General features: G+C 41.4%; 1 protein-coding gene across 1 annotated transcript; it reads left to right on the forward strand.

Moving 5' to 3' along the window:
• Positions 1-71,090: 71,090 nt before the first annotated feature.
• MTPN (myotrophin) lies at positions 71,091-113,753 on the forward strand. Its single transcript, XM_075210404.1, has 4 exons — positions 71,091-71,284; positions 89,039-89,152; positions 91,649-91,732; positions 111,810-113,753. Exons 1-4 carry the CDS (start codon positions 71,213-71,215, stop codon positions 111,894-111,896), a joined length of 357 nt encoding a protein of 118 aa, XP_075066505.1. The 5' UTR covers positions 71,091-71,212; the 3' UTR covers positions 111,897-113,753.
• Positions 113,754-144,179: the final 30,426 nt, after the last annotated feature.

Here is a 144,179-nt window from a genome sequence, read left to right on the forward strand (position 1 = left end):
CAGCAGGACAGAGCACAGGACACAGCACCACTGGACTGATACTGCAGAATGTGTAAACTTTGTAATATTGCAGTACCACTGGACTTTTACTGCTGAATGTGTGAACTTGGTAATATTGCAGTACCAATGGACTTATAATGCTGGATTGGTTTTGCAAATTTGGTTATAATTATTATATATATTTTTTTTTTTTTTAATTTTTTATTTTTTTTTACTTTTTTTTTATTTTTTACAAACTTGGGAATAATGGGGAAATAACTATGCCCTTAGAAGCACAGAGCACAGGACACAGCACCACTGGACTGAACAGGACACGGCACAGGACCCAGCAGCACTACGGAACTCAGCAGGACAGAGCACAGGACACAGCACCACTGGACTGATACTGCAGAATGTGTAAACTTTGTAATATTGCAGTACCACTGGACTTTTACTGTTGAATGTGTGAACTTGGTAATATTGCAGTACCAATGGACTTATAATGCTGGATTGGTTTTGCAAATTTGGTTATAATTATTATATATTTTTTTTTTTTTTTAATTTTTTTATTTTTTTTTACTTTTTTTTTATTTTTTACAAACTTGGGAATAATGGGGAAATAACTATGCCCTTAGAAGCACAGAGCACAGGACACAGCACCACTGGACTGAACAGGACACGGCACAGGACCCAGCAGCACTACGGAACTCAGCAGGACAGAGCACAGGACACAGCACCATTGGACTGATACTGCAGAATGTGTAAACTTTGTAATATTGCAGTACCACTGGACTTTTACTGCTGAATGTGTGAACTTGGTAATATTGCAGTACCAATGGGCTTATACTGCAGGATTGGTTGTGAAAATTTTGTGGTAATTAAAAAATATTAAAGTAGTTTTTGGTATTTTATAAAAAAAACTTTTTTTTATTTTTTTAAACACAGGGGAATATTGGGGAAATAACTATGCCCTTAGAAGCACAGAGCACAGGACACAGCACCACTGGACTGAACAGGACACAGCACAGGACCCAGCAGCACCACTGACCTCAGAAGGACAGAGCACAGCACACAGCACCACTGGACTGATACTGCAGAACACAGCACAGCACAGCACAGCACAGCACTAAACAGCACAGCACTAAACAGCACAGAACTAAACAGCACAGAACTAAACAGCACAGAGGACCACCTAACACACCCTCCCTCTACCCTGATCAATGCCCGAGTGAAGATGGCGGCGACTAGCGGGGAATTTATAGGATCCGAGTATCGCGAGATCCGACAACGGGATTATGAGTCAGAGCCTCAGTTTCACTTTTGAATTTGGCGCCAATACCCGGATCTGTCTCGGATCCGACTCGGATCCGCAACGTTCGGGTGGGCTCGGATTTCAGAAATCCGAGCGCGCTCATCCCTAGTTTGCAATGGGGACAGTGTCAAAAGTTTTAGTAAAGTCTAGATAAGCTACTTCTACAGCCCCCGCTTGATCTATGACGTTAGTCACCCAGTCAAAAATGTCAATAAGATTTGTTTGACATTTGTCTCCCCCAGTAAATTCCTGCTGTTTGTGATCCCGTAAGTTACTGGTTTTGAGATATTCTACAACTCTTACTTTTAAGAGTGTTTACATCAGTTTCCTTACTGCTGATGTAAGGCTCACTGGTCTGTAATTGTTTGCCTCTTCCTTGATTCCACTTTTGTGCAGTGGGAGTACATTTGCTCTTTTCCTGTCCTCTCGAATTACTCCTGTAACTAGTGACTGGTTAAATAAATTCTCAGTGATGTCACTGTTTCCTAGTGAATGGATAGGCTGCATTCTCAGTGATGTCACTGATTCCTAGTGAATGGATTGGCTGCATTCTCAGTGATGTCACTGACTCCTAGTGACTGGATAGGCTGCATTCTCAGTGATGTCACTGGTTCCTAGTGAATGGATAGGCTGCATTCTTAGTGATGTCACTGGATCCTAGTAAATGGATTGTTTGCATTCTCAGTGATGTCACTGGCTCCTAGTGAATGGATTGGCTGCATTCTCAGTGATGTCACTGACTCCTAGTGACTGGATAGGCTGCATTCTCAATGATGTCACTGGTTCCTAGTGAATGGATAGGCTGCATTCTCAGTGATGTCACTGGTTCCTAGTGTATGGATTGGCTGCATTCTCAGTGATGTCACTGGTTCATAGTGAATGGATAGGCTGCATTCTCAGTGATGTCACTGGTTCCTAGTGAATGGATTGGTTGCATTCTCAGTGATGTCACTGGCTCCTAGTGAACGGATAGGCTGCACTCTCAGGGCTAGATTTACTAAGCTGCGGGTTCGAAAAAGTGGGGATGTTGCCCATAGCAACCAATCAGATTCTAGCTGTCATTTTGTAGAATGCACTAAATAAATGAAAGCTAGAATCTGATTGGTTGCTATAGGCAACATCCCCACTTTTTCAAACCGCAGCTTAGTAAATCTAGCCCTCAGTGATGTCACTGGTTCCTAGTGACTGGATTGGCTGCATTCTCAGTGATGTCACTGGCTCCTAGTGAATGGATAGGCTGCACTCTCAGTGATGTCACTGGTTCCTAGTGAATGGATAGGCTGCATTATTGTGTGTCAGCCAATTAAATCTTTTCCTCTACTATGTATGCGATATGTGCAATTTAAAGGATAGTTAATACCCTACACTGGCCAACAAGCTTAACTGTGGGTCTATCCTCTCCCTGCGATAACACCTTTGATTCTTAAATTCTGTAAGGTGTCTGTTTCTAGACACTAGACACATCCTTTATAGAACTTTATAAATGTCTTACAAATATGTCTGTAAGGGATGGATGGAGGTTATGTGTCAGAAACCAATGATTCCTGCTAAAAATCCACTATATTTCTGGACCAGTGTTGCAGTAATCTCACATCACTATCCTGTGCTGCTATTTTCATTCGGATGCGCTGATTGGCTGATTGGCGCTGATTGGCTATTTGATGACCTTGCCCTCCCCCCCTTCCCACACTTCAATCTTGCTTACAAACGGACATGCAGGAGTTGTCTTTCTTTAAATACTCTGTGCTGCTGTTAGCATAACATTAGAACCTGAAGCATCAGCAATTTACTTTCATGGTCTAGCTTGAATTAACTTGATAAATGATGTTTGTTCTTAAACAACTCTCTCTGTACAAAGTGCCGAATGCCAGGTCAGTAAAAGCCCTCTCAGGTCCACTAACTTTACAGCAATTATTGCACAGTCAGCCTTAGATCAGTTTGGTACTCGCTACAGCAGATGTATTTCCTGGTATAAGACTCATATAGAGTTGATACAGCAAACATCGTGTAATAAGAGTTTGTCACCCTTAAACAAGAAGGTGATGTGGTCATAACCTCAAAATGTGCTGGTTGTTTAATTATTGTTAGGTTATATACTGCAGGTCACTGTAATTATTATTATGTCAAAAAAATAACATATTTTCTCATAGTGTAAGCAATATCAGTGGTTGATGCTGTATTTTTTTCTCCCCCAGCTATATGTCATACTTGATGTTGATCCTGCAATTAGTCTTACCTGTAACACTGCACTGAGTTCAGTAGCACCAAGATCGCATTTAAAGGGGGTTTCTATCTTCATTGAGGGTGTTATCACCTCCCCCTATATAACCGATTTATGCTCAATGGGCCTGATTCATTAAGGAAAGCAAAGGAAAAAAAATGAGTAACTTTGCACCTGGGCAAAACCATGTTGCATTGGAGGGGGGAGGTAAATTTTAAATGTGGGGACAGATTTATAGTTGGGATAGGGCATATCCTAGATCAAGTTTAAATGTCAGTGTTAAAATAAAGCTATCAAGCATTTGTGTGCTACATAAAAAGCAGCCAGTATTTTCCTACATGCAAAATAATAAACCCCTTGCTCTGTAACATGGTTTGTCCAGGAGAAAATTTACTCCTTTTTTTTGCTTTTCTTTCCTTAATGAATTCATTCTTTTTTTGTGTTCCTGAACAGTAGCCATGATACTGCTTCACAATAAAGTTGATTATAGAAACATCTAGGGCCTGATTCATTAAGGATTTTAACTTAAGAAACTTCTTATTTCAGTCTCCTGGACAAAACCATGTTACAATGCAAGGGGTGCAAACTAGTTTTCTGTTTTGCACATAAGTTAAATACTGACTGTTTTTTAATGTAGCACACAACTATCAACTTTAAATTTCAGTGTACACATAAGCTATCAAGTATTTGTGTGCTACATGAAAAAACAGTCAGTATTTAACTTATGTGCAAAACAGAATGCTAATTTGCACCCCTTGCATTGTACATGGTTTTGTCCAGGAGACTGAAATAAGAAGTTTCTTCAGTTAAGATCCTTAATGAATCAGGCCCTAGAGGCCAAACAAGTGTCTTCAGCAGAAGCTCCACTAGAAAGAGATATTTTGATAAGATTGTTGGAAGGAGATTGTTCATGAGATTGTTCAGACAGACAGTGTTGGCGTCCAGCGTCTAATATCTGCGCCCAGGGTGGACTACCGGCATCCGTAGCACATATTTAATTTCCAAAATAATGAAAAGTAGCACAGTTGTCACGTTAAATAGTAAAGTTTAGAAGAGCAACTGTGGGAATGGACTTAGACAAAGTGATAATATATAAAACACTGAGTTATAGCCACAATAAAACACAGATACAGTTATACAGTACTGGACAATAGAGGCTTCTTGTCCGGCCAATTTTTAGTGGTTTCTTTATGACTGACTTTATTGCTCCACGAACGGCAGTCATAGATTGGAGCGATACAGCTTGATATTAAAAAATAAAATACAAAAATATGACTGCAGAGGTGAAGGCTGTGTGTGATTGCAGAGGGCTTTAGCACGGACCTTTAAGCCTCTTTCAAACAGTTGTTTAGATTTAACAATGTAATATTTAGAGGCCATGGACGATCATTAAGAGGGTCACAACAAAATGTCCTTGTCTGACTTTTTTTGGAGTGAATAAAGTTTTCTCTGGCGCAATATTTCAGTAACAGAGTTATGGGTCATTAACGGTAGGAGATTGTGAAACAGCAATCATGTCAATCACCAACCTATGTCAAAGGTTCTTTAAAAATCCAAAGGATGTGTTGATGTATTTAATAATAAAAAGGAAACACTCATTACCTTTGTCTTTTGATCTATCCGCAGCATCCACTCTTCCTGCGGCTGAAAGAGAATTATAAACTTTTCCATATCAAAAACTTTGGTAAAAGTTACACTTTGTGGGCCTGATTCATTAAGGAAAGTAAAGCAAAAAAAAATGAGTAACTTTTCACCTTGGCAAAACCATGTTGCATTGGAGGGGGTTAAATGTAAGATGTGGGGACAGATTTATAGTTGGGATAGGGCATATCTTAGATCAACTTCAAATGAAGTATTTGTGTGCTACATGAAAAAACAGGCAGTATTTAACTTATGTGCAAAATAATAAACTAATATGCACCCCTTGTATTGTAACATGGTTTTGCCAAGGTGCAGAGCTACTCATTTTTTTTTTTGCTTTACTTTCCTTAATGAATCAGGTCCCTTCTGTCTAATCTGATAGCTGTGCAAAAGGCAAAAGGATTGGGATTGAGTTTAAGTCAATCATAAGTGGGGCAGTACAATGACTCAGTGGTTAGCACTTCTGCCTCACAGCACTGGGGTCATGAGTTCAATTCCCAAGCATGGCCTTATCTGTGTGGAGTTTGTATGTTCTCTCCGTGTTTGCATGGGTTTCCTCCGGGTGCTCCGGTTTCCTCCCACATTCCAAAAACATACTAGTAGGTTAATTGGCTGCTATTAAATTGACCTTAGTCTCTCTCACTGTGTGTGTGTGTGTGTGTGTGTTAAGGAATTTACACTGTGAGCTCCAATGGGGCAGGGACTGATGTGAGTAAGTTCTCTGTACAGCGCTGCGGAATTAGTGGCGCTATATAAATAGCTGATGATGATATGTGGTAATTCTAGTAGGGGTTGCGAACAAGCTAAGAAAAGTGAAATAATGACAGCGGCATCCTGAGAGATCTCACCTCTACTGGACTGGGCACGAAAACTTGTGTTCATATTATTACTTCGTTAGTAGCACTATGAGATGTATTACTCTTTATTGTACTTGTCTGGCCACTTCCTAGTATCAGCTGTGATGGCCAACACATTGGGCTAGATTTAATAAGCTGCGGGTTTGAAAAAGTGGGGATGTTGTCTATAGCAACCAATCAGATTCTAGCTGTCATTTTGTAGAAGGTACTAAATAAATGAAAGCTAGAATCTGATTGGTTGCTATAGGCAACATCTCCACTTTTTCAAACCTGCAGCTTAGTAAATATAGCCCATTGTCTTCTCTATCTGTCCAGTAACTAGGATTGGAGCGTATTATTGGCTAGCTTGTCCAAGAAAGACAACTATGATTTGTGAAAGCATCTACTGCACTGTGTCTCAATAAAAAGTAAGGCAAAATTTAATAATAACATTTTTAAAATAAAAACATACTTGTTCTTACTTTTTTATTTTAATGACTTCCGGTTTTTATTTCCTGCCCAAAAAAGCAGACGGTAATATGATAGAAAACAAAAATAAAAAAGTTGCAATTTCTATAGAAATGCCTTTTAGTAAAGGAGATTTACACATGATAAAAGGTTTGAGGGAATCCAAGAATTACAGCAGCCGTCAGTTTCTACGAGAGTTCTCTCGCTGTGTTCTGCTGTCCCAGTATATTCTGCCTGTTATCAGAAATCTGGCCTCAGAAGGCTATTTTGTTTTTCAACAGGACAGTGCGCCACAGAGACAGGGAAATCATCAAAATGCTACCAAGAGAGACACCGGACTTCATTCCTCTCACATTATGGCCTTAGAACAGTCCAGGTTTTAATCCCGTTGAATATAAATTGTGGAGCGTGACCCAAGAGAGAGTCTAGCAGACAGCAATCCATGATGTAAACGATCTGAAGCAACGTTTGTTGGAAGTGTGGACGGGTCTGGATCAGAGGATTATTGACAATGCTGTTACCCAATGGCGCCAGCACCTCCAGGATTGCGTGCAGGCAGAAGGAGGGCACTTTTAACATCTTCTTTAATTAAATAATTAAACCATACTACTGAGAGTTTCTTCACAAAAATATTAAAGACTATTTGCATGTAAAAATTACTTTGTTGCAAAATCTAAAAAAACAGTGTTCGTGAAATTAAATTTTTGCAAATAAAGTTTAAAAACTCACAACTTTTTATCTGTTGAATAAATTCTTATGATATGTTGGAATCATATTATTGGTTAATTGCTCTAAATAATGGGGAAGTTTTAGTATGATTTGATCAGGCATTACAGATATATGAAATAAACCGTTTGGCTTACTTTTTATTAGAGATGCTCACTAATCCCTGTCAACTGGTTTTGGATCTGGATTATCTTCGTGTTTTGGTTTTGGTTTTGGCAAAATCGCCCCTGTGTGTTTTGGTTTTGGATTTTTTAGACAAAAACCTAAAACATGCTAAAATCACATAATTTTGCTCTTTTTTGTTCCTATATTATTATTAATCTCAATAACACTAATTTCAAGTCATTTGCAGTCAATTTTGACCACCTCACAGGTTACAATATTATTTTCATACACTTTCGGACAAATACTGCAGCGACCTGGCTGGATGGTAAGCGACAGAGCAATGACACAAACACATGGCAGTTCCTACCACATCTAGGACACATTGGCACACAGCAGTGGCAGAAAAGAAAAGTGGGGGTCCGCCCTCCCTCCCACCCCTCGCTATGTTGGATCCTAAAAAGGAATTCAAAACTCACAAGATCCGAGATCCAGCGACGTCACAATGACGTTTTGCCTCATTTTCGATTCCAAGGGCACGTGACAGTACCGAGCCAGCTCGGGTCGGTATTCGGATCCCCTAAGTTCGGGTGTGTTCAGTTCCCGAGGAACCGAGCCTGAGCATCTCTACTTTTTATTGAACCACAGTGTATTATTCATTGGCCCATATATTTGTGATGTTATCATCCCATGTGGTGTCGCTGTGTTTGAATTCGCCAAAGCCAGAATACTTAGAGAGGGTAAAATGGGGAGGGTTTACTGTCATTATTGTAAAAAAAAAAATACTGGTACACAGTGAATTTGGAAACCGTAATGTCCGGTCCTTGGTATATACAATTCAAAGAGCAAGTAAACAAACTATTCAGAGCCAGCCAGTGGCGATCGCCCCCCCTAGCAGACACTTGCTGCCGACGGCTGCACAGTATGTGCAGGTCCGTCCAGCCGTGACAGGCAGGGACAGTGTGCTGCCCGGCTGCTCTGACTGTGTTTAAAACACAATCAGAGCAGCCGGGCAGCACACTGTCCCTGCCTGTCACGGCTGGACAGACCTGCACATACTGTGCAGCCGTCGGCAGCCTAAGATGTTAGAAAGGGGCGGGGCCTAAATTGCCCCCCCCCCTAAATCGCCCCGGGTACAGCATTTTTCAAGATCCGCCCCTGGAGCCAGCAGTATCATTAGGTGAACCTAGGTGATTGCTTGGGTGCACCGAGAACCTGGAAGAGGTTCCCCCCCTAAAAAGTGTATCTGGGGATACGTCTACATCTGTACACTCCCGATCCACCTGTCCTGGTGTAAGTATACTCAAATTAATGTTAAGCAAAAATCTATATATGAACATATAGGTATGTGTACACATGTCTGAGGCAGTGGCGGATCCAGGGGGGGGGATTGCCCTAGCAGTACAAGTCCTTTAAATTTAGGTCCAAGACTCTGATCAAAACGAGTGGAGGGGTGGGGCCAATCGCGGTTGGTGGGTGGGGTTTTCCAGGGCCAGCCAATCAGAATGAAGGAGGGTGTGATTATGCAAAATTGCCCCCCGCCTCTAGAAATTACGTCTAGGTCCGCCTTTGATCTGAGGTTCATGCGCACTACGTAAAGGCATATCTTACACAAAAGAACGGTGTACTTCTAAATATAAGGGATCCCCAGGGTGTATTGTGGTGCACATTGAGTATACTTCATAAATAAGGCCCCTATTTGCCAAAAGTGTGCTTTGCTTTTATAGGAAACAAATACATTTACCAGGTGAAACTGCTCAGAAAGAGAAATGTAGAAGCCCAAAAGTGCTGTGTTTGTTCCTCCTGTGCTTCAGTGAACAGCTGAAAGGTCTATTTATTACACATCAGTGTTGAATCTTCAGATACATTTCTACAAATAAAGTAGAATTTTGTTGCCTTGTCTTATTTATACAGCAGTGGATGTGTTTAGTTTTCTACTGTAATTTATACCACTATCGTATCGTAATGTAGTAATAATAGGTAGCAGGAGAAGTCAAGCTCCTGCCTCCCAGGTTCTCATCTCAATAGTTTGTACACAAGTTCTCTCAAGGTCAAACCTCCCAAATTTCCCAACCTTGGGACAAAGCTGTCCCGATCGGGAGGGTGGGACAAAGCCCTCAAATCGGGTCTGTCCCACCTAAATCAGCACAGTTGAGAGGTACGGAATGTGTTATTCGTCACTTTGTTACATAAAGCACAATTGCCTCCTACACTCTTCACTTTAAACATTTTGCCACCTCAAGCTAGAAGATTGTGAAGAGGTGGGAAAATCTGGAGACAATCACCGTGAAAAAGTGGGAACGTTAGATTGAAGAACTCCCATCACTTTAGAGCCCTCCTTTTACTAAATACAACTTTTCAGCTTAACACTATATATGGTATAAAAATAGCCGTGAGAGTACATGGATTGCCTTATGTGGCACTTTTGGGTGTTTGAAGCTTTTATTAACAATGGACAAAGTGTGTCTACAAATTTCCTTCTCCACCGAAGGGCAATTGGGGGTCCCAAAATGTGTTCCAATTCAAGTATAGTACATGATTCAACCATCGCCTACTCAGTAGAGGTGTAAAAATCAAGTCATTTTGTGTAGTGTTTGCATTTTAGGGGTGCTCAGCAAGGAGAACCCCTTTAATGTCTATTAATTGAGTCATAATAATAAGGGGAATTCGAATTTGTCTTTTTTTTACAAATGCCCCTTTTCTTTTTCTTTGCTTTTTATGACATAGGTCTAAGAGTGCCTACAAATTCTCTATCCCGGACCACAGAGGGGGTGGAGAATTAAAGTCCTTTTGTAAGGGGAATATTCTCTGCACCCTTCTCGTAACCCCCAGTAAACTTATGGGTTCACTCTGCATCTTCTTTAAATAATCCAGTCTTGCAAAATGAAATCTCGCTCTGCACTTTGGTTCATAAATAGGCGTTGGTCTAAACATCACCTATTCTTCCCATCAGCCAATGCAAACGTGCCCACGTAGAGCTCACCACCTTGGTCCACAAATCCGGGAAATTCCCTTGTAGGCCAAAAGCAACCACGACATCAAAAAAGAACATTTGTCTAAAGAGCAATATATTTATAACATTTTCCTGCAAATAATATAATTTGTATATGTGTAATATGTGTTGTCTCAGAGGACATGTAAACATGCAATTTCCCATGACTGCCCACCGGGTGGCACAGCATTCCCCCAGTAAAGACGCTGAGTGACAGAATACATTGGAACGTGGGGCAGAGGACATGTAGGAATCAGCTGCAAGAAATGAAACATTAAACGCGTCAGTGATAATAATGACAATATAGCACAGAAAATCTCTAGCTGCTCTAATCCATTTATAGCCTGGTGCCTATGAGAACGGGGCAAAATATTACATTGAAGAAGAGAAGTATCCCTCAGGCCGTCGCTGTCCAAATAATAAAAAGATCAATATAAATATTAGAAGCAGAAACCTACTGGAGCACATTTATGAAGCTCCATAGACCCATGCATCTTGGATTAATTATAGATTTACTACAGCAAATCAAAGATCAAGGCAGAGCCAAAGAATCTTTTGCAGTGCACAACGGATGTGCGTTGTCAATGACTTCCGCTCTGTATACACAGACACTATTAGAGTTAGGTACCAACCTAGTAAAGAGACGCCTCATCGTGGCATTGTGGGCTATGTATAAATATAAGAAAATGAACAATAGATTGCAAATAAAACATTCTACATCACTTACACATATAAAAGCCCAATACAATGTCCGATCTTCTATGAGCCTTCATGTCTCTATAGCTCACTATCGGAACTCCCTGGTTTACCCCCGATGAACACATAAGTGCATTGTCATCATTAAACGTCATAGCAGGCAGCATAATGCCTAGTTTAACTAAATACATTGCAAGTACTATTTAAAATATAGATCTGATCTTTTTTTACAGTAAAGACAGCCATTTATGGGCTCACCCAATACCCCTAAGAATGCAGATTATTAATGCACTAGTATCCCCATATAAAAAAACTTCTAACCCAACATAAAGAGCATGTAAAAATGTCATTACATTAAGGGCTAGAATTACTAAGCGGCGGGTATGAAAAAGTGGGGATGTTGCCTATAGCAACCAATCAGATTCTAGCTGTCATTTTGTAGAATGTACTGAATAAATGAAAGCTAAAATCTGATTGGTTGCTATAGGCAACATCCCCACTTTTTCAAACCCGCAGCTTAGTAAATCTAGCCCATAGAATACTGAATTACAACCTCTAAAAGTGTCGTCTCAAGCGAAGAGTGAAAGCTATAAGACTCCTATATTTACCATATGCTAAGATACCTTTTTAGTTAGCAATATTTTGTTTTACATTATAAATTTGAGCACAAATCACATGAAAAAATGAGGTGCATTTCTTTAACATAGATTACTGTGGCGGGCCATAAAAAGCTTGTTAATTGCCATTTTCTTTGGTCTGTTTCTTCAGACTGTGTTTAATCATTTATAGCTCTGCACAGTTTGCACAGTGTCATATGACTACCATGGCAACCACAGTCACAAGGCACATAAAGTAGTGAGCAGAGAGACTTTGGAACGCCCCTCTGAGCTCAGTCTGCACTGTAAAATCTCTCCCCCTCACTCTTCTCCTGTCTCTGTCATTACATGGAATACTGAGAGTATTTTAAATGTGACTGGCAGCCCTACTTGTCTACCCTCCAGAGAGATTTTGAAAATGAGACAATAATTTTAGGAGAATAGCTAAGAAAATGACAGATACAGGCGTAAAAGATTGTTAACTTGCTATTTAAAGAAAACAAATCATTTATGTGTGATTGCTGGTATAACTATCATGTGCGCTCTCTAAACACAACAGAATGAGCACTTTGCAGCTATTGTAAACACTTGTCACAGCTTTTTTATTTTTATCGTTATTTGCATGTACCTGCACAATGTACTAAAGCTCAGAAACTGATTTCCTCCTATTATTTTTTCACATTTTTCATTTACTGGGTTAATGTCTTTCCTTGTTCTGTTTTGCTGGATCAGTTAAAAATGAACACGGCACTTACTGGAAGGACTAGAACATTATTTTCTAAGTAGCAGCGTTATTTTTTATCACTGTATATCCCTACAATTTGGACACTGCACGGTTTGGATAAAAGGTTTAAGGGTCAATAAACTGTATTCAGCAACAGTCGTTCTTTGAAACACTCATGAATAATGTATTAGCGTAAACTGTGTATAATTCTGATCGACACAAGCGAGTTTAGAGGCACAGATATAAATGCACAGAGTGACGGGGGGCAACAGAATGAATCCACTTAACACTAGAATTCCTGGAATATCAAAAAGCAGCTCAGGATCCTGATTCGCAAACAGACGGATGGACGGATGTTTGTGTAGTGTATCTTGGGTGAATTAGCTCTGTGCATACCCAGAAACAGACATTACGCCAATTTATCCAGTGGCGTGCAATTCATGTGGCAATGCAAATGACACTTACCAGTGTTCTCCCCAGAAAATCTTGCCAGCTGGGTAGCATTAAGAAGTAGCTGGGTGTGGGCAGTGTAATACTTTGCAACAATATTGAAAATGGTTGGAGGTTATTGCCCACACCTGCCAGGACTGGTCAGACTGGTGGTCAGTGGTCTAACACATTGCTGGCTGTAGTGCTCACATTCTGCCTGTTCTAATAGGGGAAACAATGGTTTATTCTATTATGATAGGACTTTGTTAGACTCCAAGAGCCGGTGGCAAGTGTAACCTCCCAGGTGGAGCATCTGGGAAATAGGTTCTGGGGAGAACATTGCATTCGACTCGCTAGAGAGGCGGAATGGAGGAGGGAAGTGGAGAACCCACATAGGTCATGTACAGTAAGGGCGGTCCAATGGAGATGCAAATGATTCAAGTTCTGTGTTTGACGTAAGTGCGCTTCTTTCAGCCGTATATTTTGCACCCACTACAGGTCAGGTGTGTAAACGTGGACTTATAGTAATAGTGATGGCATAGTTCTTGATTTAAAAATGACAGGCATGCGTGCCACTATCTATCAACTGTATGCATCTAACAGTACTTTTAAAACGCATTGTATGGACTGTACGCATTATAAATCTTTATTTATGTAATCAATGTAAAAAAATGAATTACTAAATTTGAAAATAAATATTTACATTAATTGTGAGTTGTTACTTTCATTTACAATCAAATAACATTTTTATGCATTCTGATGGAACCTTTTACTGTACTTACGCAGTCATATACTGCAGTCTGTAAGTAACGTTTAGGAAGAGCGTACTTCCACTCAGATTCAAATCGAAACAAATCTTGAACTACGCACAAGTTCCGTCCTTTTTTTAAACAGGCAACTTACGTGCAAGTTGGGTCATGAATAAGGCCCCAGGTGAGGAAACAGGGAAATATTGGCAAAATGTTGGGCAAAGTGCGGCTAAAAAAAATATGCTTCTATATTAAACCACAACAGAGGGATGAGTTAGAAAGCATAGACACTGGCCAAGCTCTCTAGTTGGGAACCACATGATCTAGAATATCAAATGGTCCTTACAATGTGCTCAGTGTTCTGTGACTTCAGCACTAAGGCCAAATAACCTGGCCATGGACAGCTTCATTGCAATGGAAACAGCAAATGGTTGGTTCACTTTTGCAAGATTAAAGAGGCACAGAGGCATAGTGGTGCCTCTCAGAAAGGGGTATTTGGGTTCCATTTAAGCAAAGGGTGCTCTGCACAAAGCTTGTAAGTAGTCTGGTTGTCACTGGTGATTTTGGGTCCATGGCATTGGCAAACCAAGGAGGGGTTTCCTAGCGCCTGGAAACCCCCCTCCAAGCCTGGAGCACTGTATAATTGAGGTGGCTGGACCCGGCTCCCGCTTCACACAGCTCTGCTTGAAAAAGGAGAGCTGTGTGCACCTAACGGTAGTGCACGCAGCATTGCCCATGCATATTATGGGGATAGGAAGAGTTGGAGAGCAGCCAAGCACTGTCTAAAATTATAGCTACGCCCCCATGCATGCTGGTAACACCCACTGGAAACTTCCCCTCTACAAATCCTGCATTTGCCCCTGCATGGGTCTCCTCTATGTACTCCAGTGACCTTATATGGTCCATAGACATACTAGTGAGTTTTTTGGCTTCTGACTAAAATAAGAGTGAGTATGTGCACGCATTAGGAAAATTAGATTGTAAGCTCCATTGAAGACTATATAAAATGCTAACTGTATAAAGTTGTGGAATATGATTTGCTATACAAATAAAAGATAGTAAGCCTTTCTTTTTAAGGGTGAAAGGGAAAACTTTCTTTATGTACATGCTCTATGCTACTTTTAAATCTCAAGATGAATTTACTGTAGTATTAACTAAAACTATGCTAACTCCCAGCGGGGAAACAGGCAATAAACGTTTATCCTATTACAGGGTTTAAGCCACCTGTGCAATAATCATATTGATCATGTGGTTAGCCAGGAATTTGTACTTGCAGTTCACAGCCCTGGAAAACAATACCTGGCAGCAGAGACAGAATATATGCAGAGGAAAGTCAATGTTATTGATTTAATATACAAATATATTGTTACTTTCTCTTTTCATAAATCAATGCACATATCACTATAGTACTGCAAACACATTTCAGGACATCTGTAGGGATTTCGATAATCAATTATTATTTTTAGCCCAGCTCAATGTCAACTTATTTTTTTTTTTAAACTACTGTTTTGCCATCATAATAAGTAGTAAATGTGGTGTTTTAACAGCCAAACAGCACAAGCTGTTTATATATATATTTCCTATTATATATGACTGGAGTCTTTATTCCTTTAAAATGTTTCTAATAGGTTGCTGAGTCGAGTCTTGCCCCCCTGTTACTAATACCAAAACAGGGTGATCAAATGTCCCTGACGCTTCTAGGCCATAGTTGCCTACCCTTCTAGAATGTCCGGGAGACTCCCAAAGTTCTCCCGGACTCCCGGGAGAGCAGGGCAACCTCCCGGTTCCTGGCCAGTTTGTTAGTTAAGTGGTGGGGCAGGGCTTCTAGATGGATTTTTGTGTGCCATTTCAGCCCCGCCCCCTTCTATAATAGGCTAAAATGGTTGTGAAAGTTTAGGGGGCGGAGCCCAACAATGAGCTTTGCTTGACCACGCCCCCAAAGGAGCGGAGATCTCACAACTTGGCAAGTATGTTCTAGGCCGTGAAGCCCCACTCTTCCTCGTTTGGCACAGTGGCTGGTGCTCGTGGGCACAGACAGTGCCCTATAACCTCAGTCCAATAACATGACACTGCCCTAATCACATGCAGTCCTGTATACCTGGGCGTTCCTTGGGGGCCCAACAGTGGCAATTATGGTAGAGGCAGATGGGGCTCATACACCCATACATGACCCCAGCAGATTAAAGCACCTCTGCATACCAAATGTTTCCTACTATATATGCAAATCAGATCTCTATGTAACACTAGCAGCGGGATTTCACAGTGGAACAGATCATTTAAGCATATCTGCAAAGTTCCGGGGATACAATCTTAAAGTTCCGTTCTTGCATCAACATTCCACAGAATGCCCATCCTACACTGTACTTATAGGCTATTAATTGAGCTGGGACAATAACTGTGTTAACAATAGAAGAGCAAATATTTTAAAACTGTTCTGTGAAATTTTTGCCTAACACTGCATTCTGGTGCAGAATTTTACACCTTTTTCCAGCAGGATTTGACCTTCAGTGTTCCTAACAGAAGCTTCCCCACTGTTATTTTCCCCTTAGTATTTCTTATACATTGCCCAAATGTCTGATACACGATACAGTGGCGCATGCAGGGGGGGTTTCTGAGTCTCCAGAAACCCCCCCACCTGCGCTAACTAAGTGGCCGCTATAGCTGCACTGTCCTATACAGCAGCCGCGGCGCTGTCAAAGAAGCGTCCGCGGCGGTGCTGTAGTGTATACAGCACCGCCGCGGACGCTTCTTAGACAGCGCCGCGGCTGCTGTATAGGACAGCGCTGAAGAAATGGAGCTGCTGCGGTCTCGCGGGGGGGTGTTTTTTTTGGGGGTCGGGGGGAAAGTCCCCCCCCCGACAATCCTCCGTTCGCCCCTGTGATACATATATGCATTTTATATAACAAGTTGGATGTATGTAGTAAGTTTCATATAGAGGGGCATCATGTCACTACATCATGTCATGTGCTCCATCCACTATCTAACTCTGGGCTTCCTCTTTCCATGCAGCCCTATTCTCAGTTACAGTCGCACTACTGGAAAAGGCCTCCGGGATGATCAGCAAGAGTAGAAACTGAAGAACGAGAGCATGTTAGAAAGCGACACTTCCTCTAATTCATGCTGGGTATGATCAATGTCAATAATACAAAGAGCTCATAACAGGTAAAAAAATGTAACTGTAAATCACATTATTTTATTGTTGGCTGATGACCGTGGAAGAGGGAACGGATCCAGGACATTGGAAAGAAAATGATGAGTGCACCAGACAGACCAACACTAGAATTATCAGTCCGGAATGAGTTATCGGACAGGCGAAGCAAAGCAACGTCCCTATAAAAATGATTCACGAGCAGAACTCCGCTCCTGACAAAACGGAACAGTTACCAGCCTGTCGGCCTCTGTCAAATAAATATTTCAGGTTAAAAATGGCCGACGCTTTGTCATTTCATCTACAGCATGGTGAGTGCAATAATTAACATGTTACGAGACATTTAATCACTAGCCCGAGAAGCTGTTAGGACGTGTGAAGGCTTCAATACGCTATTTGATATGTCTGCAGGCAGCAGGTGCAATAAACAATTAGGTTATTATTTATTAAGGTCTGTACTTCATATTAAATGGACCTTAACATAACACCCCTTTCTCTGCAGATTTAATTTTTTGACTTTCCAAGTGCGCTCAGTGCACCAGTGGTAAGAAGGAAACTTATTTAAAGGGGGAACAATCAAAAAGCATTAAGTTAAGTAAGTTACAGGTGCTGCAGAATGGGTCATTTATTTTAAATCAAGCTTTCAAAGGTCCCGGGTTTTGTAGATGCATTTGACCGGGGTAATAGCATACATTGCATTTGTTTGCAAAAACTGGCTATACACAGACATATAGGAGATGAAGTGGGTGACATTGAATAACACGCAGCCTATCAGAGCGCTATAATGTAAACTAGAGATGTGCACCGGCCACTTTTGGTGTCTCGTGTTTTGTATTTTGTATTCGGATTTTCTTGAGGTTTTGGGTTCGGATTTGTTTCGCAAAACACCTGTCGAAAGGTTTTGGTTCGGATTTAAGGTTTTGGATTCGGATTTATTTTGAAAAAAGCATAAAAAGTTCCAAAATCAAGTTTTTGGGCTTATTTTCACTCCTACGTTATTATTAACCTCAATAACATTCAATAACAATCATTTCCACTAATTTCCAGTCTATTCTGAACACCCTCACACCTCACAATATTGTTTTTAGTCCAAAACGTTTCACAGAGGTAGCTTTCTGGACTGCATAGTGGAGTGGTCCCCGTACCCAATTTGGTACCGGGGCCACAATATATCACCCTCATCTGGTCTCAATTCCACCCAAAAAGTATCTGGACTGCGTAGTGGAGTGGGCCCCACAATATAATTTAAAAAAAAAACATTTGTTCTGAATTCCAGCTAAAAAGTATCTGAACTGAGTAGTGGAGTGGCCCCGGTACCCAATTTGATACCGGGGCCACAATATAATAAAAAAAACCTCAACTGGTCTGAATTCCAGTGCACAGATGGCGGACACCGGATGGACGTCTAAAACCAACATAGCAGTTAAGGGCGCAGTACCTCTTTTTTGTGACTGCACAAACAATTAACGTTGTAATAGAAATTACAGTTTTTTGTTTTTTTAAATATAGAAAGAAAGAAGGTAGTACTAGAAATGGCAGTTCCTCTTTTTTTGAACTGCACAAACAGTGATGAAAATGAAGGTGGAGCTGGTGGCATGTCACGGTCCTCTTCAGAGGACAATCTCCTGACCAGCAGGTCTTTGCACCGCTGTAGACTTGTGTCCGTCGGAAACAGAGACACAACATACGCTTTAAACCGAGGATCGAGAACGGTGGCCAGAATGTATTCCTCTGACTTTAAAAGACTGACCACCCTCGGATCCTGGCAAAGCGTAGGAAGGGCTTCATCCACAAGAGCTACATGCTTGGTGGAATCGCAATGGTGTACCAGCTGGCAGTGTCGGAACTGACTTCTCGTGTGGCAAGTTCAAATGGCTGCAGAACCTTGCACAACACGGAAATCATTCTCCAGTGCGCTTGACTCAGGCGCATCCCCACTCCTTTTCCTATGTCATAGGTGGCTGTGTAGGCTTGAATGGCCTTGTGATGCTCCTCCATCCTCTGCAGCATATAGAGGGTGGAGTTCAAGCACGTCACTACCTCTTGTTAATTTAGATTGCAAGGCTTGTAAATACTTTGAAGATAAAAAAAAGCAGGCTGCACAGACTATGGAGCTAGAAAGTGAAATTAAATGGACTACGTTGTGTTGGTGGCTATCTATGCCCCCAACCCCCCCCCCCCCCGCCCTACACTTATAGTTGAATATAAAAAAAAGCAGCCTGCATAGACTGTAGAACTAGAAATTCAAATATACAAAGAAATGGACAAAGGCAGTTTGGTATCTGTATGCATCAGATCCCTTCTCTACTAGGAGTAAAATAGAAAACTATTCAGCCGTTATATAATCTAGAATATAAATAGAAATTGAGAAAGGCAATTTGGTATCTGTCTGCATCATAATCATTAACATCCTCCTCAGCGCCAGCTACATCAATATCCTCCTCCTGGTGTACAACATTCACACCTTCATTAGCCAAATCTGTAACTGGACTGTGGGGGATCCTTCCAGCATATGCAGAGGGCGTGCTGCAAATGTTGGAAGGAGCCACCTCTTCCCGTACAGTGATGGGAAGGTCAGGCTTCGCAACCACCAACACCCTTGGACTCGCCTTGGGGATTTGTGATAATTTCTCTTTAGAAGGAAGAGTTGTTTGCTGTGTTGTTGCTGACAGCATAACTCTCTTAAATTTTTTGTAGGGGGGGAGGAGGGCTTAGTTCCTTGGGTGAAGCTGAACCACTAGTCATGAACACGGGCCAGGGTCTAATCCGTTCCTTGCCACTGCGTGTCGTAAATGGCATATTGGCAACTTTACGTTTCTCCTCAGATGATTTTAAGTTTCTCTTTTTGCTACTTTTACTGAACATTGTCTTTTTGGATTTTACATGCCCTGTACTAGGAGATTTGGCATCGGGCTTACCAGACGACGTTGATGGCATTTCATCGTCTATGTCATGACTAGTGGCAGCAGCTTCAGCATTAGGAGGAAGTGGGTCTTGATCTTTCCCTACTTTATCCTCCAAATTTTTGTTCTGCATTATATGTAGCACAAGAGAGTGTACCCCTAAGCCACACACACTCTGCAAAACCTTTAAAAATTATATGCGGCACAGGAGAGTACCACTGGACTGGAGTTATACAGCAGTACCAACAATGGACTTATACTGCAGAATCAGTGACATTTGTAATATGGCAGTAACAACAATGGACTTATACTGCTGAATCAGTGAACTTTGTAATACTGCAGTACCAATGGACTTATACTGCAGAATGAGTGAACTTTGTAATATAGCAGTACCAATGGACTTATACTGCAGAATGAGTGAACTTTGAAATATTGCAGTACCAATGAACTTATACTGCAGAATGAGTGAACTTTGTAATATAGCAGTACCAATGGACTTATACTGCAGAATGAGTGAACTTTGAAATATTGCAGTACCAATGGACTTATACTGCAGAATGAGTGAACTTTGAAATATTGCAGTACCAATGGACTTATACTGCAGAATGAGTGAACTTTGTAATATTGCAGTACCACTGGACTTATACTGCAGAATGAGTGAACTTTGTAATATTGCAGTACCAATGGACTTATACTGCAGAATGAGTGAACTTTGTAATATTGCAGTACCAATGGACTTATACTGCAGAATGAGTGAACTTTGTAATATTGCAGTACCAATGGACTTATACTGCAGAATGAGTGAACTTTGTAATATTGCAGTACCAATGGACTTATACTGCAGAATGTGTGAACTTTGAAATATTGCAGTACCAATGGACTTATACTGCAGAATGAGTGAACTTTGTAATATTGCAGTACCACTGGACTTATACTGCAGAATGAGTGAACTTTGTAATATTGCAGTACCAATGGACTTATACTGCAGAATGAGTGAACTTTGTAATATTGCAGTACCAATGGACTTATACTGCAGAATGAGTGAACTTTGTAATATAGCAGTACCAATGGACTTATACTGCAGAATGTGTGAACTTTGTAATATTGCAGTACCAATGGACTTATACTGCAGAATGAGTGAACTTTGTAATATTGCAGTACCACTGGACTTATACTGCAGAATGAGTGAACTTTGTAATATTGCAGTACCAATGGACTTATACTGCAGAATGAGTGAACTTTGTAATATAGCAGTACCACTGGACTTATACTGCAGAATGAGTGAACTTTGTAATATTGCAGTACCAATGGACTTGTACTGCAGAATGAGTGAACTTTATAATATTGCAGTACCACTGGACTTATACTGCAGAATGAGTGAACTTTGTAATATTGCAGTACCAATGGACTTATACTGCAGAATGAGTGAACTTTGTAATATTGCAGTACCACTGGACTTATACTGCAGAATGAGTGAACTTTGTAATATTGCAGTACCAATGGACTTATACTGCAGAATGAGTGAACTTTGTAATATAGCAGTACCAATGGACTTGTACTTGAAAATCAGTGAACTTTGTAATATAGCAGTACCACTAGACTTATACTGCAGAATGAGTGAACTTTGTAATATTGCAGTACCAATGGACTTATACTGCAGAATGAGTGAACTTTGTAATATTGCAGTACCACTGGACTTATACTGCAGAATGAGTGAACTTTGTAATATTGCAGTACCAATGGACTTATACTGCAGAATGAGTGAACTTTGTAATATAGCAGTACCAATGGACTTGTACTTGAAAATCAGTGAACTTTGTAATATAGCAGTACCACTAGACTTATACTGCTGAATCAGTGAACTTTGTAATATAGCAGTACCAATGGACTAATACTGCAGGATTGTTTAGGGATATTTTTTTTTTATAATTACTTTTTTTGTAATTTTTTTTATAACTTTTTTTGAATTTTTTTATAATTTGTGAATAATGGGGAAATAACAATGCCCTTAGAAGGACAGAGCACAGGACACAGCACCACTGGACTGAACAGGTCACAGCACAGGACCCAGCAGCACCACTGAACTCAGAAGGACAGAGCACAGGACACAGCACCACTGGACTGAGCAGAACACAGAGCACAGCACAGCACAGCACAGCACAGAACTGAACAGCACGAGATATAGCAGGACAGAGGACCACCTAACACCCCCTCCCTCTACCCTGATCAATACCAGAGTGAAGATGGCGGCGACTAGCGGGGAATTTATAGGATCCGAGTATCGCGAGATCCGACAGCGGGATTATGACTCAGAGCCTCGGTTTCAGTTTTGCAATTGGCGGGAATACCCGGATCTGTCTCGGATCCGGCTCGGATCCGTAACGTTCAGGTGGGCTCGGATTTCAGAAATCCGAGTGCGCTCATCTCTAATGTAAACCGCAGTGCAGATTATTTCAGCTCAGCCAATTCCATGTCCAGGTGATAGGAAGTTTGAAGTGGGAGGGGATAGGTCGACATCTAGCCAATCCGAGCATCTAAAAGCTAACAGCACAGATTGATGGTGTGAGGCTCTTGTTAAACTGGTCTTTGAAAATTATACATAAAAAACAGACAGTATTTAACTTATGTGCAAAATAGAAAACTAATTTGCACCCCTTGCACTGTAACATGGTTTTGTCCAGGAGACTGCTTACTCAATTTTTTTTTTACATAACTTTCATTTATGAATCAGGCCCTATATGATTGTGAACATGGAAGAACACAGATTTGGATGCGGGTGTACTTTCTTTTTCAGTTGACTTTATATATATAGTTAATATTGTTAGTAGATTTTTGTATGTGTGATGACTTCACTGCAATATTTATTTAACGAGTTTTCAAGTAACAAACATGGCCCCTTACTTTTAAACAATGGGTGATTTGTTGTCCTACGATGTCAAGTTGTTTAGATTGATGCACCTTTAGAGACCCAACATACAAATAACTATAGGGCCCCTCTGTCCTGAATGGCCCTGGGCAAAAGCCTGTTCTGTCCATTTATTACAATGTCAGTAAACACCAATCAATCTCCAATGCCATCCTTGCCTATTTCCAATATTTCTATTATATACCCAGTGCCAGCATTACAAACCACTGAATACAGATACTATCATCATCATCATCATCAGTTATTTATATAGCGCCACTAATTTCGCAGCGCTGTACAGAGAACTCACTCACATGAGTCCCTGCCCCATTGGAGCTTAAAATCTAAATTCCATAACACACACAGAGACAGAGAGACTAGGGTAAATTTTTGTGATAGCAGCCAATTAACCTACCAGTATGTTTCTGGAGTGTGGGAGGAAACCGGAGTACCCAGAGGAAACCCACACAAACACGGGGAGAACATACAAACTCCACACAGATAAGGCCATGGTCGGGAATCAAACTCGTGACCCCAATGCTGTGAGGCAGAAGTGCTAACCACTGAGCCACCTTGCTGCCAAGCTCTTTAAGACCCCAAAAATCAGGACTCTAGTGGACATGTGTAGGCAGGACAACCAGAACAAAAAGAAAAAAAAGATACTTAGAAATACCTTCCATGTTGTGTTAATATTAGATTTCAAAGCAAAGATAAATATATTGTCCCTCTTTTATAATTCTGCGGTCAGTAACACAGTGCAGCACTTTTTAAACAAGTGGCGGAATGACGGTTAATATATTACAATCTTGGTAAAATACCCCTTTGGCCGTAACATTACAGTACTTTATGTTATCATCCGGAAGATCATTTGTTTTGTGAAATGATGAGCTAACTGCTGTCATTTATCATAAAGAAATGCAAAGCTGGTATATTCACAGTTCCAAGTGAATGTATTCCATTAACCATATTAAGAAATACAGTCATTTCTGTTATAAATTGATTATATTTTTTTTCAATCAGAAGCCACCAGCGAGGAAACCAGAATAATAGACCTAATACTTGCTGGATTATGCTGTAGCTAATTCTTGAGTTGTCTCAAAACTACATAAATACAGGTGGAGTAGGGTTTATTTCAGTGAACGCTGCACCCTACTGAGCTAAAGGAATCACAGATCTGGCATTAGATAGAATAGATTCTTCACTAAGGGGTTGATGCAGAAATGGTCGTATACACATCTCGAGATGCATCCGACTCCGCATCGGCAGCATATGCGCCTGGTTTACCACAGGTCATCATCATCAGTCAGTATTCGCACCTACCCTATAATAGGTGTAATAATACAACCACTAACAGGTGTATATGAATGAGCCACATTTGTGCAAACATGCCTTTACCATGCTTGGCCAAAGTCTACATTGGTGCATAGGTTTACACCCACTCTGCATCAGCCCCGTAATCCGTAACTTGGTGGCTGCAATAAACTGTGCTCCGCCTGTATACTTAGGGACTTGGTGTAGTGAGATCATTAACCACTGCCCGCTTTAGCAAAGTATCTTCACAAATAATGTTCCTTTGTAGTGTTTGTCTAATATACTTGCTAGACGTCAATAAAGGAGTACTTTCCCAAACAGGACTATATACAGATGGAAATAAATGAAGTGTGGCCAAGTATGGGTTGGAAATTCAAACCTGCTGAAGCCAGAGGTGAGTGAAGCACGTTGCAGTGAGTGAAGCATATTGCAGTTAGTGCAGCACATTGCAGTGAGTGAAGCACATTACAGTGAGTGAAGCACATTGCAGTGAGTGAAGTACATGATTGAACAGAAATCCCCTCCCGTTCTAGCAGACAGTCCTGTGTGTTCAAAGCTTCCTGCCCCTCATCCTGTGATGTCAAGTTACAGTGGGGTTTCTGAGAGGGCGGAACTATAGGGTGTGTGTCTACTACAGGCAATGTAGTGTCGCCCCACCGAAACCCCCACTCCTCCCCCAAGCCCCTGCTCTCAATAAAGGGCTCATGCACCAGACTGAGTGTACACAGAAAGGCCCCTTGTTTGGTAGCAGAGCTGGGGGCCAGGGAGGCTAGAGAAGCATGGTCAGGCCCTTACCCAAATTTTGCTATGGAGCCAACGAAACACCGCTCCGCCGGGACTATGCGTTTTTGAAAGAGAAGGGGGACGTCCAAAAATGTCAGCCACAGTGTGAGGATATTGGGCTAATGTTTCACTCATTTTTCCCCTCAGCCTAGCAGGTCTACCGGAGGCAGCATTATGCACTCATTGGGGAAAGGCAGATACTCCATGAGTACTGGAAAGATATAAATCTTTATTGTATATCAAACCACGCACCCAATCAAACTTCAACATACTTCATTTTACAAAACCCATTTTGAAGATGGTATAAAAAGCAAAAAAGCATAATAATAAAAATAAGAACAATGATAATGAAATCTTAATACGTTTTATGTTTCAGGAACGACAAGCAGCTTTGACACCTGAAACAGCAGAGAAGTCATTTTATTTCCATAAAAAGATTATATAAACTGTACAAACAAAACAAACCTCTGCCATACTGTGATGCGATGCACACTCCCCGTAGATGCCTTGAACACTCTAATCCATAGCCGGTTCAGTGTGAAAGGTACAGAAGGAGAAAAGACAACGTGCATTTGCCATCTTTAGCTGGAGCGTGCTGCTGAATTTTAACACATGCTGACACGCTGGCATTCGGTCAACCTTTTTTTTTTTTTTTTTTTAACTCATTTTCATTGTAAATATTGCAGATATTATCCACTTTGTCAAGTCAGGATACATTCCATTTACTTTCTAAGACATTCATTAAGCTTTGAAGAACATGAAACTCAACAAGTTCCGAGCCCATAAATCACAGCGGAATCCGGTGCATCATTTTACTCCTGATTACACAAGGTTACACCGTGTTTGCTGGCAAAATAGCAGGAAGGGAAACAATGCAACGCTTGGCTTGTGTTGCTGTCTACTGTTCAGTGGTTTGTGCGGTACAGATATATCACAGCAAGGAATCTGATTAATCCGCTGAAAAATTGAAGAGAGGCGACATTTCCATCTTGCATTGGCCGATTAATTTCTAATTTTATCTGTAGCAACTGGGAGAATTTAGTCTGTCTGAAGATTTTGACTGGGGCGTCAACTCCTGAAGAAGAGAACAGTAGGCAATCTGATATGCTTCTCTTCAGCTATTTACCCAAGAAGAATAGAGGATTATAACACATGAGGCTGATGAATGTGTGTTCTGTCCCTGGATTAGAGGTGCTTCAAAAATGTTAAACCAGTTTCTATTGAATTTCACAAACTCATTGATCACGAACATGCTTGCGGTTGAATCATTAGCTGGATGCGTTCCTCAATGGCGTTCAAGTTTCGCTGTCTGCTTTCAAAGTTTAATTTTGCTGTTCACATTAAAATTTGGGTATCTAAATATTTAACGATTTAAATATTATTTTTACATAATTAGAAAGGATGTTAACATTTTTTTTTTATGTGAACGCTACATGGTCAAACTTTTTTTGTTAAGGTAAGCAACTAAAAAAATCAAGAAATACTGGTGAATGGCTTAAGAATAGGCACAATGGTTAGAGGAATTCTATGTGACTGGTTCGAATATTTAAACATAAAAGCACCATTGTAACATTAAAGCATCAATACATCAGGAGGTTAATCCATTATGGTTGGTTACCTGGTGAGAATATATTACTAAACAATCAATAATAGGGCAGCATGGTGGCTCAGTGGTTAGCACTTCTGCCTCACAGCACTGGGGTCATGAGATCAATTCCTGACCATGGCCTTATCTGTGAGGAGTTTGTATGTTTTCCCCGTGTTTGCGTGGGTTTCCTCCGGGTGCTACGGTTCCTCCCACACTCCAAAAACACACTGGTAGGTTAATTGGCTGCTAACAAAATTGAGCCTAGTCTCTGAATGTGTCTGTGTGTGTTAGGGAATTTAGACTGTAAGCTCCAATAGGGCAGGGATTGATGTGAGTGAGTTCTCCGTACAGCGCTGCGGAATTAGTGGCGCTATATAAATAACTGATGATGATGAATGATTATCTTATTTTGGGTCTAGAAATGACTAACCAATCTGGTTCTCCATACAACTGCAATCCAACATAACCTAGTATATGTTACAAAATTCTATTACGGACTGTGTGGCAATTTCTACAGGGCTGAAGGATGGGTGGATGCTGGCCGGATTGACGGATTTCTACACTGCTGTAAGATTGGTATAAGTAGATACTATAAATGATCAGGAGAGCATGGAGAATCAGGGACCTCTTTAATGCAGGGCCTGATTAATAACGGAAAGCAAAGTGAGTGCAAGCTGTCTGCCCGTTCCACAATCGCAAGAGCCTGGCATCATAGGTATAAATAGGGAGCTGTGGACCCTTGTGCAGGGAGGCGTGGAAGAGGTGACATGGGCCCCCGACCCTCTGCATCTGCCATGCCAGGGGCCGAATTATCTCTATGGGCCCCGGTACACTGCACTTGATGCACCACTATTAGTTCCACCACTGGCTGGCATTATTACCTATGAAACGCTACAGCGCCTGTGTACCGTCGATCAACGTTTTTAGCGGCCAATAAATAAATAAAGACGATATAACAACACCACAACCTGTTTAGTTCAAACACACAAAAAAAACAAACCATAGAAACTTTTAAGAAACAATTTTTTAATCATGGTGAAGATAAGCTGAGGTGACTCTAGTTATATGATTGCTTTGATAATGAATAAAATATTTTTTTCCTGTAAAGATGGAGTAGATAGTACTAAGCTAGTGAGAGTATTAATATGATTAATCAAATAATTGTGGGGATCTAGTGTTAGGTAATCATGATAACAATTACATCTGTTAATCGAATTCTATCATTTTTATTCAATCTAATGTTCTTCTCACAATCTATATTTTAACCTTTTTCACTTGTCTTTAAAGTCTCTATTACAGAAAGAAATATTGATGCTTTTAAATAATATGAATAAAGTGTTGTTTTTACATATTTAAATATATCCAAGAGTGCATTAAAATGAGATAACCACTTTCTCTTTTTCTCCTGTCTGGTTGTAAAACTCTGACATACACAGTAATCACACTGACTGTGTTCTCTGCCTTTGGTCTCTGTCTCTCCCAGCAGATCCAGTAATCTAACGGTGTGCAGGGTCTGTACTCCTCTGACCGGCTCCGGACTCCTAGACATGCAGTAGTCTAACGGTGTGCAAGGTCTGTACTCCTCTGACCGGCTCCGGACTCCTAGACATGCAGTAGTCTAACGTTGTGCAGGGTCTGTACTCAACTGACCGGCTCCGGACTCCTGGACATGCAGTAGTCTAACGTTGTGCAGGGTCTGTACTCTACTGACCGGCTCAGGACTCCTAGACATGCAGTAGTCTAACGGTGTGCAGGGTCTGTACTCTACTGACCGGATCAGGACTCCTAGACATGCAGTAGTCTAATGTTGTGCAGGGTCTGTGCTCCTCTGACCGGCTCAGGACTCCTAGACATGCAGCTATCTAACAGTGTGCAGGGTCTGTACTCCTCTGACCGGCTCCGGACTCCTAGACATGCAGTAGTCTAACGGTGTGCAAGGTCTGTGCTCCTCTGACCGGCTCCGAACTCCTAGACATGCAGTAGTCTAAGGGTGTGCAAGGTCTGTGCTCCTCTGACCGGCTCAGGACTCCTAGACATGCAGTAGTCTAACGGTGTGCAAGGTCTGTGCTCCTCTGACCGGCTCAGGACTCCTAGACATGCAGCTATCTAACAGTGTGCAAGGTCTGTGCTCCTCTGACCGGCTCCGGACTTCTAGACATGCAGTAGTCTAACGGTGTGCAAGGTCTGTGCTCCTCTGACCGAATCAGGAATCCTGGACATGCAGTAGTCTAACGGTGTGCAGGGTCTGTGCTCCTCTGACCGGCTCAGGACTCCTAGACATGCAGCTATCTAACAGTGTGCAGGGTCTGTACTCCTCTGACCGGCTCCAGACTCCTAGACATGCAGTAGTCTAACGGTGTGCAAGGTCTGTGCTCCTCTGACCGGCTCCGAACTCCTAGACATGCAGTAGTCTAAGGGTGTGCAAGGTCTGTGCTCCTCTGACTGGCTCAGGACTCCTAGACATGCAGTAGTCTAACGGTGTGCAAGGTCTGTGCTCCTATGACCGAATCAGGACTCCTAGACATGCAGTAGTCTAACGGTGTGCAAGGTCTGTGCTCCTCTGACCGGCTCAGGACTCCTAAAAATGCAGTAGTCTAACGGTGTGCAAGGTCTGTGCTCCTCTGAATGGCTCAGGACTCCTAGACATGCAGTAGTCTAACGGTGTGCAAGGTCTGTGCTCCTCTGACCGGCTCCGGACTCCTAGACATGCAGTAGTCTAACGGTGTGCAAGGTCTGTGCTCCTCTGACCGAATCAGGAATCCTGGACATGCAGTAGTCTAACGGTGTGCAGGGTCTGTGCTCCTCTGACCGGCTCAGGACTCCTAGACATGCAGCTATCTAACAGTGTGCAGGGTCTGTACTCCTCTGACCGGCTCCGGACTCCTAGACATGCAGTAGTCTAACGGTGTGCAAGGTCTGTGCTCCTCTGACCGGCTCAGGACTCCTAGACATGCAGTAGTCTAACGGTGTGCAAGGTCTGTGCTCCTCTGAGCGGCTCCGGACTCCTAGACATGCAGTAGTCTAACGGTGTGCAAGGTCTGTGCTCCCCTTACCGAATCAGGACTCCTAGACATGCAGTAGTCTAGCGGTGTGCAAGGTCTGTGCTCCTCTGACCGAATCAGGAATCCTGGACATGCAGTAGTCTAACGGTGTGCAGGCAATGTGCTCCTCTGAATGGCTCAGGACTCCTAGACATGCAGTAGTCTAACAGTGTGCAGAGTCTGTGCTCCTCTGACCGAATCAGGGCTCCTGGACCTGCAGTAGTCTAACGGTGTGCAAGGTCTGTGCTCCTCTGACCGGCTCAGGACTCCTAGACATGCAGTAGTCTAACGGTGTGAAAGGTCTGTGCTCCTCTGACCGGCTCAGGACTCGTAGACATGCAGTAGTCTAACGGTGTGCAGGCTCTGTGCTCCTCTGAATGGCTCAGGACTCCTGCCATGCAGTAGGCTCTTCCTTTGTGTTTCTCTCCACCTTACAGGCTCAGCAGACTTTTGTTTCTGGTTGATTATGGCTCCACGGTGTATGTCTGTCAGCCCAACTGTTATTATTATTATTATTATTATTAATATTATATTTTAGTTATAGAGCACCCTTTTATTACTCAGTGCTGTGTGTTCAGGGGATCTTGATACAAACAAAAGACACACAGTTATGAACCAAAAAGTAAAGCTGACCCTGCCCAAATGTTCTTACAATCTCAATCTAAGAGGTGCGGTGATCCATTGATGCAAAGGATCGTAGAGGAACAACAATCGTAGCTGTTAGTGTGGATACATGTTTATGGACAGAATAGATATCGCAGCGGTAATTGAGGAATAGATTTGTGTGAAGCTGAAAATGTATTGTGTAAACATTATCCAGTGGCGGTAATTATTCCGGCAGGGGAAATGTCGGGACTGGTCCTGCCGACATGAACTTGTTGATAGGCTAAATACAGACAGTTCCATTGTGCTGGAAGCTTCACAATTTCTATAGTGAGATTGACAATGTCGTTATTCACAATGCCGACATTAAAAGATGGACCAGTTGGCATTTTGCCTGACGTCACGTTCATGTCGACAAGTTCAGTGCCAGCGTTTCCACTGCCGGAATTACGCACCCCACCCACATTATAAAGGGCAAAAACTATGAACTGAAATAGACCCCTCACTCTGGCGTCCTGCTTGTCTTCATTCCCCTCCTCACTTCATGACACTGCCCCTATCTCAAGCTGCCCTGTTCTCATTAGCATAATCACACAAGTAGTGATCTGATTGGATACGGGTTATCCAATCACCGCCTAATTAAAAAATGGGGACACACGATTTGAGGTGAAGATCGGTAACAAAAAAGTCCCCTGACTCTAGTCAAACATGAGATAGGAGACATCATTCCAACTCACACAAGGCATTTTATTCATGTGCAATTTTTTTTCAAATTTAGCTGTTTCCAAAATACTTTTATCTACTTTCCATCTACTGTTTTAAATATTTAATGCTAGCACTTCCAAAGCTACAGTGTAAATTTCAACTGTATTACACATTATTAAAGAATTATTAACTGCATATTAAATATGGATGTCTGCTTTATTGCTTTCTGTTAAATATGTGTAATGTCAGACAGTTAAAATTACCATGGGGAGTTGCAAAAACTATAACTCTCTGAAAAAAACAGGAGTATGTGTTTGGTCCAGTGATAATTTACATTCAATAGTTGTAAAAATAAAGGTGTATTGTAAAAGAAATATCTTATATTATTCATAACAGTAAGAGCTTGTATATGAATTAGTTTTATAAGATACTGTAGGAATTTTTGGTATTAACATTGAAGCCAGACCAAGCAATTCCCTAAATATCATCTGGTCAATTGTTCTTTAGCAGTTAGTGTTTCCAAATATGCATAGGTTGGTTTGCTAAAAGCAATGCCTAGTTACACTACATGTCCCAACAATTTCACAGTCCCTAAAGTCCAAATGGGGAGTGGTTACATGGCATGGGGGCGTGGCTGCTTCACCTTGGGATTTGTCTTGCCCTCTGGGAGGCGTGTCTAGCAATATTTGAAGCAATAGGTTTCACTCACCCTATATTTCTTCCTAGAAGACCTGTGTGTTGTTGCCACATGCAGCTATGGAGGATGAGCATTGTAGACATACCTCCCCATAGTCCTAACAATTGGGACAAGAGGCCTGGCACGGGACAATGGGATATTCCTCTAGAACAGTGGTGGGTAATAGATGGCCCGCGGCACAAACAGTCATGCAGCAAAATCAGGAGAAGTGCAGAGCATTCCGAACTTCATCCTCCTCCGCCTTACTCTGCGGGCTATGGCTGTGCAGGTAAGTGGCTGGAGGGGAGATGTGAAGAGGTCTGTGGGAGATGTGAAGAGGTCTGTGGGGAGATGTGAAGAGGTCTGTGGGGAGGTGTGAAGAGGTCTGTGGAGAGGTGTGAAGAGGTCTGTGGGGAGATGTGAAGAGGTCTGTGGGGAGATGTGAAGAGGTCTGTGGGGAGGTGTGAAGAGGTCTGTGGAGAGGTGTGAAGAGGTCTGTGGGGAGGTGTGAAGAGGTCTGTGGGGAGATGTGAAGAGGTCTGTGGGGAGGTGTGAAGAGGTCTGTGGGGAGGTGTGAAGAGGTCTGTGGGGAGATGTGAAGAGGTCTGTGGGGAGGTGTGAAGAGGTCTGTGGAGAGGTGTGAAGAGGTCTGTGGGGAGATGTGAAGAGGTCTGTGGGGAGGTGTGAAGAGGTCTGTGGGGAGGTGTGAAGAGGTCTGTGGGGAGATGTGAAGAGGTCTGTGGAGAGGTGTGAAGAGGTCTGTGGGGAGGTGTGAAGAGGTCTGTGGGGAGATGTGAAGAGGTCTGTGGGGAGATGTGAAGGGTTCTGTGGGGAGATGTGGAGAGATGTGAAGAGGTCTGTGGGGAGATGTGAAGGGTTCTGTGGGGAGATGTGGAGAGATGTGAAGAGGTCTGTGGGGAGATGTGAAGGGTTCTGTGGGGAGATGTGGAGAGATGTGAAGAGGTCTGTGGGGAGATGTGAAGAGGTCTTTGGGGAGATGTGAAGGGTTCTGTGGGGAGATGTGAAGAGGTCTGTGGGGAGATGTGAAGGGTTCTGTGGGGGGATGTGAAGGGTTCTGTGGGAAGATGTGAAGAGGTCTGTGGGGAGATGTGAAGAGGTCTGTGGGGAAATGCGAAGAGGTCTGTGGGGAGATGTGAAGAGGTCTGTGGGGAGGTGTGAAGGGTTCTGTGGAGAGATGTGAAGAGGTCTGTAGGGAGATGTGAAGGGTTCTGTGGAGAGATGTGAAGGGTTCTGTGGGGAGATGTGAGGGGAATGTGGAAAGATATCTGTGGTGTGGGGGAGTGTAGAATATATATGGAGGCATTTTTTGAGTGGGGTCCTGAGGTGTGGTGATATTTTGGAGGAAGTGTCAGACCTAAATGACATGTGGTTGAATTTTAGAGCAGGTGGGCATTTGGATGCATTTTGGGGTGAGTGATGGAGACAGTTGGCAGGTATGATTTACACACAATCATCATCACCATCTATTTATATAGCGCCACTAATTCGGCAATTCTCACTCACATCAATCCCTGCCCCATTGGAGCTTACAGTCTAAATATCCTAACACACATACACACAGACAGACAGACACACAGACTAGGGTCAATTTGATTGCAGCCAATAAACCTACTAGTATGTTTTTGGAGTGTGGGAGGAACCCGGGGCACCCAGAGGAAACCCACGCAAACACAGGGAGAACATATAAATTCCCCACAGATAAGGCCATGGTTGGGAATTGAACTCATGACCCCAGTGCTGTGAGGCAAAAGTGGTAACCACTGAGCCACCGTGCTGTCCAGAATCCCAGCACACGGGAGCAACTTCCAACATTCTAGGGCTGCAAAGTTAATTTCTGCTCAGAGGGGACGGATAATGAAAGTCACCTTTCTCCCTAAGTAAGAGGTTCAGAGCAGCGTACAGAGGAACAGCGCTTAACAAGAGGAGGTGAAAGGCTGGCTAGGTAAGGTAAGTAAGCGACAGGAATGAATGGTAATAGAGCTGCTAGGATGCTGTACACATTGATCTGAGTGATTTTATTGTACACATTAATCATATTATGCAATACACATGGCATTTATATACAAATACCCCAGCACTAACAAAAATACATTAAAACAATGATGTGTGATTTATTTGCAACTTGAGGAGTTTTGCAATCATCTTTCCAATTTCCATTTGTGTGGTGGGTAAGTTACATCAGGGGGTAAATCTATCAAGCTGAGAGTTTTCCAGCGGGTTTGAAAAGTGGAGATGTTGCCAATAGCAACCAATCAGATTCTAACTATCATTATGTAGAATGTACTAAATAAACGATAGATAGAATCTGATTGGTTTTTCAAACCCGCCGGAAAACTCTCAGCTTGATACTTTTACCCCCAGGAACATATATTTTTTAAATATGTTTTAGTATACCTGAGAATTTCATTTTTATTTTCCATGCATCATATAGGACAAAATGTAGATTACTATATTGAAGCAGAGTTTATTTGATTCTGCACATGCTATTTATTGACCATCTCTCAGACATAAGGATTACCACCGTGTAATTCAGCAACAGCAGATAATACATATATAATAAAATCTTCCTTTTCCTGCCAGTGAAAATCTCCAAATTTCATTTTATATGTCGCTGCAAAATAGGTTTTCTCAGCTCAAGATCTCAGGCGATTGTATCTAAAAATAATATATTGTACCTGTGATCTAGAATGAAATGATCTGTTAAGTTGTGAGGTGTCATCTTCTTCAACACCGGCCTCAACACACCAATGGGTGGACTAATATATATGCTATTAACTCAATCTGACAAGGTCACCGCGGAGTCAGACAAAACTCATAATACAAAATCTTGAGTTAACTCCGCACATTCATGCGTCAGTGATTTTCCCTTTTCTGTTGCTGACTTGTAACGAAGGACCTCATAAACCCACAGCAGAAGTCAGCTTCCAGTCTTATTTCCGTGCAGTGATTGCAAACTTTTATTGTGTGCGTTGTGATTCTCTTCCCCTCAGGTGTACTATAGGGAACAGGCAATTATCTAGACTTTAAAATTCTTGCTTTACAAACCAAGGGGAACTGTACAGAGCCAGCTGTGACCAATCTGCCATAGAATGAAAAGGTGAAAGTGAAGCATCAATATTTAATTGTGCAAACTTTTTGCTAAGTTTTGTTAAGTTAAAGATTTCTAAAATCTAGTTTTTGGCAGAGGTCATTAGGATATGGTGAAATATAACATTATAATGTGATGCAGCGTTCCTGTGATCTGGCAGTTGCCCCACGAAAGCCCTGATTCCTATCACTGCTCACAAATGGTTGCACATTGGGTCTTTATTTCCAATGAACCTTCTAACTATCTACATACACTCCCAAATAGCTTGTATCTAACATTACTGAAGCATGCAGAAATACTTCTGTTCCGCTGGTCTGAGAGGTGGCTGTTGTATGAGGAAGAAAGCGAAGGAAGGAATAAAAGGCTTATGTCTGATATCTTAACCTCTTTACCTTCTTACTCTTATACCACTAATAACCTTAGAGTAACGACACGAGACTTGAGTGTGGTAAAATTAAGTGATTTATTTAACTATGGTGGAGGAGAATAAAGCAGTCAGTCCGACATCGCCAGGCAAAACCCAGCTGTCCTAGCATCAACTTTGGTCCACCATTTGAACATATGGGAAGTCCTATCACACCCAAGGCACACATATCTACCTGGACGGGGCACGACGTCCCGATTCCACAGAACCCGCCCATCCTCTGGGCTATACGTTAAGCAACCACAGGGCAACCCACAGGGGCGGTACCTGAACCGAGACTACTAGCCGATTCACTTGAAGAGAGGCGGGTTCAACGTGCCCTAATACCGTAAATGTGCGCCCAAACAACCACTGGCCATTGACTGAACTGCGTTTTCCGGCACAACTCCATCCACATTACGGACAGCCTCCAGCTGATCCCCATCCAGAAACGATATCCAGTTGATTCCTCACGAAACTCCGGAATCCATAAAGCAGGGAGGGTGGGTGGGCAACATTCAGATCTGCAATGGCTGAGTACAACTCTGCCCATCCCACTTGTAGCATCTTACACCCCTCCCCTATGACACCGGATGGGCGTCCCTAACTAGTTAACTGTTAACACTCCAGAGCAGGTGTAGGCAACCTGCGGCTCTCCAGATGTTGTGAAACTACAAGTCCCAGCATGCTTTGCCAGCAGATAACCAGCAGATAGGTGGAAAGGCATGCTGGGATTTGTAGTTTCACAACAGTTGGAGAGCCGCAGGTTGCCTACCCCTGCTCCAGAGTATACGCAGTTAAAGATACAGCAAAGCTTTTATTATCCTTCGTTCCTATGCAGATCTCAGTTCTTATAACTTCACTCTTGAAAATTCAAATATACCGATAGCCCAATGATAAAACCCCTTGAAAATAGTTTCTGTGGTTGCCTAGGACAAGATCTGAGCTATTGCTAAACACTCTCCACAGAGAGAAACATATCAGCACAAAATACTAAATATAATCAGTGTTACGCAAGAGATGTTTATAATTAATGTGCTGCAAAATTTAATTATATAATGAATACTTTTATGATAATTCCTCTGTATACAGTTCTGCAGTATATTACAGTATTGCAGTAAAGCAGATCACAGTACATATAACCTTGTCGGTCCTTTGTCTTCTATTTTTTCTTACCACTCAATATTTGCGAAGTTGCATCCAAAAAATTGTTTGGCTTATGTAAATGTAATAAGTCGTGTTTGCTCAGAGACGGCTTAATTGTCATTATTCAAATGTCGGTCTAATGCAGAAAAAAAAAAAAACACCCTCTCCTTTGCAGTATTATTGTAAACAGAAAAAAAATATGATAATTTATTTTGAAAATCAGATTTTCTCTACATTAAAACAGAAATCAGATGTTTTGAAATTCATAATATCTGATCAGCATTTATTAAAACACAGATGTGAAATATTAGACTGAAAATAAAATCTATGCAAACAGGATAATTGCTTATATGCAACATGAATGTCTCTTGTTAGTATTTATTTGCATATGTAATGAGTAAAGATGTTTTTGGCCACTAGTATCTGGTTAGAAATCATCCCAGATGTTTTAATTTGCGTAACTTTATGGGGATTTACTAAAAAATTTTTGCAATGTGGCAAACGTGGCAATTTGTTGGCAGTATTTAAGCAAAATTAGTAAGTTGTGTATTTTACTAACAGATGAGGGTAACATGTCAACATTCATCTTAAATGTATATGCTTCATGCAGGAAGTTTGTGAATACCAAAAAACCTACCCTTTCTACAGCTCCATGATAAACAATTAGATGGGGGACCCTATCCTGAAACCCTCAATATTATCTGATGCAAGCAGGCAGAGAATCTTATCTCCGAACCTTGCCTCTTCTTCATTCGGGAGAGGGGGTATGACCAATCACAATAGGGTGTGGTCACTTCCCAATGGGGTGTGGCAATGTCACAATGGGGGGGTGGTCAGATCCATGGGGGCGTGTCTAGCACTTTTGAAGTGCTTGGCTGTCCCGCACTGTCCAACCCTCCTATTCCAACATCTCCATTGCCATGCACATCACTGCTGCTCTGACAACAGATGATACCTCCCAAATTTCCCACCCGCAGGACATGGGATGGGGAGACAACGCCCTCAATTATGGACTGTCCCACATAAATCGGGACAGTTGGGAGGTATGGAGAATGCAGCTGTCAGGCTGAAGAACTGGAGCCACCTAGGGAATGCAACGGATATTCCTGATTATTGTCTTAGCTGGTATCATCCTAGTCTGTCATCAGAGTTATAGTTCATAGTTAAGGTTTCTGTTGTTGTTTTCTAGAGGTAAAGGGTTCATCTTTTACAATTCTTCTATCGGGCGGAAAATATTCTCCTGTTCGTCACTTCCCTTGATTGTAGATGCTCTGTCTTCTTCAGTCTGCGCCGACGGTCTGATCCTGTTGGTGGAGGGGGTCAATCCTCCTCGCAGTCCTGCACTGCTCCTCAACCCTTCTTTCCTGATCCTCCTTTAACCAATACAGTGGCGCGGCTTAGCAACGTGGCAAGCCCCGATCGGCACGTTGCAAATTCGAATGGATGACAGTGAGCAGTGATTGGCTTGCTGCCTAGGCCACTGATTGGCTGACAGAGAATCTGTTCCGATTCGCTGTCACCCATGCCAGGGAGCCCTGGGTTGGAGGTCTGGTAAGATCTTCTTTTCTTCTCTTCTGACACTTCTTCTTTTCTTCTCCTCACGATGCCAGTCTTGTCCTTAGCCCTTAGCAAAGCTACAGGGGAACACTCTGCTACGTAGACAGCTCTATATTGTGTACCATGCCCTAAAAAGAGCTATTGTCCCTTGGACGCATTAGAAACCTTATTTGTTTAAAGTGCTGTAATTGTTACAGCATGTGTTGTATACAAAGAAGAACATTTACTTTAACTTAACCTTACCTTTAAACTGCTACTTAAGGCTGCCTGCGGGCAAATCAGCCGGCTGGTGCAGCAAAAGAATTAAATTCTAACCCAGTATCCTGACATGCTGACTGGCAGGATATACTGGGACTTGTAGTTCCATTGCAGCTGGAGAGGCAACAAGATGTCTAAGCCTGCTATAATATACATTACATCTGAATAAGATATTAGATCTACGGTGGGCTTGTTTGTGTGGTTTGAAATCATTTTATTTCATCTTAAAACAAAGATAAGACATCTATAGGATTACTCTAACGCCGCAAGTTGCCGCAGGTGAATACTCAGTCTTATCAGTGTATTTTTAAAGCTTGAGATCCCTTGACAAGTGCAGCTTCACATCAGTCTCATCGCCCTTATAGGTCTTGATTTTTTCATTACAGTTCACACTAATATCCTCTTTTTTTATTTCCTTCCATTGTTTTTTTTACTCAAACGGTAATGATATTTAAATTGAATTCCCGGCTACAACAGCTCTAGCTGATCGGAGTAGCCGTGATGCACAGCCTTAATATATCTGTAAAGCCGGCACCTGGGTCCCCCGGCTGTTGTAAAAATTACTAAGACAATAACAGGTAAAAAAGGGGAATTAAACAGAGAGAAAAGACCGATGATGTAATGTAGTATTTTCACGAAGAAATTAGAGAGAGGGGAATGGGAAAAGATGCATCGATCAATTGTAATACATTCGTGGAGCATCAAAAGCGTATAAACAACAACACAAATCAAATGTAACAAAAATAGTAACAAAAAGCTGGATGAAAAGATAATGTAAAAATGTCAAGAAGACAGAGATCTGTTAAAGGAAACAATAGGGATTGCTTCTTCTCCTTCAATTGATCAAAGAAATATTTAAAAATATGGTATTGTATGATATTTTACCAACAGGTACTATTCTAGTTAGTGGAACTAGAACAGTAGGAAGATTGGGAGCATATGGTGAAAGTGGACCTGTTTTGTGGGCGTGTCCAATGGTTATGAGAATGCAGCCTATCAATTCACTAGGAAATAGTGACATCACTGAGGTATAAAGCATCAATGGAGTTTTTTTTATGGGCAATAAGAAAGTGACCTGGAGATCTTAGTAAACTTCTCAGAGCTGAGTTAAGACCACACGGGCTCTTGGGTAGGGCAGCAGTTTCCTCTCCTTCAGTGTCTAACCACAGGCTGTGCAAAAAGCCATCAACATTGCATAGAACCTGAAGCTCAATTGCCCAAAAGCCCCAGCCGCGATGCAAATACCTCTGTATTTATCGCACAGACCCCTATGTCACATAACTCCTTGTTTCACAATGCACAGACCACCAACAGTATTGTATAGATTGCCATGCACACTGCACAGACCACCAGGGCCTTAAGGCCCCTTAGGAGGCAAGGGTCTTCATGCCCACATCCACCACAAATTTCGGGTTGACCTCTTTCTGCCCTTCACTGAATTAAATCTTCAGCTCTCCCCAGATGGAGGGAGCCTCTGACGACCAGGGGAGCCGAGCTATAGTGTTACACACAAACCCCATCAAAAGTGTTGATGAAAATAAAAGTGTGTGTGCCAAACTAAATGCATTGGGGTTACCATTTACCAGTGCCTAGGTGGTATCAGGGGGCATGCTCCAACTCAGGCTTCCAATCAGCCTTTTGGCCAGAGCATCAGATGGCGGCTCATCGCCTACTGGATGAGCCCCACAGTATACATGGGCAATTATATCTGATCTTAGACAAAAGGCTGAAAACCGTCAACACTGACAACTGCAACATGTGAGGATCTATCGCAATACTACCTACAGACAACAGGTGGCAGTGCACCATCAACACTGACAGCTACAAATTCTTTTGTGTTTACTACAAGCAGCATTTTGCTAAACATTAAGTCAATTAGGTATAATAGACCTCACCCCATGCAGTCTTTTAAAGCCCTCTGTCCTACCAATGTTTGCATGAGCAAAGTTCTAATTTCACACTCTGCTTGAGCATCAAGAGTCTTGTATTATTTGCCTGTTTATTGACTTTGGCTTTATCCCTCATGATTCTGCATTCTCCAACCCATTTACTTTAAATTTGTCCCATCCTATAAGGATTAAGCAGCTTGGCCGTTCGTGGTATGTCTCTGATGTGTGTCTCAGCCAAGTTGGCTCTCTCCTGGGAGCAACCAGAAGGGTGGCAGAACCGCCATCTGACTATTGGAACTTCCAGGTCATACTGGTATATTGGGGGCTCTCTGCGATATACATTACTGCAGACAGGTGCTCCTAGTGTCCCCCATACTTTCACCTAATCAACACAACAATCAGATGAACATGGGCATCATTGCAGCCAGAACAACTGGGTCCCACCAACATCATTTAATACCTGGAAAAAAGCGGCCCATATTCTTGTGGCATAGTGACTGCAGAGGAGCCACCGAGTGTGCCCAGTACCTCCACTAATCACCACCAATTGTGTTGGAGCCCTCTAGGCACAAGGTCAGTGCCAATCCAGCAATCTTGCACAAAACTCCATTTATCTACCATACGTTACATTCTCATGGGTGATACCTCTAGAGTTAAGTTTCTCAGCCTTTATTTAACAGGATGTACCATGTGATGGTATACTGTATGTTTACCATGAACTATTTGAAGTGTGTTTTTTTTATACCATGTGCCCCATAATTTGGGAGAATTTATACCAAGCCGCTTCTTAAACATTTAAATGTATTAAAAATCCCCTTGTGATTAGTTTTGTATCTTTTTTTTATCCTCTATTTACATAGGAGTATATTTAGCAAAGGACAAAACATCCCTACTGCCGGCAAAAACGTGTGATTTTGCCAGTGATAGTGCTTCACTCTACACATCAAGGGTTACCACTGCGGTAGCTATTTTACTGCCAGCGGTAACCATTGCCAAACATTAGATTTGCTGGGTTCCGTCAGCGATAGCTTCCATGTTTTACATCTAAAAAGCATTGCGGCGAAACAGCAAAACTTGTTCTATTGACACTTTTACAGTGGTCAATAGTTTTTGAATATTTTTTTTCCTTAAACATTTTTTTATTTTTCTTTACATTTTTTACTATTAATTTCAGTTCCAGTTTCAGTGTCAGTACTGGGCTTTCGGTTCCGTTAAGCAATTAATGGAGACCGCCACTGCAAAGAGGTTAGTGCTCCTGACCAGTATCGTCTGGGCCATTGAGTAGCGCTCAGCTGAACCAACAATATTTTTAAGAATAAATTTGGGTGATAAGTTCATTTTTTAATACTGCATCACATTTTCCATTATAGGTATCTATTGACTGTAGCACATTTGTCGGATATCAATTATTGAATTTTGGACTAAAACACCAACATAAAGCTGCATGTAAAAAAAAATGATTAAAAAGAAATATCTATGTTCATGATATTTTGCTTTTTATGTCCCGTTATAGATAAAAGATGCAGGAATTTCTGCAGTCACGTAGCCTTGAATTCCGACAAAGACGAACCATTAATTCAGTCATGTGGGCAGGGGACGTGAGGATTAATGCTCATCGCGCTTAAAAATAAAAAGTCATCTCACTGGCTTCCTTCTTTTTCATGATAAATTGTCTACAGTCATAATTAATCACACATGTTGCCTAACAGGTTACTTCTCAATGTACTGTAAAAACACGGATTTGTACAAATAGGATTCACAAAAAATCTTTAAGCGTTTCATAATGATATACATAAGCGATTGTACATCCTGGAAGGAATATCAAAGATAAAATGTCACCAGAGATGGATCTGGAGAGGGTGAAGGGATACGAAGGGCAGAGAGACGAACCAGAAGATAGGCAAAAATAGACCTGACAAACACAAATAGACAAATGCAACAAATAACCGGGACAAGGAGAATGTGAACAGGTTATGGGAACTATTATCTAGAATGCTTAAAAGGCTTTCCAGATAAGGAGCACTATATGTAAAATATACTTAATTACATAAAAAAAATTACTCAGAGTGAAATCCTTGAACAGCAAAATGGGCGAGACTCAGAATCAGCGTCAGTCCCACTGTTTAGCTCAAGTGTGCCAGATTTGCACCAAACAGCATAGGTTTTTTGAGCAATATGGTGGTGTTTGCGGAGGGGCAGATGTTTGCAAAGGACCAGGGGTGGAGTTTGGCAGAGTGGAGACGTTCCTTGCCAAGTGCAGAGTAGGTGCAGCGAACCAAATCCTGACTAAGTAGGTGTCAGGCGCCGTCCTGCTTCTGCCTCCAGACGGGCGCCTGCCTCCATGCGATGCCTGCATCCCGTTGCATAGCGCCATCCTGCTTCTGCCTCTAGACCGGCGCCTGCCTCCATGTGATGCCTGCGTCCCGTTGCGACGCACATTCTCCATTCTATTCGCATGCGTACACTGAGCTTGGCTACCCGTTGCTTAGCGATTGGAGACTCTCTTTGTGTTCATGATCCATACGCATACACCACAGTCCGTCGCATAACGACAAGTCGGTGATTGGTTGCGTTCCTCCCGCCGTTTGTGGCAGCACCATTCAGGGATCTCTTTCCTCTATATAAAGAGCACTCGGACACCATTTGTTTGCCAGAGTATTTGGTCTTCAGCTTTGCTCCAGTGTCTGTTCCTGTGTTATTGTTTATTTGGATTCTGACCCCGGCTTGTTCCTGATTTTTCCTTTGGTTCCTGATTTTGGCTTAGAGTGACTCTTGGTTCTGACTCGGCTTCCTGACCATTCTACTGCTCCTGATTTGGCTGTGTTGTTCTCTCTGGTTTTGACCCGACTTGCTGACTATTCTGTGTATTGCTGCCTCTGGACTACCATTCTGGATCCTGGTGCCCTGTCACTGCTGCCTCATTTGATACCTCGTCAACTAACTGATACTGAGGGCCGTGACCTGCACGCCTCTTGCAGCGAAGTCCATACCTCTTTTGCGGGGGTCCCTGGTGAAAACCAGGGGTGTGTTAGACTCTGCGCCTCAGTACTCAGTAGCGCCAACTGCTGGTAGATGTCACCAACTTCATCTTTGTGATTGTGACAGTAGAACAGTCACCCAAGTTCGGGAACGGCCCCACCAGATTCAGGACAGTTGTCAGACTGTCCTGCTCTCTCCTACCTATTCTTGTCACTTTCACCACCTGTGGCTGCTGGTGTCTGTAGCTCAGTTGCTGCTTGTCTGAATCCTGGAATATTGGGGCCCTATTGGGAAAAAAGACAGGTAGATCAAATTTAGAAAAGCCCCAATCCAAGCCTGGCGTTGAATCAATAGCACCCACATTTAATAATTAGGCCACCCTTCCTGCAACCAGTAAGTAGACCTTTCTTCCCTCCAAACAGTCCCGACATTAAACTATTAGTATTCACATTTCATAAAAGACATATTTCCCCCAACAGCACGCCTGTCATGTGGTGCCGGACACACATAGAGGAAGAGGGAGGAACGGAGCTTATGATCCGTAGCCGCATGAAGGGGCACCTTGAGAGGGGGTCCTAGGCACATGCCACCCTCCCCCCCCTCTTTAATCCTGCTTTGTCTATAGGTAAGAGAGGTATGCTCATCAATCAATCAGCTGTCCAAAGTTGTACACCCCTGAAATTAAATAGAACTTTCTTTAGAGTTGTGGGACCGATATGAATGACACAAAGAAAAGGAGACTGCTCTTTTAAATCCTCTTTTTTCTCCAACTTGTGGTTTATATGGAAAAAAAAGTAATTTCAGTTTCCATTTGTTCCCAGGGCTGAGTCATCATAAATGAAAATGCCACGGAAAATTCTTTGTAACATGCGCCAGATGAAAATATGTGACCTTGTATGTAAATGTTTTATATTGCAAACAAAAGCATTGAATATAAAGCTGCTCTTTTATCCGAAATCCCGGCTGGGACATGCGCTTCTTGTGTTTGCCTGGAAGATAAGTGATGTTAGAAACTTATTTCAGCTCCCCGTCAATTCTGTAATAATATTGTCATATAGAACTTTCAAACCTAAAAATAACTTCTCCGGCAAATTCATGTATAGTCAAATGAAAGAGGAAAGTCACATGTCATAAAGCCCCGGCTTCCTACTGAAGCTGTGAATCACAATTCACATCTCTCAGAATAGCAGCCTCTGTAACTTTATATTGCCTTCTGTTTCGTTAAAAAATGAATGTCAGAGCAGAAACTGTGTCATCTGCAAAGAACAATAGGTTGAACACCAGGAAACGGACAATAGGAGAGCCAATCGCAGCTAACCCAACGACTGCAAAAAGATAGGGCCACTAACAGGGTGAAAAATTAGTTATTAGAGATGAGATGAGAATCTTTCAAAATTAGGTTCACAAGGCAGAGTGGATTCATGGATTCTTGTTGTTTACACCATATTCTGACCCTACCATCTGCGTGTCGCAGCAGAAATCAAGATTAGTCAGACAAGGCGACTTTTTTCCAATCTTCAACGGTCCAGCTTGGTGAGCCTGTGACCGCTATAGTCTGAGTTTCCTCAGCTGACGGGAGTGGAGCCTGGTGAGGTCTTCTACTGCTGTAGCTCATCCACTTCGAGGTTCAACGTACTGTGCGTTCAGAGATGCTCTTCTGCGTACTATTCTCATTGTTAATGGTTAATTGAGTTACTGTCACCTTCCTCTCAGCTTGAATCAGTCTGGACATTCTCCCCTAACCACTCTCATTAACAAGGAGTTTTCGGCCACAGAACCGCTGCCCACTGTTTTCTGTTTGGCGCACCATTCTCTGTAAGCTCTAGGGACTGGTGTGTGTGAAAATCCCAGAGACCAGCACAACAAATATTCTACGGACAAAGTCACTTAGATCATATTTCTTCCCCATTCTGGTGTTCATTTTGAATAACAACTGAACCTGTTAATGATGTTTGGTTGCTTTTCTGCATTGCGTTGCTCTCACATGATCGGTTGTTTAGAAATTTGCATTAATGAGCAGTTGTGCAGGTGCACCGAATAAAGTGGCCAATGAGTGTGGGTATATATATATATATATATATATATATATATATATATATGCCTAGCGGCGTGTGTTAGTGTGTGTGTGTGTGTGTGTGTGTGTGTGTGTGGAAAAAACTATTTTCTCAGAAAGGGCTCATCCAATTGACCTGAAATTTGGTATACTGACATTATTTGACAAAAAAATTATAATAATGAAGTCAGTTAACTTCCATCATCCCCCCTTCCCCCCGTGGGAGGGGTAGTAAAGGCTAAATTTACGAGTTGAGGGCTCAAACTCTTGACCGTGTGGGCATTTATTTACCAGAGCCTGTGTTTGGTCATGGACAATTGTATGTCGCATTTTCACGAGTATGGAGAAGCAGTGATGTGAAAGTGCAGGTTATGAATACTGCCCTTCAAGGAAGACTGATTGAGCACAGCGATAAGGTGTTTAACAGAAACGTTGTGTATCGAGAGGTTTTAGAACAGTAAGACGATGGAGATTAAGGATGTGGCGATGAAGATGAAGGATGAGGTGATGGAGAAGAATGATGAGGTGGTGACATGTGGACAAAACCACGTTAAAAAAGGGCGCTTACGTCGGGAAGTAACGCTCTTCCCCTGAGGAGGCCTGGGCTATGGCCCAAATGCATGACAAGAACCTTTTTAACACCTTAAGTAGCTTGATTTGACTAGAATGCATGAGTATCATGCACGGGTTAACTTGTATATATATATATATATATATATATATATATATATATATATATATATATGTATATATATATATATATATATATATATATATATACACATCATAGCATGAAAAGGAGTGTGATGTAAGAAACAGTTTCCGTCTCCTACATGGTTTGAACCAAAATTAAAGATATGAGTGAATGAATTAAACAAACATGTAACTATTGTGCCAATGGCTCAGTTCATGTTTTCGAGTGAAAAATATAACGTAAAAATTAACCACATAGAGATTCTACGCTCTAATTAAGCGTTCTGCACAGAATTTCCACTATCATTTTTGATAGGATTCTCCTATGATTTATGATTCTCCCGCACTTCTCCTTTAATATCTACTAACCTCACCGCAGATAGTGGCCAAAAGGCTGCAGCGAGCTGGCTGGCTAAAAATAGAACAGCAGTATAAATACACAGCAGTTTAATAAAATATTTCTATAAAGCATAGTGGCAGAGCACTGGCTGATAGGATAGTCAATTTAGAATAGGTAATAGACCAAAGTGGGTCTCACCCAGAACTGAAATGGTGGGAGAAAGACCACAAATATAATATTTTCAACGTTAGACATCATGGGGTAAATGTATGAACGTGCGGGTTCTTCAACACCCGCGTGTTCGGCGATTAAATTTCAAGAGGCGCTGCATTGTAAAGGGAAACTTCCCTTTACAATGCAGCGCCACTTGAAATTTAATCGCCGAACACGCTGAACACGCGGGTGTTGAAGAACCCGCACGTTCATACATTAACCCCCATGTGTGATACCATGTAAATAAGCAGTAATACAAGCTCATTAGGCAGATAGCAGCATCGATAGCCATTTTAGACAAGTAAATATATGAAGGTGGGCTGCACCTAGAAGTTAAATAGTGGGAGAAATAAACACCAGCTTATCTGTAATTCTCAACATTAGACAGCATGTGTGCCACAATGCAGAGAGGCAGTAATAAAAGCTCATTAGATGGATAGCAGCATCAATAGACATTTTAGAAAATAAGATAGACCGAGGTGGCCTGCACCCAGAAGTGAAGTGGTGGGAGAAAGACCACAGACACAATATTTTAAATATTTTAAATTTTAAATATTTTAGACACAATGTGTGACGTATTGTAGAAATGCAGCAATAAAAGCTCATTAGCCTGGATAGGAGCGGCATCAATAGACATTTTAAAAAAGAAGATAGACCGAGGTGGCCTGCACCCAGAAGTGAAGTGGTGGGAGAAAGTGAATTCTGAAAATGTCCAGAAATTTTATGGCCACAGACAGCACCTTCTGCACTGGCCTCTCTTTTGTTAGGAAACTAAGAAAGGGGATGATGAAGGTGTTGACGGTGAAGATTGCATGAGGTGTCTATCCATGCTGCTGCTAGCTGATGCTGGACTGCTTGTTACTATACATGATTTTCCACTTGATTGAACTCGCTGTAAATGACATAACAGGGAGGAGGTGTCTAGATGTTCAACGTTCCTACCTCTACCAATCATGACATCAGAAAGTTTACAGATGTCTTGACAAATGTTGTCTGGGTTGGGATAAAAATATTTCCATACACAATAAGTGCTTTTTTTGGTCTTATGTCCTGGCATGACACTGGCTTATCATGGGTATGAGGTGGTACCACCGGTGGCTGCCTTACTTGGACACAATCATCATCATCTTCCTGATTATCTTGTTCTAGTACAACACATTTATCATTTTCAGATCCACAATTATCCCTCTCATCCTGTTGCACAGGGTGTGGTTTTTTTTTTCGGCTGTCAAAATCCCGACAAATTTACATTGACTTTAAAATAGCGATAAGCATAAGAGCAATAAGCAAAAAATTTAGACTTACCATCTAACAGACAGCCACTATTTTCCCCGCGCCTGGCACATGTAAAATGTGACTTTCACAAATCTGTACAGGAAGAGATTACGTCAATTCTAATGACCAGAGTGAAAATGCCAGTTTTAAAGTCTCTGGACCCGCCGCCAGTATAATGTAATTCAGACGGCGAGTCTGGCCATTGCTGCTTTAAACCGGCATGAGTTCGATTCCCAACCTTGGCCTTATCTGTGTGGAGTTTGTATGTTCTCCCTGGGTTTCCTCCGGGTGCTCCGGTTTCCTCCCACAATCCAAAAACATACTAGTAGGTTAATTGGCTGCTATTAAATTGACCCAAATAGTCTGTGTGTCTGTCTGTCTGTGTGTGTGTATGTTAGGGAATTTATACTGTAAGCTCCAATGGGGCAGGGACTGATGTGAGTGAGTTCTCTGTACAGCGCTGAGGAATTAGTGGTGCTATATAAATAAATGATGATATTGATGATGCACTGATGTGGCTGTTTTGCAGGTGACTAACTACTCTCAGAGCAAGAAGTTGATGCTTGGGAAGTTAAAGAAGATGCATGATCATGTTGGGCACTCTCTTCTGCAATGGGCATTCTACTACATGTAACAGCAGTAGCAGGACCAGTAGTGGGCATGGTCCGAGCCTTTTCACGCCACTACGGGTGGTGTATGGATTGTTCGCTATTTTCATTTTATATACAAATCACCACATTCATCAGAAACATTTCCCTTAATCCTTACAGTGAGAGCTGATGTTGTCTTTGAAATTGACAGTGTTTGGATTTTGAGCACACTTTATCACACTTCATTCCCATGTGCCCTTTTTTTACTAGTAGAGGTTGAAAAAGTACTTCTACTGCCAGTACTGGTACTGGGAGGCTCCTGATCTGTAGACCGATCCGTGATTGACAAGAGGAGAAAACCTACTTGCAGTTGCAGCTACTTGTAGCTGCCCCTACACCAGGTGAACACCCAATGAGATAGGGAAAGGAGGGTTTGTTACTTTGCCAATCTACAGAAACTGCTATACAATATCATTCAAATGTATACAGTTGGTTCTTAAAATAAAATATATCCTTTGAGTTTTGTTTTAGGGTGTGCTGCTCACTGTCAAACTGCACCCTGGTTTTTTTGTCCACTAATTAGCTCCTCTACTGACACTTGCACAACTGCCTTCAGATTGACCTCTTTGATTTTAAAAGCAAGAAAGAATATTTTTTGCCCACTCGTAATTGTTTACTAATATACTATTACTGCCAGTAGCCACTGATTGTCATCTCTTCATTCTCTCACACCCAATTTATCAGCACTCATTTCCAGCTGACTGATCTGTAAAAAAAAAATTTAAGATTTGTGCAGTAAAATCATAGCTGTTGCAATGTACATTGCCTCTTTCACCCTGTCAAGCCCTCTTCAACCCACTATATAAGCCAAGAATTGCAGCAAACGTCCTACCCACATGCTACCCCTTCTGAAATAGCAGCCGAGAACAGGAGGGAGCACTATATATACAGAAGATATATTGATTCAAAAGTCGCAAGAACCCACATTTTACCGGAAATGTCAAATTTGGCGCGAGAAACCGAGTCATGACTCGGTTTGACTTGGTACCACAATGTTTGGATCTGTCGGATATCTCCGTATCATTAAGAAAAGTTAAGTAAAAAAAATGAGTAAGTAGTCTCCTGGACAAAACCATGTTGCAATGCAAGGGCTGCGAATTAGTTTTCTATTTTGCAAATAAGTTAAATACTGGCTGTTTTTTCATGTAACACACAAATACTTGATAGCTTATTTGTACACTGAAATTTAAAGTTGATATTTGTGGGCTATATGAAAAAACAGCCAAGAGACTACTTATTGAATTTTTTTTACTTAACTTTCCTTAATGAATCAGGCCCATCTCTACTATAAATTGCACAAAATGTGGAATGTGAATCGGAAAATACAACAGAACGGCAAAACAAAATTGTAACTCGCAGCACGATGGCTAAGTGATTAGCACTTCTGCCTTACAGCAGTGGGGTCAGGAGTTCAATTCTCGACCATGGCCTTATCTGTGAGGAGTTTGTATGTTCTCCCTGTGTTTGCGTGGGTTTCCTCCGGGTGCTCTGGTTTCCTCCCACACTCCAAAAACATACTGGTAGGTTAATTGGCTGCTAACAAACTGACCCTAGTCTGTGTGTCTGTCTGTGTGTATGTCAGGGAATTTAGATTGTAAGCCCCAATTGGGGCAGGGACTGATGTGAGTGAGCTCTCTGTACAGCGCTGCGGAATTAGTGGTGATAGATAAATAAATGGTAATATCACTGAAAATTTGCGCCTACTCTGCTTGATGCTCAAGTTTGGAAGCAGGCTCCCAGCAGTCAGTGAGTTTATATAACTACAAGTTAACCCGAGCATGATACTCATGCATTCTAGTTAAATCAAGCTACTTAAGGTGTTAAAAAGGTTCTTGTCATGCATTTGGGCCATAGCCCAGGCCTCAACCACCAACCACTCCCCACTGTCACCCCCGGCAACCACCAACCACTCCCCACTGTCACCCCCGGCAACCACCAACCACTCCCAACTGTCACTTCTCCTTCAAGAAATATATATATATTTTTTTTAAATCTTTATAAACACTTTTAACAATTAACAAATTAAATTAACAAATTAAAAACATCTTAGTATACCAAATTTCAGCCCTTTCTGAATTTATTTTTCCACACACTAAGAATTTAGTAGGTCAGTGTATAACTCCGCCCAGCAGGTGGCACTGCAGCTTGGTTTTATTTTTTACACACACACACACACACACACACACACACACACACACACACACACACACACAGACAGACAGACAGACTAACACACGCCACTAGACATTTATATTATAGATTCTCATTTTTTGTTCTGCTTTAATGTACAATGTACCAACCATATGGGCAGACAACAGCTTCAATAAATTTCTGCTCTTCCCAAACTAAATTGATGTTGATAAAGTCTATCCAGCATTCTTGTAAAAGCTTACAATCCATTTTCTGTACTAGATGTTAGAACACAGTAATACAATTGAAGTATCATTTGAAGTGTCAGATCAATTACTTTTAAAATCACAACACGTCTTTAGAGATTGAAAGCCGGAGAAAAAAATAAGAAATACATGAAATTTCTAGCGACTCTCAAGGGATATCACAGGGACAGGTGAGACCAAAGTTATAAAACTGAAAACTGGAACAGTAACTTTGGAGTTTACCAGACGATGGCAACTATGAAATTATCACTGGAATTGAGGACTTTGTGGCAAATATATTGATCCGTATTTCTGGTGTACTGTAAGGATTTGCTTGACCATTCGTACTGTGGGTTCACAAAGAGAGTGCGCATATTAATATCACTATGGCTCTCTCGGGCAGCACGGTGGCTCAGTGGTTAGCACTTCTGCCTCTCAGCACTGGGGTCAAGAGTTTGATTCCCGACCGTGGCCTTATCTGTGTGGAGTTTGTATGGTCTGGTTTCCTCCCACACTCCAAAAACATACAAGTAGGTTAATTGACTGCTGTCAAATTGACCTTAGTCTCTCTCTCTCTCTCTGTCTATATATTAGGGAATTTAGACTGTAAGCTCCAATGGGGCAGGGATTGATGTGAGTGAGTTCTCTGTACAGCGCTGCGGAATTAGTGGCCCTATATAAATAGCTGATGATGATCATGATGATGATTACACCTGGCACCAGGCTTTTGAACAATCCAATTTTTTTATTTTTTTCTACTTAATTACTATTTGTTAAAGCCCCATTACTGACTACAGGCGTTCAGGCTTTCCAGCGGGTCAACCCATATCTTCCACGTTCCTCCATTCTCCCCCTGGCAGCGATAGACAACATACTGCCTGTCTGTAAAAAGACTGGTGGAGAGGAGAGGAGGAGAGAGTGGCAGCCATGGAAGAAAGGAACATGATGGTGACTTTAGTGAAGGAACACAGAACCTTCTTTATGAAGCTCACTGAAGGCATACTGCAAAACACCTTGGTTTAGGACCCAGCGCGTTTCGCAGTCATCAACTCTCTGATCTTGGTAGTTGCCCCTGCACACTAAAAGTGCGCCTAGGCCTGCAGGGAGGCAGAGAAATCTTCAGAAGAGTCCTGCGCAAAACCGCAAATGTCATCTCAAAGTCCAACCTCCCACCACCCCTTTCGTTAAATAAAACATTTCCATTTTTATCCTATAATACTGCTACCTTTAGCCTCATGTAGAGAGTGTAGGGACTTCTGGAATCCTTTATTACATTTGCACGTATGTGTGTGCAAAGCTTCTAATTAAATTCCTCAGTGGTCCTAAAAATGCGTGTCGTCACCAAAATGGAATGTAAAGTTGAGCGCTCTTGCACACTCTCAAGTGAGGACAATGCTGATTTGGCGTAGAATGTCCGCCATCTGTGCTTTATAAGTGACATCCACACAATTGTTGTGGATGACGGGTTAGATCTGGACTTTTCATATGCATAATGATCTACTTGCGGATGAGCTTTAGCCTCAACACAAATACAAGATTTTGTCTCTGAGTCCAAGATACTGAAATGAGTTACAAGCGGCATAGACTCTACAAAATTCCCTTATTTGCACAACGGAGCAATGATTGTGCACAGCACAATTTGTGGAAGAAACGAGGGCCAGTTCCCTTTAAATAAGTTTATATAATGCTCTTTGCAATATATATATAGTTGCCATTTATTGGATAGGCCTTTGGAGTGTATTTGAAGTTTTTGGGGGATATCGTATTTAGTGGAGATTGTGAATATTTTCAGAATACATTTTTTTTGCAAAATGATGTTGTACGTTGTGAGGACTTTGGTCAGTGGAATGCCCATAGAAAAGACTGATGATAATTAATGATAATTAACTAGGACAGGTGGTGACAGCTGACAAAATAGCTTCATAATTATCATATCTGAGCTGTATGTCTTTTACTAAATGCTTAGTGAATAACAGAATACGCCATAAAATTGCAAACCGTTGGATTGTGCCCATGGTTTGTTCCTCTCTCTGTAAAGGACAAAATTGCAGCTAAATCCGCTGAAATCACTACTATTCGGGAAGCACTGTTGCTTTCTCAGCCTCAGTTGGATTGTCTTAGGGTCCATTATAGGAACTGAATATTCCGACATTTGGAGAATTGTGGTTATTATAAACTGATTACATATAAAATATGTGCATTGTGCTTACAAAAGATGAAATTCTTATGAATTGTCTGATATCAAATGGTAAATTTGCCACACTGAGCGATTTGTAATATTGTTCATATTAATTATCTATTTTATTTTTAATTTTATTAATACATTGTACATTTATTTATATAATCCACGCTCTCATAAGCTTCTCTCTTCTTGCAGTGCAATGCTCTTTTGAGATGTAGTCACAACAAGCCTCACCTGCTCATGGGTGACGTGCGGGTGTGAAAGGGTTAATTAAAACAAAACCAACCAATCTGTCGATGACTAAAATCTACCAACATGATATTAAACACTCACTATTTAGCACCCAGTGCTGCCACCACTAGGATTTGGTTCCAGAGCTTAAACTCTTTAGAAAGTCGTCCGTTACTCACTGAGTTATCTCACATCTGCACTCACAACCTAATCAGAGTTATTGTAGCAACCAATTATCTGGCCTAAATGTAGAACTATAAATCCAAGCCTATCTGACATGTGAATTCTTTAAGAACACAAAGACAGAATGCTGTTGAATGGAGTTTAATATGACCAATAAAATCACAATACTTATCGAATTAAAGGGTGATAAAAAATTGACCATAGCACACTCACATACACTTTTGCATCTTCTGCTGACTGGGAAAAGGCTAGAAGGTGGACAGTTCCTCAGTAGCAGGCTGATCTCCAAAAAATTTTACATTTTAACTTCATATTAACACTTTTGAAACAACTTTTTGACCTCAACCCTTCTTCCTAGAAGGTCACTGGGAGAAGTGTGTGGGTATGCTAATATGTTTTACAGTTGGTTTTATTGCACTTTTTGTTCAAGCACACTTCTAGTCAGGCATTCTATAAATAGGATATTTCTCATTTGGAACATGACAGACACACAAGTACATAGGAAACATTAATATGCAGTATGGATTACTTGATTCCTTAGGAAAATAGGTTATTTCCCTGCCTCCTGATTGAGTTGGTATCTATTGATGATGAATATTATTTCTACAAATGTGCATAGAGGTCTCCAGAAATATGAATTATAAAAAGGTAGAGTTTTAAACTATTACATGCCCTTGGAATGACTTCACTGGTTGTTTCTAGTGAAAGGAATTTCTGAAATCTTTTAGCATCTGGGGAGGAGCAACAAACTGTAGTCTGTGACATTTAGGCATCTCTGCAAAAACACTCCTTGCTAGATGTTACAACACAAACCTCTCAAATGACACAAGATATAGTAAGCCCTGCTTTACATACATACATACATGTGCTATGGTCAATTTTTTATCACCCTTTAATTCAATAAGTGTAATTTGTTATTTTATTCGTCATATTAAACGCCATTCAATAGCATTCTGTCTTTGTGTTCTTAAAGAATTGATTGACACAACTCATATCTTTGGGGGAAATCACCATATTTATGCATCTTTTTAGCAAACCACATTTATGTATTACTAGCTGAAGTATGCGGCATTGTCCGGGTTTAAATCTTCAAGTTATTAAGTTATCAATGAGTTGGATGTCAACATTTTAAAAATAATTAGCAGCTAGGATGTCTTTCAAATCCATCCAGTGGTAGGTCCAGAACAGGCTCCCCAGGTCAAAGTTTTGCTCAGCGTACACCAACGGGAGGTCTGACTGGGACCCCAACCACTCCAATAGGCATCCCAGATCAATTTCCACCCCTCTTTGAAATTTTCATCCACATCCATCCACTGGAAGAGCCAAACCAGGTTCTCCAGGTCAAAGTTCTGCCCAGAGTACACCAACGGGCGGTCCGAATGGACCTCAGACCCCTAGTATGTCTTCTGGTATCCAATGTTACCAGTCTGTAAAGTTTTTGTCCAAATCTATGCAGTGAAAGGCACAGAACAGGCTCCCCAGGTCAAAGTTCTGCCCAATGTACAGCAACAGGAGGTCCGACCGAGACCCTAACCCTTATAAACCCTGGCCAGGATCCAACTGGATCACCTCGCATTGGTTTCATCCCAATCGGTGCATGGTGTCTGAATACCGGACAGACAAACAAATAGACCAATGAATTTTATATATAAGACAAACAGGGTCACTCTGTATTGTGCGGGTCTGATTTGTAATGTAGCAGTTTTAATATATTAGCAAATTATTTGGCAAATATTCCAAAAATGCTATTTAGGAAATGTTGCGTGGTCGCTTTATCGTGTTGTCGCGCGGTTCCCTTCCAGCAGTCAAACAATTGCTTACAACCCAAAAATGATATTTCAATATTTGACGCTCTGTCGCATTGTCGCTGTAATAGATTACTTTTTCGATACTAAATAACTATGTAAAATTTGGCAGCTTTACCTTGAGAGCTGTGGCAGATATTTGCCAACAAGCAAATTTATTCTTTATATAGAGAGATTTTCATAATTCCTGATTAGGCCATAATCATGACAGATGTCAAAAGCCTACTTTTACACAAGTGCACCACATTTTATAGAAATTCACAAGGCAATTTAGACCAAAATTATGGTGTCTGCAGAACTTAATATTGCCTTTCTTCCAGGGCCGTCTCTTCCATTGGGCACAATGGGCAGGTGCCCGGGGGCCCTGCGGGCAAGGGGGCCCGTCCGAGGCAGCGCTGAAAACAAAATCCTGCAAAAAAAAAAATACTTAACTTGTGGTCACGTCAGCTGGCGATCCGGCTCCCTCCCTGGTCCCCTCTTCCGTGCTGTGCTCGCAGTGAATGTTGGGCGTGATGTCACGCTCAACATTCACTGCAAGCACAGCACAGAGGAGCGCAGAAGAGACTCAGCACGGAAAAAAGAAGAGAAGGGGATCGGACTTAAGGTAAGTTAAGGGGGCCCCTCTATGTATATATATATATATATATATATATATATATAATCTATCTATATATATATATTTAGGGGCCTCGGTGCACTGCATTGCCCGGGGGCCCATAATGTAGTTAAGGTGGCCCTGCTTTCTTCTGATGAAAACATGCATGGAGAAATGCGTCACCATTTCGAAGCATTGACATAATTTTTAAACGTTTGTGGAAAGTCTGTTTTGAATACTAAATACTACATTTTAGAGATGCATGAAACAAAGTTACGTATACATAGTTGCTCTTGTCACCCGGCTTGTTTTTATTTTTAGCAAACTGCTTGGAGCACACTATGACATTATGAACTGAATGAATGATCATAACAATACTGTGGATTATTACACATGACTGAGCAGTTGTTTTAAGATTTTGTTTTATAGCACGTCACCATGGTACTTCTACACAATTCACTACTCTGTATATTCTCACCACCTTTCATTCATCTTCACCAGGGGCAAACGCAGGATTTGTAGAGGGGGGTTTCCACACCACGCCACCAGGGGGCGTGACAAGCATGCATGGGGGGTGTGGCTATAATTTTAGACAGTGCTTGGCTGCTCTCCAGCTCTTCCTATCCCCATAATATACATGGGCAATGCTGCGTGCACTACTGTTAGGTGCACACAGCTCTCCCTTTTCAAGCAGAGCCGTGTGAAGCTGGGGCAGGGTCCACCCACCTCAAGTATACAGTGCCCCAGGCTTGAAGAGGGGTTTCCAGGCACTAGGAAACCCCCCCTCGGTTTGCCTATGTTCACAGCACTTTTCACTACTCTATACTAAGGATGAGCGCACTCGGATTCCTGGAATCCGAGCCCCCCCGAACATTGCGGATCCGAGTCAGATCCGAGCACTGTCCGGGTATTCCCGCCGATTCCGAAACTTAAAAAGAGGCTCTGAGTCATAATCCCGCTGTCGGATCTCGCGATACTCGGAACCTTTAAATTCCCCGCTTGCCGCCGCCATCTTCATTTGGGCATTGATCAGGGAAGAGGGAGGGTGTGTTAGGTGGTCCTCTGTCCTGCTATTTCTCGTGCTGTGCTGTTCTCTGTCCTGCTGAGTCCAGTGGTGCTTTTGCCAGTGCTCTGTCCTGCTGAGTTCAGTGGTGCTTTTGTCCTGTGCTCTGTCCTGCTGAGTCCAGTGGTGCTTTTGCCAGTGCTCTGTCCTGCTGAGTCCAGTGATGCTTTTGTCCTGTGCGCTGTCCTGCTGAGTCCAGTGGTGCATCAGTCCAGTGCTCTGTCCTTGCTGAGTCCAGTGGTGCATCAGTCCAGTGCTCTGTCCTTGCCTAGTCCAGTGGTGCATCAGTCCAGTGCTCTGTCCTTGCTGAGTCCAGCGGTGCTTTTGTCCTGTGCTTTGTTCTGCTAAGTGCATATTTATTTTAAAAGTATTAAAAATTCTTCCATAAAAAGAAAAGAAAAAAAAAATTCTACAAAAATCCTTTTAAAATAATATAAAAAAAAATCAAAAAAGTCCTTGCTGAGTCCAGTGGTGCATCAGTCCAGTGCTCTGTCCTTGCTGAGTCCAGTGGTGCATCAGTCCAGTGCTCTGTCCTTGCTGAGTCCAGTGGTGCATCAGTCCAGTGCTCTGTCCTTGCTGAGTCCAGTGGTGCATCAGTCCAGTGCTCTGTCCTTGCTGAGTCCAATGGTGCATCAGTCCAGTGCTCTGTCCTTGCTGAGTCCAGTGGTGCATCAGTCCAGTGCTTTGTCCTTGCTGAGTCCAGTGGTGCATCAGTCCAGTGCTCTGTCCTTGCTGAGTCCAGTGGTGCATCAGTCCAGAAACTGAGGGAAATAATCTCTCAGTGGCTTAACCCACTTAGACTCTCCTGGGGATTTGTGGTGTCAGACAACACCAGTAACATTGTGCGGGCATTACATATGTGCAATTTCCTTTGTGGCTCCATTATCCCAATTAAAAGGATTTTTACCTGTTGGTGTAATGATGTTATAAACACTACACTTGAAAGCTTGAGCTTTTAAATGAAAAATTCACTCTTCATTGCACGAAGATTTGCAACAGGGACAGTTTTTTTGTTCACAAAGTCAACAAATAACACTTCGACGCTGTCTGTCTTTGACATACTTGATGGGATCTCAATGATGAATGCTCTGTACCATGGTCGTCAAAAATAAGAGGTAGTGATGCACTCGAACTACACCCTCTATATGCTGCAGAGGATGTAGGAGCAGCCATATGTGCAGTGGAATTCAGACCAGTTGAGGGTGATATATTGTGGGCCTGGTACCAAATTGGGTACCGGGGCCACTCCACTACGCAGTCCACATAGATGCATATCAGATATTAAACTACATTCACTGTTGCTGCTGTACCCAAAAATAGGTACTGCTATTTCAAAATACGTTCACTGTTGCTGCTGTACCAAAAAATCAAATATTGAACCTAAAATCAATATTGTGAGGTGTGAGGTGTTCCGAATAGACTGGAAATTAGTGGAAATGATTGTTATTGAATGTTATTGAGGTTAATAATAGCGTAGGGATTTTAACCCTTTTTATGCTTTTTTAAAAATAAATCAGAACCCAAAACCCTAAATCAGAACCAAAACCTTTCGTCAGGTGTTTTGGCAAAACAAATCAGAACCCAAAACCTCAAGCTAATCAGAACCCAAAACCCAAAACCCTAAAAGTGGCCGGTGCACACCCTTACTCTATACCTCGGGATATATTTACTAAACTGCGGGTTTGAAAAAGTGGAGATGTTGCCAATAGCAACAAACAAGATTCTAGCTGTCATTTTGTAGAATGTAGTAAATAACTGATAACTAGAATCTGATTGGTTGCTATAGGCAATATCTCCACTTTTTCAAACTCGCAGTTTAGTAAATATACCCCCTGGACTCTGGCTAGTATTTTATTGTGTATATAGGTGGCGCAAAATGTTTTTGGACTTCTATATTTACCTGCTAGTTGGTGAATGATTTAAAAGATAAGCAATTCTTGTGATCATGCATTAATCTAATTAGAGGTGTAAATAAAATATATATATGTTTATATTTACTACGATTATGTTTTTAAATATTTATCTATATACACTGTATGGGCCTGATTCATGTTCGGAAGCGTGTCCATCTGCATAGCAAGCCTTGTGTGAAACAGCTCTGCGTATGCCCAAAAACGGACCTTACGCCAATAAATCCAATTCCATGCAGTTCATGTCCATCCGCAACTGAAACTTACAACTGCCTATGACCATACTTGTCAACTCTCCCAGAAAGCCCGGGAGACTCCCGAATTCTGGGTAGGTCTCCCAGGCTCCAGAGAGAGCTGACAATTCTCCAGCATCTGCCCAGGTTTTGAAGCCTCCATGATGCGATTTTCTGCGAATCAAATCGCATCATTTTGCCCCCCGCCCCCGTGCTACAATGACGCTCGTTTGCTACAATGACGCAATGTTTGCGTCTTTACGTCACAGGGGGTGGGGCCAAAATAACGCGATTCGTGGATCCCCGCCCCCTCAAGCCCACTTCTACACCGAGACTACCGGAGGCCAATCGCTAAAGGTTGGCAACTATGCCTATAACTTGAAGGGAGGAACGGGGGACGGATGACACGGACTAGCATAGGCAATGTTACAGTGAGAGCATTCTACACAGATGCGGCCAATTCAACTCCTGTGCTTGTCGTAAGGATGTTTATTGTCAGCCGTATCAGTTGTACCCACTATAGGGCAGGTGTAAATGCCAACTGATAGTGATGACTGACATGGCATAGCCTTTGCTTTACAAGTTACACGTATGTGTGTCTCTAGCTAGCACAGAAGAACTGCATGCTTCTAAGATACACTATAAATTCATGTTGTTTGTACAGTATGGACTGAAATCATCTTCCTTTACGTAATTAATAAAAATATACAGTATATATTTAAATATAGTTGTATAAATGAATATACTGTTAACAGTTGTTATTTTAAATCTTGATAAAATCAAAGTTTTGTGTGTTATGATGTGAACTTTTATTGTGCACACCCATGTCACATACTGCAGCCTGTTCTGTGTGTCTACGTATGGGAAGTACTGTTTAAGCAGAGCGTACTTCCACCAAGATTCAAATCTAAATGTATCTTGAGATACCCTTGGAATTGAATAGGAAACTACACACAACTTCTCCTTTCAAACACGCAACTTATGTACTAAGTTGTGTTCGGACATTGATCGAGCCCTATAAGTGCAATTTGTTTTTCTATATTTTATCTAAAAATACATGAAATTATTTAACCCTAAGTGAACCCATGATAACATATTTATAAAATGTGCATAATTATTAATATATTCAGTATGTTAATATATTCAATATATAATATATTCAATATGTTAATAATAATTAATATAAATGACCATTGATCAGGAGCTGGTGTTTGAGTATCTGGTGAATGGCTGGCAGTTCTGCTGGTTGGGAAGAGGGGGGCTTGGGGGAGGGGGTGTTAAAGTTTTATTTCTGGGTCTAAACTTGCATTATTTTATTCTTTGCAGCTCAGCACTTTTAAAAAATCCTCATGAATTGATTCTTACTCTGAATAGGCTTCTATAGAAATAGCATCAGTAGACCCTCGTCAACACACTTCTTCACGTACTCCTCCAAAACGACGGCTGAGATAAATGTTTTAAACTGCCAGAAGCGGCATCCTTTTGATACTTGTCACAGAGACAACGTACAATGTCTTGAATGTTAAAGAGTTTGGTTTCTGAGAATTCTACAGTCAGCATTCATCATTACCATGGTGCTTCTGACACAAGTAGCCTATCCTCACAATATGTCTTGTAGGAGTACACAGGATTCAAGGTCACAGCTGAAGACTGCCTTTCTAAATTGCTACATTCCAGGCACTCTTATACAAAAAAGAGAAAGCCCTGTAATTGACTTGTCTTTGTGTTGTTACTCTATATGCAGTCAACATTTCTATTTTTCTTTCCTCTAATGTATCTAATCTGAAACTCAAGTGATTCTGTACACAATGTAGGATATAAAAGTTAATCAGTGGAACTAAATTGGCATTTGTTGTCGTTATATAAAGATACATTTATTTAAAGGGGAAACTACCCCCCACCCCCCCCCCTTCCCTCTCTAAGCAGCCCTCCTAGTAGCTAGTGCAGGCCTGACCAACCTGTGGCTCTCAAGGTATTGTGAAACTACAAGTCCCAACATGCCCTACCAGCTATCAGATGGCTATCTACTGGCAAAGCATGCTGGGGCTTGTAGTTTCACAACACCTGGAAAGCCCCAGGTTGACTGTATAATACAGTGCAGCCGAAATGGAGGGTTTTTTGTTTTTTTTTGGGGGTGGAGGAAACCCCCCTGAAAAATCCTCTGTGCGCCCCTGTAACCCACCCGTGGGACAAAGCTGATGGCGGGAAAGAGCCCAGAACTTCTCATTTAGGGGCAGTTGCTGCTTCTCTATGCCATACTTGCCAACTCTTGGCATTAGCTTTCCGGGAGGTCCGAGGGGCAGGTGGGCGTGTGGGGTTGTGTGAAGGCGGGGCTCGGAGAATCGTGTCATTGCCCCCGCCCCCTAAATGGTCATAGCCATTTTTACCCATTAACACCAGTGGGCGGGCCACGATGATGCGGGAATTGCGTCACTCATTTTACCTTACGGAGCTGCCGGGATCTGGGAAGTTGTCCTGCTCTCCCGGGAGTCTGGCAGGACTCCCAGGAATTCGGGAGTTTCACAGACATTTCCGGGAGAGTAGGTAACTATGCTCTATGCTGATCATAGGCTGGGTCACCATCAACCACGCCCCCCCCCCCCCCATGCATCTTGAAACGTGATAATAAATAAAGGATCTCCCTGTAACTGGCACCTCCCACATGCAATCACCTCTCTTTTTCATGTCACAGCCATAAGCTTCTCTGCAAATTTTGCTGTGCAAATCCATACACATTGGTGTAAAATTAGGTGCACCTCTACCATTTTGCACTGTTTTTGCAATAAAGCCCATTAAATTTTCCAATTAATCTTATATTCCAGACTGTGTATCCTTTCCAAAAATATCAATGTAGTGCCTGCAACGCTCTTCGTCTCTCCAGATGCTGCTGAACTACAATTCCCAGCAGTTTATTCTGTCTGCTTTGTACGACATCCTGAATTCTGCATTGTGAATTGCAAAAACAGAAAGTATTGGAAATGAAAACCATTCTAGTGTTCTCACAATGTGCTCACTTGTATTATACCTGTTTCATAGACACACACAATGTCTGAGCAAATAAAGGTCAGTGTAGCATTGAAGCATGTCCTAATCTCTCAGTTAAACGCCATTGAGCTGTTATTTTATGGAGTGTGACCGCGCTAAAAGTTCTTACACAAATTGACAGATTTTCTCAATACCTGACAGTTTACCCAAAGCAATAATCCGGTAGAATGGATTTGGCACAGACTGTTATCCTAACTGCATGCAATGGAAACACCGCTCTGTCAGAGCTTCTGCCAGATGTCCTGGTCAATTATCTTAATAAAGGTCGGTAGAAAGGGGGACAAAACGTTCTTTAGATACTGTAACGACAGGAAGACACAAAAGGATGAATAGAAAAGCTAAAATGTTAATGGAATGGATATGTTAAAGGTGACAAAGAAATTGCAGGCAGCCTAAATGACTATTTTTTATTTCTGTATTAGTTGTTGGAAATTTAAAGATAACACTTACACTAGAGGGGAAAGATACAGATCAGTATTTCTCCAATCCAGTCCGCAGGGAGAACTAACAGTGCATGTTTTCCATATCTCCTTGCTTAAGCACAGGTGTATTCATCACTTACTGACAAATTTTCAAAGATCCACAGGTGGTACAAATTGTTTCCCTGATGACCTAGAAAACCAGCACTGTCAGTGCTCCCTGAGGACTGGATTTTAAAACACAGCTTAGAACAGGGTTTCCCAAACCCAGTCCTCAGGGCTCCCCAACAGTGCAGGTTTTCAGGATCACATGTGACATAATTAGGACCACCTGTGGATCTGTTACAATGTGTCAGTCAGTAATGACTACACCTGTGCTCAAGTAAGGAGATACGGAAAACCTGCACTGTTGGTGCTCCCTGAGGACTGGATTTGGAAACACAACTTAGAATATTACAAGAACTAATTCCACCATTAAGCAAACGTTGCAATCACTCGCTGCTGTCAGGTGTAATTCTAGGTGATTGGATAATGGTGAGAGTAGTTTCAGTACACAAATGGCAATAGAGGAGAATATGATAACTGTGGACATGTGAGTCTCACATCAATAGTAGGGAATTAATGGACATGCTGCGATCTTGGCTTATGGGGCATTTATATAGTAGAGACCAGGATATGCCGGCTAATCCATTATCTGTCATTTCCAAAGGGAGATTCTGTGAATTATGGAATCAGTGAGATCGTGATGAACCGATTGCTGTGTTTCGTTTTGCACAAGGAATGGACTTTGGGCAGGACTACTATTTATTCTTTATGTTTCCCCCAGACCCCCAGGTTGTAGGAAATGCGGGTACCGGCATGTTTAAAATAAAGGTTAAGCCCACTGGGACCCGTTCTCCTCCGAATCTCCAGTTATGTGTTTATCTATACATTTATTATATGTAATGTCTGCCAATATTCATGTTTATGCTGGTACCCAGTTCTCAAAAGAGCCCTAGACACGATGGGAGCAACCAAACCTTTAGAAATGGAGCTAAGGGCAGCCTGTTCTATAAGAGTGCTAAGCCCCAGCCCAAACCATTACTGATAGCCGAGTTACGTTTCCAGAGGACAGGATAGACTCTGCAGGAAGTGCCGGCCGTCCAGGGAGCGATCCTCTGCATACCAGCAATGAAGGGGTTAACACTGGAACAATGCCGCAATAATCCGATCAACCAGTGAATATGCAGCTTTCAGAAAGATCCATTTTGTGGGACTAACATCTTCATTAACTCTGCTGCTTGAGGATAATAGGGAACGTGGTGCACCCAGTATACTTGTTTGTCTTTGGCCCACTGTCTGATTCTGGCACCAGTGAAATGGGATCCGTTGTCTGGTTGTATTTCAGAAGATGTGCCATAATGTGTGCAATTATCCTCCAACATCTTTACAGTGGCATCTTGATTGGCAGGGACAGGGAGTAACACCAGCAGTACTCCGGAGTAGGTATCTATTGCTGTTATCAGCATATCGCCTCCATACAAGGGGCTTGATACCCTCACCTGCCAAAAGTGGGGATCCCCGCCAACGTCGGGAGCAGCGTCCGTCCGATGGTGGCGGCCATCTTGATTATTCCAAGTTTGCGCATGCGCATCCTGTCAGATAGAACCCCTCCCCTCCGCTCCCATTGGTCCAGCCTGTCATCACCTCACTATATAAGGCACCTGGGCCAACACTCAGTTGCCTGTTCTTTGTTTGTCAGCCCTGACTGTGTGAAGACTTGGCTCCCTGGTGCCAGCTTACCTGTTTCTGTATCTCTGCATGTCTGACTCAGCTGTTCATTCCTGGATATCAACTCACAGAGTTACCACCTATTCCAGCACCTCAGCTCAGCTGCACCAGTGTGTCTAATCTACAGTTCGCACCTCACAGAGCTCTCTTACCTGCTTCCTGTATCTCTGCATGTCTGACTCAGCTGCTCATTCCTGGATATCAACTCACAGAGTTACCACCTATTCCAGCACCTCAGCTCAGCTGCACCAGTATGTCTAATCTACAGTTCTCACCTCACAGAGCTCTCTTACCTGCTTCCTGTATCTTTGCATGTCTGACTCAGCTGCTCATTCCTGGATATCAACTCACAGAGTTACCACCTATTCCAGCATCTCAGCTCTGCTGTTCAGTGTGACTAATCTACAGTTCTCAGCTCACAGAGCTTTCCTATCTGTGCCTGTATTTCTGCATGACAAACCTGGGAACCCTATTCAATGCCGTGAACCGTGACAGCTGTACAGCAATACTGTACTTTGCCTTTTCCTGTAGGCAGAGGTCCTATGAAGTCCATCTGCCATACTTGGTCAGTTTGTTTTCCTCTGGTAATAGATCCCAAATCTCCAGTCAAAGCTTTTCTGGGATTTAGCTGTTGACAAGTCACATATTTGGACAATGTCTCTAGCTATGATCGGAGTCAATGGGATTACTTTGGATTTTGGCCCAGCCTTCCAATCCCTGATGCCCCAAGAGGGGATGGGCCCACTGTCCAAGATTATATATATCAGTCTCATCCATTGGGGATAGTTCTACAGCTTTCACTTGCACCAGGGTGTCTGCGATATATCATTGTGCTCAAAGCCTGTATGAACATTTACATGGCCTATGCTGACTGATTGTTTATCACATCGATTTCATAAATTAGTCCATAGATCAGGCCCTCCAAAGATTGGCTTGCTATTGACTCTCCAGTCATAGTGCTTCCAGGTAGGCATCCATGTAGTTAGTCTCTTGAACACTGCCCAACAATAGGTGTAGATGACAATAAAACCAGTTTCTTCATACCGACACATGTTAACTGCTCTCAGTTCTGCACACTGACTAGATCCACCTTCTCCACTCTCATGCAAGATGATTTATTGTATAGGTTGATATGCTGCAGCTGTCCAACTTCGACCATTTTGTGTCAAGATTGCTGAATCATCGGTAAACCTTACCAAATGCGTTTGTTCTTCAGTCATAGTGGAGCTGGGCTCGGCTACTGTTACAGGTCCACCTCCGATCTGTAAAGGGGGTAACTCCCGCTCTGCAGTTTCAAATGTAATTATTCCAGCCAGTTGTGTGCTGATTGTAGACGGTTCTTGTGAGGATCATCATCATCATCACCATTTATTTATATAGCGCCACTGATTCCGCAGCGCTGTACAGAGAACTCATTCACATCAGTCCTTGTCCCATTGGAGCTTACAGTCTAAATTCCCTAATACACACACACACAGAGACAGACTAGGGTCAATTTTGATAGCAGCCAACTAACCTACCAGCATGGTTTTTTTTGGAGTGTGAGAGGAAACCGGAGCACCTGGAGGAAACCCACTCAAACACGGGAGAACTCCATACAGATAAGAACATACTACTTATATATATCATAGAGATAATATGTATGGGACAACTAATATAACCATAAGACAGTGTTATACACTCTCAGGAGGGGAACTACCATTTAAAGCTCATTGAGAGTGATAAGGGCAGTGGATGTTAACCAATGGGAGTAATCATTATCATTTTTCCACAAATTAAAATAATAGGTTCTAAATATCACATATTCTCAATATATATAAATATACGTGAGCAACCAATGAAATAAAGTGAGTTAAGATATAAATTAGGACATTCACTGAATATGTAAGTGAATGATGGAAAGTGATAAACAAGTGATAAAAAAAAGAAATGTAATAAAAATGTGCAACTAATAATAAAGAAATAAATTGTTAGGGGCATATTCAATTGTTCCCGTTTTCCGCGGCGCAAAAAGTACGTTATTACGGTAATACTAAGCCGGATATCAGCTCGCAGCTCCCTGAGCCTAAAATCCAGCGTGAAAGGTACAGTAATAACGGTATTTACGCGCACTAATAACGTAATAACGGTAATAGTGCGCACGCCGCGTTACTTTGGCCAGTAACGATTGAATATGCCCCTTAGTGAAAGAAAGTTATAAGTGTGATGATATCGCCATATGAAAAGTCCTATGTGATTAAATAAAATAAATAAATAACAAAAGTGATGGATATGAATAAATAAATAAAAAGGTGATTACTGTGTGTGTCCTCTGTGCCTGATATGGTGATAGAGAAAGATTGGAAAAAATTGTATAAAAAAAATATCAGGTCAAATTATGACAATTTTGCTGATCCAAATTTTCTTATATTATATTATGTGTATTGAAATAATTCCAAAAGAGGTCATTATCCATTATCTACTATAAAGATAAAAAAAAAACAGAAATTGTAAATATTCCCAAAATATGAGTAAATATCATTATATAAATATACCAAAATGTCATCGGCTCCAGAGCAATTTCTGTATGTTCTGTATGATATAACGAGATACTTCCGGATCAATCCTTATTTATCCTCCCACTTTAGGGATGCATGAATCCAAAACCACATGATGTATACGTCTGAAAACAACCATCTATCTTGAAATGTAAATATAATCTTTAGAACATGCGGGTGTGATAATTGTGCACTGTATCACTCATTTCAAAATTCCTCAATAAAGACTAAATAGCTATTCAGTATATCTCAGGATTTATGTAAATTACCATGGAAACATTATTAGAGAAAATTATCCCCGTAGTCGGAGTTGGAGGCTTCAACTGCTGAATAGTTTCCAATACTAGTAAGTATAGCACGCTGTGGTCTTTACAGCTTAACAGTATATATTGGATCTTGTCATCTTTAAGGATTAATCATCCAGCCTCGACTCAACATAAAGTCTGAAACAGTCTTTAAATTCTGAGTCACCTGCTCCTTTGATTCACCTGACAACATAATACCATTGATGTAATGGCAGGGACCTGTGGTGTGAGCAAAGTCACGTACAATCAGTCAATATTGTAGGGTTGTGAAGATATCCCTGTGAAAAGTTTCAAATTTCAAGGCCATATAACCAGAATCATGGCTGTATAACCAGTATCAGGGGCATTTAACCAGTATCAGGGCTATATAACCAGTATCAGGGGTATATAACCAGTAACAGGGCTATATAACCAGTATCAGGGGCATATAACCAATAACAGGGGTATATAACCAGTAACAGGGCTCTATAACCAGTATAAGGACTGTATAACCAGTATCAGGGCTGTATGACCAGTATCAGGGCTGTATGACCAGTATCCAGTGGCGGATCAAGGGGGGAGGGGGGGCAATCGGGGCGATCGCCCCCCCTAGCAGACACTTGCTGCCGACGGCTCCACAGTATGTGCAGGTCCGTCCAGCCGTGACAGGCAGGGACAGTGTGCTGCCCGGCTGCTCTGACTGTGTTTAAAACACAATCAGAGCAGCCGGGCAGCACACTGTCACGGCTGGACGGACCTGCACATACTGTGCAGCCGTCAGCAGCCTAAGATGTTAGAAAGGGGCGGGGCCTAAATCGCACCCCCCCCCCCTATCTCGCCCCGGGTACAGCATTTTTCTAGATCCGCCCCTGCCAGTATCAGGGGCATATAACCAGTATCAGGGCTATATAACCAGTGTCAGGGGTATATAACTAGTAACAGGGCTATATAACCAGTATCAGGGGCATATAACCAATAACAGGGGTATATAACCAGTATCAGGGGCATATAACCAATAACAGGGCTCTTTAACCAGTATCAGGGCTGTATGACCGGTGGCAGGGCTGTATGACCGGTAGCAGGGCTGTATGACAGGTATCAGGGCTGTATGACCAGTATCAGGGCTGTATGACCAGTATCAGGGCTGTATGACCAGTATCAGAGCTGTATGACCAGTAACAGGGCTGTATGACGAGTATCAGTGCTGTATGACCAGTAACAGGGCTGTATGACCAGTATCAGAGCTGTATGACCAGTATCAGTGCTGTATGACCAGTATCAAGGCTGTATGACCAGTATCAGGGCTGTTTGACCAGTATCAGAGCTATATGACCAGTATCAGGGCTGTATGACCAGTAACAAGGCTGTATGACCAGTATCAGGGCTGTATGACCGGTATCAGGGCTGTATGACCGGTATCAGAGCTGTATGACCGGTATCAGGGCTGTATGACCAGTAATAGGGCTGTATGACCAGTATCAGAGCTGTATGACCAGTAATAGGGCTGTATGACCAGTATCAGGGTTGTATGACCAGTATCAGGGCTGTATGATCAGTATCAGGGCTGTATGACCAGTATCAGGGCTGTATGACCAGTATCAGGGCTGTATGATCAGTATCAGGGCTGTATGACCAGTATCAGAGCTGCATGACCGGTATCAGGGTTATATGACCAGTATCAGGGCTGTATGACCAGTAATTAGGCTGTATGATCAGTATCAGAGCTGTATGACCAGTAATAGGGCTGTATGACCAGTATCAGAGCTGTATGATCAGTATCAGGGCTGTATGACCAGTATCAGAGCTGTATGACCAGTATCAGGGCTGTATGACCGGTATCAGGGTTATATGACCGGTATCAGGGCTGTATGACCAGTATCACAGCTGTATGACCAGTATCAGGGCTGTATGACCAGTATCAGGGCTGTATGACCAGTATCAGGGCTGTATGACCAGTATCAGAGCTGTATGACCAGTATCAGGGCTGTATGACCAGTATCAGAGCTGTATGACCAGTAACAGGGCTGTATGACGAGTATCAGTGCTGTATGACCAGTAACAGGGCTGTATGACCAGTATCAGAGCTGTATGACCAGTATCAGTGCTGTATGACCAGTATCAAGGCTGTATGACCAGTATCAGGGCTGTTTGACCAGTATCAGAGCTATATGACCAGTATCAGGGCTGTATGACCAGTAACAGGGCTGTATGACCAGTATCAGGGCTGTATGACCAGTATCATGGCTGTATGACCAGTATCAGAGCTGTATGACTGGTATCAGGGCTGTATGACCGGTATCAGAGCTGTATGACCAGTAACAGAGCTGTATGACCGATATCATGGCTGTATGACCGGTATCAGAGTTGTATGACCAGTAACAGAGCTGTATGACCGGTAACAGAGTTGTATGACCAGTATCAGGGTGGTATGACCAGTATCAGGGCTGTATGACCAGTATCAGAGCTGTATGACCAGTATCAGAGCTGTATGAGAGGTATCAGGGTTGTATGACCAGTATCAGGGCTGTATGACCTGTAACAGAGCTGTATGACCAGTATCAGGGCTGTATGACCAGTATCAGGGCTGTATGACCAGTATCAGGTCTGTTTGACCAGTATCAGGGCTGTATGACCAGTATCAGAGCTGTATGACCAGTATCAGGGTTATATGACCAGTATCAGAGCTGTATGACCAGTATCAGGGCTGTATGACCAGTATCAGAACTGTATGACCAGTATCAGGGCTGTATGACCAGTAATAGGGCTGTATGACCAGTATCAGGGCTGTATGACCAGTATCAGAGCTGCATGACCAGTATAAGGGTTGTATGACCAGTATCAGGGCTGTATGACCAGTAATAGGGCTGTAAGACCAGTATCAGGGTTTGTATGACCAGTAATAGGGCTGTATGACCGGTATCAGAGCTGTATGATCGGTATCAGGGCTGTATAACCGGTATCAGGGCTGTATGACCAGTAACAGAGCTATATGACCAGTATCACAGCTGTATGACCAGTAACAGAGCTGTATGACCAGTATCAGGGCTGTATGACCAGTATCAGAGCTGTATGACCAGTATCAGGGCTGTATGACCAGTAATAGGGCTGTATGACCAATATTAGGGCTGTATGACCAGTATCAGGGCTGTATGACCAGTATCAGAGCTGTATGACCAGTATCAGGGCTATATGACCGGTATCAGGGTTATATGACCGGTATCAGGGCTGTATGACCGGTATCAGGGCTGTATGACCTGTATCAGAGCTGTATGACCAGTATTCGAGCTGTATGACCAGTATCAGAGCTGTATGACCAGTCTCAGGGTTGTATGACCAGTATCAGGGCTGTATGACTAGTAATAGGGCTGTATGACCAGTATCAGAGCTGTATGATCAGAATCAGGACTGTATGACCAGTAATAGGGCTGTATGACCGGTATCAGAGCTGTATGACCGGTATCAGGGCTGTATGACCAGTATCAGGGCTGTATGACCAGTAACAGAGCTGTATGACCAGTATCAGGGCTGTATTACCAGTATCAGAGTTGTATGACCAGTAACAGAGCTGTATGACCAGTATTAGGGCTGTATGACCAGTATCAGGGCTGTATGACCGGTATCAGGGCTGTATGACCAGTATCAGGGCTGTATGACCAGTATCAGGGCTGTATGACCAGTAACAGAGCTGTATGACCCGTCTCAGGGCTGTATTACCAGTATCAGAGTTGTATGACCAGTAACAGAGCTGTATGACCAGTATCAGGGCTGTATTACCAGTATCAGAGTTGTATGACCAGTAACAGAGCTGTATGACCAGTATTAGGGCTGTATGACCAGTATCAGAGCTGTATGACCAGTATTAGGGCTGTATGGCCAGTATCAGAGCTGTATGACCAGTATTAGGGCTGTATGACCAGTATCAGAGCTGCATGACCAGTATAAGGGTTGTATGGCCAGTATCAGAGCTGTATGACCAGTATCAGGGCTGTATTACCAGTATCAGAGCTGTATGACCAGTAACAGAGCTGTATGACCAGTATTAGGGCTGTATGACCAGTATCAGGGCTGTATGACCAGTATCAGGGCTGTATGACCGGTATCAGAGCTGTATGACCGGTATCAGAGCTGTATGACCGGTATCAGAGCTGTATGACCAGTATCAGAGCTGTATGACCAGTATTAGGGCTGTATGACCAGTAACAGAGCTGCATGACCAGTATAAGGGTTGTATGGCCAGTATCAGAGCTGTATGACCGGTATCAGAGCTGTATGACCAGTATTAGGGCTGTATGATCGGTATCAGGGCTGTATGACCAGTATCAGAGCTGTATGACCAGTATCAGAGCTGTATGACCAGTATCAGGGCTGTATGACCAGTATCAGAGCTGTATGACCAGTATCAGGGCTGTATGACCAGTATCAGAGCTGTATGACCAGTATCAGGGCTGTATGACCAGTATCAGGGCTGTATGACCAGTATCAGAGCTGTATGACCAGTAACAGAGCTGTATGACCAGTATCAGGGCTGTATGACCAGTAACAGAGCTGTATGACCAGTATCAGGGTTGTATGACCAGTATCAGAGCTGTATGACCAGTATCAGGGCTGTATGACCAGTATCAGAGCTGAATGACCGGTATCAGGGCTGTATAACCTGCATTGAGGTATGTACTGCACACAGTTCTGCTGGTTGCTAGGATACGGTAGCAGCTCTTGGGATCACGTGGGCCCGGCGTGCTGACGCAGGACGTGTTTACGCAACGGAGGGCGTGTCTCTGCGCTCTGTGTGGGAAGTAGAGAGAGATCCGGAGACTTCTGTCACTACCAGGCCGCGCTCTGTGTGCTCCTCTCCCGCCTGTCCCGACACTCGCACCGCTCGTCATGTGTGACAAGGAGCTCATGTGGGCGCTGAAGAACGGAGACCTGGACGTGGTGAAGGAATTTGTCGCCGGGGTGAGACCCTCTGTTAGGCTGTGTGAGTGGGCACTCCTGGCGGGCTTTGTGCGTGAGTGGACACTCCTGGCAGGCTGTGTGCGTGAGTGGACACTCCTGGCAGGCTGTGTGCGTGAGTGGACACTCCTGGCAGGCTGTGTGCGTGTATGAGTGTGTATATAGTGAGTGGACACTCCTGGCAGGCTGTGTGCGTGTATGAGTGTGTACATAGTGAGTGGGCACTCCTGGCAGGCTGTGTGCGTGTATGAGTGTGTACATAGTTAGTGGGCACTCCTGTCAGCCTGGGTGGGACTTGGAGTTCATGTGAGTGGACCCTACTGCATATACTACACTACTGTATCTACACTGTATGCTGCACTTATCAAAGTAAAAGTGCAAAGTAAAAAAAAAAAAAGCTAAATCCTGGTGACCAATTTACTTGGTTTAAATAAATTAAAAAACAGTTGGACATATAGGGGGGATTCAGTTGGCCGTGTTACTGTAAAAAGTAATGTGGCCTGCGTTACTCTCCTGTGATCAGAAAGCCGGGTTCAATTTTCCGTAATAACGGTAATAGGTTTAACCCTGCGCTACTTTTGGGGGGGGGGGGGGGGTATTGAATTCCACCCATAAAGTACCCATAATGAAAATGGTTTGCCATTTAGAAGCTACTGAGAAGTTAGTTGTTCTTATAAAGGTAGAGCACTTCCCCGGAACATGTTTATGCTGGTTAAAATAGACAAAAAACTGATTACTGGTATCCTTAACATACTATGGTGCATATTCAATTGTTGAATTTCCCCGTGGCGTTAAAGGTATTACCGTTATTATGGTAATACTAAGCCGGATTTCAGCTTGCAGATCTCTGAGCCGCAAGCTGAAATCTAGCGTGAAAGGTACCGTAATAACGGTATTTATACGCACTATTACCGTAATGACAGTAATAGTGCACGCGCGCCATGTTACTTTTGCCAATAACGCCAACAATTAAATATGCCCCTATAGGGGGGGATTTATTGTAAATTTATTGTTTTCATATTTCGAGATCTGTTCACTGCCTGTCAAAACTTCTCCCTGCTCTTTATCCTCATCTAATTTTACACATTACATCAATAAGTAGAGAACTGTTCTAGTGTCAGTCTGAGGATTGCCGGGTAGCAGAACACTGCTTGCACAACAGTAAGGGGAAACCAGGAGTTTCCTACTGAAGGCTTTGTAAGAAGTTTATAGAGATGTATTTACAAGGGGTGGATGTTGTTGCTTTTTATTCATGTATACATTTAAAATGTTTATAGAATCGCTAGGAGTGTGCTTGACAAAGCAACACAGTCATTGTCAATTGAGATAATTATACATTCTAAATAAGATTTGCAGTGTTAGACTCGTATGACTAAAGTTTCTCAGAGCAAATTATTTTTTAGGTGTAATAGTAATGGGTGTTGTATTTTATTTAAGGAGTATATGTGCTGTGGCCTTTCTCATTGCAAACTTCATAGACAGCGTTGCTGTCTTTGTTGCCATATCTGTTTGAAGGGATTTCTGCTTCTCAGGATATCAGTCTTGATGTGTTGAGCCTCAAAGAGGCTCATTTAAAGTTGAACACCACCCATAAATAAAATTGTATAGTACAACTTTCCTATTACCTTGTTGTCCAGACATTTGCCTTTTTGAGGTCCTCAACTTCCAATACCCCCCAAAACCTGTTCAATTGTTATTTACAGGAAAATTTTACAATTTAGCACTGCAACACCTCTTGTTTTGAGGGCTATATTACTGGTTTCTGCAGTAACCTATCTGTTCTGTTGACAAGAAAGGACTTGTGTTGGTAGCTCTCAAATTTCTGAATTCTCCATTCTTCTGATGACAAAATAATTGACCGTAAATCTCGGGCTTTGGAGTGAGTATCTCACAAGAGTCTGTGGTCCAGGCACCTGCTGGCTTTGCGAAAGGTAGATTTAACTATATAGTTTTAGTTCTGGGTGAATTTTTTTTTTTTTCTCTCAACTTATGCAGAGAGAGATGATGTGTTGTATCCCATTGCAGACAATCAAATATAACCGTCCTAGTGTAATCAGACTAATGAATGCATGTATTTGGTTATTTGTTACAGCCAAGTGCAGATTTCACCTCCCCCCCCACTAGGCTTGGTAGTGGTCACTTTCCTTACAGTGACTACAATGACATGACACAAACAGCGACTTACCATTACACAGACTCATTTCACGACAATCTGTTACTGACTGTTGTAAATTACTTCACTTGAATAGCCACAGATTTTAAAGCGGCAATGCACGGACCCAGCTTTTAACGGTAAGGCTACCCCCTAAAATACTACTTACATGTGGTGAATGTCAGGCGGGTCTGTGCATTGCCGCTTTAAGATTAGTCGCGTTTTGAAGTGACGTCATTTAGTACAGTTGGGAACAGACTAGTTTCACGACCCTACTAATCTTAAAGTGGGAATGCACGGACCCGCCTGACATTCACCTCATGTAAGTAGTATTTTAGGGGTTAGGGTTAGCCTTACCGTTAAAAGCTGGGTCCGTGCATTGCCGTTTTAAGATCTGTCGCGTCATCAAGTGAAGTCATTTACAACAGTCAGCAACAGATTGTCGTGAAATTAGTTCATCTGTCTAATGATAAGTCACTGTTTGTCATGTCGGGATATGAATCTTCGGATTTTCAATGTCGTTGTAGTTACTGTCGGGGTAGTTGTTATCGTTAATTCGTACTACACACACTAGGTGGCTGTTGTACCCTCACACCTATCAGTACAGAGCTCCTATGAACAAACCTCCACTGTACCCATATTCCATGTATGTAAGATGAATGTATGGTACCCTGTTAATTATAATGGTGCCACTTGGCATGTGGGCAGAGTCCATGCTTCATTTCAGTTATAAAGTATAAAGCCTGTTGTGTAATTGCTAGACCATCCCAGTATGCTTTGACAGCAACCTGCTGGTACTTGCAGTTCTCCAAAGCAGCCAGATAGATCACATCATGCATATTCACTGTACCTAGATTAAGCATCCACCTGAAGCTGCTTATAGGGTCTGTGTGTGGGGGGATTAGTCATTGATGCAGGCCCTCTTATGTAGTAAAGTCTGTTACTCTGTCTTCCTGTCATTTCTGTAATCTTAAGCTCCCCACACTTAAGACAGCTGAGTCCTCCCTTGATTGTGATCAGAGTCAATTGGGGCCCAATGCTAACTGCTGTACCTCACTCCTGTCACTTCAGCTACACAGACACTGCTCAAATATTCTGTTGAGTTTTTCATTTTTAATTGTTCGAACTAACAGGACAAAAGATCTGAAATATTAAGCATTTGATGTTAGCTGTTCTCTCCTGAGTAAAGTACTACCTGTAAATTCACTATATTGTTTTTTTGCACAAGGTTTTTTTATTTTAACTATGGGTAAACATATCCACGCCATTCTGTTGGATGGCTATTAGGTTACCTTGTCTTGCTTAATTTCCTGTCTTTTTCCACCTTGTATAGCTTCCTGACACCATATGTCTGTAAGTTGTTGTAAAAGGAGCAGGTGCAAGGGACACTTGAAAAACAGAGCCTTGTATCTAATGAAACATTAATTAATGGCAGTACTCCGAAACCCTTGCTGAGCTTCCCTGTCTCGGTACCCTCTTCTATTTTCCTTTATTTTTGTGGAAAGTTGTGCACTTAAGGTATACTTTTCTTTAAAATTATTAAAAACATTTTATGGTGAAATGAAAATTGGATTAAGAAGTTAACTACAATAGACTTAAATTTAAAGTGAATTGGCACTTTCATCAGATTGTATTAATGCATGTACAGCCATCTGATGCCCTCCGTTGCCCTGACAAACCTGTAACAAAAAACAGAGCGAGCAAAAGGAATTTCCTGGGGGTAATTGTATCAAACTGAGAGTTTTCTGGCGGGTTTGAAAAGTGGAGATGTTGCCTATAGCAACCAATCAGATTCTAGCTGTCATTTTGTAGAATGTAGTAAATAAATGATACCTAGAATCTGATTGGTTTTTCAAACTCTCAGCTTGATACATTTACCCCCTGGACTGTCATCTGCTTGGTGAGGCTTTACCTGCGCCCTGCAGCTCTGTAATGGGGGCGGCTGGTAAGGGCCACCTCAACGAGGCGGACTCCAGATAGTGTTTAGATTTGAAGGCAGGTAATAAGTTGGATCTGGTGTGGTAGGTGCGAGTGGCAGGTGAGGCGTTGAGCAGGTCCGAGGTAGATTTAGATTGTATGTGAGACTGTTTCAAGATTAGGTATGAGATGTATAAATGGGTGGTGTTGAGGGCTTTTTGATGGTGATTCATTTGAAATGGATTTTGGTGCATAAGGAAAGCCAGTATAGGGATTTGCAGAGTGCTTTGGGGGAAGATTAGTCTTGTCTGAGCACTGAGGATGGATTGAAGCAGGGACCGATCGGTGACAGTAAAGCCAGGAGGAGGAGGTTGCAGTAGTCTTGGGTAAGGAAAGTGCTTTGTTTGTTTGTTTGTTTGTTTTTTTTGTTTTTTTTCCTAGCAGTATTTGAAAGTTCGAGGCTATAGGACAGCGAAATCCTCTAAATGTGAGGAGCATGATTGGCAGCAGGCTTGGGAGGCATGGTAGAAAATTGGTGCTATTGACAGTAAGGGAGATTTAAGGGGAGATGGTAACTCTGTTAGGAGGGATTATGGTAAAGCTCAACATGTCCAAAATAGAGCTTATGTAGGGTTGGTGCTTCCATGTTAAAATAACGTTTGGTCTCAGAAGATAGGACAGGGAAGGAGAGGAAGATATGGCATAAAGGTGGCACTGTAAGCCAAATGAGCAAAGATTTACCAAGAGAAGAGGTGGGAGAAGAACAGAGCTGTGTGGGATCACTGTAGATATTGACAATGAAGAAAGCAATGTGCCAGAGTTGGATGTCAAGGAGTGCTTGGATGGGAAGGAAGTGATCCTGGAGAGAGGATTGTGGTGATCAACATTGTTGAAAGCAGCAGAGAAGCCCTGGAGGATAAGGAAGGATATGTGGCCCTTTGACTTTGCTGTAAATGGGTTGCTCATCACTTTCGTGAGGACAAACTCCCCTCAATGTTGGCGGCGGTTTGTACCCATTACCCAGACTGGTGTTTCTGGGGCTGCATGTAGCTCTTTCTACCGGTTTGCCTGCAGCCTCTGCTTTGCCTTTAATTTAAGTACAGCTCCTACGTTGTTATATAATGATAGATCGTATTCCTTACACATTTACTTTTAGTTCTCTTGTATTCATCATCATAGTAATAATATTATGTATTTAATATTGAGGATTGTTTTTTTATTGACCATGTTTACATGATTTTTGTTTAAGACAATTCATTTTTCTCTATATAATATAATTCTTCATGTGCCCAATTCAATCATTACAAATATATATATTTTTAATATCTGTTTGATGGAGCGGTGGCTCAGTGGTTATCTCTTCTGCTTCACAGCACTGAGGTCGTGAGTTCGATTCCCAACCATGGTCTTATCTGTTTGTATGTTTTCCCTGTGTTTGCGTGAGTTTCCTCCAAGTGCTCAGGTTTCCTCCCACACTCCAAAAACATACTAGTAGGTTAATTGGCTGTTGACAAAAGTAACCCAAGTCTGTGTGTGTGATAGCAAAGTTAGACTGTAAGCTCCGATGGGGCAGGGACTGATGTGTACAGCACTGCAGAGTTGGTGGCACTAAATATATGCTGTTGATAGAGCTCGGATATATATTTCTCTTACAAAAGAAAACTACTCTGCAGATTTCCTGTTGTTGATGGAAGATTTTAATTTGCGGAACAGGGAAGAAGTTCTGTTATATTTTATGTCTTCCCTCTCCTGCAAAAAAGTGGTTACTTTTCTGATGTCATTTTATGTAAATGATTGCAGGCATTGTATTCGTGCTTCCCAATTCTAAGGTTTGGGTTACCCTACAAATCTTAAGTCCCACAATCTTGTGTATTACAAGCTGGGTAGCTTGTAATGCATGTTTTTCTTTATATCACTGTTTGAGCACAATTAGTTAATTAGGTTTTCAGGTTAAAGTGTGTATATTAAAAAAGATGGCCAAAATGTGCTAAAGATGAAGTTTAGAGAAATGCTGAAAGATAAGCGATTACTTGTTATGGATTTTTAAATAGTTTGTGTATAATTAATTTTTGCCCTGCACTCACCAAATACACAATTGATGCTGTACTAACTGCTTCTTTATATTAAAAACAGGGAACGTTGGTTCCACATTTTGCAATATATGATAAGCTGACCAACTCACGACAAAATCTTCCCATTCTGGCCAGTCCTATAATGATAAATGCTATGCTTTTTTTTTTTTCTTTAATCTAGGTTCAAACTTACCTGCCTTTAAAAGCTGTGTGCATTCCTGGCATTCATGTGTACATTGACATGTAACACCTACGTAAACATTGTTGCAGACCAAGTACACCCCTTCATAGCAATGCTATTCCCTGATGGCAGTGGCCTCTTTTTACAGGTTAGTGCGCCCTGCCACACTGCGAAAATTATTCAGGAATGGTTAAAGTACCATGGCACTGAGTTCAAGGTGTTGACTTGACCTCCAAAGTCCTCAGATCTCAATCCAGTCGAGCAACTGTGGGATGTGCTGGAAAACAAGTCCGAGTCATGGAGGCCTCACCTCACAACTTACAGGATGTTAAGGATCTCTTGCTAACGTCTAGGTGTCGGATACCTCAGGACACCTTCAGAGGTCTTGTGGAGTCCGTGCCTTGGTGGGACAGGGCTGTTATGGTGGCACGAGGGGGACCTACACTATATTAGGCAGGTGGTTTGAATATTGTGCCTGATCAGTGTGATCTATTTATATTTATTCACAGTTATTAATGACAACTCCATGTTAGGACTTTTCCCTCAGCAATATTATGGTGCCTGAAACATTGTGTCCATACATAATGGGGAACTAAACGTTCTGCATGTCTTCATGAGAACTACAGTGATTTATGGGGTGTTACATGTCCCCTTATCAGGTACCACTGCAGGGTGTCCAGCTGTTCGGAGCTTCATTGGGTTAATGTTACACTATGGACCTAAAGGCAGAAGAGGAAGGATGTTTAGTAGAAGAGATGTTGTTTATCTGGCAACTGGAAGAAGTCACTTTCTATGGGCATGGGAGAATTTACTACTATTATCAACAGAGATATAGGGTCATGTAGTAAAGGTTATATCTGGTAAAAGGAAGTTAATGAAATGTCATTGTATGGGACTCACTGTTGCTGATTAGCTATTCTTAAGTACCATCCACGGCTTAGACTGGCATACTGTAGGGTACGGACCTGCGCTAAACCTGCTACCTGCATGTTACCCAATTTACAGTGTGTATTTTGAGCAGGGAATGTGTTTCAAAAATAAAGCTTAAACAAAACACATACCACTTCTCCCCCCTTGTTAATAAACAAAACTTTATTAAAAAACAAAAGTCCACAAAACAAATCTTCATTCCAACCGCTAGCTGTGGCTTTCCCACCCAGCGAAGCCTTCATTCCCCTCTTCTGTCTGCAACATAGTCCAAAGGGGGAGGGATCCCTGTAAAAACCCAAACTTCCACCCCATGCACAAATGTGTAATAATTCTCCTAATCTCTGCTTTTCCAGCCAACTAGTCAGAGGCCTGGGAATTGTTTCTCCCTCGCTTCTGATTGGCTGACCAGTGCATTCATTCATACAGGGAGATGGCTACACATTAATTAAATTAACTGAATAAGGGTCATTTTTTTTAATTGTCTGGTATAGTGGACTCCATGTATAAATTGGTTGTTCAAGCTCAAAATATAATCCCAATGCATCTGATTGGTTGGCTGGAGCATGGAAGCCTAGAAAACCTGACTGTGCTCTAACCAAAATAAGCCTTATTGTTTTTTTTGGGATAAATGCAGTGTTCATTGGTGACTAGTTAAACTACCTTACTTTATCAGGCATGAACCTACAGCTTTAGATAACAGGGAAGATTACACAGTGAGTCACTCTATCAGCAATGAGAACAGGTCATAACTTTGGACCCATATTTAGAGGTATCAGTGAGTTTGAATGTCGTGCAGTGCTAGTGAATTTACCAGTGAGACAGTCAAATCAGACCTGTCCACCATTTTTGCACTATCCTGGTTATTTGAAATATATTTTATGTAGAGACGGTGAAACTGCTACATATGAAGTCCTGTATAACAATACAGCAAGTTCCAAAATGATCTTAAAAATGACCCCCCCCCCCCCCCCCCCCTCCTGTTCTCAGAGTTGAGAGGTGTACAGCCAAGGACCGTTGAAACTGAAATGCTCAGTGACAGATCCTAGTTTGTAACACGGTTACTGGTAGGACAGAACCTCCGCTCTGCGCAAAAGGTACCTCTTTTAGAACTGACACTGCTCTGGTTGAACCTTTATGTTCTGTATTTTGTTTATGTGGGGACCGTAAATGTTGCATTGCTAGCGAAGGAGACTTCTCCAACTGTTAGCTCCTCTAGCATGGAAGTCCCTGCTTCTGTTTTTAATAGTTCCCATTTATTTTGCTCACTAAAGAGAAAGTAGTGCTTTTTGACATCTCACAATACTATATATAGGATTTCTAGGTATTATTTAAGAGTGAATGTTTCATTGATGCCCAACAACAAGCACAATCCTGTTCGGGGTAATTTCGCTTTTTGTGTGTATGACAACAGCCTCAAAACATCTACTTTTTTTTTATTATTATGTAGTTTAATTGTTTCCGAACAAAGGAAGTATCTGCATAATTAAATGTTATATCCTGGAAAGTTTCATTGTTTACTGCATAAGTCTTTAACTTTTAGATCTTGCTTTGTGTGGTGCCATTTCCGGTCCAGTGACTTGCTGGTCAGTGTCAGAATTGATTGATGACTTTGCAAAAGATAAAAAAATATATAAATAAATGGCTAATCAGTCCATAAAAGAGAAGTGTTCTTCTGTAAAGCAGTAAAGGATCTGTTGTCACGAAACAGTCAGGGCAAAATCCTAATTCCATACAGTGACTAACTACAAAAAAAAATATGTATCATGCAGTATTTATACAGCTCCAGCATATTTTCGCAGTACTGTGCAATAGGAGTGGTAAGGGTTAGGATAGAAATCAACACACAGCATGAAAAAAGCAGCAGACACTTTAAAGCCGAGTAGTGAGAGGAAATGGAGAGGGTAGGGGGATATTGTAAATTGTGATCAATTTCTGAACTATATTTCACAATAAATCTGTTTATGGTGCAGCCTTAGCGAAAGGCAAGGTATAAAAAATATAAAATATTTTCAGCTCATTCTTGGAGTGGGTCTGAAAGAGTCTGCTGCTGTTTTGCTTCTGAAGTTGTTTAAAAAGGCAACTCCATTCAAAAATGAATTTAAAATCATTATACTACATATCATCACCATTTATTTATATAGCGCCAGTAATTCCACAGCGCTGTACAGCGAACTCGCCCACATCAGTCACTGCCCCATTGGGGCTAATAGTCTAATTCCCTAGCACACACAAGACAGACACAGACTAGGGTCAATTTGTTAGCAGCCAACTAACCTACCAGTATGATTTTGGAGTGTGGGAGGGAACCGGAGCACCCGGAGGAAACCCACGCAAATACGGGGAGAATATACAAACTCCTCACAGATGAGGCCATGGTCGGGAATTGAACTCATGAACCCAGTGCTGTGAGGCAGAAGTGCTAACCCCTACGCATTCCAACTTCCTGGAGTAACTCTGAATATTTGAGATGTTAAGACTGCCTGAAATAGCTTGTTGAAATCTCATAAAAACACAGTTGCTACTACTTCATAGTATAATCTGTAACCATGGAAACAAACTGAACTGCAATTGTTTCCATGGTTACAGATCACATTGTGTAAAGTCAGTAATTCATACTTCAAATTTCAGCAGCTGTGTGAGGGTTCAACAGGTAATTTCATGCTGAATTAATTTTTGCATTGAGTCCCAGACTTGTAGATAACAAGTTTTGTGATGGTCCAAACTGATCCCACCACCTCCCAAAAAATGTATTTTATATGGATCTCTGTTAAATTAATGACACAGATCATACATTCCTGTCTTGTCTCAAACAAATTCATAGGCTAACATGTATTCCGGTTTGCTCATGAATGCTGCTGCAAACGTGCAACTAATGTATCCTGTTGTAGATAAGTACAGGATGCATGAGCTATTTTCATTCAGCTTTTTGAGTAGGAATAACTTTCTGAGCTATTAAAAATGTAAAGATCTTTCTAAATATTACAGTGGGGATTCCAGTGAAAACTAAAAAAAAATGCCAATCCTCCACCAACTCCCTATAGTATTAAATTGGTATTGTAGTTATACATGCACATGCATGCTCAAGCAATCGGTGGTTGGCAGGCCTTGCTGGGATTTGCAGTACCACAAGTGTACTTTAATGATGGTCAGTCCGGTCAAGTAGAGGTGAAAACACTAAACGTATTGTGTTTATTAATTTAGTAGCAACAAGCAGGGTCACCCAACGTTGCGTGGGTCCGAATTATAATGTGTGGCAGTGTTATAGAGTAGAACATTTTTGGGTAAATAGACCAAAAATGCTATTTAGAAAATAAGATTTGTCCTTCTAGCAAACAAGCAATTGTTTACAACCCAAAAATTATGTTTACAATATCCGTCGCTTTGTCACATTGTTGCATTGTCCCTGGTCTGTCCGCTTACTTTTTCGATTACAAAATAACTATTTGGCAGCTTTACCTTGACAGCCGCAGAAGATATTCCCCAACAAGCAAAAAAAAAAAAGAAACAAGCGAACTTCATCTTTTATATAGATGTGTAGAGATGTAGAAGGTGAGAGATATAAAAAAAAAAAAAAAAAAAACCCCACAAAATAAAACTCAAACAACTTTTTTTTTTTTTTTTTTTTTTTTGACATATGGGGGTGTTGGTGATTTTAGTGTTTAGATGAACATCACTTTAGTGGATTTCACCCTGTTATGTCCTCAGTCTCGTTCTTGTCCCACAGCACATGTATAAACCACTCCACCTACATAACAGCACAGATAGCACTAAAGCTATGCAACATTGTTTTGCTGTGTGCGCTAGTTCTAGCTCGTATCTCCAAAAATCACCTGCTCTGCATAGTTTTACAGATAACATCTCAGCAGCGTTCTCACTCTTTCCCATGGCTTGTAAAACATTGATAGTGCTCTGGAATGCATCTCATTATAGCAGCCTGGACCCTATTTCCTCATCTGAAGAGCTTCCGGTATTTAGTACAGGCTGTTAAATTGTGGTGTTTCGTTTTTGTTTTTTGTAATATGGCTGTTGTATTGCAGTCTGTGTATTACATAAACGTGCACCATAGACTGCGTTGTTTTTCCATGAACCTATGACCTTATTTGTCAGCTTCTGATTGCATAAAACACTGGTTCTCAATGAGGACTGAAGGCACAGGTTATACAAAGTGCCAAGTCTTGAGGGTCTTGGAATCAGACCCTGATGCCTTCGAAGAGCTGCACTCAAGAGAATAGAAAAACATTGACCATGATCCCAGAATTATAACCCTACATTGTCCTTCTGCTTCTTGCTAAATGTCTCTAGTTTGTTTTCTTTTTTTATTTGATTCATTTTTTTATTATTTTGTTCCCCCCCCCTTTCCATCATGGAAATTGCCAGCCTGTGCTTATTGCTTCTGTAGTGGGGGACTTCCATTGTAGAGTTTGCAGCAATCACCTACTGGGCAGGACTGATTCGTACTGTATTGGGGGAAATCGCTGCAACCACCGTCAACATATGATCATATGGGGGGCTCTCTTGCTTTGCAGTCTAATCTATTTGCATTAATTGCACTGAACCATTATTTTAATCTACAGCTAAATAGTTTAAATACATGATGTTCTACTGTTCTATGTACTACTCAGGATAAGTGAATCGTGTTCTCCTTCTTAGACCCTTGACTGTTAGGCTTTCCCCTTGTTCCCTCCATATCCCATTAGTACTATACACACCTTAGTATTTACCTTTTTGGCCTGCAAATATAGAATATAACTCCTACGTTTTAGCCATACTTTGTCCAAATGTTTTTGCTCGAGAGTTACAAGCAAATTGTACTGGTTTTGTTTTTTACAATAATGAGGACACTGGATGGCGCTGTTCTGTTTACAGACATTTCACTGTTCTCCAACAAAGTTGACAATCTGGAAGCACCAGCTTGAAATGAAATAAATCTGCATAATTTGTCTGTGCATAATGACTTGCGGCCATATGTTTTATAGAACATTGGGGGGCGGAAACATCTACTTATAAATTGAGTATATACTAATCAGCCACAACACTAAAACCATCTGCCTAATATTGTATAGGTTCCCCCTCGTGCTGCCATAATAGCATGGACTCCACAAGACCTCTGAAGGTTTCCTGTGGTATCTGGCACCTAGACGTTAGCAGCAGATCCTTTAAGTCCTGTAAGTTGCGAGGTGAGGCCTCCATGACTCGGCACATCCCTCTATGGTTCGGACTTGTCTTTCCAGCACATCCCATAGTTGCTCGATCAGAATGAGATCAGGGGGTTTTGAAGGCCTCCACATGTTAAAGAAAACGTGATTCCTCAGACTGGGACACTTTATTCCATTGCTCCATGGTCTGGGTCTGTTGCTCACGTGCCCATTGCAGGGAGCTTTTGGAGGTGGGCAGGGGCCATTCTGACCGGTCTGTTAGGTGTCATTTGTAACGAGCTAATCAATGTTATTCCGTGGTTTTATTGTTGTGGCTGATCTGTGTATATTTTATTTATGTATCCTGTCTCCACCTTTCTCTCTTAAATAACGAACCCCGAAGGAATCACCCTTTAAGTTATATTAGATTGCATGTTTAATTTCTATATCGGTACTTTTTTTTTTTTTTTTTTTTTTTTCCCCCCCCATAGTGTGTGTGTGTGTGTGTATATGTATATATATATATGTGTATATGTGTATATATATATATATATAATTTTTTTGGGTGGAAACCAGTCTTTTTCTTTTCGAGCTGTCAGTTTCTATAGATTTCATCTCTCCCCACCACTCTCACAAGTTTAGCTTCCTCTTTTCTCAGCCCCCTACATTCCCTCCCAGTACAGTCCATCCATGTGCGGAGGATCTATCGGAGGAAAGCAGAATGTAAACCCCAGGAAGTGTCTGATCCGTTTATCACACCTGGAATAATGCTGCTGCGCTCTTCCCCTATCAAACCGTTCTATTCTGACAATGAAGAATGTGTGGTTCTAGCATGGTGGGCTACTTCTGGAAATCCTGTCACTTTTATTTTCTGATACCTGTTAAACGAGGTCATACATTAAATTTTATTTAATTTTTTTTTTATATATATATATATATATTATACACACGCAGCATTCCCCTTGGGCTCTCTGCCGTTACTGGACCCATCATGTCTCGGGCTGTTTTCTCCAGGCACTTGTTGCACCCATTAGACAGGTGTCGCCGCCATCTAAGTGCAGTTGTCATATTTGCTCCAGGTCCAGCAGCTGTTTACGCTCTAATGCAGTATTCTTTACACAGTAATAATGGTGAAGTGCATGTAACGTTTTTGTTGTTTGCCCTGTAAAAAAGGACAGTGACCTTTATGCAAGATAAAATAAGTTAGGAAAACCCTGGTGTGCAAGAGTAGAGGTCAGTTGTGATGAAGTTGTATAGAGGTAGATAGTTGATGGGTTAGTGCTTAATCTTCCCTCCGATAAGATGACACAAGCAGTGGAATATATACAGATGAAGCAAAGCTCACGGCTCTCTTGTCCTCTGTTATTAGAAACAGCGCAGTTAATGGCCCCCAGCGTCACAACAGAAGTGCTCATATTAGGCTCCAGTCATTTTTCTCACTCTGTGCTTTCTGTGGGTAAGGTGTAGCTCAGTGTTACATATACAGTCTCGCATTGATTCTTTATGTACACTTTTTTTTTTTTTTTTTTTTTTACAGCAAGTTTTTTGTTCCGTTTTGTAACATGAAGCTTATTTTTCCAGGTTGTCCTCCTAAAACTCAGTCTTCCCCTTGCAAAGAGATTGCTATTACTGCCATTGCACAAAAGGGTCTCGGCTGGAAGCACTTTGTTCTAGCTGCGAGTGAGAAGAGTATAAGCTGGTCTCATTCTGAGCCAGTCAGTTGTAGAGCTCCTCAGTGGTCACGTGATGTCAAAGGGAGTAGGGGGATTTTGCTATGAATGTACATGCTGAGCATAGCCAGAAGCCTGTGCTGACTAAATCATGTCAGGTGACTGTGGCTGTCACAGTAACTGCTTGACACTGACGCAGAATAAATAATGTTAGGCTAAAATAAATTTTATGTGATTGGAGCTTTAAGCCCTCTATAAGGGCACTGGGGCTTGTTGTATATGTTGCTGCTTTCTATAAGGAGACATTTTTGCTATTACTTAAAGGGCAAATAAATCCCCTTTTTGACATGGTATTGATACAAATCCTGCGTTACTGTAGCTGAAGCAGCCGCGGGTCCATTCAGTTCACCGTACTTGTAGTCTGGACGTCTCTGGACCAGTATGTTGTAGAGTGTTTTACATTCCTGTGTGAGGGTGAAGCCCATCGCTAGACCTATATGTAAGCACAGGCCTTGTCTTATGTTCTTATTAATAGTATTCTACATCCTATAGAAAGGTGGTTATAGTAAATAAAGCAGCCAGTGCTGGTTTTCACGGGCTGCTATACAGGATTTATTTGTATTAAATCTACAGAGTCAGACATACCTGCCCATTCTGCTCTAGCTGGAGTTTATGAACTAAATCCGCTGTATTCCCCCTGCTCTGAACCTTTCTCAGGGCTCTGTGGTTACAGCCGTAATCTACACGTCTCTGCCCCTGGTGTAAGCTGCATAGTGAGCACAATGCAGAGAGAAGGAGAAATAGAAAGTAATACATGTAATGCCTCCATAGGACAGCTAAATGTTGTGTAATTCAGCGTTTTATAGCCGGCTTCAGTCAGTGACCCTTATTCTATGATGTCATTTATTTACTAAACATAAACAATTGTTGTATTTTAAGGGGTATAGATTAAGAGAAATACATATTGACATCTAATAAGCTCAAATACAAAGTTATAGTTACCTTTTGATCTAGTATTATCCTGATCCCGCATCTTAGACTCCCAATGGACAGCACCATGATCCTCTATCCCGGCGGTTCCCAAAGTGTGCGCCGCGGCTCCCAGGGGTGCCGCGGCGCTGTCACTGGGGTGCCGTGGGCCAGGCAGAAAGAAAAAAGAAACTTACCAATCCGCGCGGCGCCGGGACCCAGCAGCCTCCTCTCTCCCGCAGCTGTCACTGACGTCATTCAGTGACAGCTGCGGGAGAGAAGAGGCTGCTGGGTCCCGGCGCCGCGCGGATTGGTAAGTTTCTGTTTTCTTTCCTTTTTTTTTTTTTTTTGCCTGGCGCAGGGCAGAGGGAGGGGGACAGAGGGCAGGCAGAGGAGGAGGACAGATGGCAGAGGAGGAGGGGGAAAGAGAGCAGAGGAGGGGGACAGAGGGCAGACCAGGAGCACAGATGGCAGAGGAGGAGGGGGACAGAGAGCAGACCGAGGGCAGAGAAGGAGGAGGGGGACAGAGGGCAGACCAGGAGCACAGATGGCAGAGGAGGAGGGGGACAGAAGGCAGAGGGGGACATATGGCAGAGGAGAGGGCAGAGGAGGGGCACAGCGTGACAGAGGGCAGAGGAGGGGGCCTGCGTGACAGAGGGCAGAGGAGGGGGCTAGCGTGACAGAGGGGGCAACGTGAGAGAGGGCAGTGTGCCTGGATGCAGAGGGGCATTTTTGCATACAACTAAATAAGTATTTCTGCCGTGACCTAAATACTTATTACAACTTTTTGACCCAACTACCCCTAAAACAGGACTGTTCAGTAATTATTCTGGAGGGGTGCCTTGAAAAAATTTGGAGACTCTAAGGGTGTCGCGAACTGCAAAAGTTTGGGAACCACTGCTCTATCCTATTAAGGTGGGCGTTTTTTTAACACTAACAGTGATGTGAACAATACCACTGCTCTACAATGAAGGCATGAGTGTACAGTTCACGGAGGGTGGTCAGAAACCACTGCTGTGTGTATTGGACAAGGGGTACTAGGACATAGGATTGCAGCTCTGGGGGGGTGGCAGCCTCTAGATCGGGGTAACATTTCCTGTGCCACTGGCTGCAACCCCACCCTACAGCATAATAGTGCCACCCCATCCTTAACAGTGTGATCTTGTCTTCCTCCAGAATTTATTGTTTTGTTTTTTTCATCAGTCTACAGCACTTTGTTTCAAAAATGTTAAGGCTTATTATCTAGGCATTGTTTTGTATACTTCAGACATTGACATGATTGTTTTTTTGTGATGAGGTCAAAAGTTTTCGATCTAGATCATTTTTGTGCAAGCAGAATTGTACTATGGAACTCTACTCTGGAGTCCTTTGCAGTGATATCTAGGTTCTTACCTATACATGTATACTGTAACACCTCATCCCTGCCACCCTCCCCTGTTCCCTGTAATTCATTATACCTCCACCAGCCCCCCCACCTCCTCTTATTCTTAGTTTCCAACCACCCTCATAGAAGCTCTTCTATACAGGACTTGTGTTTAATGGTCAGACGAGCTGCATGGGAGCTCGCACGAATCTTAACAAATGGAAATATGTGGAGGAATAGGATTCACTGTACAAAGTAACTTCTATCTATGTTTCACTTAACATGCTAGAAAATTAAAGCTAAATTAAACTGTTTAAACGGGGTAGTTTCCCTTTTAACAGTGTACCCGCTGCCATGTAGGAAATCTTGCAGTGCATATACAGCCTGTGCTAGACAAGGGGCACAGCTGTGCGGGACTTAATTTAAAATGTGCAGTTGTCCTAGTTGCGCTCCTGCCGTCTGAGTTTATCTCTCCGCACACAGCCTCTTGTCCTTTGCTGGCAATGGGTGAGCGGCTTTTGTTTGTTTGGCGCGCGGAAGTGTGGACGGCGGGTGATAAGTGCACATAATACAAACCGCCGCTTCATGTGCAATGCCAATTCTGCTGCTCTGCTAATAAGTACAACCTTATAGAAAGGAGAGAAAATGTCTGAAGTGAACCGTGACTGTATTGTCCTGTTATAGGCCAGATCTACGGTGGGTTTGAGTTATATATTTAACACTTTCTCGTCTACACCAGGTAGTCCACAATCGATCATTAGTTTCCAGAAGACCACAATTTTTCCTACACTTTGAAAGCCAGAGGTGCGCGACCTGTGGGCCGTTACCCCAAGTGAGATCTGTTTGTTGGGGTCCACTGACTCGGGGGCAGCACATTCTATTGAGAACGACATTTTGAGGTCCCAGAACAATGCTACACCAGTGCTTGGGGTCCCAGCTAGAAAAAGGTTGAGCTCCATCGGTGAAAGAATCCTGATACCATTCCCACCAGAGACTTGGGTGGATGCAGTGATTGTGTCTGGTCATGGAATCTAGTGTGCACAGAAATAAAACCTCCCTCACGATCGGAGGTTCTCGTATCTTCCTGCGTCTTCTCGTATAGTTTAGAGGTTTTCACTAGTCGCTGTTTTGTTACAACCTTTCAGTCGTCGTCCTAATGATTTCTCAACAAGGTTAAATTTATATCCGTTTACCTGTACTACAGTGGAATCATTGCTGCAACGTGTGACAAGATTTTATCACAGAATCGTTTTAGTAGTTTTCAGTTTATCTACAGGGGCCATAAGTGTTCCTGCGGGAAAGAGAATCTATAAACGTCTTATGTGACCTATATACATTACCTTTCTTTTTATATTGTTTTTCGACTAGGGCGTGGATGTCAACCGGATGCTGGAGGGCGGCCGGAAGCCACTACATTACGCAGCAGACTGCGGGCAGGATGAAACTCTGGAATATCTTCTGGCGAAAGGAGCTGATATTAATGTATGTAGTGTTCTTATTGTCCAGAGCCGTGTTTGTTTTTGTGTATTACAGCTGCTAATAAACCTATTTTGCGCGATGATCGCTTGGTATGGTTAACCAGCGTGGTGTCAAAATTAGAAGCGACTTGGTAAAATCGTTAAAGAAAAATAAGTCGCTGTGTAAACAACGTTTAAAGGAAAATTACTTTTTTTTTTGTGTAAAGGCCGCAGACAAGCTGTAGACATCTATATTAGGCCGTTTTGGTCTGTCAGTTTCCCTTAAAGGTATTTAAGGTTACTTGGTTTTCAATAAATAAAAACAATCTGAGATTGAAAAGCTAAGCCTTAGGAACTTCTTTTGAGCTCAGCTGTCAATCAGTCTAGTGTGTGGTGGTTTTTTTTTATTTATTTTTTATGTGCTTTCCCACAATGCTTTGCACGGCTGCTGTTGTCTGAACCTTGCCAGACATCAAAGGGCAGCATAACTGACAGGTCTGAGTGCAGAGATGATGTTCAGATCGGTAGAAGTGTCATCTCCAAGGGTAGATCCTTCTAGGTAGGTACTTTTCAAGGCTTGTTAAAGCGGCTCCGTCACGTGGGAGGGCTCCATTGGCTGAAGGCAAGATCATGACCTCTTTCGTTTGAGATCTGGTTAACATGTTTCAAGAACTTCTTGGTAATATTTTAACTGTCATGTAAGATGACGTCTCTCTATTGTATTGTACTAAATCTGTTGTTATAAAGCTCTGATCTATATTTCTGCAGGCCGTGTAATTGCTGCACACAGGCAGGATGCTTGCACATTGTGTGGTATAAAATGCTGCTTTGCCTACTGACTGAGTTATGGAAACTTGTAAATAGAAAATAATAGAGAGCAAACGCCAGCCTTCAAAAGATCGAAGGGCAAATAATACGGCACGTTCTGCGTCTTGTTTACTTAGCTGTCCTGTGCTTTATCATTCAGTTAAATGGCTGCAATGAAGCTTTCCCTTTGTCTTGTTTGCACTATAGAAAATGCACAAGAATCGGGAACCGCACATGTAACATCTCTATTACATAACTTGACCATTTGTTTTAAGGCTTCCTGTACTGTAAAAATGTCATCCAATTTTAAACTAGTATTGGGAAAACATTGCCTAAGAACTACAGGACAATGGTGTTGAAAAAAACAAACCCAAAAACATATGAATCTTTAATTTTTCTACCCGAAAGCGTGACAGATGCCCTTTTGCATCACTGGAATGATGGCCGAGTCTGTCTTCTGGCCTTGGAAGCCAACAGAGAATATTTAAGCTTTCCCCCAGCACACTGCTATAGCCAGCAACAGACCTGCCATTTCTACTGTAGATAAAAATGCCAAAGTCTTAGTTGCACACATTTGCAAATGTATGTTAAAGCCACCTGCCACACCAAGGCGCTTTTGTTAATAGGGTGGTCCTAACTCTAAACAATGAGAGTCCCATATATTTCGGAAACATTTTTTGGTGTGTTTTGTTCCTTGTAGGATAACCCCCCACCCTTTCAAGCACCTGCTATGGCCTATAAATTTATTTGAGCATCTTCCGCTTCTGTAATATTTAAGCTTTGTAAACAAGAGGCTAGTGGTTCCTCTGAAAGATTCTCTGCCATTTTGACCATGTAACGTGTGAGGAATCTGTCTAAAGGATTCAAATATGAATCCTATTTGACAGAGTACATAATTGTTAGATATATGGAGTCCATTAAAAAGTCCTTAGTCTGCTCTCCCGTATGTATCTCGTCGTATTGAGGCAATGATTTCTTGTTGGCATATCGGAAACGTGGAGATCGGTCAACTCCACACAGATAGGGCCCTGGTTGGAATCGAACCCTTGACCCCAGTGTTGTAAGGTAGCAATGCTAGCCACTGTGTAACAATCTAGCGGCCTAACAGTGTAGAAACCATTTACAAGTGAGATCTGTGAATGCCAAGGGGCGCACTCCGAGTGCAGAAATTAAGGACATCTTTGCAGTGAGTACGTTCAGCTCTTACCCAGTTCTTTCAAAACCCGAAAATGTTTTATAAGCCAGTAATATTAATGGTTATATTATGGCAAAAGCGTTGCACTGCAAATGGTAATTTACTCTATTAAGCAAATTGTGACGTGCCGGCAATCTATAATTGTCGGGAAGATAATATGTTTAGTCATTTGCAAGCGCTAAGGTAGTAGCATTGCTCCTTGTCCAGTAATTGCTCAGTCCTTAAGCCATAGAGCACTGTTACACCGCAGAGTCTACATTGTGCTATTTAAATGTTATCTCTGCCTGTGGAGAATTGGGAGGTGGTTCAATATCTCCGTCAACGTTTTACCTGTTCTAAAATCTCAGCCTGCTTGGATGCCGGAGTTACTGGTGGATCTTCCATGTTCATGCACTAAAAGATAAGTGATTTAAGTGAGCATAGATATGCTGTTTCTAAGGGTAAAATGTGGCTGGGTAAATGTTCTCTTGTAGAGTCCTCCATTAATGTTAATTGTGCTGTTTTGTTTTTTGTTTTCAGGCTGCAGATAAACATGGCATCACTCCTCTCCTGTCTGCCTGCTACGAGGGGCATTTAAAAACGGTCAAGCTTCTACTGGAGCAGGTGAGAATTCCTACAGCTTTCAGTGTCTTTGTGTTTAACATGTGTTAGTTGAGCCTCTAAGAATGAGAGACTGTATTGGTTCTCGATGAGCTGATAGGCTGCGTTCTCATAAATAGTGGGAGCAGCCAATTTGTGGGGAAACCAATGTCTGTAGGTGACAACCTCACTTAGGTTTCCTGGATATTTTTTTTGCTGGTGACGCTAGGTCGTTGCTGAGATCTTGGAATAAAACATTGTTTTATGATTCTATTAAATGGCGGTTTTCTGACACCAAGCAAATCTATGTCCGGTTAAAGCTTGATGAAGACCATTCCTATATAATAAGTCACAGAAATCACTATACCAGGAGTGTGGTGATTTCTTTTTTTGGGGGGGTTTGTTTTATTTCAAGCAGATTTTGCCTGTGATCTGGCAGTAGTGTTCTGTCCCTTTGAGAAGCAAGAAAGCAATGAATACTGTAGATTGAGGGTATTGGGCCTATCTTGAAAAAACCCAATCAATAATTAGGACCCTATAAATTGATGTATCCATCCGATGTGTGTGCATATATATATTCTCGCACGCTCTCTCTCTCGAAAACCGGGTGCACAGTCTTCTTACTATCATACATAAGTAGCTGCTGGTGACAGAATTTTTAAAGAATTGTATTTTTATCAACTTTTCTTGTTTTGATATACGTCCTTTTTTTGTAATTTTATTTGTTTTAAGGACAGTGGCAATCTGCAGAGACGTGCTGTGAGAGGTTTCTGTCACAGGCTTGTATGGAGAGCAGCGCTGTGTTTAGGTGTGTGGGGTCGGAGTGTTGATTATAGTTGTTGTAAAGTGGGCAGTGTACTGCAGTAGCTCGGGTGGAGGAGTGAAGAATGAAGTGTGTAGGCAGTGTACTGCAGTAGCTCGGGTGGAGGAGTGAAGAATGAAGTGTGTAGGCAGTGTACTGCAGTAGCTCGGGTGGAGGAGTGAAGAATGAAGTGTGTAGGCAGTGTACTGCAGTAGCTCGGGTGGAGTGAAGAATGAAGTGTGTAGGCAGTGTACTGCAGTAATTCGGGTGGAGGAGTGAAGAATGAAGTGTGTAGGCAGTGTAGCATATGAACGACTGAAATATGTTTTCATCTTTCTCACTGCCTGACATCACTATGCACCATATGTACAAACGTTTCATGGTTGTTAATGAAAATATAATCATACCAGTCCTGTATTATAACCCCCTCTTGGTTATTTTCATGTCGTGAGTGTTGGCTGATGTGCGATCTCTCGTCTTATATTGTCATGAATTTGTGTTGGCACTATTTAGTTTTTTGTTTTTTTTGTTTTTTTCTGTTCATGAAGAAAGTACAGATTGTCCACTTACAACCCTGAATATATTGTGCATGAATAAAGATCAGAGGAGGTGGTAAGGGGAAGAAAATAAAAGGTTTTACTACTAATTGTGTCCAATAGCTTTCTACTAACGAGTGTCTGATTTTCAACATAAGTATTATCCAGTCCCCTCCGCTGTGACCGTCTAACACCTGGAAGTTAGTGAGGTCATTGATGATAGCGCTGTCAGACTCGGGCAATGTTAGCAGGAGATCCTATTGCAACGTTTGACCGTTGTTGTCTTTGACAGAAACTGTTGGAACTGGGTAACACTGGACTGAAGCGAAGTAAACCTTTGTATCTTCTATTCTCTTGTTGGATAATCGCAGATTACATATCACATAGTTTGTAAACCACTAAATTAGCTTAATTGTCTTCCCCGTTTTGTGGGTACCAGTGTTTGTAAAAGGTCTACCAGAATTGCCAAGTTAAAAACTTTAAAGTAAAATGGAGTTGATTCGGTGTAGATCAGATTACCACTTCAGCCAGTTCAGTTTAAATGTTAGTGGTTTTGACTTCTGTAAAATCAAATTTTAAATGTAATCTAAGACCTTGTCAGGGTGCTGTTTCCTGTCCTTACAGGTTGCAGGAGTTAAAAGTGCTCATAAGAAAGCAAAATCCCACTATGGATGCTTATGGTAATAAGGGTACCTGATTGCATAGACAACTGCGAAACGCGTCATCCATTAATGTCGTCTGGCCACTCCTGCAAATCCGAACAAGCTAGACATATACTAATTATTTAATATTTTTTATTTATTGAGGAATGAAGATTAAATCATTCCTGGAATTGATTTGCACACAGCCTTGGTGGTGATGTTAATTTATGCAGCTCTTTAATGTGAATTGTTTTCCGAGATTGTAAGAGTTTAATGGATTAAATATAATTAATCTAATGGTTTCCCCTGCAAAATGTGTACTAAATGGAATTTAATGCTTCTCTTGTTGGAATACTTGGCGTTCTTAAATAGTGACTGCACATTCTCGTGATCAGACTATTTGCAGCGTTTTATAACTAAACCAGTTCAGTCACTGAATAATGGGGAAATATTACATATCGAAAGACAGGCTGACCTAAAAATATGCCTCGTTTAAAAGTTTTTCTTACCGGAGTTCAGTGGTAAATACAGTTGTGTCCAGAAAACAGTCTTTGGGCAATGCAAATAAAAACTATTCCGGATGATATAAAAACCTGGCAGAAAAGCACAGACAGCAGCTAGAAATAAAACACATTTAGTAAGAAAGGAAGTCTTGTATGAAACTGTAAATTAAAAGTGACCCAAGGGAGTGGAAACTCCTCTTGTGCGTATGAATGTGTGTTAGACCATAGTTTTAGTCTGTTATTGTGCAGTGTGAGTGGACTTAAGGCTTTGTGCACTAGTACTTTGTAAAACTGTACAAGCAGTCTTGGTAATATATGTCATAAGAATGTAGCGTTACGGTGTGATTGTAGGACTTGCAGAATTCCCTACTACTGAAGTACTATGAAGACTCTGAAAGAATCCTTTTGCAAACTGTAACAATAATAGTACATTATGATTAGAAGCCTAATTGCAATATATAGGTCTTAACACACACACAGCATTATTGAGTGGAAATAAGGTTCCCTCCCTCTCTGTCATAAATGCGTAAGGCAGGCCTGGGCAACCTGTGGCTCTCCAGGTGTTGTGAAACTACAAGTCCCAGCATGCTTTGCCAGCAGATAGCCAGGCGGTAGCTGGCAAGGTATTCTTGGATTTGTAGTTTCAGAACACCTGGAGAGCTACTGGTGTAAGGCATCATGTAATTCAGTTCCTCTGACACTGATCTCATGTGATCACTTGGAGCCAATGTACAGAAAGCTGGCTGCTGGTGATGTCACAGGATGTTTCTCTGGAGCACAGTGAGCATGCTCCTGCCAATACATGGGCAGTTCTCTTTCCCATTAATACTCAGAAAACTCTATAGCTACACAGAAGATACCTAAACATTTGCTTCTATATCCCCATTTTTACAGTCCTGAATGAAGTTATTTATTTGCTGTCTGTTGTAATGTGCATATGCTTTAAGAAAAAATTCAGCCAGTTCCTAATTTTTTTTTTTAAAGAAAGCAAATGGCTAATTTGTTAGAGTTACGGCACTGTTTTATGTGCGCCAGTTTTCATAAATGGTCTTTTCTGTTCTCATTTATAAAGTTTTGCAGTGGCAGAGAAACTTCTGCATTATGTAAGCATGTCCTGCTGAATACCGGTTTATTCTCTTCTGTATTCCGTATACACCATATGCTTCTAAATCTAATTAAATGTTTACTTGGCGCACATCCGCTGTGGTGCGGCTGTGTCTTACGTGCTGTTTCAGAACACGCATCAGAGACCTTTTAATACTTTCCTGTTCTAACCAGGCCAGTGAAGCACAACATGACTCTTTTTAGAATTCGCTCTGTTCCTTTGTAACTTACAATTGATAATTCATTGAGGTGCCAAAGTCTTCTGCCAGTTATAACTCTTTCCATGTTCAGAACCGCTATAAGGCGATGTCTTTAATTTACCAATCAGCTCTGCTAGAATTATTGGCTTTCCAAAATCTAACTCTTTTATACAACCTGGCTTCACGAACATGTATTTTGTCTTTTTTTTTTTTTTTTTATGCTTGGATTGGAGAGGGACAGTGGGCACAGTGTAACACTTTTTTTGTGCTGTAATTAATAATTTGTCACTTGGTAATTAAAACGGCATCATTTGTACATACGATGTGAAGTCAGCAATTACAGGAAATTATTAAAGTAACATGACGGCCACCAACTGATTTTGTTAAATTCAAATAAAGAATGGGCAAGACCAAATATTTAAGTGACGTTCCACATGCCATTGCATTGGGCGCCGGATGGTTTGGCAGGATTCTATCGGGATGGGCAACATTCCAGGGATTTTCATGCACAACTGTGTCCCCTTTAGTATCAAGATCGGACCACCACTGAAATAGCACCCAGCCAATGGTGGTCTTGCAATTGGAAAGTAAACTCTTGTACAAGAAAAGGGTTGGCAGAGGGTGGCGTAACTTCTGCACTGACTATCCGGTACATTATACTGCACAACTACCACCAATAGAGATCTTTTAGGAGACACGTCTGTGTTGTACCTTATCACACACAGAGCATATCAGCTGACAATCCTCCTGTCGGCAGATAACAAGAGGAGCACAAACACCAGAGATATAGCAAACCCTCTGTGTCCATCCTACATTTGAGTAGAGCAGCAGCGTTTATCACCTAAGATCAGCAGCCTTTCATGGCAGCCGGACACCATTCACAACTTTGCCTTATTAAGCCACTAGAATGCTGTATACCTTATGGCAAGTGTCTTCAGGAACATGCTGGAGAGTTCAGCTTAATACTATAGTGTCCTCAGTCTAGTTTAACATCCGTGTGATGAGATTGAACAAGCGGTTCAGAATGGAGATTCGCCACCAGCTAATTTATAATGGCTGCGAGCCACGTGGGCGTCTAGATGGGCCAGCAGCCATAGGGCCCACTGTAAGCAGCTTAAGAGCCTGCCCTGAGAGATTTGCTTTTGGGAAGATTTACCTAATAAAATGTCCTGTCTGTGTAAGACCATATGATTAATACAGCCCTATACAATGTATATAAATACATACATAATCTCATGTAAAAGTCCTCTAACCTGCACCATCAGAACACCAGACACTAGTAGTATATTCCCAGTCTCTTGTGTTGCCATGGTAGATCCCATCTTGTCTTTTGTTTCACTATCCCGCTCACATTGACCGATTTCATCAACTATTTATATAGCGCCACTAATTCAGAGCTTAATCTAAATTGACACGCACACACGCACTAAGGTCAATTTTGATAGCAGCCAATTAACCTACCAGTATGTTTTTGGAGTGTGGGAGGAAACCCACGCAAACACGGGGAGAACATACAAACTCCACACAGTATTCTAGTTCATATATTCTTGATTTATTGCTTTTTGTTCTTACTTTTTTTTTATGGGAGATGACGACGATGTACTTTACCACCACAGTCTGACTTTATTTAGATGAAGGCAGCAAGCTATACGTCCCACTTTGCATCTGCGCGGTACCTTGTATATTATACATATACATACACAAGTGTAGGACTTTTTTGTAAAAAAAAAAACAAACAAACGATACTCTAGGAGAGCTATGGATCCTCAGATCAAAACACATTTAAAATTACACTTGTTTTCAGGCCAGAACACGCTCTGTTATAGTATATTTAAGTTGTCAAATTAGATGAGTGTCTACGTGCCTCGTTTTTTTGTGTAAAAGTAACTGAACCGAACCTGGTGCTACAATTAACTGCGTCCCAACTAAACCCACATTTATATACTGATCTTTATTCCGGATAGCAATCTGTGAGCAGCCCATTGCGTCTCCATTCCGCAGCTTTGTCCCTCTTCCCGGTTGTACAGCGTTGTTACCTATACTTAATAATAGTCGGAATAACCAGAATAAACAGCGCCTGTGTATACACAGAATTTAGCGGACCCTCACCAGAGACCTGGCAGACATTTTTGTAAGATGAACCAATTTACCTGAACGTCCAGTCTATCGATTCACTATGGACCCGATTCATCATTGAATACGTTTAATTTGTCAAAGTGAGTGCATTTTAAATTAGAAAGCGGAATGGAGGATCTTTTAAAACTGTTACAATTCCCTTCTGATCCTTGTTAATTATATGGGAAGCTTTTTATGCAAGCGCTGGGCAAATCCAGGCCGACACCCCTCCAACTGCATTTTTAGCTCTAAATGTAAATGTTCTGACCCAAACACAAAGCTGCTAAAAAAAAATAAAAAAAAAAATACATGCCTTGTTGTTTAGACTGGCATCCCTGGGTGCGTTACATCTAATTGCCGGAATGTTGGGTTCGCAGCCTAACACAGAATAGGTGCGTCCCATTTTACTTTCTGGTAATGTACATTCACTTATTGCACAGTAAAAAAAAAAAAAATAATTTTTTGTTTTCTTACATTATTTCTTTGCATGGGTGTGTAGTTCCTGGGAGTTGACGGATCTGCTTTGTTGCATCCGGCCCAGGCTGCTAGCATATTGTCATATTCAGACTTGTGCAAAAATAGATTGCACAGTATTTTATATTCTAGGCACTTGTGAAGGAGCGCTTTTTATTACATTAGACTTTTTATGGCACGAACATATTACGCAGCGCTTTGCATAAAAGGTGCAATAATCCCCATCAGCCCCTGTCCCAGCAGAGGTTACAGTACACGCTCTCTCACACACACACACACACACACTCACTAGCAGTAACCTACCGGTATGTTTTTGGACCGCAGTAGGGAATCGGAGCAGCTGTATGAAACCCAGGAAACTAACCTATAGTACCCTGGTTGGAATAGAGCCCATACCCCCAGCGCTGTGAGACTGCACTGGGGGTATGGCTTAGGTCCTAGCTTAGATCGTCTATCCAGCTATAAAGGTCCCAGGCATTCGGATGCTGTCATCGTATAAATATAAGTTTTACTCTGCCAATTATCGCGTAGAGTATATCATTACCGCAGTGTATTAGAAGTTGTATACACATTTGTGCTGCCAAGCCGCCCTCGCAGAGCGGAGACAGATCTGTTTACAGCAGCGTGTTTAGGAAACTCTCCTCTCAATCTGTTTTGTGGCAGAAATCAAGGCCGTGCCTTAATGTTTCTTTAACAAAACTGTTGCCACTCTGGGGATTGATGCTTCGCTCATTGTCGTACAAGGATTATATATGATCCTTTTTCCTGGCAGCCTCACATAAGGGCTGTGTAAAGGCATCCGTAACCCAGATCTGCAGCATATCGCACACGTCACCTGTTTTCTCCTTTAAACGTTTCAGCTGCTGGCACGGCGACGGCAGCATCTGTGCCGATTGGCGGTACAATAATGAAGGCTTTTGATCTTATATCACAAAACAATTTCTGCTGCTACTAAGCCTTTACTGCGAGAGAATGAAACCGCATGCAAACGTTTGCAGTTGAATTAATTGGCCGCAGCGGAAGTTTTCCAAGGCAAGAAATGGTAAATATTGCTACACCTTGGGTAGTATCTGTCTCCCTTCAGCTCCCTGGTCTTCTTTAGAGCATGGCTTGGCAAGACTTCAGGCATGATCCATAATACATTTAATATGTTACTGTGACCTCAACTTGCTTGTCTGTTCTGAGCAATACCCTGGATTTAGGATGGTAGCGGATTTATGGCTTGCACCAATATTCATGACCCAGCGATGTGTCTAGTGAATTGACAGCCTGTAGTATTATCATTATTATTACCATTTATTTATATAGCGCCACTAATTCCGCAGCGCTGTACAGAGAACTCACGCATCAGTCTCTGCCCCATTGAAGCTTAGTGTAAATTCCCTAACACACACACACACACGCACACACAGACACAGACTAGGGTCAATTTTTTTATCAGCCAATTTACCTACCAGTATGTTTTTGGAGTGTGGGAGGAAACCCACGCAAACACAGGGAGAACATACAAACTCCACACAGATAAGGCCATGGTCGGGAATCAAACTCATGACCCCAGTGATTTGAGGCAGAAGCGCTAACCACTGAGCCACTGTGCTGCCCACACACACACACAACTGTTGCCTTCCTTGTAATACACATACTTGTCTTAGTTTTATAGCAGTTATCTGCCCTAAGATGATTTTAATTCATCATCTTGTTTATACCCCCTTGTCACTCTTACTAAATACATGGATTTATCCCGATTTCTCTTCCTTCTCTGCTTTCCACTCATGCGTTTATATCATCATGCAGAGCTTAGTTTTCCTTGCCCTGGCATATGACACTGCTCTATTGTGCACTTTCTTGGATGCCGCAGCACCCAGTGAGCAGCTTTGTGTTGTAGCTCCACGAAGTAGACAATTCTGGTGGATGATATGAAGACATTGCTGAACATCACAGAAGCCAGAAAGAGCAAGCTATTTGGTTTAGTGAAGGTTGTAAGCAGGACATGTCCCAAGTGAATAAACCTAATGGTGGAAATCCCAGCTTATGCCCTTTAGGAAAGCAAAATATATTCTAGAAGTAGCTGGGAGATGTTCTTGCTAGGGAGGTAATTTGAGCCTGTCCAAATTTCCTACAGTTGTGAATCTTCCTGGCACTTGCCAACAAAGGAGATGCCGTGTGTCACATACTGCCATCCTCTTCCTTGTGGTGTTATTATAGATCTTTCAGACTTCAGAAGTGGAAAATGATCGTATAACTCTCCCGCAGTGCAAATTGTCATCCGTTTGTAACTACAGTGAAACCCGTTCTGTCCAACGTCACTGATGGATTGTCCAAACCTGCCATTCCAAAACACGGCGGTGACCTAATTCCTGCCAAAATAACCGTGCTGATAGAAGGCAGCTGCTGTGCTGCTGGTCTCATGCCAGCGTGCCTCGTTCACTTCTGCTAACCAAGGCAGCTAGACCTGAATGGTAAAACTATCATTTGCCATCAATTACTGCCAGCGTCTCCGGAGCCCAAACTCATTTGTAAGTCAGGATGGCAGACCTGCTTTAATGTGTCCTGTGGTTTGGGATTTCTTTGAGGGGTATACCTTACACGGATTAGGTGCCCATATGAACGTCCGTGAGAAGATGCCATGCTGTAAGCCTGCGTCTGCAGGGATTTAATACCAAGTTGGATTCATGAGCGTGTGTCACGTAGAGGAGGGTGTGACACCGTGATTTTCCAATGTCAGTTTAGCGGGATCCCTCACATTAGTAGTCTGTGCTGTTATACGAACCAATGAGAACGCTGATAAACCTGCGCTTCATTATTTATGCTGCAGATTTAAATGGCTCAACCTGGTAACTACACCAATGACTTCAAGTGCACATATGTAGATCATATCTGAAAATTACAATTAAGAGCAAGTGTGTACTGGTTAGAAAAGGGGTTAGTAATTCCGACAACACATTGCATACAGTGTATGACTCTGTCCGTGTGTGTTACGCGAATGCTCATATGTACATATGTTAAACTTCTATTAGCTGTGTGTGCTAGCTCTTTTGGGGAGGGGGTGGATGGAGTTGACAATGGGATGTGCCGTCGGGCAAGACGTAAGGAACGCAGCAGCGGCTGTGAAGATGAGCTCTCACTCTACATAAGATTTTCCTATTCCGTACGTTCCTTGTAATTTCTCAGGTCCGCAATGCCATTCGTATGATGGCCTCTGGCGTTTTTGTGGTAATACCTTGGCTGTTGTCGGCAATGTTGGGTTAAGTGTTTAAACACTTAACCTGCGGGGTCCTGACATTGCTGCTTTAAATTAAGTGATAGAGGTCGCAATGAGATGAAAGTCTAGTAACGGACACCCGAGTAGTCACAATCACTTGCGGTCATCATTCCGCTGCGATCGGAGATCTACACCGTCGGTACGGAGGGAAGTCTGCTTATATTTCAATCGTTTTTTCACAGATTCGTAGTTTAACTGTAGGACTCCTCGGTGTTGGAATTTTCCACACCCTAGAAACGGACCCAACCCATCATACCAGTACACTTTTACACTCAAATTTAAATTGTTATATATGATATGCATTTGTGCTTTAATTCATTAGCGTATTTGTTATACAAACCATTTTGAAATCTGATTGCAATTGCAAAGAGCGATGGAAGTTGCTGGCACTATATAAATAAATGCTAAAAAGATGTTGAACCTGATTTGAGTTTGACCGGTTTTAGGGCCTCAAACTTGCTTGCGGTACAATCATTCCAGTTTGGTTTGAGGTTGAAGCTCACAGTTGCGACAAAAGTCGTGAGCTCTAAAATGATGCCTGTTGTAGCATAAATGGATATTTTGTATTTATTTATTTATTTTTCTTTCTTAAACTGAAGTTTTCATGTAAAATAAAATACAATGTAGCCATTTAAGGTTGAACAGGGTCGAACCCGTTAGCATTTCTTATTGTCAACATACCGGTTTAAGGATCAGTCTGACACAGATTTGAGCATCTCTGTTGGATACTCCTTTCCAGTGGTTTCTCTATGGCGATATTTTTGGGTATTAACAAACATATTTGAGTGTTTTTTGTTTTTTTTTATTAGACCCCAAGAAACAGGTATCTTGTTGTTTTCATAATAAGGATGTTTAGTTACAGCTTTTTATTTACACCAGTGGTTCCTGACATTACAGCAGACAGAAGTTACTGGATTATTTTTGTGTGTATTTATTAAGTTATACAACCTGAATCATAAATAAATAGGCATCTATTTGATAAACCTCACTGCTCTGAGCAGTTTATCGACTCCATAGTGACAATAATAGACCGGTGTTCCAGCTGCAAGCCTACAATGAGTGCATCTCTGTTCCGTTTCTGTGCTTTATTGCTGATTACGTATATTGCTTTAGGATCAGAGTATTGGCTCAATGACTCAGCAATGAGTAGAAAATGCAGTCGGAAGAAATAGCAGCAGCAGCTATTTATATAGCGCCACTAATTCCGCAGCGTTGTACAGAGAACTCGCTCACATCAGTCCCTGCCCCATTGGAGCTTACAGTCTAAAGTCCCTAACATACACATACAAACTAAGGTCAATTTGATAGCAGCCAATTAACCTACTAGTATGTTTTTGGAGCGTGGGAGGAAACCCACACAAACACTGGGAGAACATACAAACTCCACACAGATAAGACCATGGTCAGGAATCGAACTCATGACCCCAGCGCTGTGAGGCGGAAGTGCTAACCACTGAGCCACCGTGCTGCCCAAAATATGCAGCTCCCACAAACCCAAGCACTGGTACATTGAAACAAATCTCATATCGTAACCCTTACTGGTGTGTATAAAAGAGCTGGCTGACTGCAGTACACAAATGTGTTTGGTTTTTTTTTGTTTATTTAAGTAAAGTTATATACGTGAAACTGCATGAGCCGCAAGCAGACACTTCATTGGCTTCTGATTGACCCCTCCCACAGATAATATATACGTCGTTAGCGTGGTGGCTATATTATATGAAGTTGCGTCCATCTATTCCTGTTGCTCAATTGATATTTGTATTCGGACCACGACAGGAGCAAAAATTCCCAGTTGATTGTTTACATTGTGAGCTGATGATTGCATTTCGTTTGTACTTTTATTTGTTTTTTGTTTTTTTTTTGTTTTTTTTTTTGTATCTTACATGGTAAATGTGACTTTTATTAATAACTTCCAGACACTGGTCTATCTCTTGTGTGTATATATAACTTCATTACAGTATTGTGTACAATGAGGGTATTGTGACCGTAACACTTACTACTTGCACTATTAAGCTATCTCTGCCATCTTGTTACTCCTGTTAGACCTGGCGGATATGATACTGTTGCAGAGCTAAACGCATTTTATTCCTACATTTGATGCAAAATGCGTTAAACTCTACAACACGAACAGCAGAAATAAGATTGATAATCCCGGGGCAATGCCGGATAACGAAATGAAAATAACATACATCTGTCATAGCTGCCTTTGATGTCTGTATGGGCTTCTATAAAGGAAACAGGAAGTTCCACACCTTGTAAAATACACAGATGAGTCTGCCTGATTCACTGAAGTTGTACTTCAAGAAATCACTTATTGCAGTATAAGATCTAGCTGTGTATTCCTATACAGTCACAGCTTTTTCCCTATAACTGCCATAAACCTAGGATGGCTGTCTGCATTTTGGCAATAGTGAACACCCTGGAGACCCCTGCCAAAATACGGGCTGTACTCTCGGTTGTTTATGCTGCCCTAAACCTATTTGAAAGCCTTTCTGGTGTGTTATCTCCCCACCCTCTGTCCTTTATTTAGAAAATTGTCCATATCCTATAAGCGCTTTGACTTGCTGTATAACCAGAATCCCTGCAAAGAAGAATTCTCTTCCTGCAGCGCCACCCAGTGACCAAGTTTAGAACAGCACGAAAGTTGTCATTTTATAAAGCACGTCCTTTGGGGCAACAAGAAAGCGTTCTTTGTAAACTGTTTTACTACTCTTAATATCCATTCAGTAACATGCAATGGATGGCAGCTACCTGTCCAAAACAGTCGTATTATTGTGTTGGAGCAGCCTCTGCTCTAGCCAGTTCTTCACAGCAACTATTCAAACAGAGAATTCTTACTGGTTGTCTGTAGAAAAGGATTGTTCGTTTTATGTTTGTGTACAGATTCCTGAAATGCAAAAAGTTTATAATAACATCTATAGATTGGAGAGAAGTGTGTGTATGCTGGGAAGGGATATTTAACCCCCCCCCCCCCCCCCCCCCCTCCTCCCCAGCATCTCTTAAAATTTGCAGCCAGTTTTACTTGTAGTCCAATATTTTAATGCTTGGCAAAACTTTTGAATTTGAGTCTCTATTTTAATATTCTGTTTATACTGTGGTGTTGAGTCGGCTCCTTAATATGTTGAATTGTGTTTATTGCTATTGTCAGTCCGGTGCGCTAATTGCAGTATGAATGTAACATTTCTGCTGAATGTAAAACTATATTTCCATGGCAACAGAAATGATTTGCAGTGATTGGCTCAGGTAGAGCAGGAGTGGTAAGCTGGTCACAGTAGCCATCTATGCAGCTATGTGGGTGTTCTACATCTTAGCCCAATGTAATGTTTCCATAGCAAGTCCGAGTCCAGGACGCTGTAAGGCATGGTGAGGCAGGACGTACAGCTGAATAACCGTGAAAGAATAGAAAACCATTATTATTATTATTTACTTATAAAACGCTGACTTATTACATCACCGTACTTTCGTGAGATCATAATACAAATAAATAATTTGCAGGTACAGTAAACGTACGGTAGTGATGCCACTAGGAAAATGAGCTTACAATCTAAGAGGTGGGGGGGGGGGGACAATTGTTATATAAGGTTTGGATGATGATGGGGTAGAGTATTGAGTGGCTACTCAAGACAAGAAGCATTATCAGCCTCCAATACTAAATCGGCCATTGGAAACTAACATTTTTGTGCGGCTACTGGTGGTGTTGTGGGGTTGTAATTGGGGAGACGCCATCTTATAATTTCCCCCTGCCTTTTTAGCTGGTTATTTGTAAGGAGATGATGCCAGACTTGCACGTCCAGTTCCAGATCCAAAAAAAAAAAAGAAAGAAAAAAATTATAATGAATAAGGTGGAATATTTTTTTTTATTATTTTTTTTAAAAAGTAAAAAAAAAATAATGAAGCATTTTGACTCTCAACAATGACTATCCACCTGTGATAGCCTTTACCAGCTGGGGGCTTTGGTAAGTAGGGAGAAAAATACCCTTTTTTTTGCAGGATTTAGGGTTTTCTTCCCTTCTAATAAATATCCATCTAAGCTTATGGTATACTAGTACAAGTTAGATTGTTATGTAAGAATAGCTCAGTGGGTAACGCTTTGTACACACTACTGTGTTTTCAGACAATTATCGGGCCAGTCAGATGATAAATGACCGATTGGCCCGATATGACGTTAGTGTGTACCCTGCAGCAAGGAGTGATTATCGTTCCAAAGCACTTTGTATCTTTGAATGAGATTTTAAAATTGAACAAAAAAATTTTCAACAATTGAACAATGGCGTTTCAATTCTACAGTGTGTATGTGCTCTGCAGAATTGGAACGACAAAGCAGCAGTCACTGGAGGAGCTGGTCTGGGGCTCCGCTGTCATCCCCCTCTGTGTGGGGGGGTCACCGTCGTCTGTGTATTTTCCTTCAGACGCAGCTGTTATGTCTGTCCTGACCTCTCCACTCACTACCGACCAGCCGATTAGCCTCTGTCTAGCCTAACCTAGGCACTGTGGGGACGTAATTGGCCACATCCACCGGAGAGCTGAGGACAGATTGTTACCAAAGACCAGACAACAGGAGGTGGCAAGACTTGGGCAGATAGGATAGTGCTGTCTGCTTGGGATCTGCCAGTCTATTGCTGCCAGCAGCTTCCTCTACACTTTTCTTTCATATCCTTATAGACTCATAGGAGGTTTTATGGACCTTTTTGCTTTTATAGCTTCTGCAGTTTCTCTGCAGGGACACACAGTAAACCAATATTTTGTCATCCATTCAGCTGATGGTTATGACAGATGAAGAGCACAGATCTGAAGATAAATCATGTACAGTGTGTACACATGAATCGGCTGCGGATCGTGACTTTTTTTTTTACTCGTCATTGGTAAAATTGCTAAAAAAAAAATTGCATCATTTGTGTGTACCCAGCCTAACGAGAATGACGCTGGGAGACCTGCTACAGACGATGGTTCAAATTGGTGTCTGCTCCTTGTGACCTCGTTTACTTTGTCTCCCTGTGTTCCATACTCCCAGACAGCAACAAAAGAAATATGTTTGTGATCCACAAACGGTCTTAAATGCCGCGTGCAGATAAATAATAGTAGCTGGGTGCAATAGTTGTACAGCTGTAATAAGAAAGTCCTATTGAGAAATAATTCTGCAGCTATTACGAGGTTATGGCGCAGTCTGCATCCGGCTGGGTCTCCTTATCTCCAGCTGTACGGAGGTCGTTACAGAAGCCCCCCATTAGTTTTAGCTGCACATAATAAATGATGTGTCTGGCAGCAGAGACGCTGTGAGGAGCGATAACATCACATCACACGGGACGTTGTACATCTTTCCAGGAAGGGATCAGCGCACAGCTGAATGGAGCGCGCAGAGTCCTACGTTACCTGACCGGCGTTTCATAGAAGGGGTTTGAATGGCCGCTTTCACTTTGTACTGTGCCGAGGTGCAGATAGCTGCAGCCTGGCAGATAAGCAGCAATACGGACGGCAGACACATCCAGGAGCGAGAGGCAAACGTGTCCGTCATCAGTAATGTGGGGGCTGAGAGCGTGACAAGTGGTCTCTGCTCTGAAATAGATTTCAGGTTTAGAGAGAAATTGATTTTTGCTGTCTCTTTACATAATGGAAAGTGATGGCAATCTGACTGTTCTTCACATTGGTGCAAATGTGTTTCTTGAGCAGTGTAAGTCAACCAGCACAGGGGCGTTTATATGAAACGCAATTGTTGTGTTATCGTTGAACTGAGTATAGTAAAATGTCCAGCAGTGGAGGGAACCAATTTGGGTGGAGAACTGGAGCCTGCACCACCACTTTTTTACTATAAATGATGTTTTGTTTTGTGTGTGTTCCGGCAGTCGTGTGGAAGCAGCCATTGCTAACATTTTAAGATAGTTTTCAGGGCCTCTTGCTGCTGAGCAGGTGCATGTTACACATTGTAGGGTCTGCACGCTTATTTATTTTTATAGCGCCAGCAAATTCCGTAGCGCTTTACAATTGGGAACAAACATTAATAAAACAATACTGGGTAATACATACAGACAGAGAGGTAATAGTGCCCAGTTTACAATCTATGGGACAATGGGAGTTGGATACACAAGGATAAGTGCTACATCATATTGCACATTGGACCAGTTAGAATGCAAAGGTAAAAAGTATTGAGTGGGCTGTGTGATCAGTCACACAGCAATGTTGGTCAGATGGTTGTTGTCTTGTGTTAGCTGTGTAAAGAGTGGTAATAGGGTAACCTAGGGAGATTAAGAGGGTGGTTGAGGAATGTTATAAGCTTACCTGAAGAGGTAGTTTTTCAGAGAACGCTTGAAGGTTTGAAGACTAGAGGAAAGTCTTACTGTGCGAGGGAGGGAATTTCACAAAGTGGGTGCAGCCCGAAAAAAGTCCTGTAAGCAGGAATGGGAGGATGTGATGAGTGGAAGAGAGACGCAGATCTTGTGCAGAACGGGGGGATGGTGATCGTGTACTTTTTAAATTCTCCAATTAAATAAAATTGTACAACCCAAAAAATATTAGCAGTGACTCAGTATTGCATTTATGTGGAAGAAGATTTGTGTTGTCGAGTACAAATAGGAATAGTTCCAGGGACAACAATATACAGAAATGAATCTTTCTAACCTGGGACTGTCCTTGTAAATTGGGGGCCGTAGACCATTATATGACCCGTGATGTATCGCGCTTCCCAACATTGGCAATCAGTAGAGCTTCAGGAGTGCGGCATTGTGCAAGTGCACTAAGAATTTTTTTGTATCTGTTGGGGGCTCCCTGAGAACAGAGTGCAATTAAAGTATTAAGGAATGTGTGTTGTCCATATCTCACTATAATGTACTATTAGGTCCAGGTGTATCCCCAGCTCAGGCTGTACTTTATGCTCCTTATACCCGCTCTGCATCTATTGTACTATAAAGGTGGAACTTTTGGGGGGATTTTTACTTTTAGGACACCGATGCTCTGTGTAAAGCAGTGTGCAGAAAGTTTTTTTGTATTTTGTAGACTCTTGTGACCGACCGGTAATTTGTCATAAGGAACGGGACAGGTGTCATAATTTAAGCTTGTATATGTTAAAAGGTTCTTTAACACACTCCTCTAGTTGCAGTGTTGGTGGAGTATTGTGTTGTATCGCTGGGATTATAACACACACATACATAGATACATAGAGATAACATTTCCTCCAATAGACAGCTTTATGTCTAGACACAGATACAGCAACCTGTGGTTTAGCAAGAAATTCTGGGACTTGTAGTTCTGCATCAGCTAGCAAGCCACGGGTTGCTTAAGCCTAACCTAGAGATTTCCTATGTCTGCATCGGTGTCTGTTTGGCTTCAAATTTAGGGCTTTAAGGAGTGCACCCCGGAAAAGTAAGACCTCGCTTTAATCTTTGTGTTTACAAAAAGCTAAAATTAACACCGATACACTTACTGTTTCCATCAATCGGTGTTAATCATAGAAGAAATGGATATGTGAGTGACACCCCGCAGCCAGCAAGACTCCTCGGAAGAGACGGAAACGCAGGAAATAATTAATGTCTTTCATCGCTCTTCTTGATTTTGAGATTAATCTGAGCCAGGATGTGTTGCTGTCAATCTTACTTCAGCTTCACTGTGGTTTTATCAGCAGTGTCCTTCAAACGTATAGAAAGCCCATTCTATTTGTTTTTCTTCTCCCTTCAAAGCTACACGTTTTCCTTTAGATTTCTAATTAGTTGCTGATCTGTTAATTACAAAGATACTCTAAGGGTTAATCTCCCTTTAATCGTCATGCTGAGGGACTGGAGAAAATCCAAGTTGGCTGCGTGTATATTAACATTTACTTTTAACATTTTACGCTTTTACATATCTGTTCTCATGTCATTGCTTATAATCACCGAGAGCTCGTTGGGACAACTGGTGTTTAATAAGGCCTTGCACATGATTACAAAGATTAATGTGTGTTTATATGGTCACGGAAGTCCTTGGTTATATATTTATTTTGTTAATGCAGTGCAAGAGGTATAACCGTCCTTCCCATAAGCGATTGCAGTCTAACGCTGCACTCCGTTATCGATAAATGACTATTTGGTCAGATATTACAAGTGTGTGTACACTCCCACGATCATGTTTTGCCCAAACAAAACACATCGCATCTGTTGATTTGGATTTCTAAACTTTACTGGGGGAAAAAAAATCACGATCCGCAATGGGACGATGTTGGGTAAATGTGGCAGTGTGTACACACACACACGACCAGCAGTGTAGGCAGATAGGTGTAGAGTGTACAGAGTCCGGATCCTCTCAGCAGATGGTTGACCAATGAAGACCACAGATCTGACAGTAAATCGTGTATAGTGTGTACACATGGATCGGCGTGATCATCGGGACTTTGTTGTTGGTGAAATCGTTATGAAATCTTACTACAGATGCAATTTTTATAAGTGTGTACCCCGATTCAGGGGAAGACATTTGAGACCGAAGTGGAGGAAAGCATTTACTGTAGAGGATAAGTTAAAGCCATCTACGCTGCCTGTAAGTAATGGGTATAAGTTGTGTATTGGTGGCGGGTGCTCTGTAAGATGCGGTGTCTGTGCAAGGCATTATGGGAACATTACCCACAGTGAATCACGGTCTGTCTTGCCTGTTGGGTCACACTGGATACAGATCTATTGCTCTGCCCAAACCACCGTTCTGTTACCACTAGGGAGACGTGATAAAATGCTTTGTATCTGCAATTCATGTGTTGTGGCTGCCTCCTAGCTAGCATTAGATCTACGAGCATAATCAAAGCCCTTTGAGATCTGATAACTGATAAACACACGACACTATACAGCGAAACCAATTTCCCACCACAGTGAAAATCTGCTGAAACTAATTACTGTTTTTAAAAGCAATAAAACGTCCTAGCCCCCAGTGCAGAGCACCAGAAACTAGCTATGTGTTCACCGCAATTTGTTATTTTATTTCTTATTTTTTACTTTTCATGCTCTAAGGTATTTCCTGTAACTCATAAAATACAAATATGTAGTTTAATTTACAGATATTGTATACAGCACAGAGGAAATGTGAGGAATCCCAGTTCAAGCTGCTTGTTTTCCGTTCTTGTGTTTTTCATAATAAAACCTGGATTGCTCACAAATAAGCCATGCAATAATCTAATAATAAATGACTGCAGAGGGAGGAGTGTAGATGTGCTGATACTTTCAGATAAAGCACTCTTTCTTCTAAGTCCCAGATACATTGTAGAGGTGACATGTCTCATTGCTGCATGATGCCCCTGTATGTGCTGGGGTATTCATTGTGCAGCATTGGGAGGCTGTTTAAACTACATAGAAATGCTTATTTGTAATATAAATGTATAAGCAGGTTTTTTTTCATCAAAATTTTCCAAGGTTATTTTATACATAAAAAAATTTGGGACAGTCTGTTTACACACTTCACTGTCTGTCTGTAGACCTGTAAAACCTTATAGGACTGTAGTCTTAAAATGGGCAATTTTCAGTCTTAATAAATTACAATAATGAGCCAATAACATCTTTAAACATTTCCAATATAACCACTCCACCAATACCAGTGTAATACAATCATCTATTTATATAGTGCCACTAATTCCGCAGCGCTGTACAGAGAACTCGCTCACATCAGTCCCTGCCCCATTGGAGCTTACAGTCTAAATTCCCTAACATACACACACAGACCGAGAGAGAGAGACTTAGGGCAATTTGATAGCAGCCAATTAACCTACCAGTATGTTTTTGGAGTGTGGGAGGAAACCGGAGCACCCAGAGGAAACCCACGCAAACCCGGGGAGAACATACAAACTCCACACAGATAAGGCCATGGTTGGGAATCGAACTCATGACCCCAGTGCTGTTAGGCAGAAGTGCTAACCACTGAGCCACCGTGTCTGCATATAGTCTTGCTTCATATAGCCCCACTGCTTACCTCCTTGTGCAACCCACATACCGCCTTCCCCTGCTTGTCTGCAGTGCTGCCTGCACAGTATCATGTGACTGGTGTAATCACATGACCTGGTGACATCACTGACAGCAGCGGAGAGCAAGGGACATCATCGAACATGGTTTGTGCACCTGAAACCAATGGCAGAATGGTGTCCTCTGTCCTAGCATTTAGCCATTAGCTTTACAGAAGAGGGAATAATTTTAGTGGGACACTAGCATTGGTGGTTTTCTAATGTCTACCTTGCAATTGGTTATTTAAAATCCAAATGATGCATAACTGGTTCACAAGTGTTGTCTCTGTGCATTTTCTGCACTCTAGTAATTTGTGAGGCAGTTTACTCGCAAAGACAATATTAGACTTAATACAAATGTTGACAGAATATCTGATGTAAATGTGGATGAGAACCCAGGATCCAGTGACTATCGAGCAGTATGTTTTAGTACAAAGAAGGGCAACTAAAATGTAAAGTGAGGTATAATTATGTTACAAGATACCATTTGGCTACATGGTTACACGTCTTCCGTTCTGTTTCCCCAGGGAGCCGACAAGACGGTGAAAGGACCCGACGGACTGAGTGCCTTGGAATCCACAGACAACCAGTCTATTAAAGAACTTCTTCATTGATGGGACTGGAGCGCGTCTGCACCGTTTGCCTCTTACTGCTGTCTTGTTTTTCTTTTCTTTTCTTCTGCCAATAAATTCATCCTCCTCCACCTTAAATCTAAGGACTCGTGTAACCGCTGGGAGGAACAGCCTCAATTACATAGGTTTCCAAGACATGGATGTACTAATGTTGGGTATTTAAAAGCATTTACATGAGACCGTAATGGGATGGAGTTAGCTTTGTTTTGAAGAAGTAACAAATTACCCCCCCATCACTCTTGACAGTAGAGATTGTGTAAAATAAGCCCCCGTCTTAAATCGTGCACTGAATGGGATAAAAACCTTTAACTTAATACATTGAAGGTCAAACTGGCCGTCTTGTCCCTTTAGACTTTGTGAGAGAATAGAGAATAATCAGGTCTAACAAATAAAATATACACAATAACCTTCTAAAACATCAGCTACAGAATACTACACATTGCTTAATCATTTCTTTATATATTTTTCTTTTACGAAACATAAACCTTGTGAATGAGGGGGACAGAGCACAAAATGCTTTAATCTTTTAGAACTTTTTGTTTTGTATTTTTCCTCACCCCCTCATTTAACTTTTTTTTTATATCTGGTCTCTTATTTGAACTTTTGTTTTCGGTTGCTAATCAAAGACTCGAGCTTTGCAAGTTGGCTGGATTTAATTTTTTAAACTTTTTTTTTTCTTTTTCTTTTCCTGCCTCTGACATAATTATGTGCATTAAACCACTGCAGTGATGTTTTTGAAACTCTTTACATAGTGTATTTTATTTTTGTGTTTGTGTCTTGGGGAGCTGCATTAAGACTGTAGTACGATGTCCTGCTAAGATGATGTCTCAAAGTGTAACCTCTGTTTCTTTATGGTCACCCAAAAAATTGTGGATGACCTAAAATGCATAGAATGTACTGTTTTATATAATCTAACAAAGATACTTTTGTAAGCTGTTAAATTTACCTGTAGTGCATTGTAGGTAGGTCTCTTCTCCAGCTCATAAAATAGAGTTCCCAGAATGCTTTGCCAGCCAGAGTAGTAATTAATGGTTCACTGTTGTGCCTCAGGAATCAGGACAGGCTAATGTAGCGTGTCTAACACAACTACTATTTATTTTGAGGTTTCCTGAGTAATCTGCTATGAAATTTTGGTGAAACCAATGAATAATCCTTTAAAACGTCTCTCGTCTTTCCTTTTTAAGCACTTTTACAATCAGTTAAATGTATCGGAAATGGGTAGAATAACGTTTATGCAATTGGACTATGAAATTTCATTAAAACCAGTGACATTTTTCAACCATTCCTACTGTAACTAGGCGATGTGTTCGTTTAAAAGCACAAAACTGGCACTTACTATAGCGTAGTATTTGGCTGCTAAATTGCGTTTTTTCAGGCGAATGATGCTCGGTGCTTTTTGTTTCTGACTTACTGAATATTGCTTTCCGGTAATGAATGTATTTAGTGCATGGGGCCCTAATTGATGCCGTTGGGGGCCGATTAATTAAGTTCTTTGAAATCTGTTGCTGGTCTCACCAGCACCCAGGATAATTGTATGGCCTTATTCTAGACAGCCCACCACTCCTCTTACATTACATTGCAAACAAATGAGAAGTGTATAACAGTATTCTCTGCCTGTCATTGTCACAGTAGTAAGAGACCAAATTAAAGTTTGGATCAAACCTCCACTTGACGCATTTCCTTACTTTGCTTGCTTTTCGTCAACTTCTGTTTTGCTTTTTCCAATAAATTAACATATCTGCCGGTGCTTTAAGCCTTGTTTTGAATCTGTTTGTAAACCCTTAGACTCTTCTGTCAGGAAGGTCACTCGATAGAATTAAATAAATGTTAATGACTTTGGATGGTGTTTTTATGTTTATACAATTATAATGACATAACTGAACCAAAATAAAACCATTATTTTTAACAGCATTTAAACCAGTATGTAATCTACAAATGGTTGCACACACCGTTCAAGTGTACCCATAGCTACACACACTAGTGGCTGCTATTTTGTGCCTTCTCCAATAGTGATGAGAATGCAGCCCATCGATGCATTAGGAACTAGTGCCTCGGTGATGTCACAGGTTCCTAGTGAATGGATAGGCTGTGTTCTCAGTGATGTCACTGGTTCCTAGTGAATGGATAGGCTGTGTTCTCAGTGATGTCACTGGTTCCTAGTGAATGGATAGGCTGCGTTCTCAGTGATGTCACTGGTTCCTAGTGAAGTAGATAGACTGTATTCAGGGTTGTTCCTTCTATGAGGCCACCAAGTCACCGGTAGCAGATACAAGGTTCTAAACTCACTACATGGCCTCCAGCTTCCATCTTTCCCCTTCCCCAACTCCGCTGCCACCAGCCACACACTGTAACTGATTGCAGGATGGAAAACGGCCTGCAATCAGAGAACTGGTGACACTGGGTTAATAATGTAGCGGCCGGAGGGGAAGTGTTCTCTGTTCAACCGCTGCTATGTTAACAATGTCACTGTGAAGGAGGAAGAGCAGGTTTGTGTCGCCCATGTTCCCCCACACTTCGGTCATAACCATTGCTATGAAACCGATTTCAGGATGAATATATGCAAATATAGATTCTGTGCAATGTTTGTTACAGAAGATGTTATCTTTCATATGTTGATTCCACGGGGCACGACAGATTTGTGGGCGTTGGGTAAATTTGACGGGGCCTGTAAGGAAAGGACATGTCTATCAGTAATTGCATGTTAATGTATTCAGGCAACTTGGAATAAATGGAATTCAGGTACAGTAAATTGGTAAAGATTTAGTATAGTGTAGCTCTAGGTCACATACCTTAATCGCTGGGAAGTAGTGGCACTGACAAGAAGGTTTGAGACCTTTCAGAACATTCCGTTAGAGCCCAGTAACTTCTATTTCTACCCTTGTCCAGATACCCTGCTCTTCAGTAGACTTTCATTAGAACTTCCTGCTCTACCAGTAAGTTCTTATGAGTAGCCACCAGGGCTAGCTACTCACCATTTTAGTAAAGGAATCCTGTTGTGGTAATATTATAAATTTGCTGCAATTTCGGCCACCTGATATCCTACAATAAATAAATTTGTTGTATTAAAATGTGGTGGGTGTCTTTAAATAAGGTGTCCTATGAGTTGCTTCAGCCATATGATCCTAGGACCTTCTGTGACCATTTTAATGTACCAACTTTGGGGGTAAAACAATGGTTAAGACTATGGCTAAAGTTCTAAACCATGAATGTTCTTCAGTTACATTTCATGAATGCAAGCAATGCACCTTTATGCCTTGTGTGCTATAATTTGAAAATGTCATGTACTAGTTATAGTTATTGCTACAGGTTGTGGATGACCATTATCCTATTTCTAATATCTTTATTTTGACACATTTCTGAATAATTGTATTTGGTCTTCATTGACAACTAGAGAAACCAAATGGAGAGTGTTCCGATAGCTTATCATGACTCTTAACTTCCCCAGGATACATAATCCCTCTCCCAGTGTTAAATTGGTGGTGGTTATGAATTATGACACATTTTGCAGTATGTTTTGTAGGATTCCCCTATCTACATTTAGTACCAATTTTGCTTTATTGTGATGTAGATTTTTAGTCCATTACTAATTCTGGAGCTAGGGTTAGACCATAGTTTTTAAGTTTCAGAAAAAATTCTAAATTGGAATGTGAAGGCTCAACATCTAGATACGGGGGACATCTTCTAGGAACAGTTTTAGTTTTCCAAGAGGGATCTCATTCATGAATCTCTTCCCTCGATAATGTCACAGGAAGCTGACATATAAAAAAAAAATGTGGTAATTACATTTTGTTTTCATATTGGAGGATAGATATCAATCAATTGATTTAGCTTATCTGTACAGCGTGTTGAGCAGAAAACATTTTTTTTTTTTTTTGTGTAAATAGAATTGAAGTGTCATTTGTTTTGCTTTGACAGAATGACGGGTAATGTGAAAGCTTGCAGATTTTGTGAATGGGAAGTGTAAATTGCAGTTGTCTCCAGTCATTCGTAGGTGGACAACATTTCATGAGATCTTGGTACGGATGAGCACCCACCACTCCCATCCCTGTCTAGATAAGGACCGAGGTGTTGTCATTTAAGATTCTCTATAGAGGTTGGCAAGCTTATTGTACAACGTGTTACATTTGTCTATTGTATGCTCCAAACATTGTGTTAATAACAAACTACTAGCCTCTAAGTTACCAGCTTCTACCTCACTATAGTGATTTGCTAGATGTAATCCTTTAATGTCAAAATATTTAGGCCCCAATACCATTGATTGTCATTTTAGGCGGTTTAGTGGTTATATTTTTGCCGGGGACCATTGGAAAATCGACAGCGAGATAGATATATAGATATCTATAGGTGTAGAGGGGTGGTATTCAGGTAAACTTACCAGGGGGGAGGGTAAGAATGTAGTTTAGGAGTTTGATTGTTCCTAAAATGGTGGCTTCTCAGGAAACACTTGGAAGTTTGGAGGCTCAGACAAAGTCTTGTCGTTCAAGAGAGGGAATTACACCGTGCATTTGCAGCCCGAATAAAGTCTTGTAACTGGGAATGGAAGCAAGTCATTATGGTGGATGAGAGGTGGCAAAGTGGAGGGGTTGTACTGGGAGACATTGAGACAAGTAGAGATGCATGTTCGTGCATTTTAGTTAATGGCTTTGTATATTGCACAATCCTATATAAAATAGTAACAAACAGGCAGCCAATGTAGAGATGGTTAGAGTGGAGCAACGATACAAGAACATTTTGCAAGGATAAAGTAGTCTAGCTGCTATATTCAAACTTAAATTGTTGGGGTGTAAAACTCGTTAAGGGAAGATCAATAAGATAGGCATTTCAGTAGTCAATGCAGGAGAATGTGTATGAATTTGTTTTTATAATGGGATAGATGCATATTTTGGAGATTTTTCTTAGATGTATGTAACAAGAGTTAGATACAGATTGGATGTAAGGAAAAAATATCAATTCGGACAAAACCTTTTGGTGCTCCAGGTAGTCTGCAAAAAATGGCAACTCCAACATTGGGTTAATAGGATGTTGGTTCACCAGCCACAGCCTGTATAGAATGTGACTCTGAAACTACCAATCTCTATAGCTGTGCAGGAGGGAGGTAGCACCATTATTCCACAAGATCTGTCCATTCATGGCTGGTTGCTGGCGGTGGAAAACGCAGTCTTCTGCACTGTATCAGAATGTGCTAGAAACGCTCATGTGGGTTAATATCGGACGATTGAGATGGCCGTGATGTATGGATACCGTAAGTGTCGTACTTCTCCATCCGTTAGGTGACCACACATGCTCAGATCAACCTGGAAGACCCCTTTACTGTCAGGAAGGAAACCTAGAATGAAGTGGATCACTCTACAGTTGGGGAAATAACTACACCCAACGAGTCCAGGAAAATGCTCTTCAACATTACTGAACCATCTGAGAATGAGTTCTCAGACTGTAGGGTCCTTCATGTTGATGCCATATGTGCACTTGTTGGTGTGTCGAGATCATGGTGAAGGATTATATATCTGACCATATCACCTTCCAACACTGCTCAGTAGTCCGTTGCTTGTGCTATTTGCACCATTGGACTCTCAACTTACATTGCCAGGTGTGAACAGGGGAATACGGGGTAAATCCTGCCTATGCTGATGATGGTTCTCCCATGCAGACATCAACTTGGACAGCGTTGGGTGGGAAATATTGGTAAGTGGAGCTGTCTTGGTCACTGCAGTCTCAGACAAACAAGCCCCAGTAATCACCCCTCTTTAAAAATTACAGAAGTCTCTTGCAGCCATGCTAGCTGGCTTATAGACCATCAAGGCCATCCACTAATTGTATACTTGGCCCTAACCATGCTGAGATGTTTAATTGCTTTTTTTTTTTTTTAAATGCAGGAGTCGCACCTGCGTGGAGAAGCCTTTGCTTTTACTGCGCTCATTGTCCCCTAAGTACATTATTTTTTTTGTCCACTGTGAAGCTATATATGGTATATTTTACAGAGTGCACTTAACAATTTAAATATGCAGGGGGACAAAAAAAGCAAATATATATTTTCCAATAGGTGATCTCCACCAATCATACAGCTCCTTCAAAGAATCCCTAACCAGTAAAATGTTTATCTTACAAGTAGTCCTTACAAGTTCTTGTTTTTAATAGCACGGTGGGGTCAATGTGATGGTGCTATAGTACTGTCCGTGTGGCCAGTTTTTGCTCTGGGTGCCCCTGAAGTAGAGCTGCATTTTTTAAAAAATGTATTCATTTAAATGTTGTTGCGTCTTGTTTGCGACACTTTAAAAACTGCGCTTCCACACACTGAAAACTGAGACAGAAAGGAGGTTTGTCATAAGAGTGCGATCAATTCACTTTTAATTTCCAAAACGGTAACACTAAAAACAGGTGGATTGATTGCTACATGCAATCGAAACAAAAGAAAAGGGGCCATGGTTAAATGTGTTGCATGGAATAATCCCTATGTACCGCCTAAATTCCTGCCGAAACTGTATGTGTTTGGTTTTGGATATATTTAGATTTTTTTTTTTTTAAACTGCTTGGTGTAAATATGTTTGTTCAAAATTTAAATCAGAAAACAAGGTTATAAGAAAAGAAAACGGCATCTGCTAAATTTCTTCCATGGCCAGCTAATGGTAGCGGGTCTAGGGATATCCTCCACAGATTTGAATCGACCTGTAATATCACTGCATGGAAGACACGAGCCCCTTAAGCTTAAATTTGGATGGATGTTTGCAAAGCACCAGAGATAGACACAGCGGGCCTGATTCATTAAGGATCTTAACTTAAGAAACTTCTTATTTCAGTCTCTTGTACAAAACCATGTTACAATGCAAGGACATGAAAAAACAGTATTTAACTTCTGTGCAAAACAGAATACTAATTTGCACCCCTTGCATTGTAGCATGGTTTTGTACAAGAGACAAATAAGAAGTTTCTTAAGTTAAGATCCTTAGTGAATCAGGCCCAGCATCTGTAAGTACGGCAGAAGCTGAGTCAACGTGATTTTTTTAAAAAAAAAATATATAAAAATTTTTAATTTTTTTTTACACTAGTGTGTATTTAATATCTAAATAATTGGAGCGAGATCTCTAGAGATATATCATCTTTGTAAATACAGATCATCCCTGCCTTTAAAAATTGGATTTTCTCTAAAGAAAGCTGCAGAAGTATTTGTTGGTGACATTCTTAGGCGATGAAACGAAACCATGCAGAAAATGTTATCAAAATTCTTGCAACACAAAGGAGTACTCGTGTCTAGACATTGCTTTTGTTACAATGCAGCAGTCTGAGTGGATGTGATCACTCCGTCAAAAGACATTTTTACATTACAAAAAGGTAATCAAGCATTCTGAGAAAAAGGCAAAACAAACGTTAGTAAAGCCAGATCTTTTTGTCTGGGAGGGAAGGAGAAGCAGCAGAACTAGTCTTAGAAACTATACCTCGGCTCCGTGTAGTCAATCTGATCTTTTTTTGGGGACTTCACAAGTTCCAGCTAGAAATCTGTGATCACACAATAACATCTGATTCTTCTTTACAAAGGTAACACAGAGTGCCAGTATGTACACATCATGCACCCCAAAGAGTTGCTACGTATTGGTGTCAATGCACTGCACTCCCTCTTAACATAATAATTAGGAATAGTTCCAAATATGGTGATTACTCTGGTATTAAGGGCCATCTGTTACCCACTTCAGGTTTCAATGCTGAGATTGGCTACATGTTGGCCTAGCTCCTCCTACTTCAAACTTGCCTACACAGACACACCCAGGAGTTGGCTCAGCTGAAATATTCTGTGCTGCTCTCAACGTTCAAATGTTCTGATTGGCTGTCCTAATTTTTTTTTTTTTTTTCATGTCTTTGTGAAACTAGAATGAATACAACAGGCACACACATAATTCAATGGCAAAATTGAGCTGCTGTTAAGTTCAGGACCAGCAGCCTGCTATCTAGAAGGTTTAAAAGACAAATGTATCTGTGGGCAAAGAACTCTTGTTTCTGGCCAAAACACCCATTCTCAAGAGACTCCTAATTGTGTATTGTATCTTTTCCTTGCTTGTGACCATTGTAGGGACATTATATTTTCAGTAATAAAAGGTTATGTCATGGCTGATTTGAAGTTTAAATTAAAATATATGTAAAATCTTTTTTTATTTTATTTAATAGTTTGCTGGAAGCACAATTCCCACGGCTGCAGATGGGTCTACCCATCAACAAAATGCCTCCTGTCGATAGTTGCATTTACCTAATCAATTGTAATTTCAAATCTTAAAAATGCATTCCTGTGGCTGATCCCACCACATTAACTAGTTCTGTTTCACATTTCACGGTGGGACATTTTCCATCTTCCATCTCTCACTGCTCCACATCTGCTGCACCACTTTGTCAATCCCTACACTGGCTCCCTGTGTCCTCCAGAATCCAATTCAAATTTCTCATCCTTGCCTAGAAAGCCCTCAACAGCACCACCCCCTCATACATCTCAAATCTCATATCAAAATACTCTCCCTCCCACCCTCTTGGCTCTACCTCTGACCTGCGCTGTGTCTTATCTCTCTAATAACCACCTCTCACTCTCGCCTACAAGACTTCTCCCGTGCTGCTCCCCACTTATAGAATTCCCAACCACACCCAATCAGGCTTTCCCACAGCCTTCAAATCTTTAGACGCTCTTTGAAACCCATGTTTTTATATTGGAACTTTCCTTACCCTCGATAATACTACTCACATTAATGTATCCTCACAACTGTCCCAATCTCCACTATGAGCCACACTCCCTCCTCTTCTTTCAGCTGTGTCCTCTTCCACTTAGAATGTACGCTCCGTAATGAGCAGGGTCCTCCATACCCTTTGTTTTCATGTCTGCATTTATTTTGCCTACCTTGTATGTCCTGTTCTCGCAGTGTGCAGCCTTAAAAATCTACCATAATAATAATCTTCATTGGCTACAAACATGGTTTCAGCCAAATGCAACTACTGATAGATCAACTTGTCTTGCTATAGACAAGTGGGGTGTATATATTCATTAAAATAAACTTAATAAAAAATAAATCTTAATAGAAGTCAACATGTTTTTAAATTGTGAAATTCTTTTGACCAAGTTAGTGTCTCTACAAACAAGTGCAGTAATAAGTACTAAGGTATACATTAGAGAGACTTTATTCTGAACATGTGGGGGGAGGATTATTTCACAGCACAACTCACCCCCTTCCCCTTGTCTCGTTCTGCAACAACTGGTAGATACCTTATTCTCTAGAAGTACAGGATCGTAGGCTGGAAGCACATCAGTTAAACACTCTGCTTCATCGAAGATACCACCAACAGCTGTTGAATATCAAACATCGCTCTCATTCTTTGGGGAGAGACGTGAGTGTGAGAAGAGACGATTTGTGTTGTTTCTGATGTTCTATGGAAATGATTAACGATTTTATTAGAGAAGAGAAAATGGCAAACAGTAGGGGGTATCTTGTGTTTATTACCAGAAGGCAATAACATTTACTAGTTACACAAACACCAGAAGACCAAATGCGGGATTAATGGTGGTGTAGCAATGCTCTGAATAAGCCATATTTCATTGTACAGGATGCAATGTATAAAAAACAAAACAGTTGTCAGCGCTTATCCTTTACACTGCATATCTGTGTGTGTCTAGCAAATTGAAAACATGAGGTATTGGTTCATATTTTGATCAAAACATTTAAGCCTGCATCCCAGCGTCTAGGACACCTCATTATATGCAGGTCCTACAATGACCTATATGCTTTAAACACCATTAAAATGCAGTTAAAATCAGATGCACTCACCTCCCAGGTATAGGGGTTGACCTCTAGCAAGGGCTGGCTTGTGAGCCACCCTGTCCATCAAGCCTATTTAGGGCACATTTGGGTGTGGCTCACAAGCCAGCCCTTGCTAGATGTAAACCCCTATACCTGGGAGGTGAGTGCATCTGATTTTAACTGCATTTTAATGGTGTTTAAAGCATATAGGTCAGTGTAGGACCTGCATATAATGAGGTACCCGGGATGCAGGCTTAAATGTTTTGATCCAAATATGAACCAATATCTCATGTTTTCAATTTGCTAGATACACACAGATATGCAGTGAGAAGGATAAGCGCTGACAACTGTCTTTTTTGTTTGTATACATATATGGGCATTTATATTGCCACGCAGCTGGTAAATGATGGGATATACAGAGTGAGCTTGTTTTTTTTTTCCTCCGGATACAACATAGTTTACAAAAATAAAAAGATACTAGCCTCAACAATGGTTAAAATTTTGCATGTGATTGGGTTTAGAATTACTATCACTTTTACTGTTAAATACCAGCATGTATATAGTGCTGATCATTACAGAGAACATTTAATCATTCACTTCATTCCCTGCACCCATGGAGCTTACAATCTACTCCATACCACACATTCACACACACTAGGGTTAATATTGTTGTAAAAATCCACACAGGTGGTTAGGATCGAGCACATGACCCCAGCACTGTCAGTTAGCAATGCTAACCACCGTGCTGCCTAATTCTTAGACGTCCCTTACAAACAATGAGAAGAATGTGTATGGTTTGGGGTTGAGGGAAGTAGACTACAGAATATAGTTACATAGGTAGCAAACACTTTAAGAAAAATCTAAGTTCTTAAGCTGGCTGTTTTGTTATCAAGAAAGGGAAGCAAACCTGTATAAAGGCAACAGACAATTTATTGTTACATTGTCACTGATTGGATTCCAGAACCGTATTAAATGGAATTTAATATAACAAAGAAAATCACAATGCTTATTTTCTAAAAAGACTATCAAATTGACATAACAGAAATAAAAATAGAAAAATTGTGGTTTTCATCTCAGCTGTAGCTTGGTGGTAAAGTGGGGATCCGAAATAGCTTCTCCGTAGCAGACTATCCTCCAAAAAGTGACCATTTTTAGTGATTGTTAAATTTAACCACTCTCCCTTGCTCACCCAGCATCCATTGCTCTGCCCTTCCTTGAAAGGTCTGTATGCTATTCAGTTTTATGACTGCTTTTATGGTCCTCTGTTCAAACATGCTTCTGGTCATTTCTACGCATATTTGTATTTCTCTAACAGTGTTTCCCAAGCCCGGTCCTCGGGTACCCCTAACAGTACATGTTTTCCATACCTCTTTGCTGGAGCACAGGTGTATTCATTACAAACTTACACAGTTTTTAAAGATCCACAGGTGGTACTAATTCTTTTGCTCATAACCTGTAAAATTTGCACTGCTAAGGGTACCTGAGAACTGGGTTGGGAAACACTGCTCTAACACCTATCATAGACACGAGAATAAGTCAATCAAAGTGTAATTTTCTGCATAGATGTATGGGAAATATGATTTATGCAATTTTGATTTCTTAGTAAGTTATGTTATTTCTCCATCTTCCTTATTGGACTGTTATTTATAGATGACAAATTTTATGTACCTAGTTACCCTGATTACAAATACATACAGTGGGCTTCTCAAATAAGGATTGTGAAATGCATTGTTTTGGTGTTATTTGCCTGCAGGAGATACTTTTGTCCATATAGTGTATTTGGCCACACCTGTTAATTATTGACTTGATGTGTTTCAATCAGACCCGTTGCCAAAATTGTATAAAATCAAGCACCTAGCCATGCAGTCTACATTTGCAAACATTTATGATACAAAATGGGTCGCTCTGAAGAGCTCGGGGACTTCAAGCGTGGTACTGTGAGAGGATGCCACCTTTGCAATAAGATGGTTTGTGAAATTTCATCCCTGCTGAATATTCCACGGTCAACTATAAGTGATATTACTAGAAAGTGTGAAACTATTTAGGAACAACAGCAACTCAGCCACGAAGCGGAAGACCAAGTAAAATCGCAGAGCGGGTTCAACAACTTCTAAGGCGCATGGTGTATAAAAGTCGCCAACGCTCTGCTGATTCCATAGCTGAAGAGGTCCGAACTTTCACTGGCATTAATGTAAGCACAAAAACTGTGCGGCAGGAGCTTAATGGAATGGGTTTCCATGGCCGAGCAGCTGCCTGCAAGCCTCACATCAAGACTAATGCCAAGCGTCGGATGGAGTGGTGTAAAGCACACCGACACTGGACTGTGGAGCAGTGGAAACGTGTTCTGTGGAGTGACGAATCACGCTTATCTGTTTGGCAGTCAGATGGGCGAGTCTGGGTTTGGCGGGTGTTGGGAGAAGTTATCTGCCTGACTGCATTATACCAACTGTGTTAGGTGGAGGAGGGATAATGGTATGGGGCTGTTTTTCAGGGTTTGGGCTAGGCCCCTTTTCTTTAGTGAAGGGCAATCTTAATGCTTCAGCATACCAAGTCATTTTGGACAATGCTATGCTTCCAACTTTGTGGCAACAGTTTGAGGAAGGCCCTGTTCTATACCAACATGACTGTGCCCCAGTGCACGAAGCAAGGACTACAAAAACATGGTTTCATGAGTTCGGTGTGGAAGAACTTGACTGGCCCTCACAGAGCCCTGACCTCAACCCCATCTAACACCTTTAGGATGAACTGGAACGGAGATTGCGAGCCAGACCTTCTCGTCCAACATCAGTGCCTGACCTCATAAACGCTCTACAGAATGAATGGGCATAAATTCCCACAGTAACACTCCAACATCTTGTGGAAAGTCTTCCAGGAAGAGTGGAAGCTGTTATCACTGCAAAAGGGGGACCAACTCCATATCAAAGTATATGTATTTGAATACAATGTCATTACAGTCTCTGTTGGTGTAATGGTCAAGCGTCCGAATACTTTGTCCATGTAGTGTACATGCATTAACCAGCAATGTGTATTATGCCCCATTCAATCCAAATTCAGAGTCAACCAGCAATATGACACAAAGGAAACTATCTGCTCCCATGTCACTTAAACCACAGTCCCATCTAAGATTATGAAATGAGCACATGCTCTACAGCCTAATGAGTCCAATACTCGTTTTGATCAGTCTTTTATAATCACTAGATCATTAAACAGTTCTTTGAATGTCATAGAATATATCACGTTTGTAATATCCCAACCAGGACACAGTAAAGCTTTTATTTTGTCAAATAAAAACCTGATGAGTTTACATTTCTTGTTCTAATTAATCCCTTTGACATTTTTACACAAAACAAACACTGCAAATAGGGGGAAAATTAATTTCATTTTGTTTTAAAAAAAAAAATTGTCCAGGGGTCAGAAACTTTCATTTGAATCCAGAAATACATAGACAATGTCCAGGAATTGGGCGGTTCTGGGATACAGAACAATACAGAAATGTATTCAGTCAACAGGAAGTAAGTTTGGTCAACCAAGTGTTGCTTATTTGGACTCTCTTGATCTTCACTTAAATAGATCGGCCTCTCAATATGTTATATATTTTATAACCTTGGCCAAGGTATCCATTGCTAGAAAATGGATGGCTGATGAGAACCCTATATTTAATAGCCCGAGTGAATGACAGGATTGGCCACGAACGTTACATCAACACATTCAAGGCTTCAATGGATGTAATCACGATACGGATTGCCAACTTGAAATCTAATTATATATATATATATATATATATATATATATATATATATATATATATATATATATATATATATATATATGTTCACTTAGAATGTTGTATATGTTGTTGTTTTTTTTATATGAATTTTATTTACTTTTACATTGTCCTCCAGATATAAAGTGCAATATAATGATAATTAGATTTTGAATGCATTGCTTAAAGTTTGCTATCATAATACCAGTAGATCTCTTTACATTTAATATGTTTTCATAATACTATACCTTGGAATTAGTGATGAGGGGATTTAATTTGTATGTTTTGTGCGTTATACAGAGCTTGAACTACCCCAGCACCCTGAGCTTTTATAACTTAATAAAAATCTGATGATAAATTATGTAAAGGGGAATGTACATTCAGACTATTTTAACGTAAACCTCCTTGATACATTTATATGGAATTATTTTTAATGGAATAATTTGCCAAGGGCGATTTTTTTGTTTGTTTGAAACATGATGTGTGCGTTATTGTTCTGTAATCCTTACTGCTCGGTGTACATCGGACAATCCAGCCCTATAGGAAATTAAAGCCTGCGCCATAACCATACGATGAGCACTGGAAAATGCACATTGCTGTAATAAAGATAAAGTTATGATGTTATCAGGATTTGTGAGGTTGGGGTAAAGTCTCCGGAGTCTGCCACACACGAACACTCGGACCTCTTCCTATTAAACAAGATGTAAGATAGCTACAGCTCAGGATTCTATCTGGATTACTCTATGTAGGGCACTGGCTCCACTGGCAGTGATATATGGAGGTAATATACGTAAACCCTTCTCATTTTCTACATTGTAACGCCGACGTCTCCCTTATCACCGTAATATTTTTCCACTGCCGTCCCACGGGAATAAACAAATGAATTTGAAAATCAAGCCAGGATAATCTCATCAGGACCATCCCAAAAGTCTTTCTTATACCTTCCGCTCGGCAACTTGTTTATTTTATAATATTACATCGCTCTGTTGTTCTAGTTTTGTATAGCTATGGTTTTGTCTCTTATTGTTACGTAGAATTCTACGGTACCGTTATTGTTATGCAGAGATGTATGTTAATATACGCTTTATGAAAAGCAAAATAACCACAATGCAGATTGAAAAGTGGTGTTAAATTGTCTCTCCATAATCGACTTGCAAATGATTTCCTTTTGCTTATCGGGTTTCGGCGTCTCATTATTTAAATTCTATCCTGGAGGAAATGGACTGACTTCTATTATGTACATATATTTTCCTGGACACACAGACATGGGACCGGCCAGAAGGACAACATATTACGGGGGCGGGGGGGAAACACTGCAATGAAATGATTCGGCAAAGCATTATAAGGAGCCCTATTAGTATTCAGGCCGGAGGAGACGGTGCTTGTAAAGATAAATGTGTTTTCGTTTTCCTACTAAAAAGGGAAAATGTATTTGCTACACTCTGAGACCTCAATACAATAGCTGCCTAATGGATGGAAAATTACGTCTTGTGTTCTTTCCCCCCTTAATAACACCTTTTGCGCACCAGAATACACCAGGAGGTGGCGCTGCCGGCATCGTTTCTGAAATCACGGTAGACTTGTAAAATTATTTGGGAAAGTTTAGATCCTGTCCCTTGATCTGTCTGCAAACCAGTTTATAAATATTATTTGCATTCACTTAAATTTTCCTGAAATAGTGGGTAATGCTATCAGCTTGAAGTTATTTTGTACATTGAATAGCGATAGCAGGCGAAAAAAAAAATGTCTATTTCAGTAAAGCAATTTTTCAATCATTAATAAGCATTACAAAACATAAGTAATATTTTTATAATTTTTTATACTTATTTTATTATTAGCTTTTATTTTTATTAGTGAAAATGGAAATCTATGACCGGGCTGTCAGTTTGGGTGGGGTAGGAATTACAGATGAGCAGAATTCTGACAGGTCGCATCACCCCCTTAAGACCAGTAATCTTACTGTCAGAAAGTTAAGTGACGAGAATCAGACTTCTGGCTTTGACTCCTGTTGCAAATCTTTTCTGTCACTTTTTCTGTAAGTCTACATTTACTCCATGTTGCTGTAATACCTATCGTCATTTAAGTGTCTACATCCCTGTTGTTGGAATTCTGGTCATATGTAAGATGACTACCACCGGTCAGGGGTGGGGTTCGAATTACCGGTCTACCTCCCTGTTGTCAGAATTCTGGTCATCGGTAAGAGGACTACCACCGGTCAGGGATGGGGTACGAATTACTAGTCTACCTCACTGTTGTCGGAATTCTGGTCATCGGTATGATGACTACCACCAATCAGGGGTGGAGTACAAACTACTAGTTTACTTCCCTGTTGTCGGAATTCTGGTCATCAGTAAGATGACTACCACCGGTCAGGGGTGGGATTCGAATTACCGGTCTACCTCCCTGTTGTCAGAATTCTGGTCATCGGTAAGAGGACTACCACCGGTCAGGGATGGGGTACGAATTACTAGTCTACCTCACTGTTGTCGGAATTCTGGTCATTGGTATGATGACTACCACCGGTCTACCTCCCTGTTCTCGGAATTTTGGTCATCGGTAAGATGACTATTCTTGACCGGCTGGCTGGGTCATGCATGCATATATCTACTAAGGTGGGCCCGGCGAATTGGTAAGCTAAGCTTTACCGCTCCTGTCCAGTATCGCTGAGGCAGCTGGGTATCGCTCAGCTTTCTGACATTTTTTTTTTTTACTAAAAATATTGGCTATTGATTTTTCTATTGCAGCGATAACCGGAGAAAGAAAATCAGCTTCATCACCTGAGATTGATAAATAGGCCCATTAGTCTCTACCTGTGAGAAGAAATTATTTATCCATGGTCTGTCTGCTCCCTTATTGTGCAGTATAATGAATATTTCACCTTGCAGTACATATAACAACCCATTAAAGGGTTAATAGTAAAGTGTATATCTGTTCTTATCTCATGCGGAATGTGTCCGGGCTTCTAGGTGGGATTTTCCATTTGACCAGAGAGTTGACTCACTCTAGTTCACTCGGCTGAAAGCTATTAATTCCATTATACGTGTCAGAGAAATCAGAAAACCTCACCTCTTAGCTGGAGCAGGTTAACCAGTGTGTGGGCTTAGTATAGGGAGCTTGGAGAGTCACTTACATGGAGAATAGATCTTCTCTCCTGTTTCTAACATGAGTATCATTAACTAAAGTAGAAGAAAGGTCTTGTATTAAAAATAGTCTGCAACGTGCTATTCTGTTAGGTAGGAGACAGTTTTTGTCTTTGCATTATATAGTGTTACTGAAATTGTTGCCTATTTTTCCTATTTCTTCTAATGTTTGCTACATAGACAATACAGAAAACTACTACCAAGATATGTGCATTTAAAGTTTCCAGGGAAGGGCGTAACTATAGTGTTTGTTAGGGGGGGCAGGTATGGGCCCCACATGTGAGGGGGCCCCAGCAATGAGAGCATAAAAGGTGGACCAGGAGGCGAGATCCCCCCTGCCAAAATTTTGCTATGGAACCCAGCAATTCAGGTGTCTGCCCCTGCTTCAGGGTATATATATTTACATAGCCTGTAAGATTGGAGAAAAGACACAGGTTTGTCCGGTGCAACCTTCCATAATTTCTAATTTGTATTGTTCCAGAGACAGGAAAAACCATCAATGTGACAGTTGCCGACTTAGGGCTAGATTTACTAAGCTGCGGGTTTGAAAAAGTAGGGATGTTGCCTATGGCAACCTATCAGATTCTAGCTTTCATTTATTTAGTACCTTCTACAAAATGACAGCTAGAATCTGATTGGTTGCTATAGGCAACATCCCCACTTTTTCAAACCCGCAGCTTAGTAAATCTAGCCCTTAGTCTTATAGGAGCTAAAGTACCTGAATAAATCACCCCCTTAATATCCTCTGCCAAATATAGTTACAAGTGCCATTTCTTGTAAGAAAGACATCTAGTTATTTTTTAAATTCTTTAATGAAATTTCCATCGCCACCTATAATTTAACCGTTCCGTTCTCTGTCAATATGGTTGCCCATCTCTGAACCATCTCAATTTTTCCTATGTCCTCCCTTACAGTGATGTGCCCAAAACACAACCCCAAGTTCAAGAGGTGATGTAACAAGTGACTTATCCAATGGTAATACAATGTTTGCATCATATTTATCATTACCATTTATTTATATAGCGCCACTAATTCCGCAGCGCTGTACAGAGAACTCACTCACATCAGTCCCTGCCCCATTGAAGCTTACAGTCTAAATTCCCTAACATACACACACACATCAATTTTGATAGCAGCCAATAAACCTACCAGTATGATTTTGGAGTGTGGGAGGAAACCGGAGCACCCGGAGGAAACCCACGCAAACATGGGGAGAACATACAAACTCCACACAGATAAGGCCACGGTCGGGAATCAAACTCATGACCCCAGTGCTGTGAGGCAGAAGTGTTAACCACTAAACCACCTATCTGTGTATGCATACCAGGATTTTATTCATCTTGGGAGCAGCTGCCTGGCACTGAGCACTACTGTCAACTATTATTCCTAAGCCTGTTCCTATTTCAGTTTTCCAAAATTGTATTCCGTTAAATGTGTAGGTAGCCTAATTTTTACCACAGTCTAGGTGCATAGTCATCATCATCATCATATTTTTATAGTCCAACATTTCTCTGCAGTGACTTTCACCAGCCGTTTCACAGCCTAGTTTGCAGTTTTGTATAAATCTTTCTGTAAAAAGTTACTATCCTAGTCTGTGTTTATAACCCTACATAGCTAAGTGTCTTCATCAAATATGTACCAAATATTGAAGACTCTTCTAGGCCATCTACAAGGTCATTAATAAAAAGATTTAAAAGGACATGACCATAAATGATCCCTGTGGTACACCACTAATAACTTTAGCCCAGTCTGATTTATGTTCCGTCCATAACCAGTTAAACAGTTCTCTACCCAGGTACATACATTTCCTTAAACCTAGTATTCTCATCTTGTGTACCAGACTGTTATGTCAAATAGTACTGGATGCTCTAGCAAAATCCAATATATGACATAAGTTGCACTTATGAAACTTATCCTCAAACAAACTAATCATCTTTGTTTGGCCTGACCTGTCCTTCATGAAACTATGCTAGCACTGTTGTCAAATTATTTTCTACCATATGTTTCAGAATTGCATTGTTTAGGATCCGTTCAGATAATTTAGCTACAACTGATGTCAGACTCTCAGCTCTATAGTTTCCTGGTTTGATTTTGTTCTCCTTTGTAAAGATTAATACCACATCTGCTTTCCACCAATCTTGTGGCACTGTTCCTGTTATAAGTGAGTCCATAACTACAAGAAATAGTGATCTGTAAATTACTGAACTTAGTTCCCCTAGCACACATTGGTGAATTCCATCTGGGCCCTGTGCTTTGTCTGTCTTAATCTTGTTTAGACATCAGTTCCTTTCCTACAATGTTAGACCAGTAATATTAAATAGCGTGCATAGGCTATTACTACACATCTTATTTCCTGGCACTTTTTCCTCCTTTGTGAATACAGAAAGTATAACAATATATTGAAAAGATCTGTTTTCTTCATCCTCTACATTTTTTTCTTAGCATATAACTATAAATATTTTTCTTGCTGCTTATATACTTGAATTTTCAATGTTTGCTAATCCTTTTGACATCTTTTGCTACATTCTTTGTATTTCCATTATTAATGTCTCTGTTGTTCTTTTTTTCCTCTTTTCCCCTCCAGTACTTGATTATGTCATTACATTGGTTGCATTTTATTTCTAATAGTTTTGTTTCCATATGAAATCTACTTGCAACAGTATTTATAGTAAATGTCTTCAGAGCTTTTCCGAGCTGATTAACCTCTGTCCTCCTAAAATTCATAGTTTTTGTATCTCCTTTACAAAATGTTTTTCATTTAAAATTTTTCAAATGTTACCATGTTGCGTTGCACCATGTTGTGATCATTATTCCCAATAGAATTATTATTATTATCCCATATTTCTAAGGCTCCAACATATTGCTTCATCTACAACTTGTGAACAGTAATTGTCTTTTAATATAGATACAATTCAGCTTCCTTTTGTGTTAGCACTAGTTTCATTGCCACAATTTGTACCTGGACAGTTAAAATCCCATAAAGTTGACCACATTTTTCTTTCTTGCCTCTTCAGCTGGTAATGATCATCATCAACACCATTTATTTATACAGCGCCACTGATTCTGCAGCGCTGTACAGAGAACTCATTCACATCAGTCCCTGCCCCATTGGGGCTTACAGTCTAAATTTCCTAACATACACACACACAGACAGACAGACAGAGAGAGAGACTAGGGTCAATTTGATAGCAGCCGATTAACCTACTAGTATGTTTTGTTTTGTTTTTGAGTGTGGGAGGAAACCGGAGCACCCAGAGGAAACCCACGCAAACACGGGGAGAACATACAAACTCCTCACAGATAAGGCCATGGTCGGAGACACGTGACCTTCTCTTTAGTTTACCACTTCCTGATCATGCTATATCCTTTCAAATTCACAGCATACTCATGACTTTCATCAGCCAAGTCTAAGTTATACCCATTATATCATAATTCTCTTCCAGTATCTAAAATTCTTAATTCTAGTTCATTTATCTTGTTTGGAAGACTTCTATCATAACCCACCAACCTCCTCCACCAGTTCCCTGTATATACTGTCTTCCACACGGCTTCAATCTTCCTATTTCCAGACGGTGACTGGCAGCGAGGGTAGCGGAGGATAAGGAGAAAAGAGTATGATAAGTTCTCAATGTGTGCTCGGTCCTTCAGTGACTCTATGAGCATCTCAAGAGGAGAGGCATGTTATGGCGGGGGTGTAAGGTGGCAAGAGATCAGGGGATGGCAATACTGGCACAGCACAGGTTGGCATAAGACACAAGAACGCCTCTAGGCGAGACTAACCATTTTGCTATCTCCGATGGCAACAGTGGTCCCCTTCTCATCCCTTACCTCAAGAGGTAACCAATATTGAGCCAATTAGCCTGAGTGCCATGTGACCAGATCATGCCAATTTAGTCACCCATGTGGGTGGCCAGAGTAGACACAAATTGAATCTACCCATGTATGGGCAGCTTGGGGGGGGTGCTACTCACACAATGTGTCGGTAATGGTAATGTTGCATAAATAGGAGAATTAATAACAATAATAGGTCCTGGGTACAAAATAAGAACATATAAAATTATTTTAATACAAAAAATATGACATCATAAAATGTACATGAAAAACAGATTGGTGCAATGTTGTGTACTGATTAGACAGATGTCATTTTATAGAAACTTTGGTTTAAAATTCATTGGGCTTTTATTTTTTTTCTTACATTTCTAAACCTGCTTTTGTCACAGGAAAGTGTGCTTCCCTGTCATATATTTACATATTGGTCATTTGGCAGAGAGTCTTTTTAAACACCGGCTTTGCTTCACACAGGTTTAGCTTCTATTTGTATGGAAAGGACTATTTAAATGCAAATTGTCCGCAGTCATTTCTCATTCTCAGCTCTTAAAAATCTTTCTATACCAATATCTTCACAAAGGAGAGCGAGGTAGGGACCCTCTCTGCAATACCAGACATTCCTGTGCAGTGAGGACTGTGCCATTTTAACTCTTGCAAGTTACACACACAAAAAATAAAAAAATTATCTTATTATTGCATCAAAAATTCTAATTGTCACTTCAAATTTTCAACTCAATGCAAGGGGTGCACATGCAATGTTTTCTTTACCTGTAGAGAAAATACTGCCAGTTTGTAGCACATCATATCTGAAGCATGACTTTGCCACCCTTTAATCAAACCTTACAGAGCACTTGTTACCAATATGCAATGGAGGAAGTAATTTGAAACCAATTTTCTTGAGAATTCAGCTTGTTCATTTACTTGGAATGAGCGCCATTCCCTAAGGCGTGAGGTATTTCAAGGTCTACAGTGGAGGCAGCCATTTTGTTGGCTCAACCAATACTCATACGAATGGAATCTAACAATTCGGTAAGAACTTCAGTGACATCACTCAGGTGTGACATGTTTCTGAACTCCGATAATCAAGTTACCCAAATAGGTAATGTATTGAGGATGGAGGACTGTATTGAGAACTATTGCCTTAGAATGGGACTGTCGCTCAAACTGCAGAAACTGATACCTAAAAATACAACATACTGTATAAAGGAACATGTGTTACATTTACTGTGTGTTACATCTATATAGATCCCCCTGCACATATGTCTGCATGAAGTTAGCCATGTTTTAGACAGATATTCACGACTACTAATGAGTTGGTTCTTCAGAGAAAATTCCTGTGACATCGTGAAAATGTTCTGTGAAACCTGCCAGCTTTCAGCACATTGGCTGAGAAAGATCACATGATATTACCTGTAGTCCACAGAACAACCCGGAAGTGTTATGTCCATCTATAGAGCCCTCTCTGTGATATAAGTGGTAAGGGGAGGTGAATTGCAGGTTTGGAGGGCGGGGGCTCCGCGAATCGCATAATTTTTGCCCCGTCTGGCATCAAAATTTTGCTACAAAATTATGCAATTGTCGGCAAATTGCGTCATCGAGACCCCCCTCCTGCAGGATGTGGGACAATGGTCTGCTCTACCGGGAGATCTACCCAGAATTCTGGAGTCTCCCGGAATGTCCGGGAGAGTGGGCAAGTGTGCTCTTCCGTATAGCAAAGTTTCTCTTGCTATTGCATCGTTGTATGTAGGTGGTGTGGCCTTACGGATGGTGTCATTTTGTGGTGCCAATCGTGTGAATATGAAATACACAGAATGCGGGAGGATGGCCTGCTCTCCCGTCAAACATACAAACACGATAAGAGGTGCTTGAAGAAGAAACAGCACATATATGGCATAATAAAGCACGTTGATATTGAGTCAGACTTCCACTGACGAAATGCGTCAATAGGACAATTTCATAGCTTATATTTAATACCAGTTTTCACAAATAGCCCTTTGGAAACTACATGGGTGTGCACACAGGTGATCAAACTTAGAAACTCTTCATTTGGTCTTACAAGAGGTCTGCTCCAACCACGTGAACATCAACGAGGAGGATCCTGAATGTGGCATTTGCTTTGGCTGTGTTAATAACTAGGATTAGACATCTTTCTCCCTATCAGCTACACAACACTACATCGGGTGAGATCAGATACTAAATACTACATACATGGTATCTTTTATAAAGTTCAGACACTGTTGGATTAGAACTATTAATGTACAGCAGTCAAATGTGGTTTATTCCTTGTGAAATGAATGAACTGGCCATTCACTTATAGCGCTTTTTGAAGAAGTTACCTTAATTATTTATGCATGCAACTATGTTTAAATCCGATTTAAGTGCACCTCTATAAACCTTTCACTTGTCATTTTTCTAGTCTGGTTAACCTGGTTATACTAAGATATTTGCCAATATTTATATTGTTAATTAAGATTGATAGTATTTTCTGTTACTTTTTTTTTATTCATAGACATCATTGTTTTTCATTTACATTCCAAATAAATGTGTATGTTATAAACGTACTTATTACACCATATTTGTGCTGTTTTTTCTTAATATAAATACATTGTAGTTCTCTGGCCCACCTCTTATCGTTTTTTTGTGTGTTTGATCAATTTTAAGGTTTGACAGTCCTTAAACAGGATGCGACATTGAATTGTTTATATTTTTTTTTCTATAGTTTTTATTTTGGTCCCTGGAGTGGGAGCACTTAGGAGTTGTTTTGTTTAGACTGCTTCTCCCGTGAGTCTAGGAGACCTACGGAATTCGGGGATCCTCTGGACATTCCAGAAGACTGGGCAAGTATGAATTGCATTCACATGCTGGCAAAAGTACAGTTTGAAGCAAACAATCCTGTCTCCAACTCCCTCTCTCTGCACAAACTTTGCTGTGAACGTCGGGCTGTTATTACCGGCTAATTGCTCTCCCTTCTCCACTTTGCTACCTGGTTGCTGTCACTGCGCATAAAAATTACATACAGATAGCCTATGCAAGTGTATGGCTTTATTTAGCTGCCAATAACTGAATGAAGGGGATACCTTTGGGAGAGGGGAGAGCAATGAACAAGCTATAAATCTTCATTAAGTGAAAACAACATTGGTGGTGGGAAAGGCTTGTAAAAAGGAAGAAGCTTAAACTGACAGACAGATATGTAGTCTGGCCGGGCTAATAAGTACAGGGATCTCCCTGCGGGCCCGTTAAATACATCTCATGCTTCCGTTTTGCATAGTTTGGACTAAATTATGACCTATGCAGGCTGCAGAATTCGATGATAATGAATGACCTTGATTGACAGGTTCTTGTTTAGGGATCATCATCATCACCATTTATTTATATAGCGCCACTGATTCCGCAGCGCTGTACAGAGAACTCATTCACATTAGTCCCTGCCCCATTGGAGCTTACAGTCTAAATTCCCTAACATACACACAGAGACTAGGGTCAATTTTTTTGATAGCAGCCAATTAACCTACCAGTATGTTTTTGGAGTGTGGGAGGAAACCGGAGCACCCAGAGGAAACCCACGCAAACACAGGGAGAACATACAAACTCCACACAGATAAGGCCATGGTTGGGAATTGAACCCATGACCCCAGCACTGTGAGACAGAAGTGCTAACCACTGAGCCGCCGGATGCCGTCACCTGAGGCCAACATCTATAAGACCATTTCATGCTACGTTATTTCACTTAATGTCCCTTTAATGGCAACATATTAAGTGCTAAGGAAAAATAATGTAATGTTTCTAGAGGTAACGGCCATGTTAAAGAGCTTTGGAATTACAAGAGTCCAATGAGTCGTACATGATGCATATTCTTCATTAACGTCCGCTAAGACCGCGAGGCCTCGGGTCCTGCCGACAGGCAGCCATTTTGAGGTTTCTAGAATTAACATCATCTAATTAACCGATTCGCTGTAGCCTTTATCTCATAAAAATAATTCTCTAGATATATCAGTGTCGTGAAGAAGCCTGATCAGAATAAGAGTTTCTCCATTAGAAAATAACTCCCCTGGAGGCTGTAACGAGCGATAAGGGAGCCTCACTTAACTAAGGAAGAGTTGTTAAAAACAATGGGCCTGATTCATTAAGGATTTTGACTTGAGAAACTTCTTATTTCAGTCTCCTGGACAAAACCATGTTACAATGCAAGGGGTGCAAATTAGTATTCTGTTTTGCACATAAGTTGAATACTGACTGTTTATTCATGTAACACACAAATACTTGATAGCTTATTTGTACACTGAAATTTAATGTTGATATTTGTGTGCTACATGAAAAAACAGTCAGTATTTATCTTATGTGCAAAACAGAATACTAATCTGCACCCCTTGCATTGTAACTAAGGATGAGCGGGCTTAGATTCCGCAAATCCGAGCCCACCCGAACAGTGCGGATCCGACGGGATCCGGGCGCCAAACAGAGCCAAACCGAGGCTATGACATCCAAGTCTCGCGTCGGATCTCGCGAGACTCGGATGTCATAAATACTCACCTTGCGGGCGCCATCTTCATTCTGGCTGTGATCACTCGTGAGGGAGGTTGTAGTTAGGGAGCTCCTGATCAGTTTAGTGGTTCTTTGTGCTTTGTCCAGTGCTCTGTCCTGCTGAGTCCAGTGGTGCTTTGTCCAGTGCTCTGTCCTGCTGAATCCAGTGGTGCTGTGTCCTGTGCTCTGTCCTGCTGAGTCCAGTGGTGCTGCCTGTGTCCTGTGCTCTGTTCTGCTAAGGGCATTGTTATTTCAAAATTATTCAAAAGTTATAAAAATAATTGAAAAAAAATATAAAAAAATTAGTTAAAAAATACTAGGTACTGCTATTTAACAGTCAAACTACGTTCTCTATTGCTGCTGTAACCAAAAATACTAGGTACTGCTATTTAAAAGTCAAACTACGTTCTCTGTTGCTGCTGTACCCAAAAATACAAGGTACTGCTATTTAAAAGTCAAACTACGTTCTCTGTTGCTGCTGTACCCAAAAATACTAGGTACTGCTATTTAAAAGTCAAACTACTTTCTCTGTTGCTGCTGTACCCAAAAAAAACTACGGCCTTAACAGCTATGTTGGTGTTAGACGTGCATCCGGTGTCCGCCATTTGTGCAGTGGAATTCAGACCAGTTGGAGGATGTAGGAGCAGCCATCTGTGCAGTGGAATTCAGACCAGTTGGAGGAGGTATTGTGGCCCCGGTACCAAATTGGGTAGCGGGGCCACTCCACCACGCAGTCCAGATAGCTGTGAGGTGTTCAGAATAGACTGGAAATTAGTGGAAATGATTCTTATTGAATGTTATTGAAGTTAATAATAGCATAGGAGTTTAAAAAAAAAAAAAAACGGGATTTTAGCACTTTTTATGCTTTTTTTTTTAAATAAATCAGAACCCAAAACCCTAAATCAGAACCAAAACCTTTCGTCGGGTGTTTTGGCAAAACAAATCAGAACCCAAAACCTCAAGCTAATCAGAACCCAAAACACAAAACACTAAAAGTGGCCGGTGCACACCCCTTGCATTGTAACATGGTTTTGTCCAGAAGACTGAAATATGAAGTTTCTCAAGTTAAGATCCTTAATGAATCAGGCCCGATGTATCTATGCTCTATTGAAATCAGTCACCCTGAGTTGTATCTCCTACCTAAACCTCAAGTAAAACTGTTGTCATTTTAGAACTTCTGTACACGCACATAATTGATTATTTAAGTAGCTCTCTGGCATTACATAGTTAATAGTCAGTTCTGCTGCATATGTAGAACTGTTTAAGAAATGGCAGGTTTAGTTTTAATTTGTAATAGTCTGCTTCTCTTTCTCCCTGTGATCCGCTTCTATGTCCAGTAATGGAAAGGCAGCGTTTAGTGCCATAGAAGCGCAGGGAACTAAATCCTGACTCAAGAAGTCTATAAACACACAGAAGGGAGAAAATGGACTGATTATTTCTGTCTTTAGAGGGGACTGCAAAAATGTGGTTAGCCGTGACTACTTTCACACTAGATCTAAGGAGGGAGTTCTGGGAAAGCCATGCTTCATCTATATCGGCAGAGTCTGGGTATATTGGTGTATTAAATATGATATGTGATTAATGGATTATTTATATATAATATGAGAGAGAGAGAAAATATATACATATATATTGTAGAACTTCTGACACCTTGCAACAAGAACACACGCATCGTGATTCACACACAGACAACTTCTTGCTTGAAATAAACAGCGCTTATATTGTTTGCATCATAATAACCAGCAATACATATTCAAGATGACACCAGGCAACCTAACCCTTACTAGACCCAACATCCCTCTGTGGTCACCGGCCACTAGTTGGCGTCGGTCGCCATGCACATATGCACAACACAGTCTTTTATAATTGAGACTCCTCCCACAGCCTTGGCGACACTCCCACCTTGCCTTTAAAAGGAAGTTTCCTCAGATGCTCTGTAATTTCCTCTCCACTACAGACAGAAACTGTCAGCTCTGCTGTTGCTGTGGAAAAGACACTTTTAAAGCATGTAAGTTAAATCACACTTTATGCTTTGTCTGACATGTCTCAGACCTGTATCTCTGAACCTAGGTGCACTGCTACATCTGTGTATAACCTGGTCTGCAGTCTTAAGCTGCAGATTCCTGGGACCTCACCTGTAATAAAGGACAGGTGTGGAAAATATCCTCTTTGCCACTATATATATATACAAGTTAACCCGTGCATGATACTCATGCATTCTAGTCAAATCAAGCTACTTAAGGTGTTAAAAAGGTTCTTGTCATGCATTTGGGCCTAGCCCAGGCCTCCTCAGGGGAAGAGTGTTACTTCCCGACGTAAGCGCCCTTTTTTAACGTGGTTTTGTCCACATGTCACCACCTCATCATTCTTCTCCATCACCTCATCCTTCATTTTCATCGCCACATCTATCCAGATGTCTATCCAGACACAGGGATCTCTCTCAGCGGTCCTGAGTATCACACTCCTCTCACTCTGTCACCCCCGGCAACCACCAACCACTCCCCACTGTCACCCTCGGCAACCACCAACCACTCCCCACTGTCACCCCCGGCAACCACCAACCACTCCCAACTGTCACTTCTCCTTCAAGAAATATATATATATTTTTTTTCAATCTTTATAAACACTTTTAACAATTAACAAATTAAATTAACAAATTAAAAACATCTTAGTATACCAAATTTCAGCCCTTTCTGAATTTTTTTTCCACACACACTAAGAATTTAGTAGGTCAGTGTATAACTCCGCCCAGCAGGTGGTGCTGCAGCTTGGTTTTATTTTTTCCACACACACACAGACAAACTAACACACGCCACTAGACATTTATATTATAGATATATATATATATATATAATTACACTGTGATACTGACACCTAGCAGATATCAGCTTCTTGCTGAATAAATGGTGCTTTTATTGTTCACATCACAGATAGACAGCTCACTTTTCATCAGGATGACACCAGGCGACCTAGCTCTGACTAGACACAGTCTTTCTGTCCAGTCAGCGGCCACTATCTGGCATCAGTCGCACTGCACACATGCACAATACGGGTTTATATACACAAAACCCCTCCCTTTGGTCTAATGACCTCATTAGACTACCTGTGTGTGTTCAGCCTAGAAGTTTTTCTGTGCAAGTGCTTATCCCTGTGTGTAGCCAACTCCTTGGGTCTTTACATATCCCCAAACAGGAGAGGTGTGACAAATAGGGCTCTTTGCTACAATATACATATATTTGCAGAGTAGTATTTCAGAATTGTACTGCTTTGTCCATTGTTAACCTATTCGCTGATAGAATGAAGAGACCCAACATTTTTTGGCACTAATCAAATTTATATTTGGTGTCTGTTTTATGATGGGTTCTTTTTTTAATATATATATTTTTTTAGCTTGCACCTTTTTTGGTCCACGCTGTCACCCTTCCATCTGGCTTTGCAGCCATTGTTTTGTGGCATTGGAGGCCAAGTCCCGGCTGCTTTGCCACATTGCTCTCGCTCTTTGATTATTACCCCTACAGAGTTTAGCATGCATGAAGAGACTGCAGACACAATCGGATATGATGTGTGAAGTGTGTCCCAGACTACATAAAGTCATTGTTACCTGTAACAGACAGTGAAGGCTGCTTCCTTTCAGGTCGTAATGAAATGAGGAACAAACCTGGGACAGAGATGAGATCCAGCACATGATTAGGTTTAACCAGACAGGCCGGGTGCCTGGAAAGCATGATTACATCGCATGTATCATGTCTGAACCATCAGCACTGAAAGATGGAAACTGGTTCGCTGTGAAATTCTACTTAAAAGAACCAAATAAAAGCTGTAAAGAGAAATGAAAATGAGTTGAAACGATACACAGTGGTCGTCCATCACCGTATCCTGTCTGGTTTATAACATACCTGTAATATTGGCTGATCGTAGCTCTGTTCCAACCAGGCAGAGGCGATGAGAGCTCTGAGCGTTTCTATCCAATTTCTGCCTTGGACAGCACCCAAAGCCCTGATTGCAGAAGCCGATCTGGATATAATAGGGGTAAAATACAGGAATGTCTGCTCATTTCAAACTAGAATTAAATGCACCTACGAATAACTAAACCCTACTTGCAAACATGTTCTCTTTATGTAAAAGAAAAGTCAATAGAAATGACTGTGAAAATTCGGTGAATCCTCAATGTAACATCTCCAAAGTTTCCAACTCATTCATCTCATGGGTTGTCTACAGGAATTCAGGAATGGAAGCAATCATACTAGAGTTAGGTTGTCTTTGCACCTAGGCCATACCTGCCGGGAGACTCCCAAATATCAGGTAGTACTCCCGCACCCCAAGGAGAGCAGGCCTTCCTATTGGATCCCACTTCCTAGTAAAGTGGGTGAGACGAGGGGGTCTCAATGACTCGATTTGTTACAAACTGCATCATGTTGGACTGCCCCCTGTTGCTCGATTACACAATTGCAGCATTTTGCCAAGGAGTGCTGTGCCAAAATTACATCATCATCATCATCATTTATTTATATAGCGCTATCATATTCCGTAGCGCTTTACAATTGGGGACAAACACTGTAAACTAATACACTAACTGGGTAAAACAGACAAAGAGGTGAGAAAACCCTGCTCGCAAGCTTACAATCTATGGGACAAAGGGAGTTTGATACATGAGGTTAAGTCTACATTTTGCCTTTTCGTCCAGCCAGACTGCAAAGGTAAAAGTGACTCATAAGCTAAATGATCCAGTCACACAACAATGTTGGTCAGGGGGTAGTTGTCTTGTGTGAAATTGTGTAACGGGTGGTAATTGAGTAATCTAGTGAGGTTAAGAGGGTGGTTGAGGAATATTATAAGCTTGTCTGAAGAGGTGGGTTTTCAGAGAATGCTTGAAAATTTGTAGACCAGAGGAGAGTCTTATTGTGCGAGGGAGATAATTCCACAGAGTGGGTGCAGCCCGAAAAATGTCCTGTAACCGGGAATGGGAGGATGTAATGAGGGTGGATGAGAGACGCAGAACGAAGTTGCCGAGTTGGGAGATATTTTGAGATAAGAGAGGAGATGTATGTTGGTGCAGCTTTGTTGATGGCCTTGTAGGTTCGTGCCTACACTACCCCCAACTCCCCCCCTGCACTTGCCAATTTTTAAAGTTGGCAAGTATGCAATAGCCAGATAGAATTAGATCACAATTCCAAGTGACCGATCAATTGTGTCACACAATGATGCATTCATTTGTTCCCCTAGTGTACAGAGGACTTAAAAAAATCATACAATGTAAAATTATAAAAAAACAAAACGGTTAGACCATGTCTTCCATTGTCTATGACACATTTTGCATGGATGATATATAGAGTCACAATTTAAAATACACATCACCACATCCCAACCATGCTCCCAATTTACATAAGCCACACGCCCACCACCAAACCCCACCCATTTCAAGTGAGGCAATTTGAGACTGAATAGTTTATCAGACAGAATAAATTAATTTATCTTTATACACTACAATTAGTTCATATAAAATAATGCAAACCGTCCCCGGTGTACTACATTCCACTAACATATAATGCCGTTGTAGTTAAACGACAACATTAACAGAACAATTCCAAGAAAACAACACATTATTTTTGTTGGTCAGGAGACATCAGTTATAACAAAGCAATTTGTTTGATTATTGAAGAGGAAGTAATGCTTGCCTGGGAAATTAATGTGTAAATCGCTGTAAAGGGAATTTATGTGCGAAGTTTTCCAGGAAATTCATCCATTATTAATCACTAAGGTTGTAGACTCTATATAGTATTTTATTCTTTGTTTAAAGCACAAATTCTATTACATAATATTTTGCAGAGTGCTAAAATGGATCTGAACCCTAATTTGCATATTAAAAATGAAGTAGAGTCCTAAATGTTGTTATCGATATTCTATAGCCCATGAAAACGGTAACGCCACAGTGCGATGTGTGATACGATCTCAGGGAAATCAGAGTTTGGAAAGTCAGAGGAACAAATGGAAGGTTGTATTGACCCAACATTAATTAAGCTGCAGACCTACAAGGCTTTTACTGCTCCTCACACAAGTTTTTCTTTTTTTAAGTTGTCTGAAAGTTTGTTACTAAAATAAATGTTTATATCTTTGTATTTCTCTACGGCTTTCTATAGTCACTCTTAAATAAACACAACTCAGTGTCGCCAATAGAGATGAAGGTTTCATTAAGGAACGCAATTTGCGTATTTTTCAGGTACGGAAATCACATGGCCGTACTGACAGCTTACAAGGATAACTTTTCTCCATTGCGGCTCCTGAAGAAGCCGGCAGTGGTGGCCAACGTCACATTGAAGAGACTCAATGGGGTATATTTAAGAAAGCACGGTAGTGCACTATCGTGCACTTACCGTGTAAATTAGGCCAGGATGTGCTCTCCGCAAATTTATTAAAGGTGCATCGCAGCAGATATCATTGATATCTGCTGCTTTGCACTCCTGATCGTTTTTGCGAGCAGTCACCATTCAACAGAATGGTGACTGCTCCTGGCCGCAATCTAACAAGTCCCGAAAAAATATTTTTTTCAGGAACTTGTTGTGTTAATGTACGCCAGCTGAACCTAGCGTACATCATAGGAAATGCTTGTAAAACTTGTGTTCTTCGGTATGTCCAGCTCTGCTCCGGAGAGCAGAGCTGGACAGCGCATGCGCAGGGAGTGATCTTGTGATCCCTCCCTGTCACAGCCTCAAGTTCTCCGGTCGGCACATGCGCAGTAGCATGAAGAAGATAAAGTAAGCCGAAGAGGAGGAGATCCGGAGCCAGCGCGACAGAAGAGGCAGTGGTGAGTATGGTTTTTTTTATCACAGAAACAGCAGTTTTTCGGAACTGCTGTTTCTGTGTTCCATTTTTAATAAATTTGAGAAATGCATCAATCCTTATCCATGCGATAAGGATTGATAAGTATTTCTCGTTTTGTCCGATACATGATAAATGTGCCCCAATGTGATCCAACTTGTTCAGGTAATAATTTTAAGGAGGCAACGTCTGTACAAGGTTCATTACTATACCATGTACCTTGTACGCACGTTGCCTCCTTAAATTATTATTAGCAATGGGTTAGCACAGGTTGCAGGTGGCTTGCACAGACCAAATCATGAAAGTCTTTTAATGTGAAAATCCTTTTAAATAATGAAAGAAAAATTGATTAGTAGATAGCAGTGGTTTTATGTATAATAAGCAGAGAAGGACCACTTTTCTTTCCATTATATTGGCACATATAGTCAGCAAT

This window comes from Mixophyes fleayi, chromosome 4 (genome assembly GCF_038048845.1).
Source record: "Mixophyes fleayi isolate aMixFle1 chromosome 4, aMixFle1.hap1, whole genome shotgun sequence".
In the NCBI taxonomy this organism is placed as follows: Eukaryota; Metazoa; Chordata; class Amphibia; order Anura; family Limnodynastidae; genus Mixophyes; species Mixophyes fleayi.

Excerpts from the sequence above, each read along its gene's own strand:
- MTPN (XM_075210404.1), top strand. The coding sequence starts at position 71,213 with ATGTGTGACAAGGAGCTCATGTGGGCGCTGAAGAACGGAGACCTGGAC. Across the intron at positions 89,153-91,648 it reads CGAAAGGAGCTGATATTAAT|GCTGCAGATAAACATGGCAT; the intron begins GTATGTAGTGTT and ends TTTTGTTTTCAG. Across the intron at positions 91,733-111,809 it reads TCAAGCTTCTACTGGAGCAG|GGAGCCGACAAGACGGTGAA; the intron begins GTGAGAATTCCT and ends CTGTTTCCCCAG.